Here is a 144,179-nt window from a genome sequence, read left to right as displayed (position 1 = left end):
ATGAAAAAAAAAACTCAACACTTCTACACAAAGAACAGGCTGTTTGGATATGGGCGCTCTAAAATAGAGATAACACACACTGACACGCCCCCTAAAACTTAGTTTTAGCTTAGTTTCCATCATAATGTTTACTTAAAGCTATGCAAAAAAATCCCTCTAGTGAACCTCATCAAAACGTCTCTTATATAAGCATTAAACAGGACGACAGCACTTAATAAAAATTAAAAAAAATAAATATATTACAGGAAAATACTGTAAAAGTGTAGTGGGGAAATATAGCAAAAAAAAAAAACAGATTTCTTTACAGTGTATGACAGTATTTCTAAAATTGATTTCCAAAAATTTGCTATTTTTAATTGGTCTGTAACAAGAATTACAATATTAACTTAGCTAGTTTGTTTCCATACAAATTAACTTTTAGCCAACATTATTTTAGCCAGCCATGAAATGACTCCTGCATTAATTATGCAACTCCATATATACAGAGTAAAAAAATATATCTATATAAGAAAACATGGTCAACACTAAACAACCTCTTACACCAGTAACATCATCAGCTCTCACACTCACAGATCATCAACACACCACTAACACAACCAGTATCACACCAGCAACCATCCTATTCATCCAGCACCTCTACCCGAATGTTTCTATGTTCCCTCTCTTTTTCATTCTTTATTTCCATATACAATACAAAACTTATTTGTTTCTCTATTATTTTTGTAGCTGTTCTGCTTTCTTTGCTGCTGTTCCTTAATATATGTTTTCTTTTTTTGCTATATTTTGTCTTTTTTCTTTTCCCACTTTTTTTATTCACTACCCCCTTACTTTGCTTATACTACTATCTTTCTTTTATATTCACAATGACCACATGAATTATAACTCTGCATAAACACCAATAAAGCTTAATAAAGTCCTCCAAAGAAGAGGGTGGTAGTGAGCAGAAAAAAAAGAAATGAAAATTAAAATAAATATATATTATTAAGTTTATTGACTTTTTAAACGACTGTATTTTTTATATTTCAGTATTATGCTCTTATATTATCATCATATCAGTGCCATTAAATGGTAAAAAAAGGACAATAATATAAAATTTATCGCAATTATTTCTGGGACAACATATCGTCCAAGCAAAAAACAAAATTTTGTGACAGGCCTAACTAAAATACAATGTATTTTCTTGTTTACAGTATCACTACAATATATCGACAATATATCTCAAAATATTGAATCATGATAACCCCTCCAATACACAGCTGCACCCACTGAACCACTGAACCGATATCCAGTACTCAACGTTTCTGGTAGTTTTAGCGCTTCAGTCGTTTGGTTTGCAACTGCAGCGATGCGTAGGTGGACTGTTCACACCTGTCAGGAAAATGAACCGAACTAAAAAAAAAAAAAAGTTAGTCTGCCACAAACCAGTTAGGTGTGAAAGAGCCCTTCCAGTGACTTACTGTATAACTGTGTGTGTGCATGAAGGCAGGATTTTTATTTCCAGAGAGCTCATCAAACGCAAATATCGCAAATATATTCTGTCGATAAACTGTATTTCTTTACACTTCATATAATAAAATACAGCATTTCACATCTAATATTTACACCAACCCACATAATCCCTCTCTGATTACGCAGGCTAAAAAATTCATCTTAAATAATCTCTGACAGACTCCAGCGGTATGGTTCAGGGCTCGCGCTGCAATTAGTATTTGTTTACCAAACTGCTGTTTGCATGCCAAACAATTATGCATCTTGTTAAAACATGCATGCTCAGCCTGCACACACAGTGTAGCGCTTAATAATGAAAATACTCCAACAGATGACACCTTCAATGAGCTGCGGGCAGACCTGAAATTACGGCAAGCGAATCCGCGCGGACACTGTACACCTGTTAGCAGCAGCGCCTCAGAGAAACGCTTAAAACACCGGGCTAAAACGCTTCCGTCACCTCTTTTGCAGATGCCTATCATTGTGCGCAAGTTTAATTACTGTAATGTTAGATGGCATTCAGCACCATTACACGCTGTGACCTTGTTTGACTCTGCTAGGCCTGGCTTTGTGAGCTCTCGCGCTGCTGCCTGGAGAAGCTTAGGAACAGAAAGTAGCTTGTCGTAGCTTTTAGAGAAGCTTGGGAAACAGAAAATGAATACTATATTGGAACAAAGTGTCTTCATGGTGCATCGATGCGTAATCATATCATTTCAGCCTAACTAATTAATCAGCTTTCACTCTATAAATTAATCATCTTTATTGTTCTGTTTTGTTTTTTGAAATCATCAAAAATGAATTTCTCAAATGAATATTCCTCATTGAGTGTGGCAGAGTGAAATCCACTCTGTGCGTTTTCATTACAATCCATTAGCCATTCTGCTTATTTAATATATTTAACATGAGCCTGTATCAGTGTATCCGAACCTCTCCAGGGAAATCCTGCGTTGTTTTATCAGTATCCTGCAGTACTGCTCTGCTCTTGACAGAAAAAAAACTCTCTTGACACTTGATTAAGATGCTGATGCATATTTATTTACCGCTACCTGTTTTTTTTTTGGAAGTAAACTTTGGAATTCTTTTTGATTTGAACTCAAAAAAGGCATCACCTCTAAAATAGCCTCACTGCCATCAGACAACTATTACTGAGCTGCAAAGAGAGAGAGAGAGATACAAGAAAAATACTCAATCAAAGTACTGTGATATTAATTTTTTTAATACTGTATCGATTCTCAAAAATCAAGTTACTGGTACATGTAAAGATAGGCAGCAGACAGTTGTTTAAGTGGGTTGCAATTAGTTTTTTCTGATGCTACTCTTTTGATTGGATAAAAAAAAACACTTTATTTATACTCAGATTTTTTTTATACTGATAGTTTTCCTACTCAAAATAATCTCACTCTCAATATCGTCTGGCTTACAGTATTTAAATACAGTATATATTGCTAAAATAATATCACAACATTTCATGGTAGTCCTGCGATAACGATACTCTTGGCCATATAACAAAACACTGAATTAAAAAAATATCTAAAAAACATTGATGAAAATGTAATTGTATTATTGCATACAATATGACATAGCACACTCCTAACTGAGATATAAAAAAATACAAGAATTTTATCAGATTTGTAACAGAAGTCAATGATCCAGAATGTCATGATACTAATAATAATGCACTCCAAATATCTCCATATATACAGGATTTAAGTAATATACTGCTACTAATGATACTGGACAGATATAATCTGTCTCTAATAGATATGTAATGGGAAATGAGAACAGTGTGATTTTTTCTTTTGCCAGAAACAGTAAAAAAGTAGTACCCTGATATGATAATTAGGGGTGGGTGATATGGTATGATATTTCAGAGTATAATATCGTTCACGATATTCAAAAATGTTGGCAATATTATTGCATACGATACAATATGGCACACCTCTAATCGCAATATATTGAATTGTAACTACTGTATTGTGATGAGAATCATATCGCAAGGTTCTTGTCAATATACAGTCAATACACTGATACACTAAAACTTTGCAACTCTGTTCAGTGTTCAGTCACTTCAGAACTGCAAATATCTATAACACACACACACACACACACCTATATACCTGAGATACACCTGATCTATAGGATGATACACAAATGGCCCAACAGGCACCAAAAAAAATAAAGAAAGCATTAGAAATTCTACATTAAGACTCTGACCACAAATAATCAATTCACGGCTGCACTCTCAGACACTGTACTGCACTATAGCCCCTTACTGTTACTAATATGTGCACTGAAAGGTAGAAATGCAGGTGGGAGCAACTCTTGCTTTTCAAACGCATTCATTAGACATATAAGTCATTACACCCATTTGATTTTCATTGAAAAGGCCATTGTAAGGCTGTAAAATGAGAGACTATTGGAATTTAGCAACATAAAACATACCAGCACATTTTAAACCATATAATAATGGAGATCATGAACAGACTGTAAACTGAGAAATCACAATAATTAGACGCTTACACTATATTCCCAAAAGTATCTGCTCATCTGCCCTGCTTTGTAAGGTGATATAAGGGTTGGATGGAGATACTTGACCATGGAAACCCATTCTATGAAGCTCTATGAAGTTCTACTCTTCTTGAGCCAATCTAAAGCCATAGAGAATTTGGAGGTCTGTAGTGATGTAGTGAATCTTCAGAAAGCTGGTGATCTCTGTGCACTATGCTCCTCAGAATCTGCTGACCCTGCTCTGTTATTTTACATGGTCTACCACTTAATGACTGGGACTAATACAGACACTGTATTATAATATCACTGACAGTTGGCTGTGGAACTTTTAGTTGTGAGGAAACTTCACGATTGAATAACACTGGAGTTCACTAAACTCCTGTGGGCGACCCATTCTTTCACTAATGTGTGTAGAAGCAGTTTGCACGCTGTTTGGGTTTATACAACTGTAGCCAACTAAGTGATTGGAACACCTGAAGCTAATGATTTGGATGGGTGTGCAAACACATTTGGCAATATACAGTAGTGTCTGTTGGGTCAAATGGGATATTGTGTGCCTTTTTGGTCTTGAAAAAAATCAGATTTAAATATACTGCTTAAGGGGGCACCGAGTGGTCCAGTGGGCTAAGCGCTGCCAGTCCTGTTTATGTAGCTTGCCATCAGCTGCCAGAGCCCTGAGAGAGCACAATTAGTTTTGCTCTCTTTGGGTGGGTAGATGGCGCTCTTTCCCCACATCACTCTTATAAGTGATGTCGCTCAGCACAAGGCGTCTGTGAGCTGATGTATCAGAACCGAGTCGCCACGCTTTTCTTCCGAGTGCGCTGTAATGCTACTCGTAATCTAATAAATGTAAATAAAATTATATATAAATACACTGTTTTAAACAGTGCAACTTGATGTACTTGTATTCACACATATACTGTTACCCCTCCTCATTAAATTGTACTTACATTTTTAGCTCATTCATTTTTTCTATCATTGTCTGATCATTTCTTTAGTTCTGTCCAGTTAAAATTAACCCCTTCTGCTCTGTGACTTTTATTATAGTTCTGGTGAGTTTAAGAGGTTGATGTGTAAAGGATTTAACTGTACATTCAGTTTTAGCCCAAGAAACAACAATTGTGGAAAAGAAATAACAAAAAAAACACCATACAGTTGGCAGTATATTTTAAAAAGAGTGAAATGCTGAGGCCTGTGTTTGTTGCTATATCAGTAAGAAACCTGCACCAATGGACAATTGTTTAAAATCATTATTTAGTGTTAATATTACATTCTTATCTTCTTAGTTCTAGAAAAGAAGCTACGCTTGTAGCAATATATTGATTACTTTTTTTTTTACAATTTTTTTTTAACTATTTTTTTTTGCATTAGAAAACAAAACTGCCTGTATCTGAAGAACTATTGATTTTCTTTATATATCAGCATTACACTTGTACTATACATAATAAACATTATAATATCATAGACTTTAACATGATCATAAGAACACAATGTCACAAAGAGATGCCACAAAGCTTTCTGTTTTATCAGTCTTTTTACCATTGAATAGAATGGTTAATTCGCTGATCCTTTATTTGTGTGGCTGTACTGTATATAAAAACATAAAATATAAAACCTCATAAATCAATGTGATTTACCTGAAATTCTAATGAGAGTTTACTGGCATTTAGCTGAAAATGATGCTGGGACAATTAACATAGAATGCTGATTATGAACGCAGGCCCAGCTTTCCCATCTGTGCATCATCATGTAAGCAACATCCTGAGACACACTTCCCCAAATAATAATCTGTGTTAGGGATGCTGTAGCTTTATAGCTTTTATAGCATTTAATATTTCGTTTAATCTTTCCCCTGTTTTATTAATCTGTTCTAATGTAATTAGAAGATCTTCTGACCTATTTCTGTTGTTTTATTTTCAAACTGTGTCAAAAACAGTATCATAAAGTAAAGAATGTAAACTAATTGTTATGTCATGAAAAAAACTTTGCAACAGGACCTTTATATTGATGTTATTAGGGACTATTAGTGAAATTCAGGACATGAGCTTTGGGTTGAGAGTGCAAAATCAGACATACTAGGTAACTATAAAAACCTGTTATTAATATTATGAAGAAGATCTGCAGATTCTGGGGATATGATCACACTACAAATTACACACAGGTGACAGGTGACTTATTTTCATTTTAAACTAAATCTTTTCAGCAGATAAGAAGGTAATACAACTGATGGGAGCACAAACACATGCTCCTTATCTACTTACAAAATAAAAAAATGTGACTGACAGAGTTAATCTGCACTTCTGGTGAAATCACTCAATTCAAGGGGTTAAATATGGAACATATATACACATATATATACATATTCCAGTTTTGAATATGACAAATACATTCACACTAACTAAGATGACCTCAGAAGTTTAGAGGGCCATTAAGTCACATGGGCATGTGAGGGTAAGAGAGAGAGGGAGAGAGAGAGAGAGAGAGAGGACGACTGTGACACCTGGTCCTCCAGATGATGGCCCTATGGCCAGATGGACTATGTCATACACAACTACACACAACTACACTCGGGCCACTCTTACTACTACAAACTTACTCCATACCTAGTAAAAGCATTTATATATATACATAGTATACATAGTATTCATCATCCTTTTTGTACATATTTACCAGCATATTTTCAACTCACAAATTCACACATTCTCGCATGTACTGTACATCTTAAGGAAGCCCCATTCAAGAAAGCTTTCTGGCTACCAAATAACAGTAGCTAAACGGAAGGGCTCTAGCGAAAGGCTCTGCAGCACGCACCGTCAGTATGGCTGGCTGTGTGGAGAGTGACGGGATGGCACTGTGGGGGGCAGATTAGAGCAGACCCCATGGTGCATGTCTGCCCATCCACCCCATCCCCCCGCCCCTGCTGTTGCCACCTGTCACCCCAAAGCCCCATCAACCCCCTCTTTAACCCCATCAATCTGGACCTCCAGGAAAGCAATTGGGCTCTCTGAACAGCGCTGTTATGGCCAACCCCAACCACGTTAAGCCCTGCTTCTAAAAACAGACACTGCTCTTTCTGCAGGAGCATCGTTTAGACCGAACGGCATTCATTCACGTTCTCATTATCGCTCAAGTCACAATTTTTGCTCAGATCTGAATTTTGACCCTCGATTCACACTTATATATTTGTATGTGACCCATTTTTGTTGTCAGTGTCAACAGCTTGGCCTGCAAAGACTCATGCACTTACACTGAAGGCACTGGTAAGCTTGTATGCAAGTGAAGGGATGTTTTTCAGTAATGTGAACTTACTGAAGAACTTATTAAGAAGTTTCAAACTAAGATTAATCCCGATCTCCCCAAGGCCACTAGCTTAGAGAGGGCATCTTTTAACCCTTTTTTAAACTTCATGCTCTTGTTGGCATCTTACCTCCAGTGCCGCAGAGGGTTTCTTCTTGAGTTCCTCACATTTGCGGAACTTGCAGATCTGGTGACCCGTCTTGCGGTTGCGGCAGCTGCTGCACTGCTCGCAGTTAATCCTGCGCCGACAGGGCGGGCACATGCCGCAGCGTTTCCTCTTCTTCTTCCCGGAGCTAATGGCAGAGGCCAGCTCGCTCTGCACCGGGTACTCAGCCAGCCCAGCCATGTGCAGCGCGCTATCGGCCAGGAACACTCCGGCCGGTGTCATGATGAAGAGGCCTGGGTTGAAGGGGAAGCCACCACCTACACCGTACGGGAAGTCTGTGTGGCCTCCCACGGCGTCGGCCACCGACACACCCTCAAGGTCACCTGCCCCTGCATCTGCCCCAACACCTCCCACTCCCACACCCATTCCCCCTGGCAACAGCATGTGCTCCATGCCTGCCCGCTTCAGCAGCGCGGCGGCCTGGGCAAAGTGGAGCAGGCCGTTTTGTCCCTCGAGCACCTGCTCCAGGGTCCGGTCAAGTTTTGCCGGCACCAGTGCCGAAGCCGTGGACGGCTGCTGCTGTTGCTGTTGTTGCTGCTGCTGTTGGCCAGTCTGGGCCTTGGTGGCCTGGTTGTTTTTGGTCTGCCCGTTGTGGCTCAGTCCGTTGGCGGTCTGCGGGCAAGCGGCAATGTACTGTGAAAGTGTGCGAGACCTTTTCAGACTTTTGCTGAGCGGCTCGCTGATGATGCCGCTGCGGTTGCGCCGCTCGATGACAGGGCTATCCTCCCTGCAGCTGCGCTGGTCCCGCTCCTTGTCCTTATCCTGGGCCTCGGGTGTCCGGCTGCCCTCTGGCCGTCCACCAGACATGGTCCAGCCCCGGGGTGTGTGCGTGGGTAAGGGGGGCGGGGTTGGGGAGGGGATGGGGGATTGGCAGGGAGAGGAGCCAGGCAGCACTCCGAGTTTACTCAGTTACCAGGTGAGGGTGGAGCCACCTCTCCGACCCACAGACCGGCCAGCCAATGGCAGGCAGGACTCCGGCGCCCTTGACCTGGCTCTAGACTTCAGGACTCATCCACATCTTCGTTCTGGCAACCTGTAAACTACCACACAAAAAAAGAGGGAAGAAGGGAAAAGAGATGTTGAAGATGCTCAGATCCAGACTTTTCAAGAAAATGTATCCTTCAGGACAGAGATAGCAGCTAGCTATATTAATTCAGTTAAATGTATTGAATGTTAATAGAGTTTTACTTAGCTTTTAGTTTCACTTTAACTTTTACTAAAGCATGAACAAAACTGGTCAGACTAAACAAGCCAAAACTAAAGTAACCAAACTCAAAATTACTTTATAATTTAGTGTGCCATACATACATGTTAAAATGAACAAATACTAGCATGAACTAACACCCAATCGATTTATGCTTCATTACCTTATTTTACAACTGTCAGGGCACCAAAAACTAGTAAAGTCGTGTAACTTTAATTCAAGTAAAAGTATAATTTATTATGGTAATTAGTATTAATATATAAGTTTATAAGTAATAATATATTTAGAAGTGATGTGTGAGTAAATGTTATCAATATAATTGTTAATATATTTAAGCTACAACAATAACTGCATTTTTGTGAATTAAGTTAAGTATTAAGTATTTTTTCATTTTCACAATAGTACCTAAGGTCAGCTCAAGATCGTACATCTTAATATATACAGTAGAAGCTCCTAGAGGGAATCTCAGCAGATATGCCTGTGTTTGTCAAGAAACCTGTAAAAAAATATAAGCATATAAAAGCTTACTGTACAGTTAAATAGAGCTGTTTGCACTTCTTGGTTTAAACGTTTGTTTCATATTGGTTTCATTGAAGTGTGACTGTACATAATAAATGTAAAATAAACAACAGTTATCATTAATTATGCTGTTTATTATGATCTGTTATTTTGGCACATCTACAAGTTGAAAAATATTAATAAATCCTGTTTTCATGTAAAATCGTTTAATTTGAAATTGCTCTAATTTGAAGGATATCGAGATTTTTTTTTCTTTTAAAATATTGCCCTGGTCATTTAAGTCCTCTCCCCATAGTGCTCTCTGATTGAACTACTTATGAACTGGACTAATAGTTGTCATGGAGATGTACACATATCTGCCATTAATCATTTAACCAAATAGCCGGCAGTTTGCACACATTTCTAATGAATGTAATCAATTTAATGAAAATTAAGCTTTTTATGTGAGTTATTTAGAGTGTCTGGACACAACGAGCTAAAACACAACAAAATTCATTAAAAACTAGACGCTCTTGTTCTTCATTGACTAACCCCCATCCACAACAGGCACAAACACCCACACATGCACACACAACCCTGCTGAGAAAAGCTGAGGAAATGGCCAGGCCTGTCCTTATAAGGGAAACAAAGGGAAGGGGAGGGAGAGGCTGGGGGGGTTGGGGAGGTCTACGCAGTGTGTGGAAATTGGAAGGCCAGAATTAGTGGGAGGTAAAGCTTCAAAGGCAGGAGCGCAGCCCCCGCATTCTCCCCAGCTCAGGGGTCTGTGGCGCCAGCAGACCACAGCCAGCCCGTTGCTCTCTCTCTCTTTCTCTCTCTCTCTCTCTCTCTCTTTCCCCCTCTCTCTCACTCTACCTCTCCCCCCTGCTCTGTTCCTGACCAGTGGCCACGCTGCGCCAGGCAGCTTCGCCTCCCCGGCTGCCAAGCCGGCCCCATCACATGCAGCTCTCACAGGCTCTGTGGCACCACCACACCACCATATTTCTTCTCCGTTCAAGTCGTGACGAACGCCAGCACTTTAATTTTCACTCTGCGAAAAAACTTCAGCGAAAGCACGTCTCGCTAGCTTCCCGCACGCAGCCTATGGGTTCACTTCGATTCTGGCTCGGACCCACACTATGGCACATTTCAGATCCGTTCCACTCACATGGATGTTGCACGCAGCCAACTGTTGGCCACGCACCATCAGTGACCAACCACCCCCCTCCTGAAAACACAGTCCGGAAGATGGCTGTTATCTGGGTCACTCTTTTTGTGCCTGAAATGTAAAATCTTGGCACTTTGTTAGTACGCAGCGTATGAAACCTCCATCAAGCTCGAGGAGAAATGCGCTGCTTAGTAAGAGAATAGTTGGACGCTAAAATAGCGGCTTTCACATTTCCGGATAGTTGTCTGGCCTGGAAAAGCAGGACCACCAGACTAGCATATAAGCCCTTCCCTTTGATGGTGGCATGTGGGCATTTCAAATAGAACTGTTGTCCTTTTGCTCCTGGAACCGCACAGGTGTAGTCATGGTGTTCTGCTGTCAATCAACTCTCTCACAATGGGAAGAGTTGCACACATCACACTTCACATTACTATTTCAAAATAGACTCTTTATCAAAAATAAAAGGGTATTTGAGGGATTACATCACTTTTGCTAAAGAACTTTATAATGGATTGTGTGAGAAGCAAATGAGATGTGTGAGGTGGGAAACCTCTACGGAAAACATCTGACTAACTGACTAACATTTGACTGATTTGACTCTCTTATCTTAAGTAGATGTAGATTAAGGAGACTTGCCCAAAGACTCTTACTGGTGCAGTGCAGTGTGCTTGACCAGATGGGAAACTGAATCCTAGTGCTAAATGTTTTTTTTAAACATATCTGACTCAAATTTGAAATGTGTGTAGAATGTGTACAACTAAAGTGCCTCAAGGTGTAAGCAGAGTAACAATTTTAACACTAATAACCAGATACCCCTCTCAGGAGTATATTACTCAGCCTAGTACAGATAGCACCAGAGCACAGCAAAGCTGGTAAAGATAGGTAGCGATATTTTAAGAGACTTATTCATGTAGCATGGTCTGCTTCACCACCTGGAGAACTGAATCCTAGTCTGCCATAAAGAAGGCATATCACCCTGTACGCTACAAAAAACCCTTATTTAACAAACTACTTAGTACACCATCCTGTGTGATTTCACAGGATGAAACTCTTTAAAAACAGTGTTTTAAAATCACAATCCGAGTGTTGAAAGTTTTTTTTTTTACCATAGCTGACTCAAAATTAAATGTTTGTAGAAGATGTAAAAATTAAGTGTCTAAGGGGGTAAACTAATAACTGGATACCCCTCTCGAGAGTTTATCACTCAGCCTAGAACAAAGAGTACCAGAACACAGCAAAGCTGGCAAAGATAGCTAGAAATATTTTAAACTCTGCTGTGCTCTAATGCACAGGACATAGAAACGAAAGCTGATGATGAGTTCAAAAACTAAAGTACATTTAATCCTAAGAAATGATGCGCAGAAAGCTACAGATGCACTGCATAATATGTGTTGCTGAATTATGCAGTGCCTGAAAAGGTTTATGTGGTATCCAGCCTCATCTCTTAAGGGTATCAATGACCAGCCAATCATGCTATTGAGAAACATTTAATATATTTTAATATATGTTTACAAAAAAAAGAGCAGTAAGAAGAAACTTTATAGACAAGCCTTTATTATTCAGATATTAATCTTATTATGCCGTAGAGACTACAAGTTACTAAATTACTACAAAGAAACTAATAGAAATTATGCGTTTATAACAGTGAAGGATGGAAGCATGCGCCCACATATGACCTCTTACAGTTTTAAAGCGTTATTTTAATTATTGTCAGAGTCGTTACATAGACAGAAATCCATTCTATAAAACAGCCTTCCAACCATTTTAAACTTGCATTCATCAATTCACCTCTTCTGCATTCCAGACGCTTTTCAGGTACAAATGCTAATGATGCCTAACAGAGCCTGGAGTCTGCTCGTACTGTAGCACCTTATACAGATCTGTAAATAAGCTGTCTGCCAGAGAGGGTTTTTGGCATTTTTCAGCATGTATGAGTTATCAATGACCGCTCTCAGCGGCGCGTCCCTGACTTTTTTCATCTCGCTCTCTGTTTCTGGAACAAGTCACTCACTTCCCTTCACACCTCTTTTAAATCTGAATGCTCACGCAGAGAGTCTGTCTCTGGAAACAGCTTCTGCCTATATCACTAGTGTCACTGTCAGCCTGCGACAGCACGTCTCGCCGCTCGCAGCTCTGTCACTCACGCGCGTTTGTCAGACGCATCACAAACTGCTTCTGTTTCTTAACTATATCAAAGTTTGAGACATGGAAAGAAAAGATGCGCTGCACAAAGAGCTTGTCAGCCTTTAGACCCCAGCCTCCTTTTTCGATGTGTACTATGTGTAAAACTCGCTCTTGTACACGCGACCCATTAGACAGTTGACTAACAGGAGGAGTTTATTCCTTGTAATAGAGAAGCACAGCTATTTTCTTCTGCCAGCTTAGAGAATTAGGCGACAGAATGCCGACACAATGTCAAAGTAACAGAAAAGCATATATACTGTCACGTCTTTCAGTGTGTATTCAGTTATTCAGCTTATCATTGGTTAAAAAAAATACTAAAAAGCAACATGAGCTGAGAAAACACTAAAGATAATTTCACTTCAACTACTGTGGCCAAGTCATGTGGCCAACCATGTGGCTAATTGTAACAAATAATCACACGTGTGGTCCAGCAGGCTAAGCGCTGCCACTGTGATCGGAAGATTGTTGGTTTGAATCCTGGTCATGCAGCTTGCCACTAGCTGCCAGAGTCTTGAGAGAGTACAATTGGCCTTGCCTTCTCTGGGTGGGTAGATGACGCCCTCTCACCCAATCACTCCAAAGGGTGATGTCAATCAGCACAAGGCATCTGTGAGCTGATGTATCGGAACTAAGACGCTGTTCACATGTATCGGAGGAGGCATGTGCTAGTCCTCACGTTCCTGGTGTTGGGGAATCACTAGTGATGGGGGAGTCCTAATGAGTGGGTTGCATAATTGGCCTTGTAAATTGGGGAGAAAATAGAATAAAGATTTGAAAAAAAAGTCAATTTTAGCCTGTCACATGTAGAATGTCTTCATGACTGAACTTCAAAGATAATAAGCTGTCACCATGCAAAATCTGCTATGATCTATCTCAGAGATTAATTGATTAAATAATCAAAAACACATTCTTTACTTAATAATTAAACAGGGCAAAGCTATGTAGCAATATACAGCATTATTGTTATTAATAGTAATAATAAGTGATAAATTATGTCTTTAAACACATTTTGAGAGCATCATTAGAGTTCACTGTACTACTACAACTTCATGTACTATTAAAAGACATATATTACACTCTAGAAATAAAAAGTGCCACAAAAAATGGGTTCCCTAAACACAGCCATAGAGGAATCAACCACTTGTAGTATAAAGAGAAGATTTGGAGTAATGCAAGTGTATAATGGATCTTTCTAGAAATTGTTAATCAATATTAAAAATATTATATTATATTATATTAACCGCTGTGTAAAATAATCTGTAATCTGTGTAAAAGAGTGTAATAAATTCAGGGAGAATAATGTGTTAAACTTCCTCTGACTTCTTTTAAAGGTGCATTTCTTCAGATCACTTCATCCCACTCTAAGGTTACTGCTCTGCTGCATTGTGAGAAGCATTGATTTGGCACCATTCTTTTTGGTGTGTAAAATAATTATAATGTTCAGAGCATGCAAACTATAGCAACCTGTTAATTAAGATATCAGATTATATATTTTTGCAACTAAATTCTGAAATAGTTACTCTTTTTCTTTCGTCATAATTGGCCAATTTTAAATGTGACATTGCTGTTTTATAGTTGTATTTCTCTTTTTAGTCCCACAATGTTCATAAACCTTGGAAAAACTAGACATCATGATACAAATCAAGCATCAGCATTGATCAGCATATGATCAGGTATTGCAATGCTGTGTTTTATCTTGTCGTATTGCCCAGCCATAGTAATTAATAATTTAATAAACTTCACAACAAACAGTAATACAGTGATAAATACTGTTAAATGGTTAAGTAATGTCAAAAAATAAAGAATTTAGACTAGATTCAAATGTATTAATTTAAATTAACGAATAATAATATCTTTAGACATGTAAATTAATAGTTAGTGGATACATTCTGTTGTAAGACCTTTTAATTAATGTAACGTTATTGTAAAGTGTTAATAATGTACTGTATCTATATACTGTAAGATATATCATTGCTGTCAAATTTCTTGATGAATGGACCAACATAAATTCTCCAAAATGACCTGAAACAAACTCTTTTTATATTGACTTCCATTGAAAGTTATGAAGGTTTTTTTCTCTCTCTTTTATAAAGATGTTGTTTTGCTATGTTTTTCTTTGGCCAGCAATGATATGGACTTCAATATTGTCTCATATAATATTTGTTTTTTCTGAAAACAACTGTTTTAACCTCTTAACAGGCCAGGATTTTTGTCAATTTTCTACCTGACGTTACACCCCTTAAATCTTGAGGATTTCTATTCAAGCATTACATTACAAAAGCTGTTATGTTTGATAAGGAACGTTACTGTAAATCATAACTGTAATTGTAATAGAAAGTATATAAAAACAGTCAAGTAAATCTGCTAATGTCAAAATATAATGAATAAAATCTGACAATTGACTTAAATTGATACAAATCCTGAGTACAAAACAGTTTATGTCAACCAAACCTTTAGTTTTGTTATGCTTATCTAGTTTTTACATCTATTTTTTAAACATGCAGAATTTGCGTAGATTCCTGTTACCGATCTGAAATTATTAAGTGGAGCAAAGAGAAAACAGGCAAGTGTCCTGTATGAGATTTCAAAGCACTGAAATATGTTTTTTACTGCAGAGAATACGGGTTTTGTATCTCCTACACCTGTAGCCTGTATACGGGTCAAGGCACGTTAATAGGTTTTAAGAGTTTACCCTAATTTTGTTGGAGTAACTGTCTCTACTATAAAGAAAAGAAATGCTATAGATTTTGAAGCATTGTTTTAAACCTCATTCTTAACTCCCCAACCCATCCCAAAAAGTATTGGATGGAGCACCATCATCCCAGAGAACACAGTTCCACTGCTCAACTGTGGAACATCTCAATGCTGATATCAGGAATTGAGCCTATAGGTTCATGTTTATCTGCTCCAGAGTATTATTCTATTGGTAATACTTCCCTACAGGGACTAGACTGTAAGTTGAATACTGTATGTGTGTGTGTTATATATCCCACTGTGTATACAACGGGTCCAACTTGGAAAACAGCAAAAACAGCTGAATGTATGCACAAACATATCAACATATTTAAGTTTAAGAGTGACAGCAACTAAAAGTAGGAGTAGTCCTTTAAAGCTGCATACCGTAGTAACATCCTACACTGTGGTGTAGTTCACTGCCAGAGTACACAAACACAGGAATAACACACACACACACACACACACACATACACACACAGTTCCACTCATCATCATGTTTGATGAGATAAAGCAGTATGTAATAATGCAATAACAAGACTACTAGATCTTATATTATAACAGTAAACGTTCATTATGTCACCCACTCACATGCCAAAAATTACCCCAGGGAATGCTCACACCTGTGTAAGTTGTGAGGTGTTATCTTGAGACTGAGATCAAACACTTGCCAGAATGAATTATAATGAATTATGGCACTTTTGACAGTTCCTGTCTCATGACTTTTGGCATGTCAGTGTACATACTTCTTCTGATGACTGCACACAGAAAATGGTGAAATCCTGAAAGTGCAAAAGTGCAAAAGGGTGTAATTTCATTTTTTTCACCAGGAGTGGCATGCAGTTATCCAAAAGCAGTGTGTAAGACTGGTGGAGGAGAACATGCCAAGATTCATGAAAACTTTATAAATATAAACTTGTTGTATTTGCATTATTTCAAGGTCTGAAAGCTCTGCATCTTTTCTTGTTATTTCAGCCATTTCTCATTTCCTGCAAATAAACGCTCTAAATGACAAAAAAATGTTCACACAGATAGTTCTATCCAGACACTGCTATTCATAATCATTAGCACCCATAGCACTGCACTGTCCACTGTGAATTGTAATGGTTAACACAGTAGCTTGAGAAATGTTGAAATATCGCACGAATTTGAACATGGAATGTCTCATCCTACTGGCACACACTATCAGACCTTACTTCAACTTATTCACACACAACTTAAACAGGCATGGGCATCCCCAAATCATCCCCTGAGGTAAAACTTCCTGATTACTCCTGGTACTTCCTGGTACTCAAATTAGTACCTTAACAAACTTGACCCTGTCTGACCTCATGAAAAAAAAACGCATTCATGAAGCTTACATGATGATTGACAAGTTAAACAAACAGTCAAAAAAGTGCCAAAGTATTGGGATGCATGCTTATCATCACCTTATCATTCTCTACTATCCACTCGTCCCAGAAGTACTGGAGAAAGCACCACATTTGCAGAGAACAGTTCCACTGCTCCACAGCTCAACGCCGGGGAGCTTAATACCTCTTTAGAAGAGAATAGGCTCATGTTTGCATCTTCTGCAGAAAATCATATTCTATTAGCAGTACTTCTTTACAAGAATTCTACAAGGATACGCTATGTATATTTATATTTCTAACACATACAGTAGTGCATGTAAACTCTTTTAAATGGTTCAAGTGGTTCTCTGTGGTGAGCTGAGGTAAAACGAGGTCACAGCAACAGACAGTGATGTCAAATTTAGTCTGAATTAAATGCTTAAACGCTGAGACCTTGATGATTCCACACATAACTTTCATAATATTTTTTTAACAGTCATTAAATCATATAAAATAGTTCCTGGGTAACAAGTCATTAGGATTAGGCTCAACAATAAGCTTGCTGGGAGGTCTTATCGACACTAAAAAGCTTGTATCTTTTTATATTAAATAAATATATATATTTTTAATAATAACTACAAGTAGACTCTATCTATTAGCTATTACAAAACATCACCAGAAGACTTATCTAACACTAAGCTGAACCAGGTGAAGAGAGGGTTGGGGTGGTCATATAACAGGTTATTATGTCACGACCCCCCTCAGGCCAATCCAGTTCAAAGCCCCTGCTTTGAAAGTGTGCCTCCAAACAAAGGCAGAACCAGTGACCAGTCACTCTGTTAATACCCCCTTTATAAAGGCAAGGGCCTGAATGTTGGCCCGTAGTCTCTGATATTAGTCTGGTAGAGTAGTTACAGAATAGTTTTTTATATCAATCATTTATATGAATAATTGAATAATTACCCTGCATCTACCATTGCGGATGGATGAATGGATGGATGGATGGCTGGATAAATAAATAAGCAACCTTCCATTAAATACCTGAATTGCAAGCTAACGAAGGGGAACGATATAGATAGACAAAAAAACACTGCTTTAGTTATTCTAGTAGGTCTATTACACAGTTACTACGCATAGTTGTAAGGCTATACGCACGTTATAAGCGTGTTATTACTGTACATGCCAACGACACGTGCATAAAAAGCAGCAAGCTCCCCCTTTGTTCAGTAACACAGTAATAGTGTCCTTGTTTACCGGAGCTGCTCTCGCGCCCTGCGCTCAGCCCGGCAGGAGAAGCTGCTCGCTAACGGAGCTCGTGCTTCCTCCCTGGAGGGGAGCGCGCGCTCTAATTGCTGCTGCTCTGCACAACAAGCACCAACTCTCCCAAACACAGCCACAGTAGTCACACACACACACAACCAGGGTGCACAGACACACACACATATACTACACACACACACACACAAACCAGTCTGGAGTCCAGCAGCTGTTACACTGTTGACCCACAATCAGTGGTTTAGTTTTTGTGCTGTTTATCAATTTCTGTTTTTAATAGGCTTATATTACACATTATCAGTAAAAAAAAAAAGCCTACAATACAGTGTAGCGCGTTAGCGAAACAAAAAGTACCCCCCACCACACACACACACACACATACACACACCCTTCCCAAAATGTAAGGGTAATGCGCTGAGACAACCCTCGTGCACCTGGTGAAGTAGATAGTAAAAGGGGGCGGGGGGGGGGGTGCATGGGTAGCTTGACGCCTTGACGTTGGCTCGACACGTCACACGGGCGGATATTTATTAGTCCAGGTAATGCGGACTAACGCAGAGCTGGCCTAAAGAGGTGCGCAAGAGCACGCGCACGCACACACACACACTGCCCACCCTCCTCCTCTTCTTCCTCTCACTCCCTCACACTCTCAATTTCACACTCGCACACACACGCACGCGCACACACTTACGCACGCACACGCATGCTGCTGTTCCTGCTGCTGACAAGCATGCGTGTTTTTTTCTCCAGCATGCCAGCGTGTGGACTACTAAAAAATATATGAAAAAAAACACCCGCTCACACACTTACATACACAAAAGTAGTAAGCTCCAAACTTGTCCAAGCATGTGCGCGTAACGGCCCGTAAGTTGCATGCACCATAAGTTGTGTCGGACAAACAGTGGAGGGCTCAGTGGCTGTTTGAAGGGCAGGGGTGAAAAAGAAAAGAATAGAAAAGGGCACCTACTGTAAGACATGGGGTCTGGACATGGGGTCCGTACATTCTATACAGATGGGGCGTGGCTTAAACTGAAAACATAAATGAATGGAGTGGACGCATAGAAGTTTAACAATGGCCGTGAGTTTTTAAAACTTTTGTGCCATTAAAACTATTTAATTATTGTCTTATAGCCTTAAACACAGTTCATCACACAGTTTGTTCACTTTTTTAATCCACTGGTGGGGCACTTTCTGATTTGAGGGGCACCTAACTGGGCACTTAATTATTTGTTTTTTTTTTCTCACCTGTGGGAGAACCCTTAACAGCATGGAATCCCATTTGTTCTACTGGAAAGGGCACCCTTTGGGGGGGACACTGTCTACTGGGGGTGGCATAGATGGCCCTTCACAACGCCATTCTTTCCTATTGGAAGACCACTTTTTTCCATAAAAAGTGCAGAACACAAAGCATGTTTTCACTCTTTTTAGCCACTCTATTAGGCACATAAGTGATCTTTTTTTTAACCACGAGGGCACCATGGGGGTACAGGGGTGGCGCTTGCCCCCTAAGCCCCCAAGAGTAAAGTGGAATGCCTAAAAGTAGACAGAGGTCATCCCTTCATAATCGAACAATGAGCAAGCTCAAGAAGACACAAGGAACACACACCACCACAACCAAGCCCTCACTACTGTCCAACCCCCAAAACACACACGATTACAACAGCAGCTGCTCAGCAAACACCAGCGTTCCCAGCGTTCCTAGTCTTACCTGCATGATGATGGTGATTGGTGCACAGGTGCTGCCTGCCTCAAAGTTCCCTCAGCACACACACCTAGCCCGCTACCACCTCCCCTTACATGAACGAGCTGGTGCCACTACTACTACTACTGCTGATATCGTCGTCGTTGGCCAAGTTCTCGGACGCAATTTTTGCTGGCATTTAAAAAAGCGTTGGCGAGTTAGTTAGCAGCTTGTGAGCACGTCAAAGGCGTACCAAGTGTCTTTATGTATCCACGTTAAACACACCTTTAAGCACACCTAGCTCACAACACGTGCGCGTCAACAGCAATAAAAAAACAGAAGAAGCACATGCACTGTCAAAAAAGATCATTTTAAGTGTGCGCGCGCCAGCGAGCGAGCGATCGATCGTTTTTTCCCCTTTTTCGTATAGCACGCGAGCCAGCCCAGACGCAGCAGGTAAGAAAAAACAGAAGAAAGAACACCCCCGGCCAAAATAAAGTGCAGCGAATCCGCGCGCCGCTTTATCTGACTTGGAAGCAACAAAAACACAGACGCGCGCGCTGGTACGCAGAAACACACACGCGCGCGCATCCACACGCAGCAGCAGCAAAATCTAAACCTTTTTTGTCTAGAGTCAGTGATCTGAGACCAGTGCGCGCGCGGTGCCAGCCCACGGTCGGGCTGCGGTAGAGAGGTACGGATACCATGTCTCCCGTTCACACACACTCATACACTCTTACACACACACACACGCGGACAGATATAGACACACGCGCGCATACACATACACACACGACTTGATCGTTAGGGAGATGACAGTCTAACTTTTTTTTTTGTTTAGTTTGAACCGACTTCAACTTCAAGTATGAAGAAAACCCACACACACACACACACACACACTCACTCTCTTTAACACACACAATTTCACACACACACACACACACACACACACACACATATATATATATATATATATATATATATATATATATATATATATATATATATGCACATGCTCTTTCATATATTTATATAGCTAAATATACACATGTACATACACATACACACCCCTCTCCCTCTCCAGTCTGTCAGTTCAGTGAACCTACTACCCACTACTACACACAGGCTATATCCATCTATATATTTATATACATATGTGTGTATGAGTGTGTTTGTTCCCCTGTTCGCACCTACCGAGACAGGCCGGAGCGCTGGAGTGTGTGTCCGAGCCGAGCGGCGTCCAGAAAGCGAGTGAGCGTGAGAGAGAGAGAGAAAGAGAGAGAGAGGGAGAGAAAGAGAGAGAGGATCCCTCGAGGCGAGACGCGCGAGCGAGAAAAGAGCGTGATGAGGCAGCGCGAACGAGGAGTACTTTTGTATATGTGTGTGTCTCTGTCTGTGTGTGTAGTGTAGTGTAGTGGCGTGTGTGTGTGTGTATGCGCGTGAGTGTGAGTGTGTGAGAGAGTGAGTGAGTGTATGTGTTTTTCCTCCGCGGCGGCTGAGCGTGCGGGTTTCTCCTCTCGAGCTTCTCGCTGCTCGCGCTCCCACCTCTACAGCCCCGCTCGGCGAGGCGAACATGCAAACGCGTTTGATAGATTTTTGGAGCTTCGCGGAAAAGCCGAACTGGACTCTCGTGCGCGGCCAGGCGGCGGGCTGGAGCGCGCGAGCGGCCACACAGCCACCCGCGCGCCGCGAGAGACAGACAAATAACAAATAAAGCAAACAAAAATCAAGCTTAAAAAAACGCCAAACAAAACATGCACACTTATTAACCACAGTCCCGCGCGCTCTCTGCTGCTGCCGATGTGTGTATGGGTGTGTATGTGTAAGCTGTGAGGCTGAATGTGTGAGCTGTGTGTGTGCATGGAGTCCCGGATTGATTTAGTATTTTTTCCTGCACGAGCTGCTGCTGAAGTTGATATGTCGTCATACCTCTTTAAGAGTGAACTTTCTTTAACACATTCATGCTTACAGTCAAACAATGTCAGAGAGATGCACGTGGTGAGCGGAGGGGGGAGCCTGGGAAACAGGGCGGGGGATTTTCTTCCGTTTTTTCTCCCTTGAAAGACAGAAAATCACTCGGTCATCATGAGGTCATCACTCGAAATGTAATAATGATGCACATTTAGATCCGTGTGAGGATTTTGTTTAGGAGGCATGTAGTGTATTTCTGCAACACTGCCACAGTGTTCTAATAGGTCTGATGTGCATTTACACCTGTTTACAATAATTCTTACTATATTTAATTTAACATTTACTGTATGGAGTATGTTTGCATGAATATATGTGTGTGTATGGCAAATTAGTTCATTATGATTTGGATGCATGTAATATTCAGTTTTAGATATTTATGTTTACAATAACATTGCAGATGTACTTAAGATGTGTATGTATGTATTTACATTATTATGTCAGTTTGGTGCAAACTCATTTAGATAGATAGATAGATAGATAGATAGATAGATAGATAGATAGATAGATAGATAGATAGATAGATAGATAGATAGATAGACATGCATTTGTATATGTATTGTATATGCATATACATATACATCTTTATCTATAAATGTATATCCTACACCTGCATCAATATCTAAATATAGATAGACAGACATATAACAGACAGAAAATATAATATACAGATAGATTTGTACAGACAGATGAATTTGTATATGTATCTACACCTGCATAGATAGATAGATAGATAGATAGATAGATAGATAGATAGATAGATAGATAGATAGATAGATAGATAGATAGATAGATAGATAGATAGATAGCCTTTACTAGTACCGTATATATTTTTACTCAAAGTTATGAATATAAAAACTGACCGTAATTCAATCTACAGTGTTTTTAACGAGTAATTCATGGTGAGTGTTTATTTTGCATATTTCTTAGTGCATTATTATATGTAATAGGCCTACATAGGCGGCTCGTGCTGCTGTTGTTGCGTTAGTAAACGGGGGTCTGTCTCCGGTGGTCCTCCGTGTCCGGCTCTACTCCACTCCACCTCTTCGCAGTGGCCCGCGCGCTGGCAGGCGGCCAAGCGGAGTGTGTGGAAATGACACCGCCAGGGCGGCAGAGATTTTCCTTCATTTCTCTCCTTCCCGCTCGCAGACGGGCTGACATTGGCTAGAAAGTGGAGCAGCTCGTCAGGGACAATCAATGCGAATCGATCGAGCCGCGCGGTTTGGAGCCTCCGAGCTGGAAAATAACGCGGCGGCGCAGCGCGAGGGGGAGCGCGCGCGCCCTGCCCACGGCCAGCTGCACGCAGACAGCCGCGCGCCGTCCGCTCCTGCCGTGTTTAGGCGATGTTAATCTAGCATTTAATACAGCCTTCCGGTTGATTTAGGACAGCAGAACGGGGAGGCGGTTTGGTGGCTTGTTTTTTCGACACGGAATGAGATTTTCCTCCCATCAAGCGAGCGCGAGCGCGCTTTTCCCCTCACCGAGGGAAACTCTGAGATTTACGTGCAGCTGAGGAACAGTGATTAAGTCTCCTATAGCAAGTGTAGAGCCACTCCATCAGAATGCACAGCTGATTACAACAGAGCAAATGAGCTGAGAGCGCCAGTCCAGCCATGCCGTTATCGCCAGACTTCCTCACAGCGCTGATGAGACTGATAAGTTTAGTCCGAACACAATTAAAATATTCCGCCTCTGAGCCGCAGTCTTATTGAGCTATGTAGTAAAAATCCAATAGCTTTTTTTACATCAGATTTTTATCAAAATATCTGAATATCTGATTACAGAATCCATGTTTGAAAATGTAAAATGTAACAGGTGACATACAGGCTACATACTGTATTAGTATTAGTTATAAAATAATGTTCATTAAATGTTAATAAGGTCAAATGGGACAGTTAAGCTATGCAAAAAAAGCTATATTTTTCATACAGAAATCTAACCAGCCCTAGCAGTGAAACCACAAAAATAAAATCACAATTAACATCTTCTGTATTACTGAAATGGATTAATATTTTGCTGTTAAAAACATATAAAAAGCATCTCAAAAACACTATTGAGCATCTGTGGGGCATCCTCAACGGAAAGGTGGAGGATAGAAAGGTTGCTAACATCCAACAGCTCTGTGATGTCTCATGGATGAGGGGAAGAGGATTCCAGGGCTGGAAAACAGAAAATAATGGTGACCACGCAAAATATATAGACAGTTTGGGCACAGTTTGGCCATTCTCACTAAGGGGTATACTCACTTGACTTGTGTTTCCAGAGGTTTAGACATTATAATGGCTGTGTGTTGAGTTATTTCGAGGGCACAACAATTTTACACCAGTCCGCACACTGAAGCTGCACACTTAATATATGGTATAAAAAGTGCCATATATTCAGGGCTGTCTCATAAAAAAAAGGATATCTACAGTAAAAAAATATATATGTACAAAAATGTAAGGTGAGGGGAATATACTGACTTTTGATGAGATTCTACGGTATAGGGTTGCAGGTATAGGAAATAAACCCTTAGCGGAAGTCCTTTTAGAGCACAAAAAGTGAAAATAAATAAATTAATATATATTAAACAAACAAAGAAACAAAGATTTGTTAACTTAATCATTAGTCTTACTTGATGGATAACTCTTTCTATATGGAAAGGCACTGTAAATAACATTTGAAAGCCATGGACAGTTAAACAGCATGTGTGGTTCAGGCACTGTAAGTTTGACATTTAGCTTTTGTTATCGTGTTAACGTGTTTTTCGTGCTCGCGGCTTCCGCCCAATGGCCGGAACCCCATCTCTCTAATCCCCGCTGTGTCTCCAGTGCCTGCCTTCAGCCTATCTTGCATTAAGAACACGTCAATCCCCTCTTTCTCTCTCTCTCTCTCTCTCTCTCCCTCTCTCCCTCTCTCTCTCTCTCTCTCTCTCTCTCTCTCTCTCAGCTTTCTGAAAATCACTTCCATGCCGAGGCGGCTGACCGCTTTCCGTCAGCTCTCCACAGCCAGACCCGGGGGGAGGGGAAGGGAGGGGAGCGGAGTATTAGCCAACAGTTGGCGTCGGCGGCTGCACTCATGACGACGCGTTTAGTCACTATTTACCGGAGAACTGAGGCGTTACGAGTGTTTACCACAGTCTACCATAATACAGAACACTGAGTGACTCTGCTACAAGTGGGCGCACTCATTATGGTGCTCAACATGGCTTATGACCCCAGGCACCATCTCTCTCTTTCTCTTTCTCTCTCCCACAATCATGTGGTGGTGTGGTGAAGCAAAGTGTTATGTCCTGTGAGCAACTTGTCTCCAGCTTGTCTCCAAGCATGGCTATGGAAAAAGTCTATTAGTGTCTATTAATTAATAATCCTCAGTATGAAAAGTGATTTTAACATGGTAGTTTCTAATTTCTCATTTCATGATTACTGTGGTTGCATAAGATTTACATTTAGTCCTTCATTGTTAACTTTCAAATATCCTCAGCTAGTTTTTAGAGATTAGGATCAAGAGATACACCAAGCTTGATAATGTTCAGAACCCAAGGAGATATTTTATTTTATTTTTAAAATTAGTTTAAGAACTCTTAAGTAAAAAAAAGATGAGTCTACTGTCGGCTGCGTTTGAAGACAGCGAGTGATTCTGCTGTTCTGACACCTCTGTTTTCTGTTGTTCTTGAGGAATGGTGGGTCGAGTCGAGTCGTACTGGAAGCTCTAAGGGCTCTTGGTACAGATCTGGCTTTAACAATTGCCATAAAGTAGCAAGTAGCTGGTCTTTTTTTTGGCTTTGTAGGTCAGTGTCAGGGTATTTAATTTGATGTGAGCAGCAACAGAAAGCCAAGATTGCACATTCAGGACTGTATTCAGCTTTTTTTAGAAACTGTTTTATATTTTTTTTCCACAAACAAAATATATTTTACATTAAAAATGAACAAGATAAAAAAATGCAAACCTGTCTACTGTACTTTTGCTTGACTGATGCCACCGATTCAGACATAGTTCTGATCCACATTCATCTATGTGTAGCTTTTTCACTCATACACACTAAGAAAACTAAGTACAAATTTCTACTTAAGGAGTACAAAGCTTGTCGCTGGGGCTGTACCTTATATTGAGGTACAACAGAGTACCTTTCAGTAAAATTATTTTTTTGTACCCATGTTTTTTTCGAACCAGTAAAGATTATAAAGATTATAAACATTATAGTCAACTGAATATGTGTCAAGAACTTAAAGATCCAAAAATGTCTGGCTTTCAAATGAAAAAAAAAAGTATAATTAAAATGTATATTGTTTACTAGTACAGTGATATAGAATACCGAAAACACTTTGTACTCAGAGGGAACACAACTGACCCTCTAAAAGATCAATATTATATAATTGTGTACCTTTGAGTACAAGAAAGTACTTATATCGTACCTCTGTTTTTTAGTGTGTAAGCTTATTAATATTTTCACATCCCCAAAAGCCATAGAGAGCCATAGAGACTGTGTCTTAACAGCCAATTAACTTATTATACTACATTCAGGAAGGTCCCTAAGTTCTAGTATTGACCCTAGTCCTGAACTTGTCCATTTGTATTTTTTTCATCCCTACATTTCCCATTCTGCTGCACTACTATTCTGCAACTTCTTCTAAAAACACACTTTTCCAGTTTGAACACGAAAACTCTTGTAGAGTCTGGAATTGTCCCTTAGGCTTCTTTCTGGTCTGGAGAGTCATGCCGTCATGGCCACTACAACAATAAATCTAAAGCTCTCTGAAAGATGTTTTATTAGCCGTGAAGCTGGGAAAGTGGTCAAATGTCTCATGTTCATAATCACAAGGTATGTCACCAAGGAAGAGTGAAAAATAAAAAAATAAATCACAAAGACCATCATGTTCTAACATTCTTGCTCTTCCACTCCTCTCTTTCATTCAACCATTTATTGAACCCTTGTTTAGGAGAATCATGGATTTGAGAATCTTTTCATGTTTTAGGAGCATTTGTGGCAAGGCTTTTATAGAGCCACAGTGAGTAGCTCAATCTAAATCCAAAATACAGAGAGACATTCAGCCTCAAAATGATGGAACCTGGAAAGTGTGCTGTCACAATGAGACTTGGAGAAATGCTCTGCTTGTTTGTGACATTTTAAAACCAGGGACATTGAAAAAGAAGTATAAGGGATACATGTATCCTGATAAACATGACCAACCACAGATGCTTAGTCCACACCACTAAAAAAGAGTTAAAAACACTGGTTAAATGGCACTGAAGGAAGACTGTGGTTTCTTTCCCACACAGTCTAGGTTAGAAAACACTATCTGCAGAGCTAAAGTCAATACTTAAAGGGAAAATGCACTGATCTGATTTTTAAAATTTTGTGAATAATTTGGTGTTTAAGGAGGTTTCTCTGGTCAGTGGTTGGTGTGGGCAGTGGATAACACCACTACCTGCTAGTGAGCCACCACATCATGTGGGAGACTGGGGTTCAATTCCCGATCTGGGTGACTATGCTGTGCTAAGCCAATAAGAGTCCTTGAGCAAGACTCATAACACTGCATTGGTCTACCTCTGTAATAGTAGTAACCTTGTTAGTCACTTTGGATAAAAAAGTATGTAAGTATGTATGTAAATGTAAATGTATGAATCGGTTGATAAATTTGTTTACTTGGAGCATTTTTTCCCCTTGGTCTGTTTTGTTTTCACACAGGCAAAAACCTAAACTCACCAAAATTGTCTTCTCTGATTGGTCAGATCTGTAAAGAGAAAGTAAATACAAAAAGAAGGTCCTGTGTTCCAGACCGCTTTTACATTGAATGCATTTACACAAAATTTGCTGCAGTTCTTTCAAACATTGTTTTTGATTAAAAAAAAGTATGGATGTCTGTGTGCAATCACATAGAACATCACCAAGGGTGCAAACAAAATCAGAGTCTGTTTTACCTGGAACAAATAATGCTGGTGTGAAAACAATGTAAGATACTGTAAACACAGTAATTCATAGCGGTTTGGTGCCAAATGGGTTATTGTTGACCAAATTATCTTTTGAGTTTTTAAATATAACGTTGATGATGGTAAAACTGCAATGAAAAAATAGTTGGGATTGTTCTAGCATGCAGTGTACCAAATGAAAAATGAAAAGTTAAAGTCAGAACTGTAACCTTGGCCGTTCCATAACAAATTTTGGTAATTTTCCACTATTTTTGTAGTTGATTTGTGTGTTTTCTGTCATTGTAGTTGCATCACCCAGGCACCTCTTCCCCATGAGGTCAAGCACTGCTTTCTATTATTCTCCTGTATAATGTTTTGATACAGCTTTGAATTCATTGGGTCTTATTTACCAGCTATTCTCAATAATTTTTTTTTTCTTAAAGCATCTTACCTGTACATTTTTATGAAGGATTTGTTGATTTTTTTTGCTGATTATGGTTTGCACATGACTGATCAGCAAGACATGGTCACAGATTGCAACATACTTCACCAGGAAAAAAAAAACAAGAGAAACACTTTTTTGGATGTATGTTTGCTGATTTGATTAGCTTAGTTACCATTATTAGTTACCATTATTTACTTAGTTACAGTTATTTCCATTTGGAGTCCCTACCAAGTATTAGGCCAGCCACTTCCTGTTTGCCTGCCATGTACTCAATTCAGTAACTCAGAACTCCTCCCAGAATTCCCGTGTGCTCCCTCCCCCGGACTCTCCCCGTCACGTGCCACTACGAACTCTCCGTAATTAGTCTGATTGTTCTCACCTTATCATTATTTCTGTTTATTAATAAGGGTTACTCTACTGTTACAGTAAATAAATGAAGTCTCAGTCTATAAGTTTGTGTTCATACTGTTGCGTGACACACATGCATGCCAAAAGTATTTGGATTTTAGCACAAAACCAGTTCTTTTTTCCTCTGATTTGTTTAAAGACTGACTCAGTTTTCTGTAATTGGTCCGAAAGTCTGAACCATATAGAAAAGTGCTTTCACACTGCAGATAAACCGAATCATGGTTCAGTAGATCCAAACCGAGATTACCTCTTTTATTCAGACCAACTCTGGTCCTTTGGTCTGGACTGTGGTTCACAGCCCCTTTCACACCTGTTATATAGTTTGGAAAAAAACTGAAATGTCTAAAAAAATCCGGACTAAACAAGGCAGGTGTGAAAACACTCCTAAAGAGCAATCAGATCATCCCTGTGTTTTAAAAAGCCTGGTTCCACTGTAGTGGACAATTCTGCTTTGGTTGGCTCCTATATAATAATGCATTTCACATTAAACCACTCTGGATAGCTTTGTTGAATTATGCAAAACATCTGAAAATCAATGGAGTTCCCCTTTAAACCACTTGAGTATCTGCTAATGACGTTGTGAGACATGGGAATGACATGGCTGATAAGAGACTTGATCTCAGACCTCAAGCTTAATTATTATGAATATTTAATGCCTTCATTTATCTGAGGTATGGATAGAGTCTTCCTTTTAATACTCTTCATATCATCACTGTCAGAATGTAATCTTTTAGAGAAAAACTCAACTTGTAATGGAAGTTAATATTTTTCCATTTGTGGATCATTTAGAATTTTTCTTTAACCCTTTCAGACCCTTTGTCAATTACAATGGACATCCTGTAGTTTCTTTTTTCAAATGTTTTGTTGCACAGAACACTAATTGAGACCTGCTATACATCAGAATAAACCATAAACCAGCCAACAGTAGCAACAGTAGCTTAGCCCTGCCCACTGCATTGGACAAAAAAAATAAAATATCAGCAACTCAGGCATTAGGGTGGGTATGTCAGCACAAAAGAGCAAATGAGGCAAAGTAAATACAAGGTCATTTTTACTTTTCTTACAATTCTTTGTGATTTAGAACATTTTGTATGCTGTTTAGGAATAAAACGTTTTGTTTAATTGGATTTTTTAAAGTATATATTGTATATAGTTTAGATAATGGTGTCTTATATTATAAGCTATATTTTTATGTTGTTGCAAATGAATTGTTTATTTGTTTTCTTTTTAAAGTAATGTTGACCATTTCTCTTTGAAACCAATGTATGTATTACTTGGAGTTCAAAAATGATGCAAACTCCCTCAAAATATGAAGATACAAGGTTGTTGCACAATAGAAAAGATGTTCTGTTCAATTTCTTTTCAAGTTTTACCATTCACCCAATGCACAAACAAAATTACACTCTGAACTGTTATTATCACAAAGCCATATATTGTGAATGTGTTATGAACAGTACATTTCCCACTCTTTAATCAATATTTGATAATATATTTTGTGGATAAACAGGACTGGATTTAACAGCAGCAGCTAAATTATTACCTGACTGTCTGAGTATGTTGGTAAACCTAAGTTTATTAGGCCTGGTAGGTCATTTCCCCTTGTGGCTGAGAAGCCACACAATCTACAGTCTCATTAAAGTGGATTGGGATGTATCGTGTATTGATCCGGAGTCTGTTATTTTTGTCACTTTTCTCTCACGTACTCCGTGTATTTTTAAATCTGATGACCAATCCATAGTCGGCGCGCGAACGCTTGGGAGTGTCATTTCTGACACCCTGGGGCTGAGAGGTGTGAAATTCCACAGGTACACAAAGGTACGCACATGGCTCTCAGCTGCAGGTGAAAATTGTAAAGGTGGAAATATATTTGGCGTGCTTACCTCTCAGCAACTATGTGGGAGGGTTTTAACGGCAAAGAACGTGCTTTTTCACGTAGTTCCTATGAGTTTGTGTAGCTCTAAGTCCATCAAGCCAATCATTACTGAAAGGCTAAAACAGAGCTGTCTGAAGATGTTGAAAGAAACAGAAAATTGCCATTAAGTATGAAAATGTCCTACTGTAAAAAATACAAATGTTTATGTTGTTACTGACCTGCAAAAAAAAAAGAAAAAAAAAAACGGTCAGTGGAAGTCAATCTTAAATAGTTTGTGTTCCAATTTATTGTAGAGCATTCCTATTGATTTATTCATCCAGATTTATTTTTTATTTTTTGCATGACATCAGCGATATACTTTTACATGCCAAAAGTCACTAAATAGCAGTATATACTGTCTTGTATAAGTCATGAGGTGGTACCTTGTGAGTGGCCAGTGTGCTCGAATAATGCCTGAAATTGGTGGTCAGGTGGTTGGTTTCTTCCATTTCTAAAGTTGTGCAGTCATTTAACATCCCATTCCTTCCTCCATTTAAAGCATAGCTGACTAGCTTTCACACACAACACAGCAACTATGGGTGTGCTGTGAGGAGACTATATGGCTGACTAGTAAAATTAAAACTTAAATTCACTTAGATTCACATTGATATATGTATAATCGTCGCCTTCTTCGTTAACAACAAAAAACGTCATATTTGAGAGACGACTCGTAGCTTCATTAAGGGAAATGGATGCGTTATCAGCTCATATGTGGAGCATCTTTTGCTGGAGTGGAGAGTAAACATGCAGCCTTTTACTGATTTGACAGTTCACATCAGATACATATCCGATTTAGGACCACACATGAAAGTGACTCAAGTGAAAGTGAGTCTGATCAAAAAAAAAAAAAATGGGCACGTTCACACAGCCACAAAAAAATCGGATCTGATGCACATTGAGCAAAAAATCTGATTTGAGTCACTTCAGCCTGGTAATGTGAACGTAGCCTTATACTCAGCCTCCATAAGCATGAGAAGCAGCAGCCAATAGCTCACAGTGTACTCTCAACCGGAAACAACTGTCCTTCTGGACGACTGCATCAGGCACACAAATACACACACAAATAAATTTACACTTATAAAAACATACCACACAGATACACACCAGATCAATTCAGAGTATTACATTTTTTTGCCGGGTAATTTGTTTTTGGACTGTGGGAGGAAACCCACATAGACACAGGAAGAACATGGGAACTCCACCCAGATAGAGACTTGAACCCAAGGCCCCAGTGCTGGGAGGCGAATGGGCCAACCACTAAGCCACTATGCTGCCCAGCCAAATGCCTATACCTCTGCTCTTACCATTCTGTGGAGCAAAACTCTGTAAATGTTTCCGGTGACAAAAAAAAAAAAGCTAGTTTAGGAGCTAATCGAAGATAACTGGTGCGTGTAGTGAGTAAATCTCACAGAACACATCTTTATCTGCCTCAAAGAATCCTATAATGTAGGCAACAGTGGACAGAGTGTCCACAATCATCTGTACATACAGTGTACATCAGCAATACGTTGACTGTTGAAGTGAGAGAAAATATATTTTCTTAAGTGATGTAAACTGTTTCTTTTTAGTATCCATTGCACATCACTTCTTTGTTTGTGTCTTTTTAGTGACAAGGTGTTAAAAAGCACAGATCCAAACAAAGATATAAAGCAGGGGCAATACAAAAAATAAAGTGACTTAATGAGCTGGAACAGAAGAGTTTTGCCAAAGAAAAACAAAATATCTCTGTCCCTAAATACTCTTGATATTAAAAGCACTCGAGCAACAAACAAGTCTATCATTGCACTTAGCTTACAGAACAGTTTGTGTACACTGAAGCGCGAGACTCAGCTGTAAAATGTTCTTATCTCCTCTTAAATGAAAGGATATTCTCTCAACACAAGTACTAAAAAAGTGTCTAAAAGCCATGCCTTCTTACTAACGATGTGACAGATAAAAAGGGTTTCCAATGAATTTGGTTTGTTTTCAGCTAGGAAAATTGTCTCACCCATTCAGTTACTACTCAACTGCTATTCAGCTGTATATCCCCCATCACTAGTGATACCACAGCACAAGGTGGGTGAAGACAAGCACATGTTTCTTCCAACACGTGAAGTCAGACTCCGCATCTTTTGCAACTGCTGCACAGAGGAAAGCACAGCAACTGGGGTCCAATACCTCAGCTCACAGATGCCTTGTGCTGATTGACATCACCCTTTGGAGTAATGAGGGAAAAGAGTGCCATCTACCCACCCAGAGAGAGAGAGCAAGGACAACTGTGCTTTCTCAGGGCTTTGGCAGCTGATGGTTAGCTGCATGACCAGGATTCGAACCAGCGATCATAGTGGCAGCACTTTAGACCGCTGGACCACTCGGCGCCCCAATTTATTTTTTAAAACATGTGCTTATGGAACAAAACATACTTCATATATGTCCATGTATCTGGTCAAATTCATTTTATTAATAGGCATCCATTCTTGCATTTCAGGAAAAAAATTGGGATGGAAGTAATTTAAGGTTAGTAATGAGGTAAACAATTACATGTGTTGTTGTTCATGAGTTCAAACAGGTGATATCAATGGGTTAATGTAATCAAGATTTGGTAAAAAAAAAAAAAAGAAAAAAAAAGCAGTATCCATAAAAGGCTGATGTAATGAGCAAACATGGGCAAAAGATCTATAGTTTTTCAATAAATAAAAAAAAAATAATAATTTTTAAAAACAATGTTTCTCAATGTTGCACATTTTCCACTCTATAGTGCATAAGATCATTAAATTACTTGAAAAATTAGGGACATTAAAGTATGTAAAGAGCAAGACCGCAAGCCAAAGCTAAAGCTGAACTTTCATTACACTTTAAGAGTTCAAAAGCTGTGTAGACCACTTAGGGTTCAGAAGTATACACCAACGGCAACCCAATAAATCCAAAAGCCAGGATCTGTCATGGTGTGGAGTTGTGTCAGTGCGCTTCTGTTAAGGCAACATTAATGGAAAGGTTAATAAAGATCAAGGGAGTTTTTTTAGAGACTTGATCTGTGCATTTCCCAACAAGACAACGCAGTACCACATGCTGCACACATTACACAGCATGAGGAGGGGTACACGAAGTGAACTAGCCTTTCAGCAAAACTACAGAAGCTTGAATAAGGAGAGAGTATTTGTCTGTGGTCATCATTTTACAAAAATTCCCTTTTCTAGGGGTTGTCTTGCTGATGGCTCTCTATTGCACTTGTTGCCACTTTTATTTGCACCAAATCAAGTGAAATTGATTAAAAATCAAATATGCTAACCCAAACTGGGCAGATTGATATCCCAAAAGTTTAACTGACTTTTTGTTATAGTTTAATGGTTAAGTGTTCCCTTAATTGTCCTCTTACAAAATGTGAGCAATGCAATATTTGGTTAATTTTCCCATGGCATGTTGCACCTTGACCAGACACATTTGGTCGCCATTAAGAAGCTTGTGGATACATAATTATTAATTTTAACAGAAGTGGTCCATTTTAAATGTGAGTAAAAATGGTAAATTAAATTAGTTGGTTTCCTGGTTTGCTTTCTTTATCCTTTCCTTTATCTTTCTATTAAGTGTTTTGTTTTAGTATTACTTATTATCTTGTTTGAAGATCACCAAATTATATCAAAGTCTCAACTGTCTAGCAGAACCTGGCTGGTAAAAATAAAAAACATCCCTAAACTGAACAAGATAAAACACACAAGCCCAGACACAAGATTGTAACACTGCAACAAAGGAAGTATTTATACATAGAGACAGGCAAGGAACACCTGGAGACAATAACAAGAGGGGCGGAGTTACAAACAAGGCTCAGGTGAGATAGCACCTATACATGAGTATAGGTGGAGTTAGGGAGGAGACAAGAACAAAAACAGATTAGAAAAGACACAGAATAGGACATATAATTTTTACCAGTTCCATCTGAAGCAAAATAAGCACATAGCATGATACTAAAAACGAATGTTCTGCCCCAGAAAACAAAAAACTGACAACTGAAAGCTCAATGTTGCCATTTATGTCCATGATAAATGTATTTTACAGGGTTGTTTAATCTTAGTTATCTTTTTAAACAGGTCATGGCTTGTGCCTAATAATGTGAAGGTGAGCATATCCAATTTTTTGGCCCATTTTGAGCTGATTTTCACTTGTGCAACTATTTATTGGGATCGGGCAGAGTTTCAGCTTAATCATATGTTGTAAATTGGAACCGTACATGGGGAAACGAGAAGCGATTAATACCTCACGACCAGCTTCCCATCAGCAATCATTTGGTTGCAAGAAAATCAAACCTGTTTGAAATTCTGGTCGCCCCTCGTAAGGGTATGGCCCTGTTGAAGCCGAGCCAGTGCCACGAGCCGAATTGTCAAGGAAGAATTTGAGCATTTTCACATTCAGGGGCGTCATTAGCCCTGTTTTAGTCATGTTTTGTCATTCCATTGTTTATTCATTAATTTTAAAAGGTCTAGTTGTGGTCTCTAAAATTAATGAATGCCATGTGATTTTTTTTGTGTGTGAAAAAAGTGATCCGTTGATCTGGTATAATGATGCTTTAGTCCGGTGGAGGAGTGGGAAGGGAAAAACTATAGGATTTCGGCTCTTGCTCATGAATATTCATACATTAAAACATATCACCTCTTGTGGCAAAGAGCACTGCAACACCAGCGAGATGGACAACAGTTAAAACCATTTTAAAATAAAGACATTTTTACACTAATAACAGTCTTTGCAATGTCATATGTTACTTTACAACATGTGTAATGCCCTGCTAAGTGCAGTTCAGCCACGGACCTAGTCTTAGAGTCTCTGTAAAATGTAAAATCCTCCGGAGATCCTATGTAAACACACAGAGATTGGTAGTCCATGTCCAGTTCACGAGTTGACGTAGACAGAACGCTTTTCCTGATCGACTTATTTTTCTAAATATTTTCTTTTGCTAGCTACTGCAGACAAGGGAGGTTGAGAAAGTGTATATACAACATACAACAACTCAGAGACACATATTGTATTTCACAAAGAACAAGAAAAAGTGGATTTTAGCAGGAGAAATCCTTTAAATGGAAGTTCATCTCTAATAGGCTAAAATGTTAAAAAAGAAGATAATTAAACAGAATTTAAGAACAGAAATATAGCAGTCTCCCCTCACAGTGGAAACGGTATGACTCTTACATGTATGCACAACCAAACCGCAATCTATACACTGTTTTATTGTCTTTACATTTTAAATCCAGTGTGCTAGAATAGTACAGTACTGTCTGTATGAGTATCAGATAATCTCCCACAGTTAATGTGGAAAGCAAAAATGTGCCTCTAACAGTTTTATCTTCTTATCTAATGAGTAGATGTTTAAAATGAACGTAATACACCTGTATCCTGTACATAAAAGTTTGTGTACCTAATTTGAACCTAAATAATTCATTTACAGTTAATGGTTGTTTTTAAAGCTTGCTGAATCTATTAGAAACAAAATAAAACGGACTGGCACTTTAAAATATGCATGGATCAATCCCAACCCAATCCCAAGTCACATGATTGTATCGTTACATCCCTATAGTTACTTTTATAGAGTAACTGCTCTTATAGAGTAACTGTTTTCGTCAAGAAACGATGGATACATGCATGCGAGCATTTGTTGCGCATGTTTCCTTGGAGCGAAGACAAAATGGGAAAAATTGGACGCAGCCAGTTTAAGTGCCTGTAGCGTCTCATGGGGGGGGGGGGGGGGGAAGAGAGAGAGAAAGACAGAGAGAGAGAGAGAGAGAGAGAGAGAGAAAGACAGAGCAAGAGAGAGCAAGCCGTGACATGGTAGAGGTTGTGGTGGGCGCGCTGAGCCTCGAGGCTGCGGCCACACTCAGATCTTTGTTGTTTTCTCTGCGCGCGAGACGAGGCAGCGCGCTTTCCTGGGAGGGGAGGGGGATTAGCGTTACACACTCCTTCACACTCCAGCTGCACACATGACCAGCACCACAGGAGTGCCCCTAAACACCACCCTGAAAAAGAAAAAGAGAGAGAGAGAAAGAGAGATGTCCGGTTCCTGAGACGCTGTGGAATGTTGCGAGCTGCGTGATCTTCCCAAACAAACAGCACTCCCCTCACTCCCCCACAGCTCTCGCGCTCTCTCTCTCTTTTACACACGCCTTTCTCAATAACAGGGCCGCTGTGGCCCTCCCTGATCTCATCTCCTCTGCAGCATGGAGACTAAAGGCCTCAGCATACTTCTTAGCATACTTCCGATGTTCGCTCGTCTTCACCAAACAACGCGACGCAATTGTGGAGAAAACGAACAGCTGAAGACACGGCACGACAATACCTGTGATTGGTTGAGAGTGTAAGCAATAGGCAAATTAAATGACAGAAAGTATAAAAGCCCTTAAACAGGACACATGCAGAGTAGGGCTGCAACGATTGTTAGATATAATCGACAATGTTATATTTAAATTTGTCGACTACAAATTTCATTGTCGACTAATCGTTAATTTGTAACAGTACGCATTACACAAAATGCTGGGGACCGAAAAAACTTGGTCTGTGTCTCCAAAAGTGCCCAAACACAACAGATTACATATTTTTTTCATCACTATATATCAGTACTCTCCACGATTAAATTTGATTAAATTTGAATGCCTTTAAAATCTCATGTTTAGCTGTTTTTCTGTTGTTTTTAGAGATGCAGGACATGGCAGAAATAATCGTTGACTAATCAACTAATCGACTAATCGAAAAAATGATCATCAGATTAGTCGACTACCAAAATAATCATTAGTTGCAGCTCTAATGCAGAGGCCTTTACCATGCGTTCACACTGGAAGACAATAAGTCGCTCACGTCGCCCCAAGTTTGTCTCCAGTAGGAGTCTTTGAGGCTAATCAAGCAGAATAGCTATCGATTTTCTATTTTCCTACTTTCGTCTACTGTACACCCTGTTAATGCTAATGTTCTCACTTCTCGAGATATGAAAGAAGTATTCTACCAATTCGTAGTTGGTTGCCAATAGGGCTGCAACTAACCAGGGACGTGCACAGGAATCTTGAAGGGCAGTTGCTCTAACCTGAAGAAAGGGAAACATTGACTGCAAGCTAGCTGGCTGTCGGGTTTTTTTTGCTACCTAAACGTGGGACAGTAGGTGGCTGTCAGATTATTTAGGATCACTAAACGTCCTAAACTCGACGACATCGGATTTTATAGAAGTTGATTGTGATCATGTCTTGTAGTACTGTGAAGGCTACATTTCAAGCTCACCTTCAGGGCAGTCGCTCGACTCCCACGGCATCTTTAAACTTCTCTTGGGTCTCTGCTAGTCGGCTGAAGCATCGCCCGGTCGTGTGCTGCGCTTTTTTTTTTCTTTTTTTTCTAGTGAAGCGTGCTGCGTGTCCCCCGCGCCCCTACTTCTCGAGGTGTCTGAATCTGAATGATTGACTCTGAAAACTTTGTTTTACGAAACTTCAATCAAGCCTATATTAATTTTCCCCTCCCTCGGAAGAGCATTATCAGCCAAGGACGGCAAAAGGGCAGTTGCCCAAGCACATTGGGCCATAGCGTCTGCACGTCACTGCAACTAACGATAATTTTGATGAAAGGTTATAGTTAAATGGTAATCTGTAGATTAAGAGAATTTCCCCTCGGGGATCAATCTATCTAATTGATTATTAAGCAGATAAAAATTTCCAGAATTTTACTCAACAAACTCAAATAAATCTTTATACTAATGTTTTAATCGTATGAGGAACACACAACCTACCATTATTATAAATATTAGTGTTTACAAGATGAATTAACCTGACAGGTGCATAAATGACAGTTGCAAGAAAAAAGTATGTGAACCCTTTGGGATTACTTGGATTTCTGCATAAATTGGTCATTAAATGTGTTCTGATCTTCATATAAGTCACAACAATAGACAAACACAGTCTGTTTAAACTAATACCACACAAACATATATATATATATATGTTTGCATGGTTTTATTTAACACAACATGTTAACATTCACAGTGCAGAGTGAAAAAGTATGTGCACCCCTAGACCCCTAGACTTTTCTAAGAGCTAATTGAAGCCAAGAGTCAGCCAACCTGGAGTCCAATCAATGTGGCGAGAACGCATGTGTTGGTTAAAGCTGCCCTGCTCTATAAAAAAACACACATCAGTTTTGAGCTTTCTGGTCCTAAGAAGCATTGCTTGATGTGAATCATGTCTCACACAAAAGAACTCTCAGAAGACCTACCTTCAAGAATTGTTGACTTGCATGAAGCTAGAAAAGGTTTACAAAAGTGCCTCAGGTTCTGGACGGAATTCCAGACCTGTTTACGTGAATTCCCAAGTTTACCAAGACATTTTGCAGGAAAACTTAAGACCATCTGTCCACCAACTGAAGCTCAGCTGATGATGGATGATGCAACAGGACAATGACCCAAAACATAGAAGTAAATCAACAACCAAGTGACTTCAACAGAAGAAAATACTCCTTCTGGAGAGTCCTGATCTCAACCCAATTGAGATGCTGTGGCATCATGACCTCAAGAGAGAGATTCACACCAGATATCCAAAGAATATTCCTGAACTCAGACAGTTTAGTGAATAGTAATGGTCCAAAATTTCTCCTGACTGTTGTGCAGGTCTGATCTGCAGCTACAGGAAACGTTTGGTTGAGATTATTACTGCCAAAGGAGGGTCAACCAGTTAATTAAATCCAAAGGTTCACATATTTTTTTTCATCCTGCACTGTGAATATGGGAGATGGGAGTCTGATCACATATGGGAATTAGTATGAATGATCGTAGTTTAGTTTATTATGTTCAAAAGTTCACTGTAATGCTTCTGTACCATTTTATCCCATAAGAGCCCAGACCGCCTACTGAATATTAGTGCCTAGTTCTAAACTAAATAAAAAAAAAATCAGTGGGCAGCTCATTTCTGTTTTTTTTTCTTTCTTATTTTATTATTGTGGGCACATGTCTGTAAATATTCCACCCTCACCACATGAATGCACAGGTCAGAATGCTCTGCTGAGACACACAAAGCACCATACTGTTAAGATACGAACATGCCAAAGTCAGAGCTCACCTGCCTCCTAAAGCGAACGGCAAGTGACACACTGATTGGTGATTAAGAGAATTAGCACATGCCTTTTGCACATTTCGAGCTGCGTAAGACATTTTTTTTTTTTGTGCCCTCACGATACCAAATATATGACCACATGCCCTAAATTTAGCTGTGTGATTCGCAATTGAGCGGTGCGTATAGATAGCTAAAATAGGGCCCAATGTCCTGTAGAGATGCTCTCAGGATGTCTCAGGGTATGTCACTTAGGGACTTCATGAGTTAAAAGGATGGTTGCTGTGGTGTTGTAGAGAACTTTAAACATCGTTATAGGTCTGTGAAACATACATCACTTTAGGCTCTTTTTGGTTATTATTAGTGTCATTTAATGGTCTTTAAATGACAATAATAATAATATAATTTATTGCAATTATTTCTGGACCCACAATATATTATCTAAGCAGAAAGAGTTATTGTGACAGTTCTAGTACTCATCCATGTCACTCAAGAGAATGGATGAGTTGAGCACCATTTATCCTGACCTCTCAGTCTTTTCTTTTTCCTCATTTTCTCTCTGTGATTTGGTTTGCACGTCTGGTTCTCCTTTGCTCTTCTCTCAGGCTTATCCGGCTCCTCTCCACAGCCCCCCACACCCCACCCGTTCCCTGCCTTTCCTCCCCCAGGCTGGATTTGGGGGCAATGCCTGGACTCTTACTGTGCTCCCGGGAGCATATGGCAGCTCGAGCAAAGCTGCCTGACAGGATGAGAGAGAGAGGGAGAGGGAGAGATAGAGAGGAGCGGCTCTGACCCAACCCAACAGATGAGAGGAAAGAGGGATAGAGGACAGATAGGGTGGAAAAGAGAGAAGGAGTGAGAGAGTGAGAGGTGTGACTCACACTGCATTGCTTCACCCGCAGCTGAGAGCCACTGAGGACGGGTGATGATCAGCACTTGGAGTTTCCACAGAGAGTAGAGGAGGTTCATGTGTCTTAGACCTGGAGCTCTAATTGGCTCGGGCTGTCAGCACACACACAGGTGTGGCCTAACACTTATGTCCACACATGAGCCGATGACAGGGTTCATCTATTGCTGGAGTTCAGCATCCGGATACAGAATTCCTCAATCCAAACATTAACCGTAACAAATACAAGGGGAAAAAAGTTAAAAGCCTTTAAACAGAAATGAGAGAATCTTCAGACTCCTGGAAACATACCTCAATGATGGAGCACCATCTAGTGGAGTGCTTGACTCTTTACAACTGAAAAGCCCATATGTAACCATTGACCATCTGAATTTCATATTATGGATTTTTGTTTTTAGCAAGAAATGATTTTCAGAAATGATTGAAGAAATTATACATTACATTAGGCAGATATTTTTTTCCAATAGAGGATATAGAAGTTCAAGGAAAAAAAAAAAAAAAACATTTTGGGCTGGACCTGAAGGAGGTCAAAGGAAAATAGTGGAGAAAAGGAGGGAAAAAAGGAAATGAGGTAAGAAGCAGTAGTTAGTTTGTTAGAGGTGTTAGAAGAGTAGGTGCTCTTTGAAGAGCTCTGTCTTCAGGAGTTTATTACAGATAGCGAATGACGTTCCTGATCTGGTAGTAGAAGGTAGTTAGTTAGAGGTGTTAGGAGAGTAGGTGCTCTTTGAAGAGCTCTGTCTTCAGGAGTTTATTAAAGATAGTGAGAGATTCTCCTGATCTGGTAGTGGAAGGTAGTTTGTTCCACCATTGGGCAACTCTGTATGAGAACAGTCTGGATTGCTTTGTGTGAATGTTTGTTTGGCAAAGCAAGGCGACGTTCACTGGAGGTGCGCAGTGGCCGGGAGGTAACGTAAGCCTTTGGATGTGAGTGCAGGTAGAAAAGAGTCGGCTCTGTCATCACCTTGTAGGCCAGGGGTCGGCAATTCTGTTTGGCTGCAGTCCAGATATTTTTGGAAAATTAAGTGTAATGTAATGGAGTGCTATGGACTAGTAGCTCTTCAACCCAGAGGGTTGTTGAACCCAATTGCAATGCAGGTAAACCCAAGAAGAAAGAAAAAAATAAATAAATGAACACTGCTACTCACGTGGGATCAAACCCACATTAGCGTCACGGTCCAACACTATCGCTGCCCTGGGTAGTGAATCGGGACATGGACAGGAAAAAACGGCCTGATAAAGAGATAGGGAGCCCGATAACGGGCGGAAAACGAGAACGGGCAGAAGCTAAAGGCACGCCGTGCGTGACATAGAGACAGGGGAGGAGACCAAAGATAAAAAGGACCATCCAGACTGTTATCAGCAAAAAAAGTGAAGGTAGGTGTGAATGGTATAGGGTTATGTATGCATTTTTCAACAAGATTATGGAAACCACATGCTGCACTTATCACAAAGGCCTGGCTGTGGCCTGCATGCAGTCCTGATCTGAACTTTTTAAAACAAAAAATGTTTGCAGGAACAATGAGACAAAAGAACACTTGAAATATTTAATCATTTGATATCTTCAGTGCCTGGCAACATGTGGAATGGAAAAATACTGTCCCAAATTTGTCCCAAAAGGTCTAAAATGCAGATCTGGATGTAAATTAACAAATAATATAAAACTGATCATGCAAAGCATAAAATATATTGAGTTTATACTGTCTTCACTCAAATGAAAGTCAAGGTAAATGGAAGAAACAATGCTTACTTCCTATTGTTCCATATTGTCTCAACTTTTCTGATATGTAATAGTAAAGTTTTATAAGTGAAAAACTGATATGAAGACCCAAGCAGTTTAATCATTTAAATTAATGTACATAATAAAACATAATTACAATCATTTTATTACACACACCCATACATAAGCCCATACTATCAGTACCTCAGGTTATACAGTGGATATCGATAACTCATTCACTCCAACGTTGGGGGACATAATTGATAGATGGAACTAAATGGTTTCAACAGGTTTATCACATAAACTGGTGTTTCTTGATTAAGTGATGTAGGTGGAGGGAATAGAAAAAAATAACAAAACAAACAAACGGTTTTTACCTCAACAATTCATAAATAGGAAACCAAAAGTCAGAAATCTCATCAGTCCAGTCCCATCTGAATTGCTCCAAATTCACGCAGTTCGCAGGTGCAAATGATCTGAGGTTTCTACTTCAGCTGCAGAACCATTAAGAGTTAAAAAAATATCTCCCACAACATTCAAGAATACAGTATGTACTAAATGACAACTAAAAAAAAGAAGGAATGGATGAACCTGGAATGGATGCCGAGTGCAAAGTAGTACAACCCCAATTCCAAAAAGAGCTGAAACATTGTGTAAAATGTAAAAACATTCAAATAAAACCAGAATGCAATGATTTCTTATGATTGGCAAATCTCACAGACCCACATTTTATTCCCAATAGAACATAGAACAGATTTACTTATTTACAACCTGATGGCAGCAACACATGTCAAAAGAACAGTGACAAAGCCATGTCTGCCATTGTTAAATTTCGGGTGTATTGCTATGATGGCAACGAATAATACAGGTGCACCACTGACTGAAACAGTCAACCATCAACAGACAATCCGCCAAAGTAAAAGCACACCTGACTCTTAAAGAGAATGGCAAGTGAAATGATGATTGTTTTTTTTTCACATTTATTTCACATTATGCCCAAAACACACCCATGATAAATTAAGAGAATTAGTATATGCCTTTGCATGTTTCGAGCCACACAAGGCATACTTTTCCCGTTGTTATGATAGCAAAGACACACTGAGACTCTATAAATCAAGCCGTGCAGTTGACGGCTCATCTATCAATTACTAAAATAGGGCTCTCTTTCTCTCTAAAATGCTCTTTTTATACCAAATCAAATTGCTCCTCAACTGTTTTAATCACTGCCAGCCTTTTATTGCCCTGTTCCAACTTTTGAGATATGTTGCTGCCATTATATGTTTAATGCATTTCATGAAAAAGTAAACTGAGTGGTCTCAGATGAAAAAAAAATAAAATCACATTATTTATGTCAACATTCTGTGATGAAAATCATGATAAACTATAAACTTATGCTTTACAGGAGCAGCTGAGTCTGTGAGAGAGATACATGAATAAGAAGAATGAGAATAGGAGGGGGGAGAAACATTGTCAGTTGTTTATGAGATTTAATCTATATTTTTGCAGAAATAAAAAGTCATTTACCTTTTGTGTTTCCATCATCAAATAAAACCGCTGAAATCACCAAGTATGGGAGCAAGTTTGGGACAAATGTGGTAAAATGAAAGTTTCCAGACAAATTGTGTGTGTTAACACATTAAAATGTCTCACTTTCTGATATTTGTTCTATTGTGAATAAAATATGGGACTATGAGACGTGCAAATCACTGTATTCTGTTTTTTTTTTTTTTTTTTTTTTTTTTACATTTATTTACATTTTACACAGTGTCCTAACTTTTTTTTTTTTTTTAATTGGGGTTATAGAAGGAGCAGCTCATATAAAACCAGCCCAATGGAAACCAGTGAAATGCGCCTTTTCCATCTTTTCCTTCAGTATGTTGCTCTTCCAGGAGAAGAGAGGGTTTTTCTGTGTCGTCCTGCTCCAAAACTACATGGCGTATTTTTGCGCCCACTCTCTGGCTATTCTGTTGTACCTGTTGAGGAGAACAGATTGAGAGGAGCTTTAAAAAGACAGCTTCTAACACGTTTAGATGGAGGAAAGACTGAACCTCATGAGCACCTACTTGTCACGGTCTGCTTTGTAGATGCGGGCGATCTCAGGCACTAGAGGGTCATCTGGGTTGGGGTCACACAGGAGGGAGCAGATGGACAGAAGCACTTGAGGGAAAGAGAAGAGAGTCACCACTATTACTCGACCTTTAAGCCTTCTAAATAACCTTGAGGAGCTCAAGCGTTTCCTTATTCTAGAATAAAGGGTTCCAGACAGAATCCAATCAGCAGTGGGGATTATAAGAGGTGCATGATATATATGACATATTTTCTATAATAAAATACAGTAAGAGAGTGATTTAAGTTTATTATAAAGTATATTTCCTAAGGTCTGTGGACACACATTTTAATAAATGCATTTAGCTCAATGACTTCTTAAATGTCCTTTACCAATGGTATTTCTATTTATTCATTTTAGCATACAATATATATAATAATACGTGCAAAAATACTGTGAAAAGATGTACGCTTTTACATAGTGATGGGCAATATGACCCACAATGTATAGCACATTTTTTAAGACTTTGACTTCGGTTGCACAATATATATATATATATATATATATATATATATATATATATATATATATATATATATATATATATATATATATACACAATATATAAAGCCTTAATGTTTTGTTACAAACCTACATAAAAAAACAAGTAAATAATAATATACAATATACAATAATATACAATAAATATATAAAAATATTGTCATTTAGAGCATTTATTTGCAGAAAATGAGAAATGGCTGAAATAACAAAAAACATGCAGACGTTTCAGACCTCAAATAATGCAAAGAAAACAAGTTTATATTAATAAAGTTTTAAGAGTTCAGAAATTAATATATGGTGGAATAATCACAGTTTTATCATGGTTTTCATGCATCTTGGCATGTTCTCCTATACCAGTCTTAACTTTATGCCTTTACTCTTGGTACAAAAATTCAAGCAGTTCAGTTTGGTTTGGTGGCTTGTGATCATCCATCTCCCTCTTGATTATATTCCAGAGGTTTTCAATTTAGTAAAATCAAAGAAACACCTTTCATTTCCTCTTCATTTTTAAGCGGTTTATATTTTTGCCAGCACTCACTCTCTCTCTCTGTTTATATATAATTTTTCTCTCCTTTAAGAATATTTAAGAAATATTTCTCAATTGCAAATGTTCAATTGCAATATGTTCTTCTTGAAGCCAAGACATTAAAGTCTTCCAATTTTTTTTATTTCATTTTTTTTATTTTTACAGCTCATGTTTAACAATGACTTTTATTGTAAATTCAAATCCAATTAAACAAGATTTATTAACCTTTCTGTAATGAAATGTGCAGTTGTATAGTTCTGACAATATGCATAATATGGTCAGAAAGACCTATTGTTTATTTTGATAAGAATAAAATATAATCATATTGCCCACCAATATTACAAAGCTGTTATTAGTTTAAACCTTAAAATAACAGTTTGAATGCTTGATTCTTTAAAAGGTTTTCCCACTTAAATGTTCTAAATGTAATCTGAAGTGGCTATTCTATATTCCAGGAATTCCAGCTAGCTGTACCTTTGGATATGGTAAGAGCTGGCGACCACTGCGACCTCAGGATGTCCAAGCAGATACTGCCATTACTGTTGATGTTTGGGTGGTAAATACGGGTGGTAAATGCGACCTTAACCAAAGCAGAGAGACAACAACGATAAGCCATATTTATTAGACAGCTTACCGATATTATGTGACCTGTAAGGGCTCACAGTGTGCTCTAATATGCAGTATTTTTTAACCCTGGTACTGGAGGCTCCACACACTACCCTGCACTACCTCAGGGGGGGGGGGTGTTCATGCAGGAAAAACACTAAAATGTGCAAGGCAGAGGGCTCCAGGGCCAGAGTCGAGAAACACTGCTATAATGTAGTTCAGTAGCATGACTGAGTCAGTAGAGTCAGGGAGACCTCTAGAGGCAAATGCATGCACTGCATAAGCTGTAACACTGTGGGTCTGACTCACCTTTGGTGGTTTGAAGGGGTAGTCAGTAGGGAAGTGAATGGTCAAGAAGAACACGCCGCTCTGGTAGGGACTGTCGTTCTGTCACAGATTTGATCAATTATTCAGTTCAATTTAAATATATTTATATAACAAATAAATTAATGATGTTAGATTTACACTTTACAATCATGTTTTACACACAACCTTTTATACTCAGGACTCATCAACACACACGCACACACACAAACCGGTGAGATGTGGCAACCAATTGCGTAGAACATACTCTCAACCAGAAACAACCATCCACCTGTAGTGCCAATCCATACACACATTCACTCATACCAATTCAAGTGTCCCATCTTTTAGAGTGGGCAATTTACAGTATCCAATTAGCCGGGACTTTGGGATGCTGGATGTTAATCTACATAGATTTCTCTCCTGAAAACCGTTTATTATGGTGAGTAAAGCTTTCATTTATTTACAGTAAGCTTAGATATCCAGATTTCCACTAAGGCTGGGTGCAGCAGCAGTTTTAGTCGTGGTTGGAGCTAGTAAATGCCTCCCAACAGAGCTACACTGATCAACCCTAGGTGTTCCGGTATGCCGGGGCGATATCTGCTAGCCGAGAATACTCACCTCTGAATGGCGAAAGAGCTAGCGCTTAGCACAGTTAGCGGCTAATGCTAATACTGCTCCAGCCTCGGTGCTGGAGAAACTTCACTAAAACTCTTTTATAATGCTGCACTTCAGCAAAGTGGCTTTACTACTTCATACAACCTGACTGGTAGAATTCATACATGAGGCACACCAGATTATAAGGAGTACTGACAGTTTTTGGGAAAATAAAAAAAAAATCCACCTTATAGTAAAAAAAAGGCGTAACAGCAGCAGTTTAATACTTACAGGACCCATAATAGTCGCCTGCCAGTGAAACACTGAAAGAAAGAGAAAAGAAATAAAGAATAAGGAAGATGTAAGGAAGACTGCATACTCACATGGCGTTTCGTAACTTTACAGTGCTTGATAGTCACAGCAGTGTAAAAGATAAAAAAAGATAATCAACCATATCTATATATGCTTCAGTGATGCTGATGAAGTTAACAGCATGCTTCTCACGCAGAGCAGAACAGAGCTGGAACAAGAGAAAGACTGGCAATATGAACCCACAAATAAAATAATAGCACAATATTTCAGTGTATTTTTGCAATAACTATACATCTAGTTATATGAAAAAAATGCAAGAATAAAATACTGAAACAAAACAATTTTTTATTTTGTATAAATATAATAGTTTTAAACAGTTGTCTAAACAGTAACTAAACAAAGACTTACCAAGATTTACATTAAATATACAATATACCAACAAATATTGTAATTGTAATCTCTCTGTAAAGCACTTTGAATTGTCTCGATGTAGGAGGGCTGCAATAGAAATAAACTTGCTTTGTCTAATGTAGCAAAAAAAAAAAAAAAACTATCAAAACACTTGCCAACACAATATACACAATACTCAGAGTAAATAATAGACTGTTATTATCACAACATTATTTTTTTAAACAATATTACTGTCTTACAATACACTTTGTATAATGCAGTATTGCCTACACCTAATAGCCATATTAAAACACAGAGTTTTGCCCACCTTGCTGCCATATACAGTATCAGGCAGGTGAGCTCTGAATGGACTGAAAGATACTTACTGTCATCTCCTACAGGACCGGCCGAGCACTGAGCTGGAGGGTCTCTGGCAAAATCGTTCAGCTCCTAAAATCAAAGAGATATCAGTGATGTCAGTAATAATGCATGTGAACATAATGTAGATAACAAACAGGGGACAGTACATATTTATTAAGAGACCTATCCTGCGTGAGGTTTTTTTGAGGGGGAGCAGAAGATGGGGGGGGTTACCTCCTTGAAATACATTTTTGCAACTTGGGATGTCTGCTCTCCATTTAATGTATTTTCTACAATGTAGATTAATATTAAATACATGGAAACAATTAAAGGACACAAATGTAATTATGTAGTAACCCTGATGAACTGAGATGGTGATTTGAGGTGATTTAATTGGGATGAGCTGGAGCTTCACAGCCTAAAGGAAAAGCAGCAACTATTGTTCAGCACCTCCAGGAACTCCTTCCTTCAAGTCGCTGAGAAGACTATTCCAGGTGACTCTACGCTTCTCATGAAGACACTGAGATTAAAATGTGTGCAGATCTGTCCTCAAAGATAAATGTGCTACTTCTGGTTTGTTTAACACTTTTTTTTATTTCCACAAAAGATGTCTACATGTGTTCCTGTGTAGTTTTAATGTCAATCCCAAAGGAAAATTATTTTGTTGAGCTTTGATGTCTCTGCCTTTATGCTGGTAAATTATATAATTTGTATAGGCCATGTTTATCTAATGTAAATTATCACATACTGCTGTCTTTTTTTCTTTTCTTCCTCTTCCTTTTCTGTTCTTTCTTTTTTGGCTACCTTATGTATAACTCTATTGCTTCCTGGTTTCTTAGTCTTTTTTACACATGTCTGATGCAGCTACAAATTAACGATTAGTTGAGAATAAAATTTTGTTAATATTATGTTGATAAATCATTGCAGCCTTAATAATAGTTTTACCACAAAAATTGTAATTGAAATAAACTGTATCCAAGTCCATCCATACTTGCTGACCTCATTTTTTGAATGGAATGGCACCATACAAGCATTATTTGCGATGTATTCGTTTTAAAAATATATAGTTTGTGTTATTCATGCATTTTTGTATATAAATTAAGGTAATGAAAGCTCCTTTAGCAGTGGTCCCTCAGCTTGTCATAGTCCATAAGGTGAACTAGAAAGTTATTTTCGTTCCCACATCTGGGCACTACTTTTATATGTGCTTTTTAAATGTGTTTTTGAATAGACAATACCCTTATGGAACTTAAGTTAAAAGTTTCCATAAAAAATCATGCAGTTTTTACAATGCATAAATGTATATAAATGCAAATCAAAAAACAAAAACAAAACAAATGTTAACTGTTGCAGGTTTTGCTTGTAACTTAATTGATTTCCATTTATTTCCACAATACAATATATATCCCAAACTTACCTATACATGTACCTAAATATCTGAGACAGGTATTAATCCATGATCTAATTCAAGTGTGAAATTAGATCATGCAATATGGCACATGTGTAGAATTTCTTCTTAAACTTCAGAAATTCTCACAAAACAAAATGAAGCATAAACAAACTATGATGTTTTATACACAGCAAAAAAGTCATGTGTTTAAATATTGCCCACAGAGGTTTCCCAGGGTTTATATAGCTCCACACTCTCCTTTGCATGGGAACTTTAACCCTGTATTGCAGTGTCACAACTTACAGTACAGAAGATGGTAACTTGCTCTTTTAGCCTACAACAAGTTGGCCAGGCAAACCTATGCAATAATACCCAATGCAATGTAGCCCTGGTGGGCAAGACTTCACACTGTTGGTAAGTTAGGACGGGTAACACACCCATTATGCAAATTATGAGTTTAACTGGGCATGGGTTAATTAAATATCAGTGGAGTTGGGCAGTTTTTATTGAGTTTATTTGAATTAACTCTGAAATATATCCAACTCGGTCAAATAGCTCCAACACTGAAAACCATTTACATCTGAAAGTGTTAAAATTACACTTTTGAGAGTAAAAATCAACTCTGAAATTTCAACTCTCCAATTTTGCTGTGTACACTGATTGTTTTATGCATATGAAAATATTCAGTAGCTACTGTGTAATCAGAAAAAGAAAGAAAAGATACAGACTTTGAGCCAAGGTGGATGAAATGAAGCAAAATGTTACTGCAAATCCTTTAGTTTTAAATAATGCATGAAAATTGACAGTTCTTCACAAAAAATAAAACAGCTCGTCAGTGTGTTGGTGCAGGAATCTCAGATCAGTAAAGCTGCAGGTTGAAGGTTCAGACAGCAGATACACGCGGGCTCTGTGTGAACAGGGCTGAAGGACTGACCACAGCAGCAGCGCCGCTTTCTTACCTTATAGATCCGCTTTAAAGCCATTGTGCGCGCGCCCCTCACGCTCTCCCGAGCTCTGATCCGATGATGTCACCTGTCACATAAAAATCACCTTCGGCACGAGCGAGCGCGCGCTCTGAGTGCAGCCCTGCAGCAGCAGCAGCAGCAGTAGTAGCGGAGGGCTGTGGTTCAGGTGGATGCTCTGCTCTACCAGCGCGCGCTCCCCCCCACCCACCTCATGCGTGACGACAGAGACCGCGACAAGAGCAATGGCCGCCAAAATCCACATTTCAAACCTAAAGTCCCTCCTTTTATAAATTAGCATCATTTAAAGCAAAGTTTTTCAAGATTTTTAGACCATGTACCAGCAATGACCAAACTAATCTCAGTTGGCATTTCAACGCTGAATCAACATTGAGTCAACGCTGATTTTATGTTTGTATCAAAGGTGGAAACTTTATAGATTTCATCCCTTAATATTTTAATGCAATCACTTTTTTTTTCTAAAATCATGTAGTGTACCACCTCGGGATGCTTCGAGTTCCACCAGAGGTACCCATAACACAGTTTGAAAACCACTGATTTAAAGTTACCTGCACTAATTTAGAGGGCACTATTATAAAAGCCCTATATATACTTAAATAATTAACATTAAAATGTTTAAGCACCTCTGGATTATGTTTGAAAAAGAAAAACGGTGTAGATATGTGGATGAGACCACAGTTATTATATCGACACCTTTATAAAATAATAACCTAATTCATTTTTTCAAGTTTTTCAGGAAACACAGAAAACATAAGACATAAACATAAACATTATTTGAAAAATAGCAATGTTTTTAATTATCATACAGTTAAGCAACAGAATCAACCAGAAACCGTATTAAAAACTTAAAATAAAATAAAAAGAAAATATTGATTGAAAAGACAGAAAAACACTAACACTTTAACATTTTAACAGCCACAAATTGTGGAGAATTTCTAGTTAGTTTATGGACTTGTATTAATGATATTAGTTATATGGCTATGTTGCAAAAATGCAGACTAAAAACATAAACAAAAAAAATCAATTTTACGATTAATGAGAACTATGCAATAAATAAACAACTATGCAATATGTATAGTCTTTATTAAGAAGTAAACAAAACGTTATATTAAAGTAAAATGTGTACCACTTTGGGACAAGCCCTGAATTGTGGAGGTTAGATAAGTGAAAGTAAGATGCTCAATCTAGGAACGTTATTAACATTGCCTATGTCACATTTTATAATATATATATATATATATATATATATATATATATATATATATATATATATATATATATATATATATATATATATAGATGTTAATCTAGGTTGCTGTCCGTGGTCCTGAAGGCATGCTGACTGACAGCTGTCGCTCAGTTTTAAGGTAGAACTAAAATGTAGCCCCAACCCTTCTATACCTTTAAATGAACGTTGAGGAATGAATGTTAAATAGCCTAAATGTTGGTTAAAGGTCGTTTTTTCCATCATCAACATTTTTGTGCAATAAAAGATGTAATGCATCCAATATAATGAACGTCTATTTAATGTTTTTAGTGTTATTTAAGGCAGTGCGAAACAGTCCTCTCATGCGCGGACTGGTGCATGCGCGCAAAATGTCGCACTGCTTGTGGGTGTGAATAAAACAACGTTTACAAACGTCCAGGCGACAGACAGACGGACAGACAGAGGGCTCAGCCTGCAGCCTATAGCCCCTCATTAATAATCGCAGCGACGCAGTGATGGCAAACGACCCGGCGCTTCTTTTCCGTTCCCTGCGCACTCTGCTCCGCGCTGCGTCAGACGGGCTATTGATTAGCAAAACATGGCGTGGCGCGCGCGTGTGCTCGGGAAAGCCCCCTTAGCTTCCACCTGATGGCAGCATCAGGCAGCCCCTTCAAATGGGTGCGTGGGAGTTCCCCTCTTCGCCATGTCGGGGTGGTGCAACGCGCCAGGATCTCCCGAGTAGAGAGAGCTCCCTCCCTCCCTCTCTATCTCTCTCTCTCTTTTCATTGCTCTCTCTCTCTCTTTTTTCTTCCCCTCCCCGTCCGTTCCCTCCTCCATCCTCCCCCACCCGAGAGCAGCAGCAGCAGCATCCTCAGCCTCATCCTCCTCAGCCTCATCCTCAGTATCCTCAGCTTCAGCATCCTCAGCATCAGCACCTCGAGCTCTCTCCTCCAGGCTCCTCTCTCCGGTTATCCTCCCCCCCACCCAGCAGCAGCAGCGGCGGCGGCGGCGCTCCCACCACGGCCACACGCGCATCCGAGTGATGCCACTGCAGCTCGCGCCCGCGACAGCAGCACGCGACACACACTAGAGCCGCCGCTTCCTTCTTCCTTCTGCGAGGAGGGGACCCCGCCAGCCATCCCTGAGACCCCCACTGCCCATGAAGATGTCTAACGCTGACATGGTCTTGAACGCCACCGACCGGGTAGTGAAATGTAAGGGCTGATCGTTTGTTATTATTGTTGTTGTTATTGTTATTTGCTTTATATGTCCATATATTTCTCTATCTTTCTTCGATTCTATACGATTCCAGCTAACTAAATCAGCTGCGTAATGTCGTGCGTAATATGGTACCGCACCATGTGTGTTTATGCTGTTTTCTTCCTAGCTAATCTGATCTGATCTGATCATAATCGGATCACGATCATAATCTGATCTGTTTACTGATACGTTGCTATAGGCTGATCATTGGCCAGATTGAATGCAGGCGCACGATGATAATAATATTAATAAACAAAGAGAGGAGGAATCGCGCGTATTTACCGCGCGTGCAATCGCGTTTCAGATACTGTGCTCTTGTAACAGTAGAAAGATGTGTCCAAACTGGGTGTTTTTAGCGCATTTTGCTTCATTTCGTGCCCTGGCGAGGCTGTACAGGCTGTAAGGAAAGAAGGAGGAGAGATAGATGGTGGTTGGAGGAAGGAGGCAGCAGCAGCAGCAGAGCAGTGTGGATGGATAGATGGATGGATGATGGTGGTGGAGGTGGTGGTGGTGGAGGTCTTTGCGGCGGAGGCGGTGATGCAGCAGCATTTTCCTTGGCACAGGCATAGAGGGCGCCTCTCCGTTGTAGTTCTAGAACCCTATTCCTTCTTCCTCCACTTGCACACTTGAATATATTCGTGTATATGCGTAGCGGGAGAGAAAAATATATGCATATAATATAGGCTGCATATATGCTGCGTTTTTCTACATTTGCGCATGCAGTATGAGAGAGAGAAAAGAAAGAAAGGTTGTGCACGAGGATTTAAGGAATTGAGGATTTTGGGGGTTTAGAGGGGAGACACTCACACTCTCATCTTGAGGGGGATCTCCCTCCTTCCTTTCCTCTTTAAGCTGGGACACTGGTTGGTTTTCTGTTTTTCTCACTTGCACGTTTCTCACGTTTAACAGCTACTATGCTTAAAGGGGCCAAGCCAACGTTCTCACGTGGGTGGAACGTGGGCTAGGTGAGTTCCAGGTGGGCATGGGTTCTGGGCAGGTTTGTGTTTACAGACGTGCATAGATAAATACATACATACCTACATACGTTTTTACTGGCACACAATTAGGCTTCCCAAATGGGCCCCATCCAGGGCCAACGTTCATACAGGAGATTGATCTTTGTGTTACTTTTATATTAACATGCTTTACATATTTTTATTTTGAATATGTTTTTACGAATATGTTATTATGATAATTGATTTTTCACAAGCCTCTTTTTTTTTTTTTTTTTTGGTGCCCCTCCAGGCACTTAGTGCCCTACGCGCAATGCGTGATCTGTGTGGGTGGTGCACCAGCACTGGCCCCATCATTATAGCTAGGCCTGTCACAATATATTGTCCTCAAAAACTGCATTAAGTAATATTATTGTCATTTTAAGGCCATTAAATGCCACTGCCATAATGATAAACAAAGTAACTAAACGCTTCTAAACTTGAATGAACTTTGAATTCATCATTGTTTGGAAGATCTACACTGTTTTTTACCTGCAGATATCTACACTGTGTGTATGGAGTTACACTTATTGAAGTACTGGTCCTTGTGTAACTGGTCAGAACTGAACAGAAGTCAGAAACATGCAGATGAAAAAAGTGAAAGAGGCTTTATTACAGGACTTGGATACAAAATCATGGTAAAAAGGTAATTACTAGTAACCAAAGTAGAAAGAACAGATGATTCTAAACTGGAAAACTGAGTCAATAAGAGAAGCTAAAAGTCATACATTAAAAATCTAACAAAAACAACAAGAAATGCTTAGTAATGATTGTGGGCTAATCCAAACTTGGCACTGAACTAAACAAAGGAGAAGGTATACATAGGCAGGGAAACAGGTGAAAACAATCCATAATCAGGCGACTGAGACTGAGACTGAGTCAGTGTCACGTGATCATGATCAGGAGTCATGTGGGACTCAGCAGCATTATGGGAAATGAAGTCTGAGGGAAGGAAGCCTGACAGTGGTCATATCCACTTATTGTACGTTTAGTCGATAACGTCATTATTGTGACAGGCCTAATTACAGCCCACCTTAAGTAAATCCACATAAATCCCATCTAGGCGTAAAATTGGACCCATGTCCAGAGTAAATCCCAGATGAGACTCTTTACATTTAAACTCTTAACACACGCTCACACTTCATTACCTTCAGAATGTACATATATGGTTTTACAGACCCTAAAATAGAACCCAGTGGGACTCCACACGGTAAGTGCAGTAAGCTTAATGGCTTTACAATAGTTTTCACTTTGGTATTAATAATTAAATCAATGATCCAGAGTTTAAGGGTTTAAGTTTTAAAGTTTAAAATTCCCATGTGGGCTTCCTATATACACCCACACATGCTTCTTGCACTTGGTTGACAGGAGATTGCTATGGAGTTAGACTACAGTCTGAGGGAGTGTTTTGTACTGATAATATAAACAGAAAGCTAATATTATATTTAACCTAATGAAGGTTTACTGGGAAAGTAGACTGTGTTCAGTAAGAACCAAGGGCGTAGGAGCGGGTTTGATATTGGGGGGGGGGGGGGCACTTTTGCTAATGCACCAAAGCCCATATAGTTTCTTAGAACAACATTTAAGGAATTACTTTTAATCACAAATAATCCCTTTTTTCTGTACTCTGTTTATTATTAGTTACATCCAAGTAAAGGTGACTTTACAACCACCATGTTACTCCACATTACATTTAAACAAATATGCGTGAAATGTCTGAATTATATACATATATGACAAAAACTGATCAGTTATCATCTGCGCTTTTAGTTGTTTCTACTGAAAGCACTTCTTATGATGGTGTCCTTTTTTGAAAAAAGAATGTAACTTTACGTTTCATAGAGATTTTTGTCAGAAGTTAATATAAACATTAGACTAAAGAAAAAAACATTTGGATTTACCTGGAATCCCTCTATTTACTCAGGATTTAGTCTTACTGTGAACTACAAATAAACAGAAGTCAGGTTAGAGCAGTGTTTCTCAACCCTGTTCCTACACATTCTACTGCATATCCCCACTGCCTTCTCTGCTTTAAAGTCACTTAATAAAGTAAGTGGAGGTATGATGTGTCTAATACACTGCTGACATACATAATGAAAAGGATGTTAACAGGTAAACTCAGTAAAGGACTGTTTATTAGCTAATCAGTTGGATCTGGTAGAAAACACACAATTTTAGGGCAGAGATCAGGGTTAATAAACTGCTTTAAACTACCAACATAAAGTACTGTACTAAATTCTGACTATCCACTACATCTGGCTTCTAGCTAACTATTTTTTTCGTTTACTATAGCTTACAGTAAGTCCTGCAATCCTAAATTAATAAACACAATTTGAAAATGAAATAGTGATTAGCTGATCAGGGCAAGCTGAACATAACATATATGTTTTTTTTTAAGCCTTGACTCCCTGTCTAGCTAATTCCAAAGTTAAGCTAACTGACTAACACAGCTGCAGTTTATTATCACACGGTGGGTTTAATCTGTGTGTTTTGATTTGGAGAGTCTTTTTAACCAGCTATCAGAAATAATCTCAACACAGGCCACATGGTAAACTCCGTTACCTCTTAGAAAAATCGCCGTATATCCAGATTTACTTCAACACCAGCTGATGCTGGACACCGCTTCTATATCTCACAGCGAGGGGGAGGGGCTTCTCCTCCACCAGCAGGCTAACTCTTCTCGCAAGACCAGCGAGCTGATTGGCTGTTTCTCCTGAAAGGCGGGACTTTCTCCCTGAACCGGCACCGTGATTGGTTTCCCAGCGCTTAGCGGTCGGTCTCTTCATTAACAGTACGACTGAGCTGAGCGAAACTATTTCATTTTTGGGGGGGACAAATCCACCTGTTTCTAATATTGGGTGGGACATGTCCCACCCATCCCCCCCGGTTCCTACGCCAATGGTAAGAACCCCACTTTTCAGGCTTTTGATTGGCTATTCTCTGGTCTGGTAATCTATATGCATCTCCGCAGGTGACAGACAGGCACTTGTCTGATAGCACACATGCCTCCATCCATCACTAGGCTCTGACTGGTCCATCAGTCAGTGTAGAACATTGTCAGAATTGCACAGTGTGTGTGTGGGTATGTGCATGTGGGTATGTGTGTGTCTGCATGGGTCTGACATGTCTGGGCCTTTAGTGATTGATTTGTCTGCAATTTCATGGCCTTCTTCCAGTTTTACTATTAAAACCGTCCTTTGATGGCAGAATAAAAGTCCTCTGCATTTCAATGCATGTGACATTTAAAGATATTTGGTTATCAGTGTGTGATGTTCACTAGGCCTGTCACAATTATTAGCAAGTATTGGCTTATCATACAAAGTATATATCATTTTAATGATCTCAATACAAATAAGTTCTATTTATTTTAAAAACTGATATATTTTTTAAATATTCCAGTTCCAATTCCAATTCCCTAGTGTCTAAATATTCATAATGATTAAACATTCTCCGAAGAACAATAATATAATGTATTGCAATAATGTTTGGCACAATATATCACCCCCCAAAAATATGTTATAAATTATTTTATTATGCTCAAACTTAAAAAAAAATAAATCAGCTACATTCATCTGAAGACTAGAATACTGACATATAGGATTACGAACATGTAGGCTTAGGTTCTAGGGTTAAGCTTTTAAGAGTAGGCTAGTTTTAAGTGTAGGCTTCGTTTTTCTTCTTATATTCGATCCAGTAATTTTGGCACATCCCAACTTTCTGGTATGTTTAAAACCATGCAGCAAGTGAGATGCAAACGTGACTGTGAAACAATTAGTCTACTTCCTTATGAAGCCTAGAATACTGGCATGCAGGTTTAAACACATGAAGGATTGGGTTCTACATGTGTCAAGCACTTATGTGCTAGTGTAGGATAATTAATGGACCATAACGGATTATTTTTATATTTCTCAATATTTATGGCCAGTATCGGATAGATACTTAAGCAATAATACACTCGTGGTTCGTGCCTTAACGTGTAAGATTGGCACTGATGTGCTGCGGTCAAAGATCAGCACAGCAGTGCAAATATTACATGTTATAGCACGAATCTTGAGTGTATTATTGTGATTATACCACAGTTATATTATCGCTGTTTATTAAAAGATTTTGAGTTAAAGAGGATGAAAAATACGATCTGTTTGTTATAAAAACTCTGCAGGTTAAAATAGTTCAATTGCTGCTCTGTTTGTAGCTGCACTTTTTTGGCTTGTAAGCGCTGCATTGTTACTAGGTTACCTGTATGTGGTGAAGTAATACACAGAGAGCTTCGGTTACAGTGCATTACCGGATGATAATGGCACTCATAGAGAGCTTCTCAGCTAATCACATTGCAGGGTCGGAACTAACTGTGGTATAATAAATATTAAGTATTGGTTCAGCACCCTTAATATCCATTATGTATGAAACCATGCAGCAAGGTGAAGTCTGTCTGACTTATTGATCCAGAGACAGGGTAGTTCCTACTGATTATAATGATTGATTTGTATGCAAGAAAAAGAATGAAGAGTTTATAGACAGGAACGAGTCAGAGTGTCCCATGACTTTCGCCATGCTGCATGGATGTGTCTTGTCTCCTGCATAGTGTGGGTGGTAATGCCTTTTGTGTCCATTGTGGATTGTGGAATGTTAAACGTTCCAACCAATTTGGAAAGGGAGAAAGTCCATCCAGCTGGCACCCAATATCAGGCATCTCTCAAGCTCTGATAATTCACATCAAGGTTAACCTTACTTACAAGATAATACCTTACAGCTTATACAGTTATACAAGTAATACCTTATGATCAATTTACACACTGCTGTCCCACTACAGTGTTTTTCATTCATGGCAAAAACAAACGCAATAAAACCAGTAATAAGTGCATTTATATACATACAAATATATACATCATATGCAAAGAAACCGAGAAGCTCTGTAAAGATACAGTATATTGCCATCAATTAAAAATTTTACATAGTAAAGAAAGACTCTATAAATCCTGAGATGAAAGAAAGAACAAAGTGTTTGTTTATTTACTCATAACTAATCTCAGGCAGAACGAGGAGGAGGTGTTCTGTGCTGTAGTAAAAGATTTATATTAAAGAATCTTACAGAGTTCAGACACCTACATAAAACATCTACATAAGGACAGTCTGGACTTAACTAACTTTACCATGGCCTTAAAACTGTTTCACAATATAATATTTGGAAACAAAAGTTGATATAATTTTTTTGTAGATTGTTTCAGTCAAAAGGTAGAGAAAATCTTAAAGCCTTTTCCCAACTCAGTCCGTAGTGTCTGCGGGGTCTTCTTCCTCATCTTCAAACATCTTCACAGCAAAGAGACACTGATAAACGAGGGAATGAAGAGTGTAATTTCCATGCTTTTCATTTAAATGAGAAGACATAAAAATGGGAAGTCTACCAAGAATAGCTTTATACACCAATCAACCTTATTAACATTATTAAACAGCGGTGCTGCTGGAGTTTTTAAACACTGTATTAACTCACTGTCCACTCTATTGGAAACCCCTACCTGTCTGGACTTCCTTATAGATGTATAATCAGCGACAGAAGCTCTGAATCTGTTGTTTTGTGTTGTTTTGGTCTTTTTTTTTCATAGTCCTTTATCAGTGGTCATAGGATGCTGCTCATTGTGCACTTCCCAGAGGATACTGTTGGTGGACTTTTCTCAGTCCAGCGGTGACACTAAAAGTGTTTAAAAACTCCAGCAGCACTGCTGTGTCTGAAAAGGACCCACCACCAAAATAATACCTGCTTTTGGTGGCCATATGTGGTCATGCCAATTGGAAAATAGGATGGAATGAGGATAATAATAATAATATAGTATGCAGAGAAACAGAGATACAGGTTCACAGTCTATAATTATTATTTATTATAACTACAAACAGCTCCAATAAGATCAGTGGAGCTAATACGGTGATGGCAATATGTGTAAAAACAACAAAGCTTGAGAAGACCAGTTACCAGTTTTTACCATCTATCTGTTGAAGGAAATGATTCATACCTTGAGATGTTTTTGCCATGTTATCATGTGATTTGAGCCCTAAGAAATCATGCGGGAGACCAGAGGGCTTCTCCTGTTTAAATGGCTGTATCCACAATCCTAAAACGCCCTTTAAAGAACCCTTATTTATAAGAACGCAGTCACTAACAGTAGTGAGTCATGCTGGCCTGCACCCACACACAGACCTCAGGACATTCACTCAGCACAACTTAGCAAAAGCCTCCACACAGTCGCTCTGACGCTCTCCTCCTCCTCCTCCTCCTCCCTGCATGCCTTACAGCTCATCAACCATGGGAATGCACTGCTGTAGATCAGAGCCGTGTTCCTGGCTAGCTCCCTCCCAAAGCCACCCCGAAACCCCACGGTTTCACAGAGCTTCCTGTTTATATAACCAGAGATCTTATCACGAACAAAACACATCAATAAATAACCGCCACTAAAACTCTGAAGATGAAGCCAGCTCTAGATTTATATTCCGTGTACTGCATACAGCGTACAGCCACCGGCAAACAAACACAATATCCAAACATCTTGTTATTGTGTGCTATACAACCTACTGCAGAGCTCATGGAAGCCCTATTAGCTTTATTGTTGTTGACAATAGCTTGGACACATATCTGACTCGGATAGGCTGATAATTGTTCATATAATACACCATGTGTCCAAAGACGGATTAAAGGATAGTCTGGACCCCTGGGCAACAAGTTGCCCAAGGCCCCCCTAACCCCCCTGAAATATGAAACTAGTCAAATGGCTTGTTTTCTTCACATAAGTGAAGTCACACCCTTGGCCAAATTCACTCAATTTAATCTGTGTCAAAGATAGCATATAATTGCAAAATTGCTAAATTACTTTGTGTTTCTGCGCTTAAGAGAAATTGAACATAATATATAAAAAAAAAAAAAATACAAATTTAGAAACATTAAGTAAGGGCCTGAATCACATATTTGCAACAAAACATCTGTTATAAAATATAGTAGCTTTTTACACAAAAAGAAAAAAAAAACTCTTGTATTTGTTTAGCTGTACTTTAGATCTTTATTTTTGTTAATTTTTTATTAGTCTTGGTAATTTACTGATTATGGAAGAGACAAACATTTATAGATTTTGTTTCAAATAAATGATTAAAACTGTTGTATTTATACTAAATAAAACATTTATATTTATTTTTTTTGCAGTAGTAAATCAACAAAAAAACTATATTTTGTTATATTGTCAAGAATATTGTTATCACAAAAATACTCATGAAAAATATCATGATATTATTTTAAGGCCATATCGCTCACCCCTAATGTGCAGATTACTCAAGATACTAATGGCACATTGTAACCTTCAATAGAAATAAGCTCCTCTTGGTTTGAAACACAATAATGTAGTTTTTTTTATTAAGGTGGACTTTAGAGCTCCTGTTAAGGTGGAAAGGCAGTGTGGACTCATACGTTTGACCAGTTACTTTGGATTAATTAATACTCAGCACCAATAGAAAGACTAGTTTACTCTGGTAACAGTAGTCTAGTACTCTGTAGATGTTGATGTGACTTGGCCACTCCATACTTGGGGTCCCAAAGGGCTAATCTCTGACTGGCCTACTTTACTGAGTTCGATTCTAGGACATTAACTGTGTTAGTTCTGGTGGGGACTGTGCAGCGTCGCCTGTGTTGCAGAGTTATTGTAAGGACACAAAAGGAAGAGACACTCTCAGAAAGGCTTCAGATAGTGCTGAGCTAGATTGACATGGCAAAAGTCATGGGACAGATATTGTGTATTTTGTTCCATGAATATTGCCATGTTCCAAGCTAAATAAGATTGCTGCAATGAGCTGCAGTATATGCAGTATATGGACTATTCTAACCAAAACCCACCGGTCATGATCATTACCACTCACTGCACTGTCCAGGGTGGGTGGTATTGTCTTCTGAGATGTTTTTTCCTGGTGCACATGTGACTCTATTGCTTAAGGAATGGCCCATCCATTGATAGTGGCACCCACTTTTAGGCTTCGCTCCATCTCCGATAATTCACATGAACTTGCCATGAACTCTCTCTCTAGTGTTAAACCTCACTCACAAGATAACACCTACCTCACAGTTCTGGGCATTTCCAAGTCATCCCCTGAGGAAACAAGTCATCATCAATTTTCATACTGCTATCCCATGACTTTTTTTCCCTATATAGTCTGTATTGGCTGTGCCAGTATTGCTGTACCATGTCAATATTGACTTTTTTTTTTTAGCATTATTGATAATATTGATGGACTGAGAGATGGATAGAGAGATGGAATCAGTCCAATCAAAACACGCTGTAAAGTGACTGTAGACAAATTTGTTAGCATAGCAAATTCAATACTTCAAAAGCCCTATCTGGACAGGATTAGTTTCTCAGGGGGTACTGGGGTCATTTTTTTTTTTAAGGGGGTCCTCTGCGATTTTATTCCGCCCGAAACGACATCTCTGAGTTTACACCGTAATTACACTGTAGGCTCGTGTTTTCAACGAGGTCCACGTTACACAACAGCGAGTGGAAATGGAGGAGCTACTGAATTCTATGTCATGTGCCTGAGAAAGCCAAAAAACTCACGGGTCCTCCTGTTTTTTCAAGTGCAGTCTGTATGCAAGAGTTTTATTACTGAGAAGAAGTGTGAAATATTCTTCAGAGACGTCCCCCTGAGAAACTAATCCCATCCAGATAAGGCTTAAGCGTATTTTATGTTGTCATAGAAGGTATATGTCCACTAGAGCAAAGGTCATTCAGTAGTTTCTGATAACAGAAACCCTGTAAAACATACCAAAGAGGCAAAAAGGTATACAAAACAAATTCTTTTTTTTTGGCCTGCCACCACTACCCCTCTTTGGAGGACTATTAATACTTTATTGTTTATTCATTTATTTGTTTTATTTATATATACATATATATATAATTTATATTTTTTAAGCAGAGACAGTTGGGGGGGGGTTCAGGGTTGGAGGGAATGAGATGCAGAAGGAAGTAGTACAAGGGGAGAAAAAACAAAGAAACAAAGAGAAAGAAAAAATAGGAAAGAGATAGAGACATAAATATATATATCGATACATATATAGCAAAATATATCTTTAAAAAAACAGAATCATGAACTCATGTGCGATTTTAACTAATGATTTTGCTACGGTTTATCTTGTGTTGGATTATTGTGATTTAATGTAATGTTTAAAAACAATTAAATGTACAAAAACAATTCTACAAAAATGTTCTATCGTACGTTTACCTTCTGCCACAGTCTCTTTTTCATCATGCCCATGTGGCAGTGGCCATATTTCACTTGATTCCCATGATTTCCAAAGGTACCACATCTTTAGAAGATAGAACATTCTGTCTGTTTTCGTATCCATACTTAACTTTGAGCATAAATGAACCTTCAAAGTCACTCATCAACTCTTAAAGGAGCTACATTTATTAGTTTTACGCTTACATGAGCAAGACTAAGCAGATGCAGTGATTAAATGAGAGGCATTAACGTACATTTGTCACAGTAGGTCCTGCAGACTCTAAAAGTAAATGATTAATAGCTTGTTTATGCCTATATGCAACACCATCAATCTGTTGTGAAGGCCTTGCTATAACCATTTACTGAAGGAGAACTTGGATTAATTTGTATTACTTAGATACGATGATGTACTGGCCATTTTTTCAGATGTCTTGCTGAAGCTTAGGTTTTCTTTGCGAATGGTTCCAGTCTTACAACAAAATGATGCACTACATGAAAGTAAGTGTGTAAAATAGCTAGCAATTTCAGTCCTATATCAAAACACTAGAGAGATATGTGCCTGGCTTGCAACATTTTCCTCACATGTGAAACCTATGTGGGTTGCCAGATAGAGGACACTGAATCTACATGAATGAGTGTAAAGCAAGTTTTGCAGATTTTTTTTTAAAGGCTATGTATGACCACATTTGTATCTGAATTGAGTTGATATACAGCTTGCAGATTCTGCTGTATATTTTTGTTGTGCTTTTTACTGCTTTTTAACTGTTACTGATAGCAGCTCATGTTAGCACGTAGCATATCTTAAATACGTGCTGCCTTGATAACCCAGTAGTACGCAACAACTATGAATATGAATATGAGCACTCAAAATTATGAAATAAATTAAAATGCCTGTGTCCGCTAGCTAGTGGTTGTGATAAATTGACAAGCTAGCTATGTAGGCTAAAGCTCTGAAGCTTAGTGTTTTCATGTTCACAGGCGATGTAGTTTGTTGTGTGCATTCACTGTGAACGTTTATCTCACTCTACCTCACAATACCTCACTCTACCTTACTCTACCTTACACTACCTCACACTACTCTGCTCTGCCTTGCTCTGCCTCCAGCCTAGTTAGCTCCCCCTGTTGCTTAACATAGGTAATGTTATTAATTCCCTATGGCAGGGCGCGATTTGCTGCCAAGACACGCGAGAGACAACAAGCAACAAAGCAGCAGAGCGACAAGTGACAGAGTTGAAATTTTCTCAACTTTATGCAAATGGCTTATGACGTGGTGAAGAAAAATTCTAACCTGATTGACTTCTAGCATTTCTTTGGACCTATCACATACAAGGCGTTCCGAGGTCCTCAAGGTCCTCTTTGAACATTTGGTTCCTTTTGCATTTCCTTCCTACCAAACTGAAACAGCCAAGAGTCTAGTAAGCTTGAGAGTCAAATCTTCAAAATAAAGTGGCCATATATATATAACATTCATCATGTTTTATTAAAATCTATTTATTTTTAACCATTTTAGTGATATAAATTTGGCTAAAAAATAAATATAATACAAACACACATTTAATCAACATTTTTTAGGGGCCGTTAAAGCAATACAATTTTTTGTGCCTTTTTTGTTGTGCTGCCTTGCTTGACCATGATACACACGCGCGTTGAGCTTTGACACGCCCACAAGCCACAAACACGGGGTGACACGAGCGACTCGTCACATTTTCTAGTGTTATCGCAGGGTAATAATGTGTATGATGTGAAAACTCACGTCACAATAACATTTATAATATGTTTTTTTTTAAATATGGACCTTCAAGGCTTCATCATCATTGCAAATTATAGTCTCAATACTGTCTTTCTACGATGACTGTACTGTGTCTAATGATATGAGCTGAGATTGATCAAATGTGGGGCATTTATGGTCATGTTCTCTCTAATGGCCTATCTAATGGGCCAGGCTTTGGCTAACCTTCCATGTATTCACACGGTGGGTTTAAATCATCTTAGGAGTAATCCCGTCCTTAATTAGCCGGGCAGAATAGCCGCAGAACAGTGGGAGAGCCCTGTCCACTCTGGGTCTGCTCTCGGGGGGAGGAAACTCACAAAGGTGAATGGAGTGACGAGAGGTGTAATAGCCGTGCGAGAGGAACGGGGGGGAGAAATAGGCGCTGGGGGAATCTGCATGCATGATACGCGCTGGCTGGCTTTATTTAGCAGTGTGGGTGAATTATTTAAGCATTGGTTTGCAGCAGTGTTTTACTGCACACGGCTCTCTTACATAATGAAACTTCCCTGAGGTCTGTGAGATGGAGTGGAGTGGAGGGAAGGAAGGGAAGGGAAGGGAGGAGGGGGTGAGATAGAGGGAGAGAGAGAGAGATGAAGAAAGAGACACAGGGAAAAGAGAGAGAGAGAGAGACAAAGAGCGAGGGAGTAAACACCCTGTAAAAGAGGGAATGAGGGAAAAGAGTGAGAATATAGAGCAGGGGTGTCAAACTCATTTTGGCCGAGGGCCACATTGGCATATTGACTGTCCTCTGAGGGCCAGATGTAACTTATAAATGTAATAAAATGTAACCAAATGATATATAAAATGAATGTAATTACTCCTTAATGATAAATAACTCTCAATATATTATTTATTCAATGAAATATTACAGTTGCATGGAAAAAATGTTTGCTTGTTGCTCTATTAACATAAATCCTTTTAATTTGTCATGTTATGAAATCCAAAAACTCCATCAATCAAGAACCAAACTATTCAAGTGAATAGAAATGACATCAAGTTATATTAACTTTGATCAAAACGTTTGATACTGAAATAAGGCTTAATAAATATAAAATCAAAAATTGTGAGCTGTTAAGAACATGTGACAGATTTAGTATTTCCTCAGATTTAGCAGTTCCTCATACAACCACTAGTCGGAGCAGCAGCAGCAGCAAAAGCCCGCAGTCTTTACTTAGTCAGAGCTACAGCCCAGCCACGGGCTACAGGGCTCAGCTGAGCCAGTCTGGAGCGTTTTTACAGTTTATCTGTGTAGTAAATAAAGGTTTTAACCCCACTAAACGGATAATACAGCTCTCTACAGTTCATCTTTCAGCCCAAGCAGCTAACAGCAGCAGTTTAGAGCAGCGTCACGGAGTCACTGCTGGGATTACATTATAAACAGGTCAGTTAGCGCGCTGCTAACCTCATGATGTTTATAACTACGCAGTTTAGTGGACACACCACGGCTGCAAGGTTAGACTGTTGAAGGCTACTGAAGACTATTAAAGGCTATTGGAGGTTATTGAAAGGGTTATTGGGGGCAGAAATCAGTAAAGGCTGGTTAGATGAGTGATTCACGTCCTCGTCCTTTGCTGTGGTGAAACTTTGACTAGCGCTGTCACAGTGATGTTTATTAACGTCATTAAAACAGATTTTGTCAGCTATTGTCTTATATTAAATATTTACACACAACTTATATCTCTCATAAAAAGCGTTTATTTTGGTCAGTAACACTCTTCGTAACACAAAAGGCCGTCTGCATCAACTTTTCTTTTTCTGGACATTATGGGATAAACATTTGTATTCCACCCGCGAAGTTACGCCTTCCCTCCGGCAGGGTTTCCACATCAATGACTACACTGCCATGTAGTGGCAGTAAGCCGTAACTTCGCGGGTAATACAATCGACAAGCATTGTGGGGAATGTAGTTTTTGGTCAAAGAACGCTTCTGACCTATTTAGTATAGACACAAAGATCTTACAAGCTCTCGCGGGCCACATAAAAGGACGTGGCGGGCCACATTTGGCCCACGGGCCTTGTGTTTGACACATGTGATATAGAGGCTTAAAAAGACGGAGGTTTGTACTGTAGTAGAGGAGCAAAAGGAAAACAAGCTGGAGGACGAAGGAGGAAAAACGAAGGAAGATGGCTAGATTGTAGGCAAGGAGAGATGCTATAGACAGACAGAGAGAAGGAGGAGGAGTGAGAGAGAGAGAGGGAGAGAGAGAGAAGAATAAGAAGTGCAGACAGAGCAGAGGGCGCGAGTGATGGAAGAGAAATCAGCAGGCATGCATGAGAACACATTTGCACATTGCACACGCACATGACAGCGCTGTGGGTGAACGCTTGAACTGCTTCAGCCTCTGCCCTCACACTACCTGCACACACACACACACACACACACACACACACACATACACACTGTGCACTTTATTTATGGATATCGCTGAACAGGGTCACATCAAATGGATGGGAAGCTTTTATTCTAGCATGTAATTACTGTGTCCAGAATTGTGAAGGGAACTACACACATGCTGTTTTCAACCTCTGGACATGAGGTTTATGTGCTTTGTGTGCTTTGTGTGCTTTGTGTGTGTGTGTGTGAGTGTGTGAGTGTGAGCATGGAAAAGCACACGAATAGTTCCCAAAGTATACCTCATGTCACGCCTGGTGCTAAAAGTGCTTCTATATCTCCCACACTCAACTATAGACTACATTGCCCAGGATGCACCTCACACTGACATCATCACACCCAATCCCGATCACATGACGCTGCACATGACTCCTCCAGGAAGCAAATCATCTGAATTCTAATTAGCTGTGTTAGGCCCTAGTTTGTTTGATCATCCCTCTGCCTTATACTTTTATAAAAAAAGTATATTTTGATTTACACCTGCATGTGTCTGAGTTCTGCCCCGCCATGACACCACATCATCTGTCAAACATGGTGGAGGTAGTGTTATGGCATGGGCATATACATTGGGCATATGTCAAACGTCATGGAATAGCAGTATGCAAACTGATCCTATGGAGATGGCTTGGGAATGCCCAGATATGTTGTATATGTTGTGAGGCGATATCTTGTGAGTGAGGTGGAAAACTGGCCAGCATGCTCATAGCAAGGTGATGTGAATTATGGAAGATCGAGCGTGTATAATAGTGGGTACTAGATGGATGAATTGTTCTTGGTAATAGTGGTATTGTAATTGCAAAAAGACAAGTAATTCTGGCTAAAATCATATTCCTGTTCAGTGCAGAAGACCCCTAATGCATATCCAGCAGATGGGTACAGTGTTCTTTCGCTTCTGTAGACATGGCAAAAATCACGGGACACAATAATTCCACCTACATGTAAAAAGTAATCTAATAAACATGTAATGAGCTGATTTTCAAGAAAATCAGAAATATGCACAAAAATACACTGTATCAATTCACATCATTATGTGGAAATGTCAACTTCAGGATGACTGTGATGCATTAATGCTGGCATGCTGTTACTGTATCCAGAATAAAATAAAAAGTAATTCTTTAGGTTTTAATCGTCAGACCTCCACACCCCTCCACACTGTCTCAGAATCACACCTCCATGCCTCCGATGGCCCAGGTTCTCCTTCCTGCCCCCCAGCATTAGCCAATAGTGCCGGGCGAGGGCCACTGGCTCCAGCCCCTCTCAGCTCTTCTGCCGTCTCCAGCATATTGGCTTTTCATGCATGAATTGAGCTCAGGCCTGCAAGCTGCCACACAGACACACTTCTTGCTGCACACTTAAAGTGAGACTGCAGCTACACGGTGCAGACTTGGTCATCTGCCAACTCAGGTGTCCTTCATTGATATCTAAGCTAACAATTTAAACTCCTTATTATCCAACTACTATTATAGAAATAATATGCAAGCTAAGCACATTTTTACGACTCTTAAAAAACAGGATAACTGTTAACAATAACAGTAATAGCATTACCAAGCCTGCTGCCTTGCATAAAATCAAGCTTTCATTTTTCAAGCTTTAAACCCTTTATTTTAAGTGGTTGACTATTTTTCAACCACTAAAGAAACTACAATTCTATAACTGTTATTAGGTTTGTAGTTATAAGCGTCTACAACTGACAGCAGCTCCTTGTATAGGGATTAAATGGTTACTTCTCTTGAGCAGTCTTATCTACTAAATAATATGAATTTGTCAATAGACGGTATTAAACTAATGCATAATATAATATTTTACTTATGCTGTATATATTTAATTCCCTATCCAGGTGTCTGAAATGGAATTGAATTGAATTGATTGCCCAGAGCAAACTCATATGTTTAGTGTAAGCCCTTTGCTTGTCTCTATAACAGAAGGGTCAACTCAACTTTTATTAGAAATGAGAAAACACGACTACCACACAATGAAGGCTCAATCAACTGCATATGTAAGTCTTTGTAAGTCTTTAGTGTGCCATTGTGAGTCTTGAATTCATGTGTGACTATGATATCTGGTCGTTTATTGCCCACAGCTGTCAATCATCTCAATACCTCTCCCCTTTAAATATATATATATATAGGCCTTCGCAAATGTGCAACATGTCAAGTAGCTTTATTTTGGTGAGCCTTTGTGTAGTGTAGCCTGTAGCCTACATACATGATTGTTGTTGATATGTGGCAAAAAAAAAAACATTAAATATTAATATGAGTGGGGTTGTTATATTTTTGGAGATGACAGCAGTCATAAATCAAGTAGCCACTACCATCATTTGCAGACATATATGCCATATATGTTGCTTAACTTCTAGTAATAGTTCATCCTGACCTATAGTACCTCTAAAAAAACGAATTTAGTCAGAATACGATTACAGTGTGCGGGACTAAAACAAACACTGCTAATGTGGCTAACAATGCTAGCTAATGTTGCTGTCCAGCACTGTGTGATGTTAATAATGAATAAAAGACAAGGTTTTAAAGGTAAAATCATGTTATGCTAGGCAGTAACATTAGCTTTTCTTCCTTGCTTATTGCATTAGCATTGCATTGTTTGGTTCAGCCGTCTTTTTAAGCGTCCTCCGTTCTCAGAGACGTGCGTGAGCATGTATAGGAGTGATTTTTGGGTCATGCTTCCCTCTAATCAACTCCCATTTATCCATGCAGTCATATATCAACAGAGCCAGGGGGTGGATTTAGCTCCCAGAGGCATTCGGGCATGTCTCCCCCTTTTCCTAATGCGAGCGTACAACGAAACAAAAATTCTTAACAATAGCCAAAGCAACAGAATGCATTAGTTTCAAGCTAGCATTGTTATTTTTTCCCCCCTCTTATTCCCAGCTGTACACGATCAGGGCATGCATGGTTGATCCAACCCAAGCTAATGTGTTAGACACTGTGGAGGTAGTTATGCAACCCGGTTTGCTCAGTTATTTATAATGTTCTGCGACTGTGTCCACTTTTCTCTGTTTTTCCGATCACGCTCTATCCATCGCCCGGATGTTGTGGCCTGTGCCGAGTGAGCGGTTTGAAAGCGAAAGCAAATCTAAACAGTGGCGCTGATGAAGGGTTACCTATAGCAGGTGGCTGGAGGTTCCTGTACAGATGATTGGACCCCTCTGCATTGCGGTTTCAGCCAGGAAACCTGGACAGAGGATGATGAAATATCTTACAGCTGTCACAGAGCTGTAAAAGAATGCGAGTAGGTACATTTCCAGCCTCCTCTGTTAACCAGTCAACCAGCAGCCTGCATGCCACCCTAGTCTTGGCAAAAATGCAGATGGTTGATTTTTTTCCTCATCATAAAATAACTGCTATAATGCAGCAACCAGTAAAAGCACTGTGGATGAGGCAGCTGTTAATTCCCTTCTGCTCTTCTCAGTAGACATTATTTCTGTAATAATAACAGTGTGAAGGCTTTACTGTGTAAGACAGTGGGACCTATTTTAGTGTGCACCGTGCAGCTTGATTTAAGGCATGTCAATGTGTCTTTGCTATCATAACGACAGGAAAAGTATGCCTTGTGCAGTTCGAAACACGCAAAAGCCATGTACTAATCCTCTTAATTAATCACAGGTGAGTATTGGGCGTAGCGTGAACAAAAAAAAAACTAGACTTTTTTCTTCAGTCAGTGGCGTGCCTGTGTTTTCCAATGCCAAGATAGCAATACGCCAAAAAATGTCCTCAACACATCTCACTTCCAGATCACCACGCCCATCAGTGCAGATATATTCATAAGCTCTGTTGCTATATAAGCAATGCAGGCACAAGCTGTGAAGATATATATACAGCTCTTAAAATGGTTTGATGAGTTTCCTTGATTTTACCAAATTGAAAACCTCTGGAATATAATCAAGAGAAAGATGGATGATCACAAGCCATCCAACCAAGCTGAACTGCTTGAATTTTTGCACCAGAAGTGGCAAAAAGTTATCCAAAAGCATGTGTAAGACTGGTGGAGGAGAACATGCCAAGATGCATAAAAACTGTGATTAAAAAACAGGGTTATTTCATCAAATATTGATTTCTGAACTCTTAAAACGTATTTCTCTCTGTATATGTCCCAGCTTATTTTTAGCATTGTCCCAGGTTACCATTGCTAGCAGGTTACCAAAGTTAGCACTGATAGCAATAATGATTGATAACACATATTATGTGGTATTTTTCATATTTAAAAGCGCATGAAAACATGTCTACAGATAGAGGTTGGACAGAACTAATTTATTGAGATAATAATAGACTAAAGTGTTAAAAAAACTGTATGATACTTTTTCTGCTATTGATATAGGAGCGGCCATTTTGGATACTAAACTTGGGGTTGGTGAGGCTCTCCCAGCTTTCTGAGTAGAAAATCTCAGGAAATTCTGACATCTAACTTCAAATGCCATACAGCATTAGTCAGGCTTGATACATGATATTGTTTTTTTTATTGTTGTATTTGAAGGAATGCTACTGTTGTCTTATTTAACCTAATCGCATCTGTAGTGCAACTTTTAGTGCTGTCCTGCTTGATGCAGCCAAATGGCTAGTGGGCCTGAATAAAGGATTTTTTTGATTAATCATGAAAATGCTCAGTAGACTACTTTATTACTATCTAATCAATAGTGACAGCCCTAATAGGGATCTAGATAAGCACACAATGGAGTGGCAATGGAGCTAAACATAGCGGGAGTCAAAACAAGTACAAGCAGAGTGTATACAAGACTTAATTACAATGGGGCAGACACTTTGAATCCACTGTACATGAGTATGTGTGCACTTCATAATGTGATTTCTGCAGTATTACAGTCAGATTTTTGCCTTGCAACCAGCCAGTAAACTTGCAGAATAAGACATGATGTAAACATGATGTAAAACTCGAATATACTCAAATACTCTGGTTAAAAAATACATGCACTAAGAAACACCATAGCTGATATAAAATCCCTAAATAACGTGATTATGAACAGATTTCTGAGTGAATTTAAATGCACATATTGTTTTACATAAAAATAAACACATTGCATTTAAACCCAAAAGCGGACTAATAAAGATTTTTATAGAGGGGGTTGCTGGACAAGGTAACCAGGAATTTATTTAAAGTAGCAGTCTATATATAAATAAAAGAAGCGGTCTTCATTTTGACAGTATTTCATACTCTCAGTTCTGATGCTGTCAGTCTGCCTGCTCTCTGGACTCTGAATTACACAGCAAAGACTCCAATTCCCAGCATGCACTCACACCGGATTTCCCTGACTCTCCTCATCATGTGACACTATGGTGATCCCGCTCCCCCAGTTACTGATTGTTTCCACCTGATCTGTCTACTATAAATACCACTCAGTTTGCTCTGTTCCCTGCTGTGTACTGAATATAGTTATCTAGCTCTTCTACAACACATTTTCTTTGTTTATTATCTTTTGTTTTTGACTCATAATTTTTTGCCTTGCTCTTTCTATTATTTATTCTGTTGCCAACCTATTTTTGTAGTTTTTACTACTCTTTTGCCTTAGCCCTCTTTTTGCTGGATTTACCGTTTATGACCCTGTTTTGTCTGACTATGCCCTGGTATGTTATTTATATTTGTTGCCTTACTGTTACTGACCCTGCCTGTCCCTTACTACTCCTGTAAGCCTAGCCCCTTTATTAATAAACTGTGTGTTTGGTATCTGCGAGTGTCTGTTGTGTGCCTGGCCAGTCTTCTGATGCCTTGTTATGTTATTAATCACCAGGTATGAGGTCAAATTACAATAACCAGTTACATCTTAGCATGGACCATTTAACCTCCCACCCCATTATCCACAGAAAACATAGGTCAATTCCTCTGATTTTTTTTATCTTTATATTCCAAATACAACTGCTGTATTTTTCGCACTATAAGGAGTGCTTAAAATCCTTTAATTTTCCCAAAAATCATCAGTGCACCTTTTGTATGACTTTTACCAGTAAGGTTGTAAGGAGCAGTAAAGCCACTCTGCTAAAGTACAGCGTTACACAGGAGTTTCAGTTTAGTTTCTCCAGCAGTATTAGCATTACCTGCTAACTGTGCTAAGAGGTGAGGATTATCAGGCTGTATCCTGCTGCTAACCTTGTTTAGCACTGTTGGAGCAGCATTAGCTTTACCTGCTATCCGTGCTAAGTACTAGTGGTTAGCCGCTAATGTTAATGCTCCATCTTATTGGAAATCTGGAAATCTAAGCTTACTGTAAAGAAACGGAAGTGCTTTAAATCACCCAAATAAACAGCTTTCAGGAAAGAAATTTGTTTTTTTTTAAGGGAAACATGGGTACATCCTTGTATCTTACCAATGTCGCATAAAATGCACTTTATAATCCAGTGTGCCTTATGTATGAAAATAGACCAGAAAATAGACGTTTATTTAGAGTGCACCTTAATAATCCAGTTTGCCTTTGTGGTAGAATAAAAGGTATCACTTCATTAAGTCAATAAAAAACAAAAAAATTCACATATTAAAAAAATGTCTTCTACATGATCTGTGCAATTACACTATTACACATTCTCACTCAGATCCCCGAAACATAATGTATGTACTGTCGCTTTAACAAGAGCTAATGTAGTAGATCCTGTGCTCAGTTTCTGTAAATTCACACGTCGAGCAGCTCTGACTAATTGCTGCTGGTTAGCTGGAGTGGAATGGTGGGTTTTTCAGCACGGGGGGGCTGTAAGGAGATGGGGGCTATCAGTAGATGTGGTGTTAAAGGGTTCGCAGGCTGTGTTCGAGCATGAATGTGAGCAAACCTGCGTGCTGGAGATTTACTCCCAAATCACAATGTATACTGTGTCAGTACTGGCCACCCTCCAGTAGTCAGTGGCTGTTGCTCGGCAACATGCACCACAGTCCAACAGCTCAGCGCCAGCAAGGAGCCGAGCTGCTGTTGCCCCGGCGTAGGGCGCTCCCAGCCATGACTGCTCTCTATGATGCAGCCAGCTCCTTCTCCATCAGGCTACAGCTCCATTTTCACTCCCTGCCTTCTACCTATAGAGGTCTGATGCCTCTTTTGTGTATAGTCATCTCATATTTTCATGTTCATCAACCCTTTTTTACAAGTGTGAATAAAGCATGCATGCATACACACATAGTACCTGTAGTTTTTGTACGCAGTAGCTAAAACTTAACTTGCATCCATTCTTTTTTTTATATTTTCTTTATAAAATGTGCATTCTCATAGATATAATATAGATTTATAATGTGTAATACGAATCATGATCCATTTAAAAAGGAATTTGCAACACAATGCCATATTCCCTAGATGTAGGCTATTGTGGCCTTCATAAAAATATAATACAATATAATGTAATATAATTATTTTAGTGTAACACAATTTCTCATTAATAAATAAGAACTACAAGCATGTTTTAACATTTGCAGCATTTCCAACCTCCTTCCTTCTAATTAACATGTGCCATTAACGATAGATAACATAACACAATCATGCAATAAAATATATTCTGTATCCTGTATCCTGCTGATAACCCTGGCTAGCACTGCTGGAGCAGCATTAGCATTACCTGCTAATCGCGCTAAGTGCTAGTGATTAGCCGCTAATGCTAATGCTCCAGCTTTAGTGGAAGTCTGGAAATCTAAGCTTACGGTAAATAAACGGAAGCACTTTAAGTCACCCAAATAAACAGTTTTCAGGAGAGAAATCTGTGTAGATTAACATCCAGCATTCGTTTGTCTTGTCTGACTCGCCTAAAATGTTTTTTTTTTTAAGGGAAACATGGCGACACCCTTGTATCTTACCAATGTCGCATAAAATGCGCTTTATAATCCGGTGTGCCTTATGTATGAAAATAGACCAGAAAATAGACATTTATTTAGAGTGCACCTTAATAATGCGGTGTGCCTTTTAGTGCAAAAATATGGTAGAATAAAAAGTATCAGTTCCTTTATTAGCACGTGCCACTAACGATAGGTAACATAACACAATCATGCAATAAAATCGATTAAAAATTATATATTATATATATATATATATTTACAGTTTTAACACTAAATTCATATGATAGTGTTTTGCAATTATGTTGTCCATATTTTACAATACACACTTCAGCTCTCATCCACTAGTGTTGACATTCTGCCATGTATTTGAAGAAGAATTGAGAAAACTGTAAGTGCACTGCAATTGTGTACTCGCTGTTAATCCTAATAACTAGTTTTGAGCATTAAATATGCATAGTATAGATAGTATGCAGGTATCAAAGATGAGTATGCTCAAATATCCAAGTTACATGCTTTTTAGTGTGGTTCTAATAAATGCCAATATCCGACAATGCATGCAACACAAAAAAGAAAATGAAGGAGCTTCTGAAATGTGACAAATAGTGATGCAAGTGCAGCAGCTACTGGAGATCACTATTGATTAAAAATTAAATTTACCTCGGGTGTTACCTTCAGGTGAAATAGTGGTAAAGCTTGTGTGTTTGTGTGTGTGTGTGTGTGTGTGTGTGTGTGCCGCACAGCTCTGGGGGCTGAGAGGTGTTGGTTTAATCTGGTCTCAGGTCACAGTATCTGTGAGGAGTTTGGTGTGTTTATCCTGTGGCTGCATGAATTTTCTCCTAGTGAACTGATTTTCTCACACAGGGTTTGTACGCTCATGAAAAACCCGAAAAAAATGTATTGAATTTGAAAATAGCAATTTCCAGGCCTGGATAAGTTTTGGAAAAAAAAAGAAAGTTTTGGAAAGTTTGATCTACAAATCTTTAAGTTTCAGTTTATCGATGGAGAAAATCTATTTTGCGCGAACAAAATACATCAGCTCAGAGTTAGTTCAGTAATTTAGCCCTACACAATGAAGCCCTCAGGATCTGACACACATTTTATTATTGAAGATTGTGTGTAATTTTAGACCTACTATATTATATCAATTTTAATTATAGTTTTAGTTTTAGATTTTTGGTTTTATTGTCCATGACTGCACTGATTTTTAAAAAATAGTATGGTCATTAAAATTTGCCTTGAAGACATGGACGAGTCATGGAAATTTATTGGATAAAACATCTATAAACCCTGCTTACACCTCCCCTACAAGGTTAGATGAACTGCTGGTGCTAAATTGCCCCTTAGATGTGACTGTGTGAATGGCTAAGCGTGTGTTCACACACTGAAGTACTGAAAGATATGTACTATATACTAATCTTAATATTACGCTTTTGGCAGGTTAGTAAAGAAAACGGATTTCTGTGGATTTCTAAGTATAATTAATTTTGACAGTTGTATCTTTAGGATAGATACAGGATCCAGGCTATAATCTATACCATTGTCTTCTACATTGGTATTTAACCCTTATCTAAGAGAGCATGATCATATTAACAAAAGTATTGGGACACCTGTTATAATTCTAAAATTAAGGATATTAAAGGTAAAGAGTTTATCCTGCTCGAGTTGTTGAAGTAACTCTGTCTCTACTGTGCAGGAAAGGCTTTCTTTTAAGGTAAGGATTTGATTGCATTCAGTAACAATTGTGTTGTTGAGGTATTGGATGGAGCACCATCATTCCAGAGAACACAGTGGTGTCCACAAGCTTTTGAAAATACAAAGCACTTTTCCACTTTTCTGGTTCGCCAATCTAATTTTGAACCGTTTGCTGCGTTTTCACCAACACAAGTAGGTTCCGGAACCAGGAGCTTTCATTTGCAGCAGGAACCATGTTTACTGAAGCTGTGTAACACCTTCTGTTGATGACGTATGATGTGTTGTTTTGACTGTTCCACTAAAACTGGTGGAAACTCAGGCTGGTTTGCTAAAAAGCACCACAGTTCTCATTTGCTCAAACAAAACTGGTTCAAGAACCAGAGTTATTTTGGTGGAAAAGTGCTAATAATGTTCTTTTCTGCAGGTTTCTACACCAGCCCAGTTTTAACACACAACAGTATGCCAGCCAGTTGAGAACTTCGGAAGGCAGTGATTAGTTGGATGAGGTGGTTTGGATTAGGGTTTGATCCAAAGTCTGCTAGAACCACTCAATGATCTGCTATATAAAGACACATACACACTGCCTCAGGCTCACATCTTCTCCATGAGTATTGGACATGCATGTGTGAATCTGTGCATATGTGTGTGAGCACGCTCGTGGCCTCCAGCACAGGGGGAGTGGGAGTGGACCGAGACAGATAGGGACATCATGTGCGATGTGGAATGAGATGCTGTGCTAAACTGCTGCTTCTACTCTCGCTCTTTTTTTCGCTCTCTCTCGCTCTTTTTTCGCTCTCTCTCGCTTTTTGCGACTGCAACATGACGTCTGTTGGTGGACCCTTACACTGAGTCACAAAGGCATCAAAAGAACCACTGAAATGGTTACAGTGTCTCTTTGTCTCACAGATTTGCTCCAAGTCCTTTTTTTGTACCAAGCACAGGAGTCTTCATTTGCCCTGCTAAAGTCTATCCCACAGAGTTCATCTTACGCAGATGTGTGTATCCACACACACACATTCTCACACATTCACACACACACACACGAGCCTTCTGAGATGCGCTACACTCTTAAAAGTAACCGTGTCAAAGGGGGGGTTCTTTGGGGTGATGTCACAAAAGAAGTACTGTTTGCAAAAATCAACTGAAATCTTCTTCAGGGAACTAGAAGTGGTGCTCTTATGGCATTTCTGCAAAGAGCTCTTTCTGGAATCTTTGTTTTTTAAGAGTCCATGTCATGGAAACATTTATGTTCTTGATTTTTGTTTTAAACAAACTAGTGTCCAAATATACTGCACACCTCCAAAGTGCCATTTATGATAAGGCTATTTTATTATTATTAAAACTAATGCACGTTTCCACCAACTAAAATAGGTTCCGAAAACAGGAACATTCATTCGCAGCAGAAACCAAAGAATACTAGGTTCTTCAGCGTGAACCGTGTTCACTACTGCTGTGCAACACGCTCTGTTGATGGCATATGAGATGTGCTGTTTTGACAGTTTCAATAAAACTGGTGGAAACATGGGCTATTTTTGAAAACTAATCTACAAAAACTTATAAATTTGTATAAATTGTTTTTTTGTAATGTTACAGAAAAAATACATTTATAACACCAGTCAAAAATATTTTGTTTTGAGGACAGGCAATCCTGCTTTTCTTGTTTTCCTATCTAAGCAATGAAGTTTTCTACTACAGACATCCCACCTCTCTCTCAACTTCCAGAATTCTCCTGAATATTAATAGCAGCTTCCTGAAATCCCCAAATCATCATTAACAATATCCTGGTGAATGTATTTTTTCTTTGCTTCCTAATAAAGTAAAATAAGTGTAAGCTAAAAAAGTACAGTGTTGTCTGAAGGTGTGGAAGAGAGTTTAGTAGCACAGTCTGTTCTAACATTTCTTACTATTGATAACCAAAGGTGTTATAAATGAGGAGACTGAACACTGGTTGACACATTAATCAGAGTTCTATAACCCTTAACATGGCATCCGTTTATGGAAAATTCCCACCATCCAACACCCTTTAAAGGGCCCTATTTTAGTGATCTATAGTGCCCTGGTCAATTGCACATTGAACAGCTTGATTTAGGGAGTGTCTGTGTGTGTTTGGTATCGTGAGGGCACAAAAAATAAGCCTTGCTTGGCTCAAAACGCACAAAAGCCATGTACTAATTCTCTTAATTAACAATGTGTGTGTTTTGTCCGTTACATGAAATAAACCAGTAAATAAATGAGTGTGCCAATTGTCATTTCCTTTAAGAGCCAGGTGCGCTCTGACTTTGGTGCATTCATATCTTGTGGTGCGTTGTGCGTCTCAGCAGAGGATTCTGACCTGTGTGTTCACACTGAGAAGGTACATCAGTAGCAGTAATGTTATTTTATTCTTTATTCAGTTTATGGTTGTATGTAAAAGCTGGATTTGTGCGCAGCAGTGCATTCATTTGTGCATATAATGAGCGGGGGTCCTGCATGGCTATAATTGGATGGGATGGCTGACTGTTGACTGTTGTCAGGGTTTAAATCAGTCAGTGGTGCACCTGCATTTCCGACCACCATGATAGAAACATAACATATACAGGGGTTGGACAATGAAACTAAAACACCTGGTTTTGGACCACAATAATTTATTGTCCTGACGGACAGTTCTGATGGAAACAGGAGAGTTGAGGTGCACATTGAATTCTGCCGTGATTTGGGCAGCCGTGGTTTTATGTTTTTCGGATACAATCCGGGTTAGCACCCAGACATCCCTTTCAGACAGCTTCCTCATGCGTCCACAGTTAATCCTGTTGGATGTGGTTCATCCTTCTTGGTGGTATGCTGACATTACCCTGGATACTGTGGCTCTTGATACATCACAAAGACTGTGCTGTCTTGGTCACAGATGCGCCAGCAAGACGTGCGCCAACAATTTGTCCTCTTTTGAACTCTGGTATGTCACACATAATGTTGTGTGCATTGCAATATTTTGAGCAAAACTGTGCTCTTACCCTGCTAATTGAACCTTCACACTCCCCTGCTAATTGAACCTTCACACTCTGCCCCTGTTGGTGCAATGTGCAATTAATGAAGATTTGCCACCAGGCTGGTCCAATTTAGCCATGAAACCTCCCACACTAAAATGACAGGTGTTTCAGTTTCATTGTCCAACCCCTGTATGTACCTGAACACAACTCACTTCCAGACCACCACGCTCACTGGCTTAAATGTATTCCTAAACTCAGACACTATTTAAACTGCATATTATAGGGCCCAAGGAGTCAATCTGTTTTCTGGTTGCACCCTTCACAAACATCACCCATCTTTCAGAATCTCAAAGGAGATATGCAAATATATATAAATCTATAATATTCATACCTCAAGCCCTACATATAGATATCTACACATATAGAGACTTCCCTCTACACACATCCACAGTGGCCTGGGTCCTTACCCCAGATAAAGTCCCACGCCAGGCCCGGGCTCATTATGTCAGCAGCAGGAACATGAGATTTCTCTCTTTTCCCCCTCAAGTCAAACATGAATTATTTAGCTCTGTGGTGATCACGTTGAGCCTCTGCTCCCACATCTACTTCCTGTCTCCCTATACTGTGCATCTCTCACAGCACGATTTCTGCTGTCTCAATGTAAACCCCTCACATAAGCCTGCGTTGTTGGATTACAGTAAGATTCTGTGCTGCTTTGAGGTTTTAGGTGGAGATCACAGTGCTCTGTGTGAGTGTGTGTGTGTGTGTGTGTGTGTGTGTGTGAGAGAGAGTGTGTGTGTGTGTGTAATGTGTTAGGGATATGCAGAGGTGCTTTCTTCAACATGCACTGCTGTGAGGAAGTCTTCTGCAACCACCAATTAGGCAATCTCTCTTTTTTTTCTCTCTCTCTCTCTCTCTCTCTCTCTCTCTCTCTATCACACGCCCTCACAGCAGTGGTTCCACACATTTCCAACCTCAGTCAGTCGTGTGGTGGCCGAGTGCTTGTTTTTAATAATCTGAATTATTTTAATAATTTAATCTTGTATTTTATAACATATTGTGTTTGGATTTTAAGTGGTACATAATAAAAATAATAACATTTTGTAAGGAGAAACATGCTTGAAGCCCGGCCCCTTAATCAAATATCTTTTGCTCACATTTCTTGACGAGTCTTTGCATCTCTCCAAAATCCTGTCTCCTCCCTTTAAATTTGCCATCTCTCCTCCCTGACTCCAAATATCAAAGGATATGTGGTTTGGGGGAGGACTGGCTTCCTATGACAAGCAGAAGCTGCCTGAACTCCAGTTCAAAAAGTTCTCTAAATTCTCTGCCCTGTTTTCAGTCTCCTTACAATAAGCATATAAAACAATATATTTGGTTTAAGCATCAGGGGCAGGGCTGGTGACATCATGGGTCCTGCATTGTTTAATATTGTGATATATATATATATATATATATATATATATATATAATAAAAAAAAGAACATTTGCGATGTCAAATTTTTCCAATATCGTGCATCCCTACCATGCAACATGATTAGCTGAGAGAGATTATTGGAGTGCCAGTATTGCACGATAATGGCACTCTAATTAAAGCTCTTCAAGCAGGGTACGCCACTTACATGCCAAACACCATCCATAATAAAGCAGCAACATTATAACTAAACTGACAAAATGGCTTTATTACTGTACAATTTATTAATTTATTTACTAAATAATCACAAATCAAAACTAAAATCAAATAAAAGCTAAATGTTGGAGATTTTAAACTGTTATTCGGACATTGTCACCAAAACACACACAGTACACAAGTACAAAAAAAAAAGAAAGAAAAAAGTTATTCTGTTGCTAAGGTACATAGGGTAGGTAGGTTATGGTATCTTGAGTGGTTTGAGAGATGAATTAGACCAGCCAAATCTAATAGAGCATTATTTGCTTCACCGTTTAAGGTAGAACCGATCATTATAATACAGAGTTCACCTTCAGATAAAAAAAAAGATCTCAAAACAGTTGAACACAGCATTTTTAAAGATGAACGTACATCGCTAATGCTAGTACTTAGCACCATTAACTAAATGTTAAAGCTATAAAAGTACTAAGGCCCAATCCCATTTCACCCCTTGCCCCTCTTACTTACCCCTACCCCCTTCTCCCTTCTTTTGGAACCCAGAGTTTCAAGGGAAAGGGGTGAAATCCTCTTCCCTTAGAACCCTTCAAGCACCCGATACTTCATCAGGAGCGATAAAGTTCAGTAACCTAGCTGCTGCTGGTTAACTAGATAACTTTAGGCCGTATTTTATTGTATGTCCCCAGAAAGAAGGGAGGTGGTGCAGAAATGAATTATTAGTGTCCATTCCTTAATTCCTCTTTGAAAGTGAGTTAAAATTAGTTTTGATTAGCTTTGATTTTATTTTATTTTTCTGTTCCTCCTTAAATGCTGCAGCCCCTGCCATCTGTTGCACTATTTAAGATGGAACAAGAAAGTTAGCTAGCAAGCTAGCTACTGAGACAAACAACTAGCATCTTTTTTATGCTTGTTATGAAGAATTCTGACATAAAACTTTAAAACTAAACATTAAACTCTGGTTATATAGTGCTGATCATCACTTTTAACAAGGAAAATACTTACATTTGTGTTTTTTTTTTTACTTGTGCTGCCATCTTAGTACTGATTCTGAAAGCCCTTTGTTTGAAGTGTGCGTCTGAAAAATCTCCGTATAAAGCCTTATTCCTCCCAACCTAACAAGAATCAGGACCCTACAACCACTTAGCGTGCACAAGCAAAACAAAGGGGTAGGGATAAGGGGTGAAATGGGATTGGGCCCATGTAAGCTAACTTGAGACTGTATCTAGCTAATACCAAAAGTTTAGTTTAAAGTAGAAGTCGTCTTAAAATTACTGGAGCTCTTGTACTTGCTGCTCATAGTCTGCTATAAAGTCTATGAAGTATCAGCAGTGTTGCAGCTGTAGGCTACTTTTATTTTATTTTTTATAATGCCTAAAACATCAGTGCTGTCCATTACAACTAAAGTTTGAGTGAAGCATATTCTTCACTTATTTTTCTTCAGATGATTTCATTTGGATGAGTGTTGACTGCATCATCCCTCTCCAAGATGTTTTGTCTGTCGTCATTGATCCTGTAACCATACTCTGCAATTATTGCCTTACAGTGTAGCTAATCTCCACCGGCACATGCACATAAATAATTCACCATGCCAGTGTTTTGTTGGAGCTCTCACATTAGAGAGTGAGTCATCATAGAGAGAGAAACCATCTTTGCCCCATTTTCAGGCATTGTTCTGCCTTGCTGATAGATTAGGAACTGAATTCCTACTCGACAGAGAATCAGCGTATAGTTTACTACAGCTTTATCAATTATTCATGTAGTGGCAGTGAGCTGTTTATAAGCTTTATAAGTAGATGTGGTTCTGAAGTGTCATTCATTCTGTTTCGCGAGGCACTGCTATTGTTTTCGCGCTAAAAGGCCATTTTTGCCATGGTAATTTATGTCAATGAATAAATGACGATACTAATGAAGCATGCATAATTCAAGTACTCCAATTTTTAAGGCTTTATTTTAGGCTGGCTATGAGCCACTTGTGTCAAAGCAGCTTATAGCAGCTTTAGCTAGATGTAGAATAGCTAACTTATGTTGAAAACATAGTTTAAATGTATTACTATTTATTTGGCCTTGGTCAGTGAAGCCTGTAAAGTTTTTTGTTAATTTTTTTGCAAAGTATTGTCTATGTTTACAGGGCTGTTCTTGCCATATGTGTGATGATTCAGAGGCAGGATGCAGTCCTTAAAAGTCCGTCTTTTTTATTAGTAGCCATTACAAAATAAAAAAAACTAAGAGCAAAAACTGAGACAAAGAAACAAACACTGGGACGGAAAAAAAGACTACAAGACAAACAAAGGTCTAACAAGGTCTTTTAAAGAAAGAAGAAAAAACACACAAACAAACAAACAAAATAAACCAAAACAGAAACTTACACAATACGACAGGACTGAGATACAAACAAACAGCAATGATACAATAAAGCAGGAAAGAACACGACAGGGTCAAACAAGGAAACACATGGGGTATTTATACACAGGCACAGACAAGGGACACCTGGATAAGTAACAAGGGGCGGGGCTACAAATAAGACAGGCGGGGCTAGGGCAGAGACAGGATAATAACAATACAAGGCCATGTGCTTAAAGAGAATCAAAAGAGGAAAAAAAACACAAGATAGATACAGGCTGTGGCAATATGTGGTAAAAGCATTTGCTCTCCAAAGCACTATGGAGTCCTTAGTCAGAATTTTGTTTTAATTCTTTCTTATCCTCCTTAATTTTCTTCTTCCCCTCATTTCCTCCTATTTCACACTATTTTCCTTTGGCCTCCTTTAGGTCCTGCCTAAAAATATTTGTTTGCCTTGGACTTCTATGTCCTCTATTGCTAAATAAACATAATTATTTGTAAGTGCCAAATGTAATGTAATGTATTCTATATTATTGGAACTAGCAGGTCAGTTTTCTCTGCTGAGAAGTGTAGAAGCGCTGCGCCATTAAAATACCAATTCACCAAAGTTAGAGCTCGACTGGCTATTAAAGTGAATGGAAAGTGACAAGCTGATTGGTTTATTTCACATTACATCCAAAACACACCCATGAACTCTGACACTAGCAACAGTGACAGAGAAAAACTCCAACATACTAAGAGGAAGAAACCTTGGGAGGAACCAATACTCTGTAAGAGGAAGCCATCTGAACCTCCTCTGGTCTACCTGGACAGCACAAACACATGACATCATAAAAACAACTGTACAGAGAGATAATGTTAACATAGCTCATGTAGAAACACTGGTATGAATTATTGGGTTGAGTTAAGCATTAGTATGTACAGCTATGTAGTGTGTCAGCAATGGATCATCACAGGGATTAAGCCATCTCTTTTAAATGAGCAAGTTAAATAAAATAGATCTATTGAAACTAATAAAAAATAGCTTAAAACAATGGGTTTTAAAGTAGTGTGGACAGTGTGGGCAAACTGTAGTAGCATGGCCAACATGGCCAGCTTTTTCAGTAAGCAGCAAATACATCAACAAGTATCAATTTAAAATATTGTCCAAATCAAATATATATATATATATATATATTCATTACTTGTGACATATCTATGGCCCGTGTGTATATATGTGTGTGTGTATCACATAAGAGGCTCTTTTATATAAGGTCGACTCATTAGTGACTTACCTACTAGCATCTTTTTGGTCCCTTAGGCCCAGAGCATTTAAGCACACAGCTCCTTAGCTTCTCCTGAGGTAAGAGGATGTTCTTGGCACACAAGAACAGGGTTTTCTCTGGACCTCATCCACATTTACTGGTTTTATTTCAATACTGAACAGGTATTTAGAGAGAGAGAGAGAGAGAGAGAGAGAGAGAGAATGAGAGAGCAGGCAGAATGGGTTTCCTGCAGGTGAAGTAGGATCTGAATGTTCCAGCCGTAACAATGACGGGTGAATTTAGTTCAGTTTCACTGTCCTTAACCGCTGCTTCTCCCTTTATGGTGGTTATTTTTTTTCGTGTTATAAAAAACTGAATGTGAAAATCGTCCCCTTTACCAAATTGAAGGGATTCCATTACTTTATCTCTGTATAACCACCTGCAAATTGAGGCTGCAGGTGTGGAGGTAGCAAGCTTGTATTATTGAAGTGCATGATCATTTTAGATTTGTAACTAATATTACTATTATTTTTTATTGCCTCTTTTCGAACTGCAGCTGATGTGGCATTACCGAGTAGCATCACAGCACAGAGAGTTCGGAGGAAAGCGCAGCAACTCGGTTCCGATACAGCAGCTCACAGGCGCCAGGCGGTTCCGATACAGCAGCTCACAGGCACCCACCCAGAGAGAACAAGACCAATTGTGCTCTCTCAGGGCTCTGGCAGCTGATGGCAAGCTACATATACGGGATTTGAACCTCTGATCTCCCAAACGTAGTGGAAACACCACTCAGAGCCTTTTATTTCTCAGTGTTTTGTCATATCACAAAAAATATCATTATTGCTAAATTGTTAAATCTAGTGACATTATTTGAAAGAAAATTGGAGAAATGTATGAAAATCCCCATAGGCATATTTGCCCATCCAGGCCAAATAAGGTCTCTCCAAACGTTATCAATGGTATCAATGCCTTTCTTTCAAAATACAGTGTACAAAGGAAATGTGTATTAAAGCTCAGCTGGTGTCTGTTCAGTCTGTTGGTGAATGTACTCTGTTCTGTTCACATTAAGAAAAATAAGTACAGATTTGTACTTAAAAGAGTACAAATCTTGTCGCTGGGGCTGTACCTTATATTGCGGTACAACAAAGTACCTTTCAGGGAAAGCCCATTTTTGTACCCATGGTTTTTGTGCCAGTATAGATTATAAAGATTATAAACATAATCATCTACTAAATATGTGTCAAGAACTTGATGTTCCAAAATTGTCTGGTTTTCAAATATAAAATGTGCCATTAAAATATATATTGTTTATTAGTACAGTAATACAGAATACTGAATGTACCTTTTGGCTGTTGGTTAAATGGTACAAATTTGTACTTATTGCTGTTAGAAAACACTTTATACTTCAGAGGGAACACAACTGATCCTGTAAAGACCAACATTGTACCACTGAGGGTACAATTATAAATAGGGTACCTTTGAGTACAAAAAAGTACTTATATCGTACCTCTGTTTTTTTAAGAGTTTGATGGATAACAGCCGGTCTCCTGTTTTCTCTCTTCAGCCGTACCCTTCCCTCTGAGCCACCGCCTCACCATGAAGGAGGTGTTTGACTGCGAGGGCAAGCCACGGGTGGACCTGCTCAAAGCCCACCTAACCAAAGAGGGCCGAGTGGAGGAGGCAGTGGCCCTGCGCATCGTCAACGAGGGCGCTGCCATCTTACGCCAGGAGAAGACCATGCTGGACATCGAGGCACCTGTAACAGGTGAGCAAGCTCAGGTTCTTTAGCATTCAGAGTTGTTGTACTGAGATCAGAGATGATAATGAGAGATACTCCGGTTGGCTAATCCTGAGAGATCCTTTGGTTGGCTTTCCTGAGGGACTGTCTTAAACATCTAGGTGTCAGTTTGAGGTAGTGAGTAGTGTGATGCTTTCATGTTGATGCCGTCATGCTGTCAGGTTGCTCTTGTGGTTCAAAGTGAGCAGGCTATCACTTGCTATCAGTTTTAGAGCACCTGTAGTAGCAACTGACAGATAGACCTACTCTGAGAAACCAGTGCATCACTGGAAGGAGAAAGTGGTGATGTGTTTGGTGATGTTTGATGACTGTATATAAGCATGGACAGTACAGTGCAACATCTCTCAAAAAAGTGCTGGCTGGTTGCAGTATGATGTATAGCTTCACTCATAACCCTGTTTCAATGACAAAACAGACAATTCTTTAACATTTTTTTCTCCTCAGCTTTTTATGTTTTATGTTATAAATACATATATATATATAGCCTTAGTTCATATAATTAACTGGACTGAGCCCCAGATCTTTACATACTCAGGCAACGCCCCTGGACATTGATATATATATATATATATATATATATATATATATATATATATATATATATATATATATATATTACAGTAAGTAATAATAATGTATTTGTGGGCACCTTTTTTGACACTCAAGGTCACCCTGCATGATTAAACATAAAACGGACAGAATATTATATATATTTATATTATGTATATATACATATATATACATATAATACATATATAGAGACAGAATATAAAATACACAGTAAAAACAAAAAAGAAAGTACAGAATAGGATTAATAATCACAAATCATAAGCAACTTTAAACAGATGAGTTTTATGTATGGATTTTAAATGGCAATGGCAATGAGTCTATGTTACGGAGATCAGGTGGGAGTGAATTCCAAAGCCAGGGAGCAGAGAGGCTGAATGCTTTCCATAGAACATCATATACGTCTATAGGGTCTTCCCTATTAGCCCACTGCGCTCCGCAAAACCAGCAAGCTAATTGGCTATTTCTCTGAAAGGCGGAACTTTATCCTTGAACTGGCTCCGTGATTAGCGTTAAGAGTTTTTTTCATTTACACATGGCCAGTGGCCTGTCTCCTCAATAATAGTACAGCTGAGCTGAGCCAAACAATTCAGGCCTGCTGGAAAATTATTCGGGGCTAAAGCCCCGGAAGCCCAGGCCAGGCGAAGTCCCTGTCAATGCCTAATTCCAACTGTTTTAGGGAGTACTTACACTAGGAGTCCGGTTTGGTTGAATCGAGCTGGAGCACTCTACCTTAGTTTCTTTCCTTAGTTTAATTTCATATCAGTGGTAAACATACCTGAGCTTTGGAACCAAATCATATGTCATTTAGCTGTTTCTTTTATAAGGAGTGATTTACAGTGTTTTTACTGTTACAAAGGTACAGTACAAGGCCAATGTAGTGTTAGTAGTCTTGCCCAAGGCCTCTTACTGGTGTACCACTGCATAGTCACCCAGGCCGGGAATTGAACCCCAGTCTCCCACATGATGTGGTAGCTCACAGGCATGCAGTGGTGTTATCCACTGCACCACACAAATCACTTCATCAATTTGATGAAAATGCAAATAATTTAATAAGTCATGAATTACACTTCGACCAAATAAACAGGGTATCCTGTGGAAAACCCAGTTTGCTTCTGTAAACAATACACACTGTAAGCTAAGTTATTAGCTCTGTATTACTTCAATTGAGGTCGGCAAATATTTGGTCAGTTTGTGCAGGATAACCAACTTGTATATATGTTATTATTAAGTAAAGCATTTCAGTTAAAAATAGCTAAATGCAACATTTAATGTTGTCTTTTTAAAATAAAGTGCAATTGATCATTCTATTGCATCAGATCCTATTTAAGCATTATTTCTGTAGTCCTGCATTTTAAATATTACTTGTTTTTTTTCTGCACAGATACCTGTGCCCATTATAATTATTGTATCATTGCCCGATTTCCTAATTATTGGGAGCTGATTATGGTTAATTAAAAACATTAACCACAGCCATTTTCTACACTCTTTAAAATATGAGTCATATTCATTTTTAGCAGGCAGAATGTGATGTGGGTGTGTTGTGGCAAATAAGTGTAAATTGCTTTAATTGTGGTATGTAATGGATTCTAATGTCTAACATTCTAACATCCCTCATGGAGGACTGTACAGTACAGAGCAATGTTTGCTAGGATGCTAACCAGTTAGCAGGTTCAGTATGCTTGTAAAAATGTGTGATCTGTTGGAGTGAGTTCAGACTCAATACAGTACAGTAAATTATTTTATGTATTTACAAATCAAGTAACTACTAATTTAAGAAATCCAAAGAGTAATATACATTGCTAATTAGCAAACATAGCTAACTTAGGCTTGTACTGTAATGGTTAAATGAAAGAACAAATTAAGAGTATTTAATTTTTCAATTACAATAATTCTTTTGACTTAACTGAATTGATTAACTGGTGAAAATTTAGAAATGCATTTCTGTGTCAGACAAAAATAAAAGATGACCTCTTTCTCAGTCCTGCACATTCCAAATTTATTTCAATACAGTGTTGCATTAATTTTTCACCAAGATCTTGCAGCAGCATTGATGATGGTAGAGTCTGACCACTGCAAAAAGCAGCGCTTCTCCATCCAGCACATCCCAAAGATTCTCAATGAGGTTAAGATCTGGACTCTGTGGGGAACTCTCTCCATGTGTGAAAATGATGATCTCATGCTCCCTGCACCACTCTTTCACAATTCCAGACCCATGAATCCTGATATTATCATCTTGGAATATGCCCATGATCATCAGGGAAGAAAAAATCCATTGATGGAATAACCTGGTCTATATTCAGTATATTCAGGTAGTCAGCTGACCTCATTCTTTCAGCACATACTGTTGCTGAACCTAGACCTGCAGACCAGCTGCAGCTTCAACCAACCCCACATCATTTACTTATTTAAATACAAGTGGTGACTTTTTTTTTGGCCAGGCAGTGTATTTTATTTTATTAGATGAAGATCAGTAAAGACCCACCCACCAGTTCATTTAAGTATATTAGAGTAGAGGAAACACATGCCCTCTGCAATGGCATATCAGGACCGATGCTGCATTCATATACTATAGTCAGAAGTTGGAATTATGTGTGGGTCACGGTAAAGTGCTCTTTGTTGGAGTGACAAGAAAAATGGTGGACACAAGGTTTTGTTCTTACTGCTCCTTTAAGGAAACTGAACTAGCAGAGTATTTACGTTGCTATGAATAGAATGATAAACTGTATAGGGTAAATTCATTGCAGTAGAAAATATTTCAATAACGGTGGCTTAGTGGTTAGCACGTTCGCCTCCCAGCACTGTTTGGGTGGAGTTTCCATGTTCTTCCTGTGTCTGTGTGTCTGTTTTCCTACCATAGTCCAAAAACATGGAGATCAGTTAAATTGGATAATCTAAATTGCCCAGAAAAAAATATCTGGTGTGTATGTGTAAGTGTGTGGTATGTATGTAGGACTGTGTGCCCAGATATGAATTTGGTTAAAATGCTGTAGTGCCCGAAAACAGTCCTCCATTTGGCGGGTGGTTTCTGGTTGAGAGTACTCTGTGAACTATTGGCTGCTTCTTCTCACCGGTGTGTGGATGAGAGCTGAGTATGAATGGTTGTGCGTAATATATGTAAATTGTAAAGCGTCTCTGAGTTTCTAGAAAGGCGCTACATAAGTTAAACTTCATTAATTCATTCATTCATAAAAAAAAAATCTTTGATATTTCAATATAACTCAGAATTCGTCTAAAAGCTGCATTCAGCTGACAACTTCTTGTTCGTGTTCTGAATACCAGAATAACGTACAGATGTTATACATGTAGCATACCAAACAGCAGAGCTTACTCTATCCATCAACACAGTGAGATCTGTTATCAATAACTACTTGTTTGCATTGGGGCAGACATGCTCCAAGCCTACTGCTGAGTTTGGCTTTAAAGCTTGCACTAAGCCGAGAGCTACCGTACATAACCTTTCTGGTATAAAATTTGTCTTCTAGAGTTTCTCACTAGAAATTACGACTTAAAGGGGTGTCCATATGCAACCTCCTTTTTGGGAATTTGTTGTTACCATATTTTTGGCACCACATAAAAAAAAGAGTATGAGTGCCACTGACCTACATACAACCACACAAACCTTTATATGTCTGTATTGCTACGTTCACATTACAAGCCACATTGCTCAGATCCAAATTTTTTCCTCAGATCTGATTTGGCTATCTTGATGGTTCACATTCACAAATGTAAGTGACCCATATCTGTGTGTAATGTGAACAAATCTGTCCTGATACGTGTAAAAATGTCACCTTCTTTACCAACAACAAAAAAACTCATATTTAAGAGACGACTCGTAGCTTTATAAAGGGAAATGGATGTGTTTGTTAGCAGCTCAAATGTGGAGCATCTTTTGCTGGAGTGGAGAAACAGCAAACAGCTGGTCTGAAGTACATGATCAGGTCGAGGAGGAAAAAAAAAAGTCAGGCGGTTTGCTTTTGCTGTTTTTGCAGCTAAACAGCAAAAGCAAACCGCAAATGAGGCGTTTTAGGGACAGAGATATGAGGGTACAAGAGTTGAAGAGAATTTCAAATTGACTGCTGACATTCATTTTGCATGTCCATGGATCGGATACGTATCCGATTTAAGACCGCATATGAAAGTGATTCAAATCTGATTTTAAAAAATCTGATTTGGCACATTCACACAGCCATGAAAAAAATCAGATCTTAGCCACATTGAGCAAAAAATCAGAGATTTGAGTCACTTCAGCCTGGAAATGTGAACGTAGCCTATGGTTGTCTTCATGCCACATATACATTTATATTTGGTGCCATTCTATGGCACCTCATTCTATGGCACTTCTTTACAGTACAGTCTGTTAATAGTGAACACTGTTGTTGTGTCCTGCCCATGTCTCAGTGTGTCAGTTACCCCTATTCATGCCAAAACTGCCTTTGACACAAAACAGCACATGGGAGTTCTGAAAGCTAAAGCAGAGAGAAATAGGCTGACAGAAAGTGTGCCCAATCCTGACCTGAAATGCAAAAATAAACTCCAAAGTACCCGACTGAAAGTTTTCACGAAAAGCGAAAGAGAGAGAGAGGGAGGGAGGGAAAAGATGAAAACAAAAGGCAGTAAAGTGAACGAGCTTCACAAGAGCCTTGGCGTGCAGTTTGAAGGTAGCTGTCACTTTGAAGTCTCATCACTGGATTCAGGGTGATTCTCAGGCATATTTGTTTCCACTGTCTCTCTCTCTGCTGCGCACTCATCATATTAGAACGAGGGATGCAGCGGGGGGTTTGAGTGAAAAGCCTCCCTCTCTAAGTGTCACATACATGCAGTCCATATCACCGGCGAAGCTTTTCTCTGTGAAAAAAAAGGGAACCTGCGGGTGAAATGTCAGCGTACTCATCTCTCTTCTCAGTTTCTCCATTGGTAGCTGGTAAATGCCGTAGCATGGCGTAAATGATATCCACTCTCAGTCTCAGGAGGATGTCACAGGATCTGCCTGTGAGTGATTTCTGCTGTCTCATCTCTGCACAGACGACTGCCGCCCTTAAAGCTGCGCTTCTGCCAAAAATCAGAATTACACCATTTACAATTTCCTCATTAGTCCAAAGAGGGAAAGCATGAAGTTGTAGCTTCTTCTACATTTCCTAAAGCTAAGGAAGAACCATCTAACAAATAATAAAGGAAGCATATGTAAAATAATTGCTCAAAATGTAGTTAAAGTCAAATAGACTTGCTCATGTGGTTTGTGACAGTGTGTGACATTGTGTTATTTGTATAAATGGACATAATTTAGATACTGATTTTGGTTGTGTAATATAGTAAAAAAAATGCATATATATATATATATGTAACACTGTAATAAAGAAAACATTTACGCAGAGAAAAAGACATCTCTGCATAAATGACTGAGATGGGAGCGGCTACTCAATTTATGCACTACTAACACCTTCTTATAATCCACTTCCACTGCTATTGTGGCTATTCACCTGAATATATTAGATATATGTGGAGGTATAATTCCTTTTACATTCATTTATAAGTTGTCTGAACAGAGATGAGTCCCCTTCCTTATTATATTGATAGTATATGTGATAGTACAAGGTCAACATTAGCCTTGGTTCCTCCTCCAGCTCTGAGGAAGTTTTTCCTTGCCTCTGTTGATACTCTGTTGGAGACTCTGGGTTGTATGTTTAATGTTTTATCCTACTACCTCATTTTTTGTAAAAAGCGCTATATAAATAAATTAGATTGTTAGTAATAAAGAAATTATCATGTGAAAATTAGCATACATGCTCATAACACATATGTGGGCTATATAAGTGTGGCACCTCTGAAAAGTTGGCTTTTGGCTCATCTTCTAGATTGAACCGATCATTTGTCACAGATGGGAGGTAAGCGTGAACTAAGTAGTGTCTAATATTTTACACATTTGACATATTTGTGAAAAAAACATGGAAAATGTTTTCAATTGATAGAATGGAAAATATTACATTTTATTCACGCAGGAATAATATAATCTAGGGTTATATTTATGGCTGTAATTGTTGCAGATGGGACTAAAATCACTGGCTAATAATTACATAAATCTACTTGCCAATGTGAAACTACTGCTGTCTGAACATGGCTAATCAGTGTGTGGTTTGGTTTGAGATTCTAGCAGCTCTGCATGTTTGACATGTTTAATAACTCTACTTAACAGAGGAGGTGTATGGTTTTATCATAGGGTTACTGCAGTTGGTCTGCAGGTCTAGGTTCAGCAACAGTATGTGCTAAAAGAATGAGGTCAGCTGACTCTACCTGAATATACTGAATATATAGACCAGGTTATTCCAGGATATCAATGTATTTTTTCTTCCCTGATGACATGGCCATATTCCAAGATGACTATGTCAGGATTCATGGAGCTGGAATTGTGAAAGAGTGATTCAGGGAGCATGAGATCATCATTTTCACACATGATCATCATGTTCACCAGATCTTAACCTCATTGAGAATCTTTGGGATGTGCTGGATGGAGAAGAGCTGCTTTGTGCAGTGGTCAGACTCTACCATCATCTAATGCTGCTGCAATGCTGCGAAAAATTAATCCAGCAACACTGGATTGAAATAAATCTTGTGACATTGCAGAAGCTTATTGAAACAATGCAACAGTGAATGTGTTGAATCAAACAGTGAATCAAAGCTAAAGGCGGTCCAACTAAATATTAGAGTTTGTGACCTTTTTTTTTTTTGGTTGCAATTAAATGTAATCCAGAAAAGAAAAAAGCACACACTCAACACTGTTCACTAATCAAGCCATCAACAATCACCTCGGCAGTGAAGCAGTAGCTTCCTAGATCACAGACAATGAGATTTGAGCTGTAACCCACAGGTAACCCTGCAGCTGTGTTTCTGAAAGCAGCCAGGCAGCGTCACTCGGTTTAGTCAGAATCTGAGCGGAATAGTATAGTGCTCTTCTAGCGGCCCTTCACAGTTCTCTGCTTGCTGCCTTTTTTTTCTAGCAGCGCTGCTTAAATCCATCAGTAAATCAGAAGAGCAGAGAGAGGGGGAGAGAAAGAGAGAGAGAGAGAGGAGAAGAAGAAAGAGAGGGAGAGAGGAGATCTGATGGTGCAGAACACACACCTACACCTCTGAGTCATCTTCTCCTCACAGCCCAGCTTTCTCTCTCTCTCTCTCTCTCTCTCTCTCTCTCTCCTTCTCTTCTCTCCCTCTCTCTCTTTCTCCTCTCTCTCTCTGCCTGCACCCTGTGTGCCTGAAGTGGGCGGCGTGTGAGAGCAAACCCCCCCATCCCTTTTGCTGTTGAACACACATGAACATCAGAAGAGACGGCTGGTATTTCCATCATTTAGAGCTTGCAGGGCTTCACTTGGGTGATTTAGATCTGCGTGGGTGTGCACACATGCGATGTATGGACACACGTATGGAAACGTGTGCTCGCTGGGTTCTTTCCTCATGTGTAAGCATGTGTGCACATTTTCAGAGCAAGGCTATAGAGTAACCAGAAGAAAAATCAGGGATAGCCTACAATGCCAAGGCCAATAAAATGGGCAGAACCAATTAGGCTTTAATTTGTGATGAAGGATAAGATTATATTAAGACTAGGGTTAGGTATTAAACAAACGTGCATATTCAGCTACATGTACAGTAGAGGTTAGATTGGGCCCAAAAAATCCGCCCCGACCCAGCCCGAGCCCGTTCACATTCTGCCCGAGCCCGACCCAACCCAAACCATAAACTGCCTGTTTTCGGGCTGTTTGAATAAGCAAAATATGATCAGAATTATGTTAGTTAACACTGTAACATAGAAGCATAGAACTATTATTTAATTAAAATGATTTTTAAGAACAGCTACACACAGTGCTGCAGGTCAAACGCGGAGGAGTTCACGTGCGAAAGAGAGAGATTTGCGTGTTCTGGTGTATGAGCTACTCACAGGTAAAGGTTCTCACATACTGTATCTCCTGTTTCTCTTTTATCTCCTCGTGCTCATATTCTAGTCCCATACATAATTCTGCAGATCCCTCAGTGTTTTTTGACGTATTTTGCGGCTGGCGCGAGCGCTTACAACTAACACAGCGGACCGCGAGGTGCCGCCGCGCTGCCGCTGTTGTGCCGAATCCGACTCCCGCTTCACGGACAGAATCGGCACAACACCCGCCGCTGTTGAACTGCCGTAGTGAAAACAGCGATTATAAATAAATAAAAGTTTTTTTTACTTTCAGTTTTGGTTATTTGGTTCGTTTTCGTTAACAACAATAATTGGTTACTTAGCAACATTGTGATTATCACACCAGAGCTTATTTTATTTAAAAATAAAAATATAATTAAAAAAACAGATGCCTACATCTCAGACTATTTTCTGGAGCCCGACCCGACCCGGCCCGAGGAATGAGGTGGGAAATCTCGGCCCGAACTGACCCGATTTCAGGTCGGGCCTCGGGTCAGGTCGGGTTCGGGAAGAGAATCTAAGCTCTAACGTACAGTCCAGTCACATTTTTTGACATTTTTCTGACCATCTCTTTGTTACTAGGGCTGGACAAATACATGACAATATTCTAATATTGTGCCTACCATCTAATCAGGTTACCATCTAATTTAATATAGTTATAAAAAAGTGTACAGGTTGTTTGCATGCAATGGTTTGGTTCCCAAAATGATGGCACTCAACCGAGTACAATATGTCAATTTTTTTTTAAACTTTGTAATTAATGGGGCAGCATGATAACTTTGTTTTCATCATCATAAAAAAAAACTTAAAACTTATAAAATAATCTCAAGGAGTCAAAGAAATACCAAAAATCAAAAATCATATACAGTAATTTCTTCTAACCATTTTGAGATGCCTTATGTAGTCCTATAATTACTGTATTTATGACTGTAAGTTCTGTATCTGTTTCTCATTAATTGACACTACTCCACAGAACCCCCGCAGAGTAGCTATTATTATTTGGGTGGTGACTCACTGTCTCTTTTTTAATAAATGTATTTCTCATTTTGGCATTTTCGATGCCAAGCTACATAAACAGGATTCAAACCGGCGATCTCCTGATCATAGTTTCAGCACTTAGCACGTGGTGGCTCATTATTCTTAGTAGCACTGTACTGGTATGGTGGTGGTGTATGAAGTGCACAATTGGACTTGCTCTCTCTAAGTGGGTAGATGGCGCTCTCTCCCAACATCTTTACAAAGGGTGATGTCGATCAGCACAAGGCATCTGTTAGCTCATGTATCAGAACTGAGTCGCTGCGCTTTCTTCCGAGTGTGCTGTGATGCTACTCGGCAGCAGTTCTAAAAGAGGTGGAGTCTGACTTTACATGTATCAGAGGAGGCATGTGCTAGTCTTCACTCTCCTGTAACTGGGGCATCACTAGTGATAGGGGCTATAGAGTCCTAATGAGTGGGTTGGGTAATTACGTAGCAGTGTAAATTGATGAAAACACATATTTTATATGGTAGACTCTATGTAGACTGTCCTCTCTAATTATGTTTTCAGATTGGCCAAAATTGGGACGGCAGAAGTTTTTTTTTTTTTTTTTTTGCTGCAGTATTGTCTATTATTGATGTCAGGAGGATATGAAATATGCAGGAGGCGATGTGCATGTGAGGAAGTGTCATTGTGAATAGAGCCGCTGCCTTTGTGAGCCGCCATAATGGAAAACAAAGTCATCTCTGCTCACATTTGTCGCCACTTTCACTCGGCTGTATAGCCCCTGTGTAACACTATTGTTAATCAAGACTGGGCACGCACACATACACACATTAGCATACATGCACACACATGGGCATATACACTCATACACACACACACACACACACACACACTGAGGAAAGAATCATCTATTCACGCTGAAGCTGATTGGTGCTGTGTGAATGTGTGTGTGTTTCTTTCTCTCTCTCGCTCATTAAGTCCAGTTGCACTGGAAAAGCCATGCTGAATCTACATAATGCTGCTGTCACCGCAATTTCTCCTATCTCTGTTTTGACACTTCCAATCTTTTTCCCACTTCAACTCAAAGCTTTATCCACTGCAGGCATTTTGTAGAGCTGGGAGCTAAAAATTCACCTCCTCACACCGCAAGGATTCCTGATAATTAGGCCGAACTAAAGGAAAGCCTCTCTGTTTTCTACTCTCCTAAAAAAAGTGTTTGTTTTGAAAAATGGGCCTTGTAATAAAGGATGAGGGAGCAGGAAGAGGAGAGAAAAAAGGGAGGAGAGTAAGAGATGGAGGAGATTAAACTCCAGTGCAGTGGAAAAGGCTGTGTGAGGGGAGGGGGAGAAACTATAAGAATGAGCTGAAAGAAAATGAACTTCAGGAATGCCATTGAGAAGAGAAAGTGAGGTGTGGAAAAAAGATAAATGACATGTTATAGTAGTCCAACAAGCCAGAGATGAGCGGTGATGGATGAAGCTGCTTCATCCCCGCTCCCTTCATCTACGCTCTCGATCCTGCAGAGCTCCAGCCCACGTCCAACACGCCTGACCTGCAGCTTTAGTTTCGTTGGATTCAGTTTGATAAATCAGATTTGGAATTGCAGGGACAGAAGATTGGTAACTGGTAATATTGAGCTTCTTCGTCTACAGAACCATTAGCCAGGGCTGCAGTAAAATCACCAGATTGCTGGTATAGTGATTACATTGCCATGTGTTGTGATTGTGCTGTGACCACCCCTCACAGTATATTAAACCTGCATTCATGAGTCAGTAACGTGACACGGTTGACAATTGGCCTGCATTGTTTTGTTTAAAGTTTGAGCCACAAATTTAATAAAAAACAGGATACGAAAGTCAGAAATCTAGAGGAAAAAAGAAAAGTAGATGCAAGAAAAGATGCAAATATGTTTATAGCCCTATCCGGAAGGGATTAGTTTCTCAGGAGGACGTCTGTAAAAAAACACTTCTACTACTAGTAATAAAAATCTTGCATCCAGACTGCAATTGAAAAAACTGGAGGACCAGTGAGTTTTTTCCTGTTGACTTTCTCGGTCACATGATATTACATTCAGTAGCTCCTTCATTTACACTCGCTGTTGTGTTTTTCCATGGATCTCTGTGGAAACACGCGCCCAATGTGTAATTATGGTGCTATTTTATTAAACGCGAGGTGAAGAAACTCAGAGATGATAGTCTGAACAGGACTAAAATTACTGAAGGACCACAGATTTCACTGAAAAACGGTAGATAATTCAGCCTGTAATTTTCTCAGAGGACATCTGAGAAAAACACATATATACATGGTCGTTCTGGACAGGAATAAAATCACAGAGGACCCCAAATAAAAGAGAAGATTACTCCAGGACCCCCTGAGAAACTAAACCTGTTGGGATAAGGCTTATGTGTGGATAGTAAAACCAGAAATTTGAATGAAAAACTCCCACATTTTACACACATTGCACATCAAGAAGGCCTTGTATCATGGTGTGGGATGAAATTTGGTACAATGACCAAAAATATTACCTTTTGGTCTTGATTAGCACTTGGCACTTTCACAGCCCAGCCCTTCGCCATGAGGTCCTGTAACCAGTGGCCCTACTAACTTTTTTCTGAGTGTGGAATTCCAGCAGGACAATCCGGCAGCTCATCCACATACTGTTGCCATCATAAGAGCTTGCCTTGAAGATTCAGATGCTATGCTATGGTCAACCATATCGCTAGACCTATCCCTGATTTAAAATGTATGGGAGGCTGTTGGATGCACTGTTTAAACTCCAAAGCATATTCAAGCTGCATGTGGGACACCATTAGGAACCTCTACAACTCCATGCTGAGACATCTGGGCTACACAAGCATTACAACACGCAACTTCTGAATGTGTAACTCCATAAATAATCTTTCAGGGTGCAGCTATTTTGCAGTGAGTATATGCCAGAAGGTTTTAGCAAATACTTGTAAGTACAGTATATGTACAGCAATATATGTACTGGGGAGGCCAATACTTACAATATGAATATGAGGTGCAGCCATCAACTACATACAGTACATTTGAATGTATTGTAATGCCAGCAGTCTTATAGAATGATTTACATCAGTTTATTTACATCAAATGATCACAATGTAAGAGTTCAGCATTGTGCTGTTTCTTCACTGTATTGTTTCTCCGCCATGACCTGCTTTTCCTCTATGCAGCTACTGTATGTACATTTGATTCTGCTATGCATTATGCAGCACCCATCACACAACGTGACTGGACAATTTTTGGGCGTGGAGGTGGGCATGGTGGTGGGGGGATTATATAAACCTCTCTAGATCTACAAAGCCTTTTTTTTTAAAACGTGGCTGGCAGTTAACAGTGGCGGTGCTGTGCCAGGCTGGAAGGTGTTTGAAGTTTGACTTCAGAAAACGCTGTGCTGGGAGGGAGTTGGCAAAAAGAAGCCCAGAGGACCTGGAGACGCTCACCGGAGAAACGGCACCCTCGCTGAGCACGACGCGCACTTCACACAGCCGCTGCAGCTTAACAAAACACTGGCAGCGCAGATGAGATGAATCTGTGAAATGGGCGGTTTTGTTCAGCATGCTGTTCGTTGGTAGAATTTCTTTTGAGTTCCACCACTGTAGATTTTGTGATGGATTAGATTTAGCGCTGGTGTAGTACCTGCGTAAAACATACTGCAGAAGTGTTGCTCTAATACATATAATATATTTATCACTGGTGCAAGCGCATTACAGTCAATACAGTTAATTATTATTCATTTATTCCTTCTAAGATTAAGAGAATTAAGAGAGTAGCTGAGAGTTGACATTGGCCATGCAGAATAGGGCCAAGTGTGTTGTATACTCGGTAACCGGAGTGTTGGCACGTTGAGCAGCTGAGCATTTGGGACAGAATCGAGTCTAGTTTTAGTGAGGAGTTGAGCCAAGTCAACTCAGAGTGTCAGACTGTGGTATTCTAGATGGTCTCGCAAGATGAAATGTAGGTTACTTTTTATAATTGACAACATTTAAACTGCTGTTAGTTTTATAACTGTTGCTGCTGTACTTTTGGTATTGGTTAAATGCGGTCATTTGCTGCCCCTGCTGATACGTAAGTCCAGTATGTACTGGGCTGAGTGATGTACTCTCGAGAGGGGTATACAGTTAGGGGTGCAAAAATCTTTAAATCTTTTCACTTAGAGTTAGAGCTAGTTATCGCTAGCTAGTTTTACATATCCTGAAAATGTAGGTAAAGTACTACATTGGTTTTAGTGGGTTTCTCTAACTGTTCGCTAGCTCTGTTGTTCCATCTATTAGCATTTAAACGAGGAACTGCAGCTTCCTACAGCTCTGGAAAAAAAATAAAAGATCACTTCAGTTTCTAAAGTCTCTAATCAGTTTCTCTGATTTTGCTATTTATAGGTATATGTTTGGGTAAAATGAACATTGTTGTTTTGGCATGTTCTCCTCCACCAGTCTTACACACTGCTTTTGGATAACTTTATGCCACTCCTGGTGTAAAAATGTAAGCAGTTCAGCTTGGTTTTACTGGCTCATGACCATCCATTTTCCTGATTATTATATTGCAGAGATTTTCAATTTGGTTCAGAAAAAAAAAAATCATTTTTAAGTGGTCTCTAATTTTTTTTAAAGATCTGTATAGATAATCTTCTATAAAGGATCAGTTAAATAAGAGCCATATCATCTGATAACAGTCACATATTTTGGCTGAAAATTGGATATCGATACATAGGAGATTCAATGTACAATCTCTTATATGAACCCCCTTCTATCAGATGATGAAAAGTCAGAAATATCACTGCTGATGAGAGGAATGGCAGAGATACATACTGTATACAGTATAATATGTATTAGCAGTGCCCCTAGTGGAGATTCTTAATTGTGTTCAATGAGAGTGAGTGAGTGCAATGTCTAGGTAAGTTGGATAACTATGGCATTTGGAAAGTGAAATATGGACCTGCATACAGCCGCGTGCAGTCAGGGACATGTGTAAAGAGGTAGGGTGATGGACAGCGAGGCGTTTGCATGTAATAAGCAGAGGGGATTATTATGCAGGCGGAGGATCGAGTGCCTCCAGATAAGGGAAAGTTCATCTTGTCACATCGCTGTCGTATCATCAGGTCCTTCCTGTATGTGGATGCAGGAGTGTGTGGGGGGGTGCTATCAGCAAGAGGGGCCTTTTGGGCTTTGGCCTTTCAGGTAATAGATCTTCTTCATCTTTCTCTCTCTCTCTCTCTCGCTCTCGCTCTCGCTCTCTCTCTCTCTATAAGCTCCCCCTAAGGCAAAGCAAGAAAAGCTCTGCCTGGTTGCACTAGTGTGCTAACTGCTGCTAAGGCCTCAGCACTGTAAAATGTGTTATGGCTCATGGTAATGACCCATTGTGCATGCGTTTGAGACCTCCACCAATCAGGCTATGGTTTGGTCTTTCATTAAACCCAGCTTGTGTCTGAAGTCCCGTCCCCTGAGAGCGTTCAGGGGTTTACGGTGCTCGATTGCTTGATTGATGGTTTTGTGGATTGATGTATTGATCTAGATATGGATTTAGAGCACGACTTGGTGCGTATTCCGGAATTTGACAGGATGCCTCCGCTCGTCTGTCGAGGCGGCAGGGCTGAGAAAAGGAGGCCGACATGTTAAATTTATTAAGCATGAAAAATAAATGCTTATGTGTGTTTGAGGAGGCGAACATTTGCGAGGCTGAAAGGGTCGGCCAGTCGCTGTTTATGCTCTTGTAAAGCATTTTACGTGTTAGCGGTGCTGCTCTGAGCCCTGAGTGGGCGAAGGCCACAGCGGAGCGGATCAGTGGAGACGGGAGACGGGAGATGGCAGGTGGGAGGGAGGGAGGGAGGGAGGTTGGGAGGGAGAGAGGGAGAGAGAGGGAGAGAGAGAGAGAGAGAGAGAGAGAGAGAGAGAGAGGACAGTGAAAACAGAAGAAGTGAGATTTAGTCCTGTGGTCTTGTGCTCTTCAATCTTGTCACATATCCTGACGCAATTACAGTAGGTCATCACACACAAGCTGTCTGGTCAGTGTGTGTACAACCATACATACACACACATAATCTCACAAACACTCGTACTCAATTCACATTTTTACATGTATTTTTATGTTTGCTACAGTTTGTTTCTTTTGGAAGAAAAAGCATTCATATCAAACAAACTTATGTTCCAAACACAAATAAATGCATTCTTTTAAAGAAACTAGGTTAGATAGGTTAGACAAGCTTTATAGAATGCTGAGACAAATCTAAAGATCTAACAAAACAGGCAGATTCCAAAGTCCTAAAACTGTTACATCACAGTATTTAAAAAAAGATCAAACAGCCCACTGGTAAAAGCCTTGTTAGCACTAGTCAAAGCTGGCAAGCAAGCTAGTAAAAGGCAGTGGCCACAGTATGAAAGCTGGTGCTAGGCTAAAAGCTAACACAGCTGATCTATATATGGATATAATCGTTTCAGATAAATTACCACACACACCGCATCAAGAGGACAGCAACACTGCAACCTTCCAGTAGGACTTCATTCAAGCATCTCTATCGGCTCATCAATGATCCTGCAAACCATCGCTGTAATAGAAATTAGACATTCACAGACAAGTTAATATTTCTAGCAGAACCACTACAGAGACAATAATGCAAGAAGGAACATTTTAATCCCTATATATTTTATCAATTACATACTTATTATAGTGAATTGATAATATGTGATTTAGCATTAGAGTCTTCTGGTAGAACTTTCAGTAAAGCTTTCTTCTTTTCTCTTAATTTTTTTATAAACGAAAATCAGCTTGTTTCTTTCTGAGATACAATCACAGAGTGGTAAATATGCTCATATATTCACATTATGTATGGTACAGCAAGAAATGTAACTTTTTTTAGGAACTGGAAATATCCACATAATGCTAATAACATTTAAAAATAAAATAACCTGTGAGATGCAATATCTAATTAGGTTAAATGAGATTGTATTCCACCATAGTCCAATAACATTCTACACATTTAAACACATTTGTGTGTTAAGGGTGTATGTTTTTTTATTAGAAAAAAATAAAAAGGGGACCCATACTGCACACCCTACATCCTAGAGCCTGTATAATCTAGATGAGATGTTGCTAAATAAATAAATAAATAAATAAATAGACTCAAATGCAAGCAAGTTTAAGAATTGGGGATGAGCTTTTAGCTTTGTGCTATTATTGGAAATTTGCTTGGTCCTGTATCATCAAATGCAGTTTATCCCATTGTGATTGGGCACCTATAGCACACCACATCATATTTAATTCACTGGTGGGACAAGCCTCTTCATAAGAGGCACATCTAACTGCTTCAACACTTCATCATGTTCTTTTGTCATCTGTAGGAGAACCCTATACAGTCACATGCTTTTTTTTTTTACATAAGAATGGCAAATATGGTACTGTGTTGCTTTTTCACCACTCCAGAGGGCAGTTTAATAATACCTTTGCAGCCTTTGGGGCACTATGGGAGGCGGTTGCCCCCCCTGCCCTCCCTTGAGTCCCTTGAGTCCCTTAGTAGTCAGATTTATACAGAACCCACACAATCACTTTAACCTCATGTAATACTGGATTTTTTTGTGATGAGCAGTGGTGAGCTTGTACAGTTCAGTAACTCGACCCTGTGGGATGGGAAGAGTGTGTTCAGTGTATTTCTCCTAAATGTGTTCTTATGAGTTCTAAGCTGTACACTATATTATATTCTTTTTCACATGTGTATATATGTATGTGTATGGAGATGCTGCCTAGGCGTTTGCCCCTGAGGCCCTCCAGCCAGTTAGTATGTGTGTGTGTGTGTGTCCTTTCAGCCCGGGGCCACACCCACACCCACATACTAACTGGCTGGAGGGCCTCAGGGGCAAACGCCTAGGCAGCATCTCCATGCCAACGCTGAGCCCAGGCGAGAGAAATGAAAACTCCTCATTTATTTCATTATTTATTCTCATCAAATTCACATCACCATGGCAACAAGAGTTTGCATCTCTCTCTCTCTCCCTCCCTCCCTCTCTCGCTCCTTCTCGGGTTGGGGGGGGGGGGTTGGGGGGTGGATCATCAAGCTAAGAGACAACATAGATCTTCTGGCCATAAGATTTAAAGCACCCTCAGGCATGTAAACAGTTATCTAAATATATTGACGTGTAAATCTATAGTCATCTATATGCAGAGACAATAATCAACTGTAGCCTTTAAACTGTCACTCATATACAGCATATATATATGCATGTATATCTGTATATGTGTGTCTATACAGGGTTGTAATATTTGTAGTATATGAAACCCATGTCCCTCTGCTGGGAGTTTAGCATCGTATTTATGCAGCAGTCAATAAGAGAGGCCTGTAGCAGGACTTACTTTAGAGCTCTGTGGTATATACTCATATATACTCTCAGTGTGTGTGAGTGGGTCATATCAGTGACTCTCTCTCTCTCTCTCTCTATCTGGAAGCTAAATTAGAAAAAGCACAAGACACATTTTGTAATAATTGCCGTTATTTCGCAATATTACAATAATTACAATATTTGGATGTAATTTAAGAGACACATAGTTAATTACATAATGAATTACATTTATATTTGATCTGCCTCCTTAGAAAACATTGTACATAATTCACAAACAAATAATATATTTAATATTGTTTTATTTTTAGCATATAAAACCCATTTCCCTCTCTTTTGTGATTTTAGCATCTTTTTTCTGCAGAAGTCAATTAGAGGAGTAATTTCGAAACTCTGTGGATACTCATATAAATTCTGTGTGTATGGGTAGGTTATATCAGGGACTCTCTTGAGAAGCCAAATGAGAAAATGCAGAGGACAACTTTGAAATAATTGCTGTTCTGTTGCTACAGTATATAACAAATTGTTACATAGTTAATTACATAATTAACTACATTTACATTTGATCTGTCTGTTTGAAAAATGCTGAAAATGAATTACAATATACGATATGGCCCTAAATAATCACCAAGAAATTGTAATAATGTAAGAAAAAAATAACGTGCAAAAAAATATCATAAGACTAAAGTGCAGAATGTTTATCCATAAATACCCTTAAAGTTACAATAAATTATAATCACAAAAAATATGACAAAATGTTCTTTTTCTAAAATGTCATAAAAATGTATTAAATGTTATTTGTACAATATGATTACATTACATTACATTACATTTGGCAGATGCTTTTGTCCAAAGCGACTTACAATATTGAAGTGCAAATAATAGAAGAGGTTAAGTACAAAAATAATAGAAGTTAAAAATAAAGAATCTATAGATAGGGCCTTAAGGAGGTCAGAGGGAAATAATGGGATAGAGGAGTAGAGAAGAGGAAGAAGGAGATGAGGTTAGAAAGAGAGTAAGTGCTCTTTGAAGAGCTCTGTCTTCAGGAGTTTCTTAAAGATAGCAAGAGATTCTCCTGATCTGGTAGTGGAAGGTAGTTTGTTCCACCATTGGGGAACTCTGTATGAGAACAGTCTGGATTGCTTTGTGTGAATGTTTGTTTGGCAAAGTGAGGTGACGTTCATTGGAGGAGCGCAGCGGCCAGGAGGGAGCGTAAGCCTTCAGGAGCGAGTGCAGGTAGGAAGGAGCTGTTCTGTACTGTCATCACCTTGTAGGCGATTGTAAGCGCTTTGAATTTGATGCGAGCAGCAACCGGTAGCCAGTGGAGCTCAATGAGCAGCGGGGTGACATGTGCCCGTTTTGGTTGGTTGAAGACCAAACGTGCTGCTGCATTCTGAATCATCTGTAGTGGTTTTAGTACACAGGCCGGGAGGCCAGTTAGTACGGCATTGCAGTAGTCGAGGCGTGAGATTACCACAGCTTGTACCAGGAGTTGGGTGGCCTGTTGCGTCAGAAACGGTCGAATTTTTCCGATGTTGTAAAGCGCAAAGCGGCAGGATCGAGCAACTGAGGCCACATGGTGCGTGAAGAGAAGCTGGTCATCAACCATGACACCCAGGTTCCTAGCAACCTTTGTCGGTGAGAGAGAGAGAGAGTCGATGGTTATGGCAAAGTTGTGTTGAATAGAAGGTTTTGCTGGTATGACCAGAAGTTCAGTCTTTGAGAGGTTTAGTTGGAGGTGATGTTCCTTCATCCATGCGGATATGTCTGAGAGACACTGTGATATTCGTGCAGAGATTGAGTTATCATCTGGTGAGAACGACAGGTATAGCTGAGTGTCGTCAGCAAAGCAGTGGTAGGAAAAACCATGTGAGAGGATAACCCGACCTAGAGAGGTGGTGTATATTGAGAAGAGAAGAGGTCCCAGTACCGAACCCTGGGGAACCCCAGTGGGTAACGAGTGGGCTGGGGACAGCCGTCCTTGCCATGACACCCTGAACGAGCGCCCAGTGAGGTACGATCTGAACCATGACAGCGCATTGTCTGAGATCCCCATGTTCAAGAGTATAGTTAGGAGGAAGTCATGGTTGACAGTGTCGAAAGCAGCCGAGAGGTCCAGCAGAATGAGCACTGAGGACTGTCCTGCAGCTCTAGCAGTTTTTAACGCTTCTGTCACAGACAACAGAGCCGTCTCAGTAGAGTGCCCTTTCTTGAAACCAGATTGGTTCTGGTCCAGGAGGTCATTTTGGGTGAGGAAGCCAGAGACTTGATTGAGAGCTGCTCTTTCTAATGTTTTAGAAAGAAAAGGCAGTAGTGAGACCGGTCTGTTATGGTATGGTACTCATTCATACACTGCCTGGCCAAAAAAAAGGTCACCAACTGGATTTAACTAAGTAAATTATGTTGGGTTGTTGCTGCAGTTGGTCTGCAGGTCTAGGTTCAGCAACAGTATGTGCTGAAAGAATGAGCCTGAATATACTGAATATAGACCAGGTTATTCCATCAATGGATTTTTTCTTCCCTGATGACACGGCCATATTCCAAGATAACACTGTCAGGATTTATGGGGCTGGAATTGTGAAAGAGTGATTCAGGGAGCATGAGATCATCATTTTCACACATGGATTGAGAGAGTTCACCACAGAGTCCAGATCTTAACCTCATTGAGAATCTTTGGGATGTGCTGGAGAAGAGCTGCTTTGTGCAGCTGTCAGACTCTACCATCATCAATGCTGCTGCAAGATCTTGGTGAAAATTAATGCAACACTGTATTGAAATGAATCTTGTGACATTGCAGAAGCTTATTGAAACAATGCCACAGTGAATGCATGCCACAATCAAAGCTTTCCAAAAAAATATTGGAGTGTGTGACCTTTTTTTTATTGGTGGCCAGGCAGTGTATGCATCTCACTTTCTCTCTCTGCTTGCTTCAGTGAGAGGAGAATAATTCATATTAAATAATTGTTCTCATTTTCTTTTTCTCTCTCTCTCTGTATCTATCGACAGTGTGCGGGGACATCCATGGGCAGTTCTTTGACCTGATGAAGCTGTTTGAGGTGGGAGGCTCTCCAGCCACAACGCGATACCTCTTCCTGGGAGACTACGTGGACCGGGGCTATTTCAGTATCGAGGTAAGAGTACAGACCAAATGCAGGATTAAAAAATGCTTATATTTGTGTTTATATGTGGGGCCTGTTATATGTTGCTTTTGACCAAAACAATGCTTAAAATGAGCATTTATTTCTCTCTGGATCTTCTTTTTTGGAACAGCCATTTCAATGTTAATTTATGTGTAGCCAGTTACTTGTCATAGCATTAAAAAATGAAATAGGCATGAGGAGACCAGTCACTGATCTAAAATATGAATGGAAGTTCTTGTACTGCTCAGCATGGCGTCTGTTTACAGATAAAGCCCCGCCAATAAGAGGGCTGTACCTTATATTGAGGTACAAAAAAGTACCTTTTAGTGAAAGTCATTTTTGTACCCATGGTTTTTGTGCCAGTAAAGATTATAAAGATTATAAACATTATCATCAACTTAATATGGCTCAAAAACTTGATGATCAAAAATTGTCTGGCTTTCAAATAAAAAATGTGCAATTAAAATATATATTGTTTATTAGTACAGTGATATAGAATACTGAATGTACCCTTTGGCTGGTTAAATGGTACAAATTTGTACTTATTGCTGGTAGAAATTACTTTGTACCTCAGAGGGAAGAAATCTGACCCTGTAAAGACCAGTATTGTACCTTTGAGGGTACAGTTATGAAGAGTGTACCTTTGAGTACAAAAAAGTACTCATATCGTACCTCTGTTTTTTAGAGTGTAGATAGATAGATAGATAGATAGATAGATAGATAGATAGATAGATAGATAGATAGATAGATAGATAGATAGATAGATAGATAGATAGATAGATAGATAGATAGATAGATAAAAACCATGGCTTTATAATTGTAATAATTACTTAATCTTCTATTTTAATCAGAAGAACCCGATTTCAACCAACTGACTGGAGGGTAGTAAGACTGTTGGGGGTCTTAGCACATAAACCTGTTTGAGATATGGATCTGATGCCGTGATGTGGTACCTTGCCCTGTTGTTGGCCGTCCCTTTGGGATGAGGATGAAGATGAACAGCTCTGTCACCTCAGCCTCCAGTCCAGAGCAGAGTCACCAATCAGGGAATAGAGGGCCTTCTGAACTGACACACTGGACTGACATGACCAATTACTCCATCTTTCCCTTCATTCCCCCAGAGGATGATTAACCCCCACCTCAGCACACACACACACTCATGCTCACACTCAACACACACACATGCATATACACAATATTCACTGCACTATACCGTATATATAATCAGTCATGTCCAGATGCCCTTGTTGGAGGGGTTGGAGGGGTTTTGTCCATTTGAACGCACGCACGGACAACTTGATTTGATTTGATCAATCAGCTGGACTCTTTAATCATGGTTCATGTGGTGTTGTGGTCCAGCATTAATAATACTAGGAGAGGATTGTGAGCTATAGCTGTGTTCTGGAGCTGCACAGCTTCATGTTTCCGGCTGTAGGCAGCCAGCGAGTGTTGTGGTTATGAAGGATGACAGTGGTTGTAATAGCATATGTTATGTAATCGCGATATTGTTAACACCACATGGTCCTCACGCAGGCTTTAGTGCAGTTTGGATTCTTGTATGTGTGTGTGTGTGTGTGTGTGTGTGTGTGTGTGTGCGCATAAGTGGGAGTGTGTGGGGGAGTGCATGCTGTGGCCTTGCACTGTTCATGCATAGGTGTATATACAGTTGTGTCCAAAAGTGTTGAATTAAGTATTTTTTCCCAGGAACTTACTGCAGTTACATATACTTTTTTTTCCATAAACATTGATTATTACCTTTATGTGTATTGAAACAACAGCAAATTTTACATAATTTCACCAAACAAATGCAAAAAATGGGCCAGACAAAATGATTTTCCACACAAAATGATAAAAATGTGTGGGCAAAAAAACTTTCTTTTAAGCATGTTATGCTTGTGGGCAATATAGAAATCACACCTAAAACCAGAGAAAAAGAGAGATTGGACTCTTGGAGATTGGAAGCTTTGCATTATGTGTAGCATGGAAAACAGACAAAGGAGAAAAGAACTGTCTTGAGGTCTTGAGATATTAATGATGCTTAATGATGCTTTCTCCAACATAATCAAGAAGTTTTCAACCCATGTTACTGTAGCTAATCTTCCTGCACACGGATAGAAAAGAGAAAAATATAAAATATTGCAACACGTGATAGTCTGTAGCTCCAATCAAGTTCCAAAGAAATTCGAGCTGTCCTGCAGGCTCAGGGTGCATCAGTGTCAGCGCAAACCAGAGACTGTAAAAAAGATGGACGCTGTGTAATAAACCCGCCCCTAAGGGCTGCCTCCACAGAGCTCACACAGTCTATGTTCCCACCCATACAGTCATTAGTCCCACCCCGGCGTTGGTGTAACCCAGCTCTTTTACAATAACCACACCTTTTTGAATAGAGCTGAATAATGTTTTAAAAAATGAATTCTATGGGGATATAAAAATTTGACAATATAAGCAGAGGTACAGTCAAATATGATGGAGGTTCAAAGATGTTTTGGGGTTATTTTGATGCCTCAGATGCTTGGTGCCTTGACTGTGTGAATATAAACTAAGGTGGGGGGATTTTGGGTTGCAATGTAGGGTCTTCCAGCAAGACAATGAACCCAAACATACATCAAAAAGCACCCAGAGACGGATGGAAACAAAGTGCTGGAGAGTTCTGAAGTGACCAGCAATAAGTCAGAATCTAAATCCCATTAAACACCTGTGGAGAGAAAAAAAAACTTAAAATTGCTGTTAGGAAAAAAAGCACCCTTCAAATATGTGAGACCTGGAGCAGTTTGCAATAGGAGAGTCCAAAATTCCAGTTGAGAGGTGTAAGAAGCTTGTTGATGGTTGTCCGAAGTGACAGATTTCAGTTATTTTGTTTTGTGTTCTAATACACAGAAAAGAAATAAACATGTGTTTAACATGTATTTGCAATATTTTTCTGGGAGAAATACTTTGTTTTCTAGAAAACTTTCAGGGGTGCCAATACTTTCGGCCTGACTGTATATATGTATATACAGCTCTGAAAAAAAGAGACCATTTAAAAACGATGAGATTCTTTGATTTTACCAAATTGAAAATCTCTAGAATATAATTAAGAGGAAGATGGATGATCACAAGCCATCAAACCAAGCTGAACTGCTTGAATTTTTGCACCAGGAGTAAAGGCATAAAGTTATCCAAAAGCAGTGTGTAAGACTGGTGGAGGAGAGCATGAAAACTGTGATTAAAAACCAGGAATATTCTACCAAATATTGATTTCTGAACTCTTAAAACTTTATGAATATGAGCTTGTTTTCTTTGCATTATTTGAGGTCTGAAAGCTCTGCATCTTTGGTACAAATGCATCACTCTTACCTTCTGCCTTTATCTTGTCTTTCTGTCCGCAGTGTGTTTTGTACCTTTGGTCGCTGAAAATCCTCTACCCAAAGACGCTATTTTTACTGAGAGGAAATCACGAATGTAGACATTTGACAGAATATTTCACCTTCAAACAAGAATGTGAGTATGTGTTCTTCTATTATTCTCTTGATCCTGCCCTTCCCTCCTCTATCTGTCAGGCAGCCTCTCTGAATGTGAGCTCCAGTCCTGGGCATGTCCTCTCAGGTGACTCCAGGCCGACTGATCTGACATCTAAAGACCAGAGCTTTTTAATCTATGAACAGTAACAGAAATGGGCTAATCAATAAAAAAATTGATGTGATTAATTACAATTTACTGCAATTTTCCTTTTTAACACTGAAACCTTTAATAATGGATATTAAATATAAAATAAAATAAAAATGAGTGTAAGGTCAAAACAATATGATTTTTCTTATTTTCAGATATGTTTTTTTATCTTTTTAACCTTTGAACACAGATTCTCCTTAGTGAACTGTGTATGTTTAAGTACCAGCTCAATTTAACTATGTCACAACATCAATGGAAAATATAAAAAAGGAACAAGGACATATTTTGTTGAATCACATATTGGTTTTTATTAAGTCAAAACTTCAGATTAAAAAATCAAATTAATGACAATTTAATCACACCATGTGATTAATTTAATGACGGTTAATCACAAGTTAAAATGCAAGTACTGTTTTGTGTTTTAGAAAGGGAGAAAAAATACAGTGTATAGTCTGTTAAGATTGAGAGGTAATTATAAGATTTAATCTATTTTTTTAGCTTAAATTAAAAAGTAATTTACCTTCTGAACTCTGCAGTATCAATGTCATGTTTACATCAATAAAATAATTAAAACTGCTTATACATCACTAGTTTTTAAAAATAGTGAGATATAGGAAAACATTGGGGCCAAATCTGGTAAAAAAATATTCATTAAAATGTTTTAAAAATGTGATCAAATTCTAGATAAAACTATTGCATTGATCACTTATGTTGACATCACTATTCCAAATGCTAGACTGGTCCTCCATACCAGTTCAAATTTTTTTTTTTTTTTTCAAAAAAACTTTATTATTATACGATATTATATATGATATGATATTATATGAAAATATATTATTAAATTATTGGTCTTCTCACTTATTAGAACACCAAAAGTGTTCATTTATGACTGAACAATTGTGGTTGTTTTGTACAAATTTCTAGAATTTCTAGAAAAAAACAGTGTTTTTATACTGTGATATTTTTCTCAAATTTGATTTGCAACACCACAATATACATCTTTATCGCTGTTTATTGAAAGATTTTGAGTTAAATAGGATGAGAAAATACGAACTGTTTGATTATAAAAACTCCACAAGTTAAAATACTTCCGTTGCTGCTCTGTTTGTAGCTGCGCTGTTTGGCTTGTGTGCGCTGCATTGTTTCTAGGTTACCTGTATGTGGCGGAGCTTTGGTTACAGTGCATTACCAGCTGATAACGGCACTCATAGAACGCCTTTTAAGCCAATTACATTGCAGGGTCGGAACTAACTGTTGTATAATATTGCAATATATCACGACCAGTGTTGGGAAGTAACGGATTACATGTAACGGCGTTACGTAATCAGATTACAAATTATGAGTAACTGTAATCCGTTACAGTTACTGCTTCAGTAAATGGTAATCAGATTACAGTTACTCTGCTAAAATAAATGGATTACATTGCGGTACTTTTCTATTTTTGGTCTTCCAATCCAACACTGACAAAACGCAATCACATTCACATAAATCACGACATCAGAATATTCTGTGATTCACAACCTCCTGCTCAGAATGTTTTCACTGCAGAAGCGCCCCCTAGCCCGTCGGCGGGCCCGTTCTGACTATGTAAAGTTGAATGCTTATAAGCGTCAAATATTCTAAACACACCGACCAAATAACCGACTCATATTCTTTAGTACTAATTTAACTACCTGCATGCAAATTTACAACCATCTACATGAAACCAGTCGCCAGAAATCGCCAACTGAAAACAGCCTGTTTTTTCACATTGTTTACATGGGGAACACGCCTCCCCAACAAAATAGCCTTATAAAATATTATTAGTATATAAAATAACATCATACTACATTATAGAAAATTCACTTACTATCACAGCATCCACAATACAGCACTGAACCGCAGATAAAATATCCATAAAGTCCTTTATTCGCCTGCTTACTTCTCCTCACAAACATGCGTTTATTTTCAGCGGTCCACAAACCACTATTTTTCTTGAGTGATCGTCTTTTGAACCAATAACGTGAGCGCTGGATCAATCCAATCCAATCAAATCAGGTCGTAGCCTTTCTCCAGCGTCACAAAAGTGATTGACACCTATTTCAACCAATAGTCCACCCTTAGACGAAAACATTGGTACGTAATTTGCCCTGATTGGTCTCCTAATGGCTGGGGGAGGGGCATGCCTATCCGCTGTCACCAAATTCCCTCTGCTAAACATAAGTGCGCCCACAGCGCGCATACGTGTGATTTTGTTTGTCATTTCATCAAAAAGTATTAATATTACTCTGAAATAGACTTACATTCATTTATTTTATCACAAACAAAAAAAAATTACAAACTCTGGCTGTATAGAGACAGATTTACTGGAGAGGTTTTGAACACTTTAGAGACGCCTGGTGGACACCTAATATAATGCAGTGTAACTCTTCAATGCATTGTGATATAAATTACAAATTTTGTAATTTGTTTGTCAAGACCCTACTGAATCAGGAAATGTAGAGAATGATTGACTATTCATCACCAACATCCATACACACATTGTAAACTCTAAATATAACAGGCGCTTTTTTTTTTACATTTTCTTCTGCATTTGATGTTCTCAAATGGAACTTAAATAATGGAAATTAAAGTGTTGAAGTGAATTATTGTTTACTGTTTATGATTACACTGCATTTGACATTTAATAATAAAACATTCAAATTATATTTTGTTTGCATTTGTGAGTTCTTAGAAAAGGAACAGATTGTAATCGCATTAAATCCTATTGGACCGAATTGTATCGTATAAAGACATAATTTGAGGTATCGTACATTATCGTATCGCTGACTAAAATAATCGTATTGTATCGTATCGTAATGAATCTTGTGATTTACACCCCTAGATAATCCTGGCAAAAAATCCACCTGCAGAAAGTGGCAAACCTGCAAATAGTTAGCTTACAGTTGTTGTTACATTGTTTGGTTTTTAATGATTTTATCATCAATTTATAGAAGTGTTTTATAAAATTGTTTGATTAAATGGTTTCATAAGTATTTTTATAGGGTGATTGAAAAGGCTGTTTTATTTGTCTATCTATTAACTGGAAGGAAAAATAAAACAATAATATGCAAGATGTGGTTGCTACATTCATTCAGGCTTAAAAAAACGACAATATTGTAAGTAATCCAAAGTAATCAGATTACGTTACTCACTTGAAGTAATGTAACTGATTACGTTACAAATTACATTTTGAGTGATGTAATCAGTAATCTGTAAGGGATTACATTTTAAAAGTAACCTTCCCAACACTGATCACGACATATTGATTCGTAACCCAGTATATCGTGATACAGATCATACGTATCAAGGTTCTTGACAATATAGATGTTTGCTGGGCAGTGTTGAGTCTGTAAGAATAGCTGATGTTTTTGGAAAGGAACAGCTGAATGAAAGAGGATAGCGAGAGGAAAGGAGAGAAAGAGAAAGAGGAGAGAAGAGAGAGAGAAAGGAGAGGAGGTGATAAAGAAAAGGGGAGGGGTACAAATGCCAGATGAGGTAATGCCTAAGAGTGGAGCTATCCCACAAGGCTGAGCGATAGAATATAGACACAGGTGAAGGAGGGTGGAGAGAGAGAGTGAGATAGAGAGAGATAGATAGATAGAGAGAGAGAGAGAGAGGTGTAAGAGAGTTGGCGGCAAATTATTTCTGTAACTACTCCGCTGACCTGTCACCATGGATACAAATGCCCTTGAGAAGCGGCGAATTGAGATTTGATAAAAAAAAAAACATGTCACCCCATGAGCAGAGGGACCTGTACACCAGCAGACATCATTGTTTATGTTTGTTCCTGTGTGTGTGTGTGTGTGTGTGGGGGGGGGGGGGGTTGGGTGGAAAAGGGGGGGATGAAAATTGGGCAGGTGGTTTAGGAGTCTTAAGCCCACAGGGTATGAGTGACATCTATAGAATTATATTATATTATATCTATATATATTAAGGTAAAATTGTATGAATTTCCACCAATATATTAGAATGACTGAGCCTGTAAGCTGTAAACAAAGTTATTCTGGGTCATATATGATGGAAGACTACTGTAAGACTCCTATCAAAGTCTATAATTAATCGGTTAGACTTATTCACTTTATAATTCTGCTGAAAATGCTGAATAAAAGCAAAGGAAGAACTCAAATTGTGCCTATTTTAAAGATTTTACACTACTTACCTGTTTATTTTTATACTGATTTATTTCAAGTTCTTTGAATAGTTTATAAGGTACTACAAAGCCTTGCTTGTGTAGGGTTCATGAATCAGGAAAATCCCTCAGGTCTTTCAGTTTTTCTCAGTTTTTTTTTTAGTCATAATAAACTCATTATTAAACTAATTATTGAAACATCCTTCCATTATCCAATACTGATGTCTGTAACCCATTAAAACCTTAAGATAACAATTTAGTTACTATTCCTAAAGCAAAAAAGTTAATCAAGCTTTATAAAGTGCCTCTAAAATTGATGTAAATTATATTAGTAAAAAACGCTTATAAACAATATTTAAAGGGTTTGATGTAATTTAGCTGATTAAAATGTCAGATTCCTTTCATCACTACTGTGAGCAATTTTGACTTGATAAATGTATTCTATGAATAACAAGAAGGGAGAAATGTAAGAATTACTCACACTTCTTTCTAATTTTTAAGGCACACTTAATTTTCCCAAAAATCGTCAGTGCACCTTATGTATGAATTTAAACAGTCAGGTTGTAAGAAGCAGTAAAGAGAAGTGAAGTACAGCTTCATACAGAAGTTTCAGTTTAGTTCTCCAACCCTGAGGCTGTAGCAGCATAAGCATTAACAATAACTAACATAAATTATTTAATTAATTAGCATTAACTAACAGCACTAAGCTCTAGCACTTTTACCGTTCAGAGGTGAGTATGCTGTAGCTGTTTTCGGGTGGCATTCACGTAACGCTAGCGCTAGCAGTTAGCCGCTTATAATGCCTTATAATATGGTGTGCCATATAGTCTGAAAATACGGCATAAGATATTCTAGCCTTTTTTTTTACTTGATTATTAATATTATACAGTTTCTCATTCATTTCATAATCCTCTCATTACACTAATCATTCTAGACTGGATTCTAGACTGCACATATGAGCATCATTTTACACATTTTTCTGCTACCTGATCAGTTTAAACATTAAAAATTGCACTGAATCTGAATATTTAAACAGTACATGATGGGAATTTGAATGCATTAAAGTGTATCTCTCTCTCTTTTTCTCCTTTTCTGTCTGCTGTAGGTAAAATCAAGTATTCGGAGCAGGTGTACGACTCGTGTATGGAAGCATTCGACTGCCTTCCCTTGGCTGCACTCATGAACCAGCAGTTCTTGTGTGTTCACGGTGGCCTGTCTCCAGAAATACACACTTTAGACGACATAAAGAAGGTACCAACCGGCCCGTAGGAGCTCAGGTCCACTGTAATAGCCAGGCCATGCATGCTGGGATGGTGGGCTGCTGCATGAATACAGCTCAGAGTTTGTGGTTGTGTGTGTTCAGTGTGTGGTCTTTATGATGCGTCTCTGCGCGGCCTACAGTTGGATCGGTTTAAGGAGCCCCCGGCATTCGGGCCCATGTGTGACCTCCTGTGGTCAGACCCCCTGGAGGACTTTGGCAATGAGAAGAGTCAGGAGTACTTCAGCCACAACACAGTCAGAGGCTGCTCCTACTTCTACAGGTGAGAACGCTGTGCTTTAGTCACTTACTGAAAGGTTATTTGACTCGACAGGAACACTGTTAACAATTCTAGGATCAGAGGTTTAGAATCCAACCCAACAAACCCAGCCCCACTACAATAAAATAAAATAAAACAAAATAAAATTGTAAATAAAATGGAGGACTTTAATTTGAGCCTTTTTTCAGCAAATAAGAAGATGTTGGACAACTGTTTGGAGCACAAACATTCCACCAAAAGCTCTATTTTCTGTTTTCTGGTTTAATTTAAATAGCTAAAATGGGAAGCTTATTAAAAACTCAGAATGGATTTTACAGGGAATTAGTTTGCGCTGAGCAATAAAATCCCATAATTTATTTTCACCTTATTCTCTCACCTCAACCTGAACTTTCATTTTAGCATCTTTTCAGCAGATAGGAAGATGTTGGAAAACTGTTAGGTGCACAATCATTCCTCCCAAAGCTGTATTCTCTGCTATCTGGTCTAATTTAAATAGCTAAAATGGGAAGCTACTCAAAACTCAGAATGGATTTTACAGGGAATTAGTTTGTGCTGAGCATTGAAATCCCATCATTTATTTTCACCTTATTCTCTCACCTCAACCGGAACTTTCCTTTTAGCATCGTTTCGTCAGATAAGAACATGTTGGAAAACTGTTTGGGGCACAGACATTCCTCCCAAAGCTGTATTCTTTGTTATCTTGTTTAATTTTAATAGCTAAAAGTGGGAAGCTACTCAAAACTCAGCATGGATTCTTCAGGGCATCTTTTTGCGCCAAGCAATGAAATCCCATAATTTATTTTCACCTTATTCTCTCACATGAACCTGAACCTGAAAATCTAATATCCATGGCTGACTGGCTGACCACTCACACACAGCACATATTACGAGTGGGACATCCCCTGTCTCATCTTCTATTATTCTTCTCTGTAACATTAATTAGCTGATACACACACAGCCAGTACTAACATAATGCTATGTTGGTGCAAAATAAACCTATAAATGAAGATTTGGGGCAATTATAGATTAAAAACAGAACATTTGATCATTTGAAGCGATAACTGGAAACTATGCACAGAGACAGTACCATGTACATTTACCTTATACTGACACTGACATGGCAAATGTAATGGGATATGAAACTACAATGTTTAATGACTTTTGCCACATTCCATGGAAACTAAATAGAACGCTCCCTGACCTGTAGGACATGCATGTAGGGTCTCCTGTACTGAAAGTGGAGTTGCTTGCCTGTTTACATGGACAATCCTAGCCAGACACCGCCAATCTCAATCATTACCTCTTACTGTGCTGTCCACTTTGGGTGGTAATGGCTTCTATAATGTATTCCTAGTACATGTGTGACACTGTGGATAGAGGAAAATTGTTAAATGCCTGCACATCTTTAGAGTTTTGAGTTTAAACCACACTTTATTAACAATATTAGTTAAAACAGACCATCAGTTACATAAAAACACAGGTTTGTTTTATGCTAAAAGGTCATTAAAAATGAGTTCACCATTTAATATTTTACATAAAACTCCTTTGTAGTCCCACACATTTTCAAACCCAACATGACTGTCCATCGCATCATAAAACATAAAATCAACCCTCACCCTGGCCTGTATTAACCGTTTAAAAAGTAAAAGAACATCTTTAGAAGATAACACAGGTTTTCCAAAAAAAAAAAAAGATCATCTAAAGTAGTGCTGGGCAATATGGGAAAAATCATATATCACGATATGGAATTTTTTATATCACGATAACGATATATATCATGATATACCACATTTGAGTATGTTTTTTTAGTTATTCTTCGAAAAATATGACAAAATAATATCATTGCTTAATTTTTTTCCAACTTTATTTCAAAGTGACATTAAACCAAAAGTTCACAAATGAGAATTACTACCTTTTAGTGCAGCAATATATATGTATCAAATAAAAAAACAGATGAGGTAGATGCAGTAGCTAATTTTTTCAAAATTCTACAGGTATTTAAATTGAGTTGTCAAAATAAAGTCAATTAACATTTTTTAAAGTGTCCGTCAAATAAGGTAAAGCAGTGTCATGTAGCAAAACCACATTATGAAGCTTTTTTTTGCGAAGATTACTTTTGGTATCACTTATATAAACCGAGTTTATGCAAAGTGACCACGCCAATACATTTCATCGTAGCCTACTTTATATATTTGCATGAATTATTGATGAAATTACTGTAGAAACGATAGAGACAGACACTTTTCTATCGTCGCTACGATATTTACCGTCATATCGCACAGCGTTTATCTAAAAAAATCTAAATATAATGCATAGCTTGCAGTATCAAAATATAATATAACATAGTCTCTCTCTCTCTCTCTCTCTCTCTCTCTCTCACCCACACACACACTGTCTCCGTTATTCCTGTGTGTTCCACCAACTGCTTAGTATTTCACACACCGTGATGAAAATTTGATGGAACTCTGTGTGTGTTTGTGGTGTTAGATAGAGGCTGTGTTAGAGCGAGAAGGTTATTGTGTTTGTGTATTTCTACACAAGCTTTAGTATTTGGTTGCTCATGGAATTAGTAAAAGAGCATTCGGAAGACTTTAAACATGGTCAGTTCAACTTACACACACACACACACACACACACAGTTCCTCCATACCCAGGGCTGTCAGGGCTGAAATATTCATCAGGGTGAAGGGAAGGGTTGTCCCAGTATGTATCTCACGGCACTTCTGAGATCACATCACACGCTGCATTACCTCTTGTATCAGCCACATTACAGTGCCTGTGTGTGTGTCCACGTGCATGTTTGTGTGTGTGTGTGTGTGTGTGTGTCTGTGTTTGTGTGTTTAAGAGGAAAATCACGTGCTCTTACTGAACCCTACACTTACTGAACATGCACAGGCTACTGTCTAGTATGCTGTTTCACGCACTGTGACTCATGTGTGTGGCTGTATCCATGGCTGTGTGTGTGTTTAATCACAATTTTAAGTCATTTTTTTGTATTAAACAGATGTCCAACATCTACATGCCATTGTCTCTTTTATACATAAAGCTCTGGAAAAAAATAATAGATCACTTAAAAATCCTGAGATTCTTTAATTTTACCAAATTGAAAATCTCTGGAATATAATAAAGAGGAAGGTGGATGATCACAAGCCATCAAACCAAGCTGAACTGCGTGGAGTGGCATAAAGTTGTCCAAAAGCAGCGTGTAAGACTGGTGGAGGAGAACATGCCAAGATGCATGAAAACTGTGATTAAAAACCAGGATTATTCCACCAAATATTGATTTCTGAACTCTTAAAACTTTATTAATATGAATATTAAATATCATTTTCCTTGCATTATTTGAAGTCTGAAAGCTTATCCAGCGCTATATATTATATATGATAAAATGTTTCTCTGAACTGTGTATCAGATTCAGCTGTAAATACCTAGAAATAAAAGCTGAAATGTTGATCTGTTCATGTCAATCCTAAATCTGTCTAGATGTCTATCAATATGTCTGCCTGTCTATCTGTTATGCTGTCTGTCTATGTCTGCCTACCTGTCTGTATTATTGCCTCATATTCCTGTCCTTTAACTTTCTCGTTCTCTTTCTTTCTGTCATTGTCTTCAGATAATATATATATACAAAAATAAGAGACCACCTCAGTTTCTGAATCAGTTTCTATTATTTTGCTATTTTAAGGTATATATTACAGTGAAATGAAAATTGTTGTTTTATTCTATAAAGTACAGACAATATTTCTCCCAAATTCCGATTAATAATATTGTCATTTAGAGCATTTATTTGCAGAAAATAAGAAATGGCTGAAAAAAAAGATGCAGAGCTTTCAGACCTCAAATAATGCAAAGAAAACAAGTTTATATTCATAAAGTTCAGAAATCAATATTTAGTGGAATAACCCTTGTTTTTAATCACAGTTTTTATGCATCTTGGCACGTTCTCCTCCACCAGTCTTACACACTGCTTTTGGATAACTTTATGCCACTCCTGGTGCAAAGATTTAAGCAGTTCAGTTTGGTTTGATGGCGTGTGATCATTCATCTTTCTCTTGATTATATTCCAGAGGTTTTCAATTTGGTAAAATCAAAGAAACTTAAAAAATAATTTTTAAGTGGTCTCTTGTTTTCTTCCAGAGCTGTATATTCCTTATATCTCTCTAACCCTCTATCCCCTATTGTACTGTACATATCCACAGTCATGATGAAGCGTGTGTTATATCAGGTTATATCAGTGTAGACTGTGCTAATGCGCTGCAGTGTGTATGGTGTGTTTATGCTTGGTGTGAGACAGACTGAAGGAGAGTCACTGTTCTATGGGTTTGAGACTCTGTGGCACTGTGTAGCAGTGTGTGTGTATGTGTGTGTGTGTTTGTAGCATTGAGCCAGGAGAAAACTGCAGCAGATTTGGGCCAATCAATAGCAGTGCTTGATTCATCATTATGTTTCTAAGCAGAGCCAAAGCCTGTCTTCCAGCCATTTGGACTAATATTCTCTCTCTCAACACAATCACTGCTTTCATCACATCCTCTTTCCTGCATCGGGGAGCCACCAATCTGCAGCATGTGTGTGTGTGTATGTGTGTGTAAGTGTGAGTGGGTGGGAGAATGTGTGTGCATGCGAGCTGTGCTCATTCTTCAGCGATGGCACTGAACACACTAATCATCCAACGATATGGTCTCTTATGTCTGCTATTAAAACTCACACATACACCACACACACACACACACACATATCCATTCAGTGTTCTTCTGTTATGTAAGAATCACAGAAGCAGTTTATGCTAAAAGAACTGCTCACCTCCCCAATTCACCATGTAATGAAGAATCAGCCTGAGGGTAGAGACTGCGGTCATGTTTATTAACTGACTGAGTTCTAAAGGTGCTCTTAGCTTCTCACATATCTAAGACACACACTCAGACACACACACACAGACACACACAGACACAGACCTTCAGAGTGAATCCCTGAACATGCTGTAGAAACACCCTGGATTTCTTTGCAGTTGTTTCATATTTCATGAAGCACCTTGCAGTGCGTTGCCAGGTTCTCCTGAATCTCTCAGTCTGTTGTGAAAAGTACATTCCATAAAAGTTCCATGTTTTTCAAAACGCTGAAAGGCTGTAGCTTGGAATATCATGTCCCATGACTTTTGCCATGTTCTTTTTTTATGTTCTCCCTTGTTGGAGGTCTAAAACTTAATTTCGCTCTATAATAAGGCATTGTTCTCAAGGGAGGACATATAAACTAAAACAAACCAATAGACAAGAAAAAGTATTTTTGGGTTTATGTCTTTCTAATTTCTATGCTCAAGTTTTAGCTAAACAGATGTGGTATCAGTTTACTTATAATGCTAAGATTTTCATGATGGGGTTCCAAATGTTGCTGAACTGCTGCTGATTGTGTTTAGTATACAAAACTATTTTTTCTAATGAAATGTAGTCTGTTAAGACATTTAACCACTGTGGTCTTGTAAAATGTTGTTTTGTTTTCCAATTTAATGAAATAGATTTTTAACTAAGGCTAATGCCACCAATATTATTATTTTTTTATTCATACTTTAATCCCAGTGTTCAAAAGCAGTGTCATCTCTGAGTAAGCATAAAGAAGGCAGATGTGGTATATTAATATCTGTTAGGTGTGAAACGTATCTAACAACTTCATTCTTTACTGGTGTATAAAGCCAAATTGCATTAAAATAATTGTTCTATGTGTCTTGTGAACATTGCTTTACAAATATCTGATTTGGAAAGTTTCATTTTAAACACCTTATACTGTGTAATATGCGTTCTACAAAAAGGTTTATATTGTATTAACTGCATATTTGTATTGTGTCATACAAAAAGTATTTGTAAATTTACTTTTGCCATGTTCTGCCATTCTGAAAACTGTTTATTTGGGTGAGTGCTTCCATTTGTTTACAGTAAGCTTAGATTTTCAGATTTCCACAAAAGCTAGGTGGCACAGATAGTGCTAGGAAATGCCTCCCGACAGCGCTACACTGGGGAACCCTAAGGGTTCCGTTAAGCCAGGGTAATATTAGCTAGCGGTTCGTCGGTTTGGCTGATATACTCACCTCTGAACAGCAAAAGAGCACTTAGCGCGGTTAGCGGCTATTGCTAATACTGCTCCAGCCTCAGCGCTGGAGAACTAAGCTGAAACTCCTGTATAACACTGCACTTCAGCGGAGCAGTTTTACTGCTCTGTAATACCTGATGTGTAAAATTCATACATAAGTCTCACTGGATTATAAGGAGCACTGACAATTTTTTGAAAAATTAAAGGATTTTAAGTGCGCCTTATAGTGTGAAAAATACAGTAGTTTTTTGGTGTTGCTAATTGCATTACTTTTTGAGAACTGTATTTTGGTCAGACTATGACAGAATTCAGCATGGCACCTTTCATCATCTATATGTTGTTTATATTAATCCGCATAGTGCACTGCATGACAGAATAGCAGCTGCTGTGAAAAAAAAATAAGTTTATGAAATGGAGCCTTTATAAGGAAAGGAAAAAGACATTTAGAACTTCCAGGCAGTTTTCACATCATTTTGGAACAATTCTATATCTACTTATTATACAATACTAACACAAGGTAAATAGCAACTAGTGTGTAGTGAAAAATGACAGAAAATAATGGAGTTAATAAAAAATAAGTTTAAATAAGACAAGAATGGGCAGATCTGGTTTACAGTGTGTGTAAAAGCACATACATGGGTTTAGTGCAGACGTCTCTGGGCTGAAACTGAAGGCAGAAGGATGCTTCCCAAGCAACTAAATCACACTTTAGTCAGCAGCAAAAAATACAGAGTGGGGAGGGAACGAGGGATAGCTGGAGAACAAAAGAGAGCGGGAGCAAGGAGAGGAGGAAGAGCGACAGAGAGAGAGGGAGTAGAGAGAGAGAGAGAGACAGTGGGGCCCACACTGCAGCCAGCAGCAGCAGCAACAGCAACACAGCTCTGAGATCTATCCCACAATCCCCAAGGGCTTTGCAGTGTGGTGTTGCCATGACGACCCACTCCTCTTGCCCAAATTGGAGCGAGAGAGTGAAAGAGAGAGAGAGAGAGAGAGAGAGAGAGAGAGAGAAAAAGAAAGATGGGGAGAGAGATATAGAGAGGATAGAGTGATTTGAGGAGAAAAAGGTAGGAGAAGTAACGCAATAAGGAGAAAGAATGTGTGTGTGTGTGTGTGTGTGTGTGTGTGTGTGTGTGTGTGTGTGTGTGTGTGTGTGAGAGAGAGAGAGAGAGAGAGAGAGAGAGAGAGAGAGAGAGAGATGAAGAAGGAACAGAGAGCGATGAGACAAGTGTGGAGTAGAGACAAGTCGGCAAGAGGAGGGGAAGAGCTAAAGTGTTTTACACTCTTGTCCAGGCTGTACTTTAAACCTTTAGCACATTACACAAAATGCTGTGCGAATCTCTCTTTCTCTCTTTTTTTTGCTCTCTCTATCTCTCTCTCTCTTTTTACACAGGCGCACACACACACACACACACACACACACAGATGTAGGAGCTGTAGGCTGTATGAAGCCATGGCATCAGCTCTTCTCCATTATATCCCACACTGTGCGCTCCATTAGCTCCTGACAGGCAAAACGATGCGCGCACACACACACACACACACACACACACACAGACGCACACACACTACGCCCTGCAGTTTATTATTGGTAGTAGTGCTTTGTTGAAACCCAGTGTGTAACCTAACACTTGTTTCACACATTACACAGCAAATTTCACTGTGCCTATAGCAACAGCTTCCAGTGGTTTACTGGGAATACTGTACTCTACTGTACCCTACTGTACTGTGTGTCCAGTATGATGAAAAACATGATATTTTATTTACATTTTGTTTATTCACTTAGCAAAAATGATGCTACTCACCCAGTCAGATCTGTGCATTATGATGAGTGTTGTTTAGTTTCTTGTATCTAACACAAGAAAACATGTTTTTGATTATGATATATTGAAATTATATATTATTGGCCTTTATTTTTTGTGTAGTTTCTGTTTTAACCATGATGTAAATGGAAATTTCTACTTTCTAATAACTTATGTTGTAAAGCCCACGTGAGACTCTTAAGGTTGTCATATATATAGTAGGTTGTTCTTTTTAGGAAGATAAATATAGTGAAAGATGTATATTCTGCAGAGACGTAAAATGTTAATTTCTTTCTTTTCTTTTCTTTGCAGATTTAATGAAGGTCATTGTTTTATAGCTGTGAAACATGTTTTTTTGTTAATATTTGTTGTACATTTTTAGTAATTTGGCCTAATGAAATAAGTTCCATCATTGGTGCTATTTTGTACAATTGAGTATTTATGATTAAATAAATGTAAAAGCTGCTCTAAATTAATTTGCCTTTGATTTATCCTTAGTCTAGAACCTGCTTAGTGTTACAATTACAAATATGAATAATCAAAAAATAGAAATCAATAATTGGCGATAATGTTGATAAGAATATTGTTATATTATTAGTATTATTAGCTTAGTGGTTAGCACATTGGCATCCCAGCACTGGGGTCTTGGGTTCAAGTCCCTATCTAGGTGGAGTTTCTATCTTCTCCCTGTGTTTGTGTGGGTTTGTCAGGGGACTCCGGTTCCCTCCCACAGTCCAAAAACATGGAGAGCAGGTAAATTGGTATTACACAGAAAAATGGAATACTCTAAATTGATCTGGTGTGTATTTGTGTGTGGTATGTATATAAGTGCATGTAGTGTATTGTGCCCAGATATGGATTGGCACTCTGTCCTGGGTAAAATGCTGTAGTGCCCGATGCAGTCCTCCAGGTGAACGGTTGTTTCTGGTTAAGAGTATGCTGAGCGTTATTGGCTGCCGCTTCTCACTGGTGTGCGGATGAGTGCTGAGTATATAGGGTTGTGTGTAAAACGTGATTGTAAAGCGTCCTTTGGTTTCTAGAAAGGCGCTAAATGTATAATTGTAACTTCAATTATTCATTTATATTATTATACTTGTTAGTTGTTGCTGTTCTGTATTTTTGTTATGACCAAATGCCTGGTCTAAAATAAAAAAAATTGGGAACATTTTGGTAAGTTTAGTTTAGTCTCTAAGGACAAAAATCAGTCACTCAATAAACCTACACTGACATCTCACATGTCATGGGACAGGAATTAGTTATCATGAACCATGATTTTTGCCATGTCCCATGTTAGCTAAACAACATTGCACTGATCTCTGGCCTCTTTGCCCAGACAATCATTACTACTCACTCTGCTGTATTTCGCTGTATTCAAGTACATATGTGCTAGTTAGGATTAAGGAATTCTAAGTGCACAATTCCAAAAATTGAAGGTGTCATTCTTCTATTAGGCCTCATATTTTCCATAATCTTCCGCTGCCTTTCTATGAACATGTTGGCTAGTGCACCACCTCACTCATATCTGAAGAAGACAACATCTGCTGAAAAACTCAGATGGTAGATTATACTAATGGCCTAAGATGGTCCTTCATGTCAATGATAGATGAAAAGCTGGTCATCCAGGCAGAAACATATTCTATACGGATAAGTCACCAAGAAAACCATCTCTTGACCAGCATAGTGTACAGCTCTGGAAAAAAAAGAGACCACTTAAAAATAATGAGTTTCTTTAATTTTACCAAAATGAAAACCTCTGGAATATAATCAAGAGGAAGATGGATGATCACAAGCCATCAAATCAAGCTGAACTGCCTGAAGGTTTGCACCAGCAGTGGCATAAAGTTATAAAAAGCAGTGTGTAAGACTGGTGGAGAAGAACATGCAAAGATGCGTGAAAACTGTGATTAAAAACCAGGGTTATTCCACCAAATATTGATTTCTGAACTCTTAAAACTTTGAGGTCTGAAAGCTCTGCATCTGTTTTGTTATTTGACCTATTTCATATTTTCTGCAAATAAAAGCTCTAAATGACACTATTTTTATTTGGAATTTGAGAGAAATGTTATCTATAGTTTATAGAATAAAAGAACAATGTTCATTTCACTCAAACATATACCTATAAATTGCAAAATCAGAGAAACTGATTCAGAAACTGAAGTGGTCTCTACTTTTTTCCAGAGCTGGTCATCCAGCATGGTCTTGCTGGTCAATCTGATCAACAAGGCTGGCTCAGCTTGGTCAAAATTATCATGTTTGTAGGCTAGCTTAACCATCAAAAAACAAACCCTATGCTGGTCAATGCAGGCTGTTATTTTCAGCAGGGAGGGTTTCAAAAAATTATATTTTGGTTAAATGCTGCAGATCGCAGCATCTCAAAAAGATAAAAATGCAAAACTGGGTGTTTATTGTGTGTGTGAAAAAGAGAGTGAGAGAAGCTTCATGGTGAAAGATGGTGCACTATAGCTCATTACTAAGTCATGAGGACTAGTGGAAGTATTAAGCTGTAATATAAATGTCAGCGTGTGTGTAATTACTGGTGCGCAAGCTCTCTGCTTGTGTCGGAGTACATTATATGTCGTGTATATCTAAATTCCTTTAAAAAGCCAGAGTACCAGCCCCCACCTCCTTATCAGTGCCCCACTATCCAGTGTTTCTCTATCGAACTCTCTCCCTCGCACACACACACACACACACACACATTTTCACACCACTGCAGAGTGAGATGCTCAGGGCAGATTTGTTTTTTTCCTTCCTGCCTGATCAGGTTTTCAGATCAGCTTGCTCACACCATGTGATGGTTTGCTGAAAATGAAATGACTGTCACTGAAGGCCGAACCCAAACCGGAGTGATCAAATTCCGTGGGATCTGTTTGCAGTTGGGATGTAAAAGCGAATATCAGGGTGTTTGATGGAAAAATCCGGATTTGAATGCTGAGTAAACAGAGCCTGGAATGAAGGCAGGCTGAATATGGTCACACTGCCCCTACTGAGCATGTGCTGAATAACAACCACACCACTCGACTGATCATACTGTGTTTATTACATTCTCAGCTGACTGATGATGAAAATAAAGAAATCTCTTTCTCTCTTTTCCTTTCTCTCCCTCTCTCTATCTCTCTGATTTACAGTTATCCAGCTGTGTGCGAGTTCCTACAAAATAATAACTTGTTATCAGTCATCCGAGCACACGAAGCACAAGACGCAGGGTATGTACACACACACACACACATACACCCATTGCCTCCAGTGCTTATTCCTATTGTTGATGTATTTATTATCTCTCTATTGCTTTTTATTTCTTTCTATTTCCCCCATCTTTTTGTTTCTCCCTTTTCTTTATATCTCTTTTCGTCTTTTTCTCTCTCTTGATCTCTTTCTCTCCTCTCTCTTTTTTCTGTATTTGTATTTTTCTCTCTTGCTCTCCCTCTCATAACTCTTTTTTGCTTTTCTTCTCTCTCTTGCTTTCTATTTTCATTTCTCTCTTTTTCTGTGTTCCTCTTTTTTCTCTGTATTTTTCTCTCTCTATCTGTTCTCTCTCGGTTTTCTCTTTCACAATCTCCCATTTACTCCTTCTCTCTTGTTTCTCCTTCTCTTTCTCTCCATCTTTCTTTTGCATTCTATTGTTTGTTCTCACTACTTTTCCTATTTTATCTCTTCTTTCTCTGTTTTGTCTCTCTTAATCTCTCCTTTATTCATTCTCTCTTGTTTCTCCTTCTCTTTCTCTCAATCTTTCTCTTTCTCTCTCTACTTCTTATGATTTCTATTTTTCGGTCTCTTTACTTTTCCTATTTCTCTCTTTTTCTGTCTTCTTCTTTTTTGTATATTTTTCTCTCCTTTTTACTATCCCTATCTTTCCTCTCTCTCTGTTTTCTCTCACACAATTTCCCCTTTATTCATTCTCTCTTGTTTCTCCTATTCTTTCTCTCAATCTCTCTCTTTCTCTCCTTCTTTCTATTGCTTAATATTTTTCGGCCTCCCGACTTTTCCTATTTCTCTCTTTTTCTGTCTTCTCTTTTTTTCTCTTTTCCTCCTACTCTCTCTATCTCTTCTCTCTGTTTTCTCAATCTTCTCTCTCTCTTGTTTCTTTCTTTTAATCTCTTTTTCTCTTGCTTTTTACTTTTTCTATTTTTCTCTTTTTCTGTCTTCTCTTTTATTCCTCTGTATTTCTCTCTCGCTCTCTCTTTCTCATTATTCATATCTCTCCTCTCTTTTTTCTTTCTCTTTCTCTCTCACTTTCTCCATTTTCTCCCTCTCTCTGTCTTCTTTTTTTCTCTATTTATTTCTCTCTTCCAATGACTGTCTCACTCTTACAATCTCCTTCCGTCTCTCTCTTTTCTCTTTTTCTCTCTCTCTCTTTCTCTCTCTCAGATACCGGATGTACAGGAAGAGTCAGACCACTGGCTTCCCCTCCTTAATCACCATCTTCTCCGCACCCAACTATCTTGATGTTTACAATAATAAAGGTGGGTAAAGTCTATTTACATACAGATTACACAACCGTCCCTTAACACACACCAACATCAGCTCTCAGTGACTGATCCCACAATACTGTATTACAATAATATGTAATACAATACAATTCTGCATTACAGTAAACAGAAAAAAGGAGATATGTGTGTGTGTGTGTATATACCTGCATGCTAGATTTTACCACAGAGAGTAGGCCAGATAGAGGGAGAGGTTGTGTGTGTGTGTGTGTGTGTGTGTGTGTGTGAGAGAGTGTGTGTGCATGTATGGTGGTGGGTGTTATAGTGAGCAGAGCAGATAGGAGGAGATGTGTGTGTGGGGGGGGAGATGCTGTCAGCTTGACTGACTCCTTCCATGTGCCTTTATCTCTCCTGATGGAACAGGGTCATCAGCTCAGGGCTCAGCTGGGCCATCTAGTGGACCTCTCACAGAACACACAGACAAATATCCACGCATACAAGCAAGCACATGCACAGACACGCGTACAGAGAGACGCAAACATATGTTTAAATTCCTCTCAGAGCTCAGTGTAACTACAAAATTAAATCATCCAGATACATTACAATATCCCAATCTAGAATACACCACTTATCTACAATATAAATGATAGAATACAAGATATTTTAATGGTGCTGCACTTAAAAAGAAGGGCATAAGTTGTTTGGTGGTGCATTTAATCAGGACTTTCATCATTAAGTCAGGTATTGCAACTAAAGCAGCAATTCCAACGTACTGAAGCTTTAATCAGGCAATGTGGCTCACCTAACAGTATCACAGTATCATTTGTGGCTACTGTACATACAGCTCTAGAAAAAAAATTAAGAGACCACTTCAGTTTCTGAATCAGTTTCTCTAATATATGTTTGGTATATGTTTAAATAAAATATTACGGAAAACATTTCTCCCAAATTCCAAATAAAAATACTGTAATTTATAGCATTTATTTGCAGAAAATGAGAAACAGCTGAAATAACATAAAAGATTCAGAACTTTCAGACCTCAAATAATGCAAAGAAAACAAGTTCATATTCATAAAGTTTTAAGAGTTCAGAAATCAATATTTGGTGGAATAACCCTGGTTTTTAATCACAGTTTTCATGCATCTTGGCATGTTCTCCTCCACCAGTCTTACACACTGATTTAAGCAGTTCAGCTTGATTTGATGGTTTGTGATCATCCATCTTCCACTTGATTACATTCCAGAGGTTTTTAATTTGGTAAAATCAAAGAAAATCATCAATTTTAAGTGGTCTCTTATTTATTTTTATTTTTTTTCAGAGCTGTATGTTTAATAAAGGATTTACCACATTTTTAATGGCAATTCCAAATCTACTGTTAATTAAAACTGTTCCTATTTAATGGAACCAAAAGTAGTTCTTCAAAGGCATCACTCAAATGCTTTATAACAATTAAAGCATCTTTTTTTTAATTTTCCATTGGAAGTTTCCTCCCTTACTCATCTCCAGCTCTGCATGTGTTCACAGCACCAAAAATAGTTGGGTGGTTGGGTGGCTGCTGGAATTTGAAGTGAGTCGCTGAAGTGTGGGGCACAAGTCAGAGCAGAAGGCTGACACAATGCAAGAGGGAGTCCCTGCAGTCAGTCTGCGACCTCCAGGGCTGACATGTTTACTGCTAGGATTAAACAGCAAAGTCAAAGAATAGCTAGGAATGACCAAAGGTCAAAGTTGTGCTGTACACCAGAGGACTTTTGAAACTGGGAGGATTTAACCCTTTCGGACGTGGGAGCCAAGCAATCAGCTTTTAATATAAACAAATGTTACTTATTCATCAAATCTCTTCCTGAATTTGTCTTTCTACAACATGCAATGCATCTCTGAAATGAAATTTGTAAGAGAATGTTCCCTTACATCTAAGGTTGGACAATTATTAGGACATTTATTGTAAGTGACATTCAGAACCTCTAATTAAAGAAACCTTGTCATCAAAATAAAGCTTAAAATACAGCTTAAATTTTTTTTATTCTGGTAATTCTTCTTAAAACGTCTCTTAATTATTTTCCCACTGTGTGTATTCAGTCTGCAACATGGAAGCAACAAGGAGGAGAACTCAAAACACCAACTACTCCAACTGAGCAACATAAGCAGCTTTATACCAAAGAAACATGCTATGTCTGTCCTAAATTCAAATAATTGTTAAAGTGGCAACAAAAATTATTTTGTTTCTAATCTGAAAGCAGAAGTATTTCTGTGTGGAGAAGGGATGCAATATTGTGTTTTATGGTACCAGTGTGCTGACCATCCCTGCTAGGCGTACAGCCTCTAAAAGAGGATCTGGCTCAGTTTTACTGAACGCGAGCGGCTGGTGGAGCAATGGAGACTTCAGAAGGGGAAACTCAGAGCTCAGTAGCTCATTCACTCAGAGTAAAAACAAAGTGTGTAGTTAAAGTGAAGTTTCTGACTGAGTGTGCTCTCTCTGACTGAACATAACCTGGAATCGAATTCATACGCTCTGAAAGAAGAATCACCCATTCTCACCAGAGAGGGCCCTAAATCCCGAAACGTATGGACATCAGTTTTAACTAAAACAATTATTCATTAAAATTAATTATTTGTTTATTGATTTTAAGGTAACAAGGTAAAAAAAATCATGTTACTGCTCACTCAGCACTAATTTGACCTCATTTGGTTCAGAGGTTAAAGAAAATTATACAAATGCAGAAGTTTTTGTGCCAAAAGAACTCATCCTGGACATCTGTCAAAACTAGAATCTCCTAACCTCTACTCACGTATTAACATTGTTTTGCAAAAAGCTAGTGTCTCAATTTTTGGCGGGTTTCACTTTTTTACGTAAAGGGAATCTAGCAGTTGTTCTTTATATAGTGTTAAAATTCCATGAAAAAATAAAGTTAAATTTTTTTTTTTTTTTTTAATGACTTACAATTGAATAATTTTACACTTACATCCACTGACAGTCAAACTGTTTTTTATTCTTTTTAAAATTTGTCATTTTTGGAGATATAAGATTTTTGCAACATATTAGTAAGACAGACTTTTAAGACTGTATGTATATTACATTGTATTACATGCTCATCCGTTGCTGCACTGTTTATTGACTGCCCTTTACCCCATTCATCATTAGTCATCATTAGTTTCTGACAACAGGACCACTGATGACCAGATGGCATCTGGGTAGCGGGCCATTCACTTTAGGCACTGCAGCACTGCTGTAGTTTTTACACGTCAGTGTTGCCGCTGTGTTGAGAGTGGCTTAATACTACAGAAAATTAAATGTGCCTGATGATATAGTAAATAGTAATACACAATAAGTAATACATAGACATGCCAAAATGCCTTGTCATTAGCATGCTGGTCACTGTATAGCCACACCCACAAGATAACACCTCATAGTTTACACTGGTGTGGGCATTCTAAAGGCGTCCCCCAAGGTAGCACTTCATGATTAATTTATATGCTGCAATTCTATGAGCTGATGTCATATAACGCCTGAAAGCGCAGCAATCACTTCAAAGTTCATGGAAAATGTTGCAACTCAGCGTGCGCATTTATGTGGAAAAGGGCAACTACTTGTTAACGATCAATCTGCAAATGAATCCAACAGCTCTGGATGGTATATAAATGTGGAGATCATTTCTTACTGCTTATTGATTAGATAATAAGAGAGTTTCAGAGCTTACTAACTGTAATGATGTGTGTGTGTGTGTTTGTGTTTTCTTTACCAGCCGCTGTTCTGAAATATGAGAATAATGTAATGAACATCCGACAGTTCAACTGCTCCCCCCATCCCTACTGGCTGCCAAACTTCATGGACGTCTTCACCTGGTCTCTGCCCTTTGTGGGAGAGAAAGGTAATCTACAACTAGGTTTAACTAGCAAAAAGTCAAGACTTGTCAAGGTTTTCTTTCCTGAATTTACTCCTGGAGCTACAAGGACAGGGCTTAATATACATACAGGTGCATCTCAAAAAATTTAAATATCATTGAAATCTTAATTCAGTTCAAAATGTAAAACTCATATATTATATAGACATATTACACACAGAGTGATCTATTTTAAGCTTGTATTAGTCCTGCTGGAAAATGAAATCTGCATCTCCATAAAAGTGCTGTAAGAGCTCCAAACCATCACTGACCATCAGTAAATTTTGCATTTCATTTGAACACCAAGAGACCAGAGTCTGGAGGAAGAGTGAAGAAACACACAGTCCAAACTGCTTGAGGTCTAGTGTGAAGTTTCCACCAATCAGTGATGGTTTGGAGAGACATGTCATCTGCTGGTGTTGATCCACTGTATTTTATTATCAAGTCTAAAGTCAGTGCAGTGTTTTCCTGGAAAATTGTACAGCACTTCATGCTTCTCTCTCCTGGCAACGTTTATGGAGATGTGGATTTCATTTTCCAGCAGGACTTTGCATACTGCCCACACTGCCAAAAGTACCAATTGGTTTTAAGTAATATTCAAATTTTCTGAGATACTGACTCTTAGATTTTTATTAACAATAAAAAATTAACGCTTGAAATAGATCATACCTCTATATAGTAATTAAGTTTGACATTTTGAACTGAATAATTATGTACATACTATACATCCACTATACTGTCCAAATGTTTGAAGACACCCCATCTAATAAACAGATTGTATTACATTGCATTGAGCTCTAGAGCAGTAGAACTTTGCTTCCTGGAATAGAACAGTTGGGAAGTTGGGGAAAAGGTTAAGGTGGGGTTGTGATCAAATCTTTACTGGACAGTAGAGACAGTATTTCATCAAAAGCAGGGTAAACTCTATTAATACTATTAATTTCATGATATAGTCCATGTAAATGTTTAAGCTTTGCGTGCATGCTGCTAATACATGGGTTGTAAGATTACATTACTTGTTTAAGATTAATATTAAGCTACCTTAGCACTGTATTAAATCTGTATCTTCTTTCTCCTGCAGTCACAGAGATGCTAGTGAATGTGTTGAGCATCTGCTCTGATGACGAGCTGATGAACGATGGAGATGAGATCTTTGATGGTAAGAGAACTCATTTAAATGACCTACACAGTCTTACTGCCTTCACAGCCATCATCTTCTTATCCTCCCAGGAGCTGTACAGAACATTCCATGCAAAGCACAACAAGAGCTGAAAGCTGAGATTGTTCCTAAAATATATCACGTTGTTCTTGCTTCCAGCAAGCCTTGCATTAAAAAGCTATTGACTGTAGAAGATTCTCCCTGTGGCAATGCAGTCTGAGCCTGAACTCTCTTGTCTACCCACAGCCAACGCAGCAGCTGCTCGGAAAGAGGTGATTAGGAACAAGATCCGTGCCATTGGGAAGATGGCCAAGATGTTCTCTGTGCTCAGGTATGAGAGGGACTTCCAGAGGCTGAGTCATTTCTGTCTGGTTGTCTGTGTCAACTACTTACGAAACATCCTGCCAATACAAGAGAATGACTTTTGAAGATGTTCGTGCTTTTGAGTGCCTATATTCCTGTATACTCCTGCACTCTCCATACATACAGCCCTGGAAAAAATTAAGAGACCAGTTTCTGAATCAGTTTCTCTGAGTTTCTCTATTTTTAGGTATATGTTTGAGTTAAAATGTACTTTGTGGTTATATTCTATAAACTACGGACAACATTTCTCCCAAAAAAAAGATGCAGAGCTTTCAGACCTCAAATAATGCAAAGAAACAAGTTCATATTCATACAGTTTTAAGAGTTCAGAAATCAATATTTGGTGGAATAACCCTGGTTTTTAATCACAGTTTCTCCTCCACCAGTCTTACACACTGCTTTTGGATACCTTTATGCCACTCCTGGTGCAAAAATTTAAGCAGTTCAGCTTGGTTTGATGACTTGTGATCATCCATCTTCCTCTTGATTATATTCCAGAGGTTTTTAGTTTGGTAAAATCAAGGAAACTCATCATTTTTAGGTGGTTCTATGCAGAGAGAATATTTGATGTGTTTTTTTAATTATTATTTGAGCTTAATGTTTCTGGCCTCCTGCATTGGTACTCTACTTTTGCAGATGCTATTGTTGGCCTTAGTTCCTTACACACGTTAGCAGTTGTGGAGGCCTCAGAATTAAAGCATTATCAACCTCATTAGTCATGCAGTCTCATATACTGTACATATATTTGCTTATTTATCAATCTAGTTAGGCAATATAGTCCCTAAGCCACTAATTTAAGACACTGCTATATATTTCTGAGGACTGTATCTGTATGGCTTCAGCACTTTAAGGCAGACACTACTGTGTATATCCAAATGTTTGTCTTGTCCCTGATTTTATTAGATGTCTCGCTAATAAAATAGGAATCTCTGAAACAAATAAACATAAATCTTTTGCTTTCCTACCTAAAGTTAGGCACAGGGTAAATAGATATAACCTCCCAGCATTGAGCTGTGGTAGAGTGGAACTGTGTTCTCTGGAAAATTGGGATTTTGGGATTAACTGTGGATTAGGGATGAGGTGGGGTGGTGATCGTCCAACATCCTGACCTCACTAAAGCTTTTGTTGTCACTAAATGCAATCAGACCTTTACCTATCCCTGGATAGAAGATACTCCAGTAGTTTTTCCAACAAAAAATCCAGGATGAACTGTTGTTTAATGATCGATTGATTTAGGAGGAAATGAGTGAATGAGCAGGAATCCCAGTAGTTTTATTCACATAGTGTAAATATCACATTGTTTAATTCTAGGTCAAAATACTGCAGAATTCAACATTTCTCTTATTGAAACAACCAATCTAGACCTATAAGAGTTAACTTTAGAGGACTGTAAGAGGGAAAAATGCTAATCTCTGCAGAGCAGAGGCAGGAAGGAAACCAGTTAGATGTGCCTAGTATAAGGAAACAACCATCAACTATAGCATCTACAATACTAGAGCCGAATATGAGGAGACTCATCTTAATTTTAATTACTGTGTGTGTGTGTTTATCTTAGTGTATTTACTGTCTATCTGTGTGTATTTACTGTGTTATGTTTCTTCGCTTACTGTGTAAAATGTAAAATGTCATCAGATAATAAGGCAAATAAAAGAGTAAATAACTTACTTAGTAATGTTCTCTGCAGAGAGGAGAGTGAGAACGTCTTGACCCTGAAGGGTCTGACCCCAACTGGCATGCTGCCCAGCGGAGTTCTGTCTGGGGGCAAACAGACTCTACAGAGTGGTGAGCATAGTGGCCCTACACGGGTTCTGTCTCTTGCCCTGTTTTTTTTTCAACAATTTCTCTCTTTCTATACACTTTCTCTGTCTGTCTCTTCCACTTGTCTCTCCATCTGTCTCTCTCTGTATCCTCTGACAGACTCCAGACTTTGGGTGCTTCTCTCTCTGCAACACAATTCTGAGAGTTGCCTCAAAGTCTGGACCTCAGGGGGTCAGTTTCCCCTTAGTGGGTAAACTGGGGTGAGGTGAGCGTGAGTCTGTGCCAGTAAGCACAATTGGAAAAAAACAAACTGGTGTCCGGGAACAAGTATGTTTGCGCCTAAAAGAGGTTGACTGATTCTGTGGTCCATAGTCTGGTTGGCATGCATGTGTCTGCGCAGGGTCGTCCGCGCACCGCTTGTTGCACCATTGCTGCCCGTGCCTTACTATCGTTGCATGGCTTGTTCAAGTGTAACCCACTCCCCTCCTCTCCCTCCAGCCACCATCGAGGCCATCGAAGCCATCGAGACAGAAGAAAGTGACGGCGAAGGTAAATTCAGGACATGCATCTTGGCCTTAGCCTCCATCAGCTGTTGACAAGCCATAATCAGCTAACATCCGCTAAGAGTTTACATTGGCAGAGAACTGCGTGGTTTGTAGCCCTTATGAAGGATTTTAACTGTCTGGCATATTCAGGTGTTTCCCTGCTATAACAAACCAAGCCCTTCCTGGGTTTGGAAGTGGGTGTGTGAGAGCACCTACTTGGGAAAACACCAAAATATGCCAGGCAGAGGTACTCCTGGCCAAGGGTTTGGGAACCACTAATGTAGAAGGAATATTGACAGGATCAATGCACTAAGCTTTGAGAAAGGGCAAGGCAGATATCTGGGACATTGCGCTCAATAGCACTCAGGCAGTCAGAGTAAACACTTATTAACATTCAATTATTTCAAGGGTAATGTGCAGTTGTTGACAAAAAGAAATAATGCACCAAGAAGAGTTGTTGGAATTAAGTGAAACATTATGTGTGTGAATGTGATAATGTATAATATAAGTGACTAAACACAAAGATGCTGCAGTTGGGCCTGTAAATTCTGGACACTCGTATGTTACAGAGGCTGGCATTCTAACTGGTTGAATAAATGTTCGAAAAATAAATCTAGCTAACAGGCATGGAAACTGCTGCAATCTATTAGAGGCACACTTCTGGAAAACCTGTGCAGTGTGTGAGTGAGCATTATACTGCTGAAAACTTCCAAATGGAAGCTCTGCTATGAGGTTTTCTGCAAATATTGCAGAGCTGTAAGTGTCCCTCATATCACTATTAGGGGTGAGTGTCTGTCGTATGTGGTGGATTCCCAACAGTTAGAGTAGTGTGTTGCTCCACAACAACAGAGGGGGAATAAAAAAAAGCTCATCACAAGGCCTTCATACTCAAACCCAATTGTTGTTGGATTCCTAAAAGAACCTTGATTTGTCGCCAAAGACAATATAGATGGACTGTAGCAGTCCATGATTCTTGTAAACAATACCACTGTAAACCAAAGATGTACCCCCTCTCAAAGTCTGTCAACTGGGCAAAATGAGTGAATGGTGCAGCAGTCAACAATCTATCACCAAGAGGTACACTATCGTAAAGTTCCCTTGAATGTGCCGCAGCCAATAATCTCTCACCAAGTGGTACACTATCCTAAAGTTCGTTGGATGTGCCGCAGTCAATGATCTCTCACCAAGAGGTACACTATACTAAAGTCCCATTGGATGCGCCACAGTCAGTAATCTCTCACCAAGAGGTACACTATCCTAAAGTCCCTTGGGATAGCCTTTTTATTGGGCAGCTATGGAAGCATTTTTACACCTTTTACATCTTGTGAAAAGACCTCTAACCAGACCTCATCTGTAATTATTTACATATTTGCCTGAGAAATGATTGTGTGTTTTACAGCAGTTTAGGGTGCATTATTTCTTTTTGGCCAATGAGTGAATCTGGAACAAGAAAAGTAACACATAATAAGTGTCTTGTGCTTTTGTTGCAGATAAAGTGGCAAGTACAAGTGTTCCATAGATGATTTATACTGTAATCCAAAAGAACAGGGACATCTAGTAACAGTCCTGGAAGTCCAGAACAGTTTGGTAAAATACACACGATTCCGCTTAGCTCCAGGATTAAGTAGATTTTAAGGTTACAGCAGGGGAATCACCAAACTGTGCTGGACTCTGGCCTTTTAGGACCAGATCTAGAGCCTCTGCAGTAAAGAGAGTTTACTCTTCACCAGATATTTACAGTGCTCTTTCTCAGCACAGCAAAGGACCATCTCTGTGAAGAATGCATGATGGTTTGATAAGCCGTCTGATACAGAGGCATGATGACTTGAGTTTTTTGTTCAGCCCTTTGTTGAGTTCTTTTTCTCAATCTCTCATGAGGCATATATATATATATGAACATAGCATGTGGTGACTGGAACTCTCAGGAACTCCCAGCCAACCAGAGTGTGTTAGCCTCTTCCACAACCTCTCGCGCTCTAAAACAGGCACACCTCAGTCGCTCAAACACGAGGATTGGCCCACAGTAAAGGGAATTGGGTGTTGCTTCCTCTCTAGTCTTCTGTCTATTGATTTAAGAACAAAAGGAAAAGGCTGGTATTCGACAGCAGATGATAGGGGTTGCTGGTTTTGGTATTCAGAAATTATTACTGGATGTTGGTATTGAGGAATAATTGCCATAGATTGGTACAAAGATTTTAAAGCTGCATTCTATTCCTAAATTGGAAACTAAATGCATTTGTTTATGGTGAAACGTAGGTTCAGAGCAGGTTCAGATCAGCATACAGTACAATTACCATTGTTTGCATTGATTGGTGGGTATCTTAAAGCAGTTAGAGAATTGCAAAACTATGTCAAGCTATTGTTCAATGTTTTTGTTCAATCAGAGGTGGGTAGAGTAGCCAAAAACAGAACCATTACTTCAAAATAATACTTAGTCAAGTAGAAGTAAAAGTGGTCATTTGAATTATTACTTAAGTAAAATTAAGAAAGTATTCAGTAAAACACTAGTCTATCTCAATCTCATTTATTAATCAAAATAAAACTGCATTATGACACTCTTATTTAGGTATCACATAAAACCCAAATTAGGACTGATTTCTGTGCTCTTTAAAACAAAAGTACTGTCTTTTAAAACTACTCTAACCCTGTGTTCACACTGGCAGGCAACAGAGTGAAAGGCGACCACTCATTTCCTATGGGAGGGAGCAATTTGTAGCTGTGACATGGCAACAATAAAATTATGCAAATTAATTATGATGCAGTAAAGCGACATTCTACACCAATTGGCCGGAGAGCCCCACCTTCTGCTCTCTGCTGTACTTTGTTAATATCCCTTGCAGTGTGGGTTCTGAAGGTGGCAGTGAGGCTTATAACTGCTATGTATGATGTTTTAATTTTATACAATGCATTTTTGGGGCAAATATCTATTTAAATCAAATGTATTTACATAGCACTTTCTGTCACAAAGCAGCTTTGCAGAAATGTGATTTCAGGACAGAGAATCAGACAAAACACTGAACATACAATACAGAAGCCCAGGTGAGCAACAGAGGCAGAGCTGGAGGAAGAAGAAACTTGGGAGGAACCAAGGCTCACATGTACCTTATATTATCACATGTACTTATCACATGTACAAATACAAATACAAATACAAATACAGGTCAGTTTAGAGAAAAATAAATCTAACTCAATATGTAGCTTGCTAGAATGCTAACCAGCCACGGTGCTATATGCTCTCTTGCAACAGCGCAAAAAGCGCAAAAAGCAACTTGTTGCCTGCCAGTGTGAACGCAGGGTTAAAAGTATAATTTGTTAATTCTACTAGAGTAAATGTAATAGAGTAAATGTAGTGTGTTACTATCCACCTCTGCTCATTATCAGGTAAAGTGTTAATAGTATAGTAGTTTTAAATGCTGTGTTTCTTACCATTACTTATACTGAATTGCAGACTGTATGACAACAAGACATTTCGTGTTTATAAATTAATTTCTGCATTTTAGGTCTGCAAAAAAAATAGACAGTATTGAATGTATCCTTTAATAAGTCTGCCATTTGGCACCAAGGACACCAAACAATAAATGGTTGTAAGTGGTATTTGGTCCCATTTTGCCATCATTCCAATTTTTATTTAACAAATTGAGTTCAATGAAATAAAACTCCTTATAAATGTAGAAAACAATGTGTTTTGATGAGTTTTTGATGGTTGTTAATGAATGACAGCAAGGTTTTCATTGTATGTAGGGGCAGTATTACAGATTCTCAGAATACAGAATGCAGCTTTAAAAAAAGATGCTAACAACAAAGCAAAATGCCGGTGCTCATTCGTTTCTGTGCCATCCCTTTCCACAGCCATCCGCGGCTTTTCTCCACAGCACAAGATCAGCAGCTTCGAGGAGGCTAAAGGTCTGGACCGCATCAACGAGCGCATGCCTCCCCGTAAGGACGGGGTGAACCACGTAGGCCACTCCATGGGCAAAATGAACATGTCCGAGGCCAACGGCACCGACGACAACAGCAACATCCAGTGATGCAGCGGCCACCTGCCGGCCCACACTCAAGCCTGTGCCACCGCTGCACTACATGGCAGGATCTCGCCAAACCCCTAATTTAAGGCCTCCCAATACCAACAGTCCCCCCTCCCCCCCGCAACATAACACTGCATATGCATCCACCTCTGCTCCAGTATCCAATTAGACAAGACTAATTATCCACGTTCAGATCTGTCATGGAAGTGGGAGGATGGAGGTCTATTTTTTGCTGCCAGTTTACTGTATGTGGGTTTATCGCTGTTAAACGTTAAAAAGTTAAACGTTCTGACACTTTTTCGAGTGTGTTGAGCAGGATGGGAAAGGGGGTGGGATTTTTTTGCCCAGGTTTTGTGGGGGGCCGGGATCTGTGGGAGGGTTGTTACGGGGTGGTTTGGGGATATGTCAGCCAGGAATGGCTGGAAGTGTCTTTATCGGAATGGGCCGCGGGGTCCCTTTGGGCCAGTCTGCCAATTACTTTCTTTCTGACTCCACCCCATACACCAAAGTGGGCGGGGTCTAGGGATTAGAAAACTCTCTTAAGCCGGATCCATCGCAGCTCATCGGTAGGGGTGGCCAGCCAGTACCAATGCCACGCACACATCTTAATATTTTGATTAAGAGTTTTCTTCTGAGCCCATCTCATAATAAAAATTATCTCACTGTTGAAACATGTTTTGCTACTAGTATTAATGAATACAAAATTTGAAATGACAAAAAAAAGAATAATGAAATGTTTGTATGAAAGGACATTAAAAGAGAAAAAATATGTACATTTTATTACTTGCAATGCAATCTTACCTGAGTATTTTTATTTATTGATTTCATTTTTTTTTTTATCTTTTTGTTTCTTTTTTGTTGGTAAGTTGCCATACAACTGGGTGGGTGGGTGTGTGGGTGGGTGTAGGGGTGCTTGCGCTTGTTGGCTGTGGACTTGTGAACCCCACCATCTGTTGTGTGGACCAAGCAAAGCACTGAGGATTTTGGGGCTGCAGTAGGAGCTTGGGGTCGACCCCTGGCGCCACCTACCTGATTGTTTCTCACCTGCCTGTAACTTGAGAGAGAATGCACATAGTATGTTTCGCAAGTCAAACAAATCTATATATATATATATAAATATATATAAATATATGATTAATACCAACGAAGGACAATATTGAGGACAATGATTTTTAACAGCATCTATGGTACGGAACGCATCAGTGCATGCAATTAAGTTCCTTATTGATATGTGAAATTATAATTGTGATGTGTTTCAATATAGTAGATTTGAATTATTTCCCTCTTCAGATTATATTTGTAAAGTTTAACTTTAAGTTTTTTATATCTATATACAGTATATATATATTTATGATTTTGTAATCTTTACTTCTGTCTTTGATTTCTTTTCTCTTTGATTTTTGTTCGTTTTTTCTTATCAACGTTCTTTTGTTATGGTTGATTTTATTTTTGTATTGTTTTGCTGTACAGGCACTGGCGCTCTTTTTGAGGTGTGAAGCCTTGTGTTTTTCCTTTTCATTTCCTGTTCAGTTGGTGTACAGAAGTTGTTCAATAGTGTGAATGAACATATTACTCAGTGAAAAGCAACATTCAGGCTGCCAAAGCATGATCGCATGGTTTATTCAAATGTAAACAAATTGGACACAATGAAAAATCCTGTGTCTCACTTTGAAAAGGAAAAAATATATTCTCATTATAATTCTTGATGATATTCTTCTTATTCTTACAATTAAGCTTACGGTTCTTTTTTTTTTTTTTTCTGATCCTTGTTTGGTCCAGACGTGGTTTATTTCAGAGAAGGAGTTTAATGGATTTTAACTTGTGACTATTTTTTCTTGTAATTTTCTCTTGAACTAAGTTTTCGCATTTGACTTCCTAAATGATAACACACATTGTAAGCATGCCCTATGGGACAAATCACTTTTTTTACTCTTGAATAAAATATGCATGAACTATAGTGTCTGACCCCTCTTCTGTTGATGTGTTAAACATGGCTGCACTCCTAAAAATGAAAGGATGTGCCATATAAATAAAAGTTTATGCCATATTAATAAAGGAATAATTTCTACATAAAGTGTATTTGTACGTATTTATGAATAAATATATGGTAATATAAGTGAATCGATACTTGTTCTTAACATTGTACACTGTAAACGCAGAAGTTGGATTGAACTCAATTGATTTTAGTCTGTTTTACATAAAATTGGATATTTTTAAACAATACTCAACTATTTTGAGTTAGTTGAACATTTGTGGGCAAATATACATTCAAACAGAGATAAGTAAATAGTTTAGTCTGTTTCCATTAACAGCTTCTTTTCCATTGGCTTCTGTCACAATCTTTTTTTATTAAAAAATAAAATAAAAAAATCCCCTCTAGTTGTAGTAACTTGATTTAAATTTATGCTAATTTAAGTTTTCATTCCCCGCAATTTCTATCAGAGTCGCTTGTCTGACTATCACCCACATTCTAGATGCAGCGTCCACTGTGGGTGGTAATTTCTTCTATGCTATGTTCCCAGTCACAAGATAACACCTCACAACTTATACAGGTGTGAGCATTCTAAAAATTTCCCTTGAGGTCCTATGAGCATGTCAGGGTATTTACACACTTTATATACAGTTGTTAAACTCTTCACTTACTTTAGGTTGCACACATTGCTAACACAAATTTGCAAAAGCACACACAGAGCTGGTCTAGTATCTGTACAGAAGTACAGAAGAACTATCTGGAGCAGATACACATGAACTACTACTACTACTACTGGCACCATACCTAATGGGTATAATGGGGTATAAATTAGGGTGACCATATTTTCATTTGGGTAAACCAGGACACCTGGGAGCGTAATACATGTTTTTGAAGCTGTAAAGGATTAAGGTTGTGGGAGTGAAACAAGTGAGTAAAAAACATCCTAAATATGTTAGAAATGTTACAAATGAACAACTTCTGGTGCTTTTTAAATAGGCCGTCACTTTCTTACAATAACTTAATTTTTACGTGAATTACATAAATTAGTTTTTTGTCGTGTTCTTAAATGTTATTATAAGAGCAGCAGTTAGCCGGAAGTGTTATTTTACGTTTTTTGGGGGGTTTCGTTTGTTTTATTTTATTATATTTTTACGTTGTCTTTATTTTTAAAGCTATCATAGACAAATTGTTTAATGGTTCATCTGTGTTCATCTCAGAGTCGCCAAAAGTCTCCAATAACACCACAAAAACTCTCTAGATTTGTCGGTAGTTGCTTTTTTTTTTTTTTTTTTTTTTACAAAAAAAGTCGCTAAAGGGGCTGAAAAGTCGCTAAATATAGCGACAAAGTCGCTAAGTTGGCAGCACTGACTAACAGTCACACTGTCTACATTCTAACTAAGAACAGGGCTGCTCTCACTGATGCGACTCAGGAATTATGTCACACACAGCGCCGTGTGCAGTGCCCTAGTGCCTGTAACTTTAATGGTCCAATGAAGGATATTTAAAAACAGGACATTTGCAAAACCCTATGCAAAACCCGGGACGGCCGGGACAGGACGTGAAATACGGACATGTCCCGGGAAATACGGACGTTTGGTTACCCTACTATAAATATTAAAATGGTAAAATACTGGTAAATCATAAAATTTAGCACTTGCATTATTGATGTTTCAGG

At 38.9% G+C, this 144,179-nt stretch overlaps 3 protein-coding genes across 6 annotated transcripts in view; 1 reads left to right on the top strand and 2 right to left on the bottom strand.

The window, feature by feature from the left end:
* cxxc5a (CXXC finger protein 5a) overlaps positions 1-21,400 on the bottom strand; it is a 44,365-nt gene extending 22,965 nt beyond the window's left edge. The window contains exons 1-2 of one of the 3 annotated variants that reach the window (XM_007254092.4): positions 20,725-21,400; positions 7,424-8,499 (exon numbers count right to left, since the gene is read on the bottom strand). In XM_007254092.4, coding sequence (XP_007254154.2) covers positions 7,424-8,266 — 843 coding nt within the window. In that variant the 5' untranslated portion in view covers positions 8,267-8,499; positions 20,725-21,400. Of the gene's footprint in view, positions 1-7,423; positions 8,500-19,557; positions 20,074-20,724 lie in introns of those variants that run through there. The other 2 variants (XM_007254091.4, XM_022676100.2) reach the window with 2 other exon arrangements.
* Positions 21,401-41,627: 20,227 nt separating this feature from the next.
* Positions 41,628-50,066, bottom strand: LOC103023842 (ubiquitin-conjugating enzyme E2 D2). The gene is made up of 7 exons (XM_007254093.4): positions 49,866-50,066; positions 47,543-47,606; positions 46,746-46,777; positions 45,864-45,941; positions 45,423-45,528; positions 43,878-43,971; positions 41,628-43,787 (listed from the first exon to the last, which is right to left on the bottom strand). Exons 1-7 carry the CDS (start codon positions 49,887-49,889, stop codon positions 43,742-43,744), a joined length of 444 nt encoding a protein of 147 aa, XP_007254155.1. The 5' UTR covers positions 49,890-50,066; the 3' UTR covers positions 41,628-43,741.
* A 1,775-nt stretch (positions 50,067-51,841) lies between these two features.
* On the top strand, positions 51,842-142,489 carry ppp3ca (protein phosphatase 3, catalytic subunit, alpha isozyme). Of its 2 annotated transcripts, XM_022676098.2 has the most exons (14): positions 51,864-52,310; positions 85,955-86,155; positions 107,031-107,155; positions 110,533-110,644; positions 116,068-116,213; positions 116,364-116,503; positions 127,506-127,583; positions 128,746-128,840; positions 132,545-132,670; positions 133,764-133,841; positions 134,088-134,172; positions 135,889-135,986; positions 136,461-136,511; positions 140,357-142,489. In XM_022676098.2, the coding sequence occupies exons 1-14, from the start codon at positions 52,256-52,258 to the stop codon at positions 140,533-140,535; spliced, it is 1,569 nt and encodes a 522-aa protein (XP_022531819.1). In that variant the 5' UTR covers positions 51,864-52,255; the 3' UTR covers positions 140,536-142,489. The 2 variants fall into 2 exon arrangements, with proteins under 2 accessions (XP_022531820.1, XP_022531819.1); XM_022676099.2 differs by lacking the exon at positions 136,461-136,511 and having other exon boundaries at positions 51,842-52,310.
* The last annotated feature ends 1,690 nt before the right edge of the window (positions 142,490-144,179 follow it).

Source organism: Astyanax mexicanus, chromosome 17 (assembly GCF_023375975.1).
Source record: "Astyanax mexicanus isolate ESR-SI-001 chromosome 17, AstMex3_surface, whole genome shotgun sequence".
In the NCBI taxonomy this organism is placed as follows: Eukaryota; Metazoa; Chordata; class Actinopteri; order Characiformes; family Acestrorhamphidae; genus Astyanax; species Astyanax mexicanus.
The sequence above is the reverse complement of the archived record's forward strand: the minus strand, read 5'-3'. Positions and strand labels throughout refer to the sequence as shown.

Bases quoted from the DNA above. Each gene is read 5' to 3' on its own strand.
- LOC103023842 (XM_007254093.4), bottom strand. From the start codon at position 49,889: ATGGCTTTAAAGCGGATCTATAAG. The intron at 45,529-45,863 runs GTGAGTCAGACC...GCTTTGGTTAAG, and splicing joins ACCCCTTCAAACCACCAAAG to GTCGCATTTACCACCCGTAT. The intron at 43,788-43,877 runs GTAGGTGCTCAT...TCTCCTCAACAG, and splicing joins TACAAAGCAGACCGTGACAA to GTACAACAGAATAGCCAGAG.
- ppp3ca (XM_022676098.2), top strand. From the start codon at position 52,256: ATGAAGATGTCTAACGCTGACATGGTCTTGAACGCCACCGACCGGGTA. The intron at 116,214-116,363 runs GTACCAACCGGC...CGCGGCCTACAG, and splicing joins CTTTAGACGACATAAAGAAG to TTGGATCGGTTTAAGGAGCC. The intron at 116,504-127,505 runs GTGAGAACGCTG...TCTGATTTACAG, and splicing joins GGCTGCTCCTACTTCTACAG to TTATCCAGCTGTGTGCGAGT.